This window comes from Dipteris shenzhenensis, chromosome 8, assembly GCF_047967505.1.
Source record: "Dipteris shenzhenensis isolate YYH24624 ecotype China chromosome 8, Dip_SZ_1.0, whole genome shotgun sequence".
Lineage (NCBI taxonomy): Eukaryota > Viridiplantae > Streptophyta > Polypodiopsida > Gleicheniales > Dipteridaceae > Dipteris > Dipteris shenzhenensis.
Window position 1 is genome coordinate 38,939,040 of NC_141603.1, and position 144,179 is coordinate 39,083,218.

Here is a 144,179-nt window from a genome sequence, read left to right on the forward strand (position 1 = left end):
TGCATGATTTTTCTTTTCAAGTTGACTAGAATGCCATAATCAAACTATGGTCAACTCTTCAAGTACATAGAATTATGCATATTTTGAATCGTTGATACTATTATCAATCACAAAAAATATTAGCATAAGTAAAATCATTTAAAGTTAAAACTAGTTTAATGATGCAACCTTAGTGTCACTTCACACACGCTTATTGGTGTTCATTGCTTTAAATGTATACCCATATTTGTCAGAGCAATGATTTGTTGTTCCTTATCTCCAAGGTTTATTTATTGTGATTAGGAATATGAAGTTGTACCATTTTTCTTCATTACTTCCCTATCAACTTAGATTCAATTGTCTCTCTCATGGTAACTAGGTAACACAATTCGTTCCTTATCTCCAAGGTTGATCTAGTGTGATTAAGAATATGAATTTGTACCATTTTCCTTCATTACTTCCCTATCAACTTAGATTCAATTGTGTCTCTCATGGTAACTAGGGAACAAAATTTGTTCACCTTTTTATCATCATCTTCGTAATCCCTTCTCGTCCGATATTTATCTTTTTCTTTTCATGTAAAAGTAAACTTGTACTATATTGATCTGAGAAGGAAAGAAAGAAAATAGTTGCATCTTTGTTGGATATCACCTTTGCATCTAGGATTGCTCTTTGTTGATGCGCATGGGTCCTGATTTCTAAGTAAATATGCCACCTAATTTTTTTAAAAGCACGAATGTTTTGTAAGTTATTCATATAGACATCCAAAAAATTTTCTACATTTACAAAGTGTAATAATATGATAAGTAAAATAATATAGTCAACACGCTTCCAATGCACAATTACACACACAACAGACTATGGCAGTGTGCATTTCACTCTTCAAGAAGAATCGAAATCACATCATTGAACCCATCCCATGTTACTGTATGCCAATCAAAGTTCCACTTCTGGCTTCTTGATGTGCTGCGTGAGTGGCAATGGAGAAGGGATTTTTTATAATGCACAAGTTAGAGCACACGTACACTAGATCATTAGCAAGGGATGGTTTCAATCTATTCCACCTCTGTGGATGCCAACCAACTCCCAAGCTTCTAGAAGAGACTGCAACTTCAAGGACACTTATTGGAACAATTCGTAGCTCTAGTATTTTTGCAAACAAATTCTTTCCAGCATGTGGGAGCATCAACTTTGTGGATACCTTCTACGTGTAAAAAATCACCAAAAAATCCCTCTTTGTTCATGTACTTGACTCTCTAAAGAAATGTAAATGTTGGTTTTTGTAAGGAGTGATGCGGGGGTTACGAGGCATGCGAGTATAAGTTCAAAGCTCCTTGGCATATATCATTAACTCCTTGGCGAGTAAAACTCCAAAGCTCATTGGCATATATCATTAACTGTTTAAAATGACCATAGACTTTGTGATATTCCACTGCATCTCTCTCTTTAAAACAAACATTCATCTATTGCAGGCCCTGAAACTCGCTGCAGCATTTACATTTACCAAAGTTTGTGCCTTGTACTTCCTGATCAGCACAGATGAGGTGGTCACGGCACTAAAGAACGTGGAAGTGGCGGATTCTCACATTCCAGTACCCAAGTGCAGCAGATTGGGATTCCTTTCCGATCCCGAAACATCTTAGATCAGTGATAAATTATAGCACAGAGTATCTATTACACAACCCTGCTTTTTGTAGGTACTTCAAACTTCAAATAATTTGAATACTTCCAGGAGGGTCCGCAAGTACAAGTTTTATTTCAGGATGAATATTGCAATGAGCAAGAAGTTGAAAAGAAAGTTCCTTCAAAAATTTCACATGATATGTGAGTAATTGCTAACAAATCCATCAACGCCAAATCAACCATGGCTTCCACCTTTTTTTCAATTTTCTCTGCTCTGACAAGAACCATGTCACCATAATTGCTATCAGCATGGATCCAATGGTAACAAGCAGCAAGAAAAAGCTGAAATTCTTCACACGAGAGTCAGTGGTACGAGAAAGAACTGTATGGGTGAAAAAAATGTCAACGCCAAAGGCAAACACCAAGCTTCTGAGTCCAACTCTAGCAGGAACTGTAACAATGTCTCGCAGGCCCTCTACCGGGTTTGTATGTGTTAAGTAAAACTGCATCAAAAATTTTCACATAGGAAATTTTGAATGAGACCTACTCCTAGAAAAAAAAATGCCAAAAAACAGACATTGATATTTGAAGGGAACTGTGTTAAGTGTATCTTTTAATTGCTACATGCATTCGATCATCACATCATTCCTTCATGTTAAAAGAGGACCAGTGTTAATCCATATGACAACCTTATTTTATTTAATTCTATAAACATAAGTAAAACCAACCTGTCTGGCAACTGGATCCCTATGACTCGTATTGCCTTGGTGATAGAAGATGCTTTCATCCAAGGAAATAATCTGCTTAACAGAATTATCTTAGAAAGAAATCACAGAGAAACAACAAAGAAGAAGATACAAATCATAGACCAGCATTTGTGAAATAAGATGTATAACCTGATTACCAAAAGTTCCAAGAAGCAATTGCTTTGGAACATGAAGTGAATTTTCTGCAACAGTCATTGTCTTTACTGAATGAAAGAAGAAATAGCCTCGTGACTCTACTATGTTCACATTGATCTCTGAGTGATTGACCACACTTGCAGGAGTGGCCCCTAGTTTGCCCTCCTAAAAGACAAAGTGTGACATTGTATAAACTCGCTGATCCAACCATATAATCAAATACAAGAGGGAAAGAGAGAAAACATTTATAAACCTCTGCTAAGACCCAATGAAATTATGAGAGGGCACAAAAGACTATTTACTAGCCTATATCCAATCTTATAATAGAGGGCACCATCTTCTTTTAGAGCTGGGATTGTAGACACATGCATACACACACACACACACACATACTTACAAGTATGGATACATATCCCGATGTCAGTGTTGGTGTGTGCGTGGTCAATCACCAGGCGGGCCATCTTCTATGCAGGGAATGATGAAGAGGCGGAGCTCTCTGAAGAAGACTCTGCTATACTTTGCTCGTCCGGTAGTCCTCCTATATACCGCATTAGACATCTTGCTTCTTCCCCTTGGCAACACTCTCATGAGAGAAACTACTTCTAGTAGCAGGCACTCCCAAATTCCGGACCCAAATTTGGTGTACCCATTGGCCATGATAAGATCATCTACTGCTTTTTACTGTTCGTTCTCAAAGGACTCCTGATATTACACATGGGGAGAGACTGCACATGCCACTGCTGCACACGAGTCATCCGGGAGTCTATACAGCACTGCCTCTTTGCAATGTCTGGTAGCTCAAGCTATCTAGACGAGAATACTCAGGATCATTGCATTGGACAGGTGCTCAACAGGAGGCATGCTAGCTTGGTTGATACAAGAACACTCAGGATCATTGCATTGGATAGGTGCTCACCAGGAGGCATGCTAGTTTGGTCAATAAAGGGCATTTAGGTAATCCTCTTTGGGGTCAAGGGATATTCCCCAATATACATTGTGAGAGGGGGATTAGTGAGTGCTTCACATTCCCACACAACGGCTCCTTGCCTAATGAAGGATGATGTTTGGGAGACAGCTGCTAGTATCACAACTTTCAAGACTAGGTGGCATGCTATAGCCTAGTGACAGGAGGACAATAAACCTGCCTTGTAGCCACCTTGGTAAATATCCAGTTGGGCATTGTTCATCGATTTGGGAGTATGGCTAAGGAAATTCCTGGAGGACCTGATACGATTCCACGCGTTTTTTTCAAGCATTGTCCTACCCTCATCTTTTACGCTCAAACTCAAATGCAAGATAGGAATGCATAAACCCACTAAATAAGTTAAGAACCTTGTGTAGGTCTGAAGAGAGGCATTTTAGCCCTCTCTAATGCACTAATCTTATAGAAAATAGTCTTATTTCATAAGAGGGATTGGAAACATGCTTACAATTGGGTATTTTCTACCTTCGAGGGTCTTCAATTGATCTTTGTCCAAAATGCACTAGATTGTATTGAAGACGTAATCGCTTAGCTTCCCATTTATTCCATCAATTCGACTATGTCCCCACCGGTCTTCATGCTTAGCACAACTCAACAGATCCTTGGTACATGCTATCGCTACCAGAGTTATCTCTAGCACAAGTTGTTTGTACTAATATCAACACATGATTCTGCTAATGCTACATGATAAGACGTATAGGAAGAAGAGCCATTGGAGGTTGCCATTGGAGAGATCAAGATACACAAAACATAATATGCAGCTTGAGACATGGAGGAGGCTTAAGATTGAGAAAGGATTGTGAGCTGAAGACCGCCCAAAGGCCTAGAATTAACAAGAGGAAAACCCCTCATGACCAAGACTAGTGTGATGAGTGATGTGCACTGCCACAAAAGGTGACTGAAGCAGGTAGAGGGAGTTAGAGATCATCAAAGGAGATGGAGCTTTGCCACACTAGGGATGTAATTGGAGCCTTATTCTAACTTGCAAATCGGTGTGATAGAGCTGTCTCTAACCCATCTTTCTGTTCCTCCTTGTGGAAGGCACCTTGGGGTACTTCCTCCAATCACAAGTGGCTGATCTTGCAGGTATGTGTCTCCCGATCTGGGAGGAGGAGGAGCAATCATATTTGTGAGGGCACTGCTGCCAGTTTGGAGAGGATGAGAAACTTGTTGGAGGTGTATTGCTTGGCATCAGGTGCCAAGATAAGCTGGAACAAATCACTTGGTTTTCTCACTGGCACAAAGGATGCTCATACATGGGGGGGTCTCTGGGCTTCAAATGGATACCTAGGGTGAAGACCACGAGATACCTTGAATGCCAGGTGGGGATAGACATTTCGATTGCGCGGCAGATTGCTCCCATTCTGCTACTAGAGCTCCACCAAGCTTTCCTTGGCATGGAGAAGTTTGGCGGTGGTTACTAGAGTAGCTTAGCAGACTGTGATCATGCGTAGTGTGGTCTAGGTATTATTGAACTAGAGACGCAAAGCAAGCTTTTGCATGAGGTCTTGCTCCAGGCTCCGAGCCTTGCAAGCTCCTGCTTCAGTAGCGGCTATTCAAGAATACTTCAATAGAGGCTATTCAAGAAAACTCCACAGATTGGAGGCAGTGGCAACAATCTCATGGGTGAATTTTCACGGAGGCCCCCTGATGAGGAAGGTTTCTCCACTAATGTGAGGAGCTTGATAAGGATTTTGCACGTAGGAAAGTCTGGGCAAGCTAGATAGGTATATTATTGAGTACTAGCATGCATGACTATTAGGAAAGCTATGAGCATGACAGACGTACAAGCTAACACATAACAGAATTGGAGCATGACGACTCTCATCTAAGAGGATGGAATTTGAGATCGATTTGATACTCAATAACATGGATTGCATTAGTGTGTTCACATTACATAGATAAAGAAGACCAGAGATTTGAGCATGCAGATATGTCAGCAGACTGCATGTGTGGAAGCATGAATTGGCATCTGGAAATAAAATAGCTGTTTAACTAACCAATAATTCAAAATTCACACAAACAGGAGAAACACCACCACCATGTGGGTTGTGAACGAGGATCACCCACTCCAATGATAAACATTGGAATATTTATTTATTCAGTGATGCTTGGAATATGATTACAATAGTAATCTCAGAATTCTGAATGGAATCAATCTAGGTTCCTAAACATATATTACATTTTGATTACAACCAAGATAAGCTCCAATAGTGCCTTGGTGAAACCAAGGAGTAGAAGCTGTGCCAAGTACCAAAATTCAGTCCAAAGAGAGTGGCTGAAACACGAATGCTCAAGGAATGGTAAAACTCTTCCCCAAAGACACAGCCATAATCACTTTACCCTCAGTATCTTCAAACCAAAACTGAGATCTATCTCCAAATCATACAATCAACCACTGAGAATGTGAAAACTCCACAATCAGTCCAGAAACAAGCCACACATCAAATGCAATTGCCAAATAATGCTTCCTGACAAATCACAATTTTGCAGACAGCAGTCCCAGAGTCCCAGATGTGCAACCCACACTGCAAGATGACTGATTCGGGTCCAGATGTGCTCCTGATCTGCCAGCTTTGGTAGTAGAACTGTAAACAACTTCCGCTCTATTTGCCTCCGCCCTCCCGCATTGTCCTTTTGCCTCGCCCCACCTCCCGCAGGAGCATTCGTGTTTGTCAGAAGGAAGAGGATCTTGGTGGCGACCTTTGGTAACTCAGCTTAGATGAGCAATCAACAGGGTGAAATCGGCAGTGCAGGAGGTTAGGAGAAAATCTCAATTGATGTGGGAGCACATGGTGGCACTGGCATGTACTAACAAGAGAGAAAGAGACTGATAGGTGGCTGGTTTGATCAGGAGATAGGAAAGATCTCAACAATTAACATGCCAGAATGAACTCGTAACTCTCATGAAGAGTATAGCTGGGATTTTATATCATGCATGGGAGTCCTGGGTTCAACTGGGGGAAGAGTCAGTAAACACTTTCTTTTCTGTTGGTCCTAGACTTTAGTCTTGGTACAGAAAGTGTTTCTCAGTCGATTGACTCTGACAAGGTCTTGTAGTCATACCCTCATAGTATCGAGCACACTTCTTATGATTTTTATGATCCCCTCCTCCAAACATGACTAACAGAGATAGAGCTCATTTGAGTGTCTGGCAGACAGTCCCATGGTTGGTGAAATAGCAATGAGGATCTATCTTGATGCAAGTTTCATCTGCTTGGAATTCAGGATTACTTGCCCTTCACAAGGGCAAGTGCCCAGGTTCAAATGGTTTGATCCCCTCTTTTTTCATTACTTATGGGAGGATATTGGTGATCATATCGATTTTGCTCTGCAGAGCGTTTGGGTCTCTGGTGTTATGCTTGCTTCACTTACTGTGAGTCTCATCCATCTCATCCCTAAGGGAAGATGCAAGATTTAATAAATTAGTAGAGGCCGATCACACTTTGTGGACATTGCAAATGAAATTCTAGCGAAGGTAATGAGCTACTCTGGCCTTCTGGTACCAACTTCCTTCAAGCTCCCTTTGGAATCCTCCCTCCAAGCCCAACACTTGCCACTTGTAACCTACCAAAGTGCCATGTGTCTATTATGCACCTTAGTGTTTCTATGACCCCCTTTGGGCCTTCACATTGCACTCCATACTATTGCAAGTGTTGTCGAGCCCTCTAGTTTCCCGCTTCACCACAACCACACCAGACGGTTATGGGATTATGGCTAACGTGACACAACTCACCATCAATCCGTAGAACAGCCCGCAAGCAGCTCGCCATCAGTCCATACAACTGTACAGACTATTTCCGTATGGTCACATTTTGCCTCCATCTCCCGAACCTATAGCTCGCCATCAGCCTCACCATCAGCTCGCCATTTCCCTCAACTCTGACGTACATTTCGCCTGCTGAAGCTCCTACTCATGCATTGGTCCTTGCCTCTCCTCATTTCAGCCTACTTCCTTCCCGCTCTCCCGCATGCCCCCGTCGCATTTTTGTCGCGGAGAAGAAAGTTCCATTGCTGGCTGATTACTCTTCAGCTCACCCACAGTTCGTGAGAGCTCCCGTACCTGCCTCGACCTCCATGCCCATTTTGGATGTACATCAGCTCCAACCCGCCATCTTGCTGTCCGTACAACACCCGTGGTTGTTTCCGTACAATTGTACAGAATCAGGAGCCCGCCAGGACAGCTCGCCATTAGCTCACCAAACAGCGTGTAAGCAGCTTATTACAACTCCCACAAGAAAGGAGGGCTCTGCTCCATTAACCACCCTACCATGGATTTCGTCATGAGCCTGCTTGCCTCTACTCCGGCCTTCCTGTATCAACTTCCTTCAAGCTCCCTCTGGAATCCTCCCTCCAAGCCCAACGCTTACCACTTGTAACCTACCTGAGTGCCATGTGTTCATATTGGACCTTAGTGTTTCTATGCCCCCCTTTGGGCCTTCACATTGCACTCCATACTATTGCAAGTGCTGTCGAGCACTCTGGTTTCCCGCTTCACCATAACCACACCAGATGGTTCTAAGATTATGGCTGACATAACACAGCTTGCCATCAATCTGTAGAACAGCCCGCAAGCAGCTCGCCCATCAGTCCGTACAACTATACAGACTGTTTCCGTACGGCCACATTTCGCCTCTATCTTCTGGACCTACAGCTCGCCATCACCCTCGACATCAGCGCGCCATTTGCCTCAACTTTGACGTAGGTTTCACATGCTCGAGCTCCTATTCATTTCAGCCTCCTTCCTTACCGCTCTCCCGCGTGCTCCCGTCGCATTTCTGTCGCGAAGAAGAAAGTTCCATTACTCGCTGACTACTCTTTAGCTCAACCACAGTTCATGAGAGCTCCCGTACCTGCCTCGACCTCCTTGCCCATTTCGGCTGTACATCAGTTCCAGCCCGCCCTCTTGATGTCCGTACAACACCTGTGGTTGTTTTTGTATAATTGTACGGAATCAGTAGCCGGCCAGGACAGCTCACCATACCGCGTACAAGCAGCTTATTACAACTCCCACAACAAAGGAGGGCTCTACTCCATTAACCACCCTGCCACAGATTCCGCCATGAGCGTGCTTACCTCTACTCTAGCCTTCCTGTTTCAACTTCCTTCAAGCTCCCTCTGGAATCCTCCCTCCATGCCCAACACTTGCCACTTGTAACCTACTTGAGTGCCATGTGTCTAGAATGGACCTTAGTAATTCTATGCCCCCCTTTGGGGCCTTCATGTTGCACTCCATACTATTGCAAGTGCCGTCGAGCCCTCTAGTCTCCCGCTTCACCATAACCACACCAGACGCTTCTGGGATTTTGGATGACGTAACACAACTTGCTATCAGTCTGTAGAGCAGCCCGCAAGTAGATCGCCATCAGTCTGTACAATTGTAGAGATTGTTTCCGTACAGTCCGTACGGCTACATTTTGCCTCGATCTCCAAGACCTATAGCTCACAATCAGCCTGGCCATCAGCTCGCCATTTGCCTCGACTTTGATGTACGTTTTCTCTACTGAAGCTCCTGCTCATGCCTTGGTCCTTGCCTCTAGTCATTTTGGCGTACTTCCTTCCTGCTCTCCCGCGTGCTCCCGTCGCATTTCTATCGCGGAGAAGAAAGTTCGATTGTTGGCTAACTACTCTTCAGCTCACCCACAGATCGTGAGAGCTTTCGTACCTGCCTCAACCTTCTTGCCCATTTCGGTTGTACATCAGCTCCAACCCGCAGCTCCAACCCACCATCTTGCAAATCAGCAGCCCACTAGGACAGCTCGGCATCAGCTCACCATACAGTGTGCAAGCAGCTTATTACAACTCCCACAAAAAAGGAGGGATCTGCTCCATTAATCATCCTACCACGGATTCCGTCATGAGCTTGTTTGCAACTCCCACAACAAACGAGGGCTCTGCTCCATTAACCACCCTGCCATGGATTCCATCATGAGCCTGCTTGGCTCTACTCTCGCCTTCCTGTATCAACTTCCTTCAAGCTCCCTCTGGAATCCTCCCTCCAATCCTAGCACTTGCCACTTGTACCCTACCTAAGTCCCATGTGTCCATAATGGACCTCAGTGTTTCAATGCCCCCTTTGGGCCTTCACATTGCACTCCATACTATTGCAAAGCCCTCTAGTTTCCCGCTTCACCATAACCACACCAGACGGTTCCCGGATTATGGCTAACGTAACACTACTCGCCATTTGTCCATAGAACAACTCACAATCAGCTCGCCATCAATCCGTGCAACTGTACAGACTGTTTCTGTATAGTCCGTACGGTCACATTTCGCCTCCATCTCTCGGACCTACAACTCGCGATCAGCCTCGACATCAGCTCGCCATTTGCCTCGACTCTGACATATGTTTCGCCAGCTGAAGCTCCTGCTCATGCCTTGGTCCCTGCCTCTACTCATTTCAGCCTACTTCCTTCGCGAACTCGCGCCTGCTCCCGTCGCATTTTTGTCGCGAAGAAGAAATTTCCATTGCTGGCTTACTACTCTTCAGCTCACCCACAGTTCGTGAGAGCTCCCATAACTGCCTCGACCTCCTTGCCCATTTCGGCTGTACATCAACTCCAGCCCCCCATCTTGCTGTCTGTACAACACCCGTGGTTGTTTCTGTAAAAATTGTACATAATCAGCAGCCTGCCAGGACAGCTCGCCATCAGCTCACCATACAGCTTGCAAGGAGCTTATTACAACTCCCACAACAAAGGAGGGCTCTGCTCCATTAACCACCCTACGACGGATTCCATCATGAGCCTAGTTGGCTCCACTCTGGCCTTCCTATATCAACTTCCTTCAAGCTCCCTTTGGAATCCTCCCTCCAAGCCCAGCACTTGCCACTTGTAACCTACCTAAGTGCCATGTATCCATAATGGACCTTAGTTTCTATGCCCCCCTTTGGTCCTTCACATTGCACTCCATATTATTGCAAGTGCTGTCGAGCCCTTTGGTTTCCTGCTTCACCATAAGCACACCAGACGGTTTCGCGATTATGGCTGACGTAACACAACTCCCCATCAATCCGAAGAATAGCCGCAAGCAGCTCCCCATCAGTACGTAAACATGTATAGACTGTTTTTGTACAGTCCATACAGTCACATTTCACCTCCAACTGTAGGACCTACAGCTCGCCATCCCCCTCACCATCAGCTCACCTTTTACCTGGAATCTGACGTACATTTTGCCTGCTGAAGCTCCTGCTCATGCCTTGGCCCTTGCCTCTGCTCATTTCAGCCTTCTTTCTTCCCGCATGCTCCCGTCGCATTTCTGTCGCGGAGAAGAAAGTTCTATTGTTGGCTGACTACTCTTCAGCTCACCCACAGTTCATGAGAGCTCCCGTACCTCGACCTCCTTGCCCATTTCGGCTGTACATTAGCTCCAGCCCGCCATCTTGCCATCTATACAACACCAGTGGTTCTTTCCGTACAATTCTACGAAATCACAGCAGCCCGCCAGGACAGCTCGGCATCAACTCATCATACAACACGCAAGTAGCTTATTACAACTCCCACAACAAAGGAGGGCTCTGCTCCATTAATCACCCTGCCATGGATTCCGTCATGAGCATGCTTGCCTCTACTCTGGCCTTCCTGTATCAACTTTCTTCAAGCGCTGAAATCCTCCCTCCAAGCCCAACACTTGCCACTTGTAACCTACCTTAGTGCCATGTGTCCATAATGGACCTTAGTGTTGCGATGCCCCCTTTGGGCCTTCACATTGCACTCCATACTATTGCAATTGCTGTCAGCCCTCTGGTTTCCCGTTTCACCATAACCACACCAGACGGTTTCGGGATTAGGGATGACGTAACACAACTTACCATTAGTCTATAGAACAGCCCGCAAGCAGCTCGCCATCAGTCCGTACAACTGTACCGACTGTTTCCGTACAGTCTGTACGGTCACATTTCGCCTCAAACTGCCGGATCTATAGCTCGCCATTTGCCTCGACTCTGACGTACACTTTGCCTGCTGAAGCTCCTGCTCATGCCTTGGTCCTTGCCTCTGCTCATTACAGCCTACTTCCTTCCCGCTCTCACGCGTGCTCGCATCACATTTCTGTCGCGGAGAAGAAAGTTCCATAGTTGGCTGACTACTCTTCAGCTCACACCCACAGTTCGTGAGAGCTCCCGTATACCTGCCTCGACCTCCTTGCCCATTTCGGCTGTACATCAGCTCTAGCCCGCCATCTTGCTGTCCGTACAACACATGTGGTTGTTTTCGTACAATTGTACGGAAACACAGCAGCCCACCAGGATAGCTCACCATACAACGTGCAAGCAACTTATTACAACTCCCACAACAAAGGAGGGATCTGCTCCATTAACCACCCTGCCACGGATTCCGTCATGAGCCTGCTTGCCTCTACTCTGGCCTTCCTGTATCAAATTCCTTCAAGCTCCCTCTGGAATCCTCCCTCCAAGCCCAACACTTGCCACTTGTAACCTACCTTAGTGCCATGTGTCCATAATGGACCTTAGTGTTTCTATGCCCCCCTTTGGGCCTTCACATTGCACTTCATATTATTGCAAGTGCTGTCGAGCCCTCTGGTTTCCCACTTCACCATAACCACACCAGACAGTTTTGGGATTAGGGCTGACGTAACACAACTCGCCATCAGTTCGTAGAACAGCCAGCAAGCAGCTCGCCATCAGTCCGTACAACTATACAGACCGTTTTCATACAGTCCGTATAGTCACATTTCGCCTGCAACTGTCGAACCTACAACTCGCCATCAACTCGCCATTTGCCTCGACTCTGATGTACATTTTGCCTGCTGAAGCTCCTTCTCATGCCTTGGTCCTTGTCTCTGCTCATTTTAGCCTACTTCTTCCTGCTCTCCAGTGTGCTCCCGTTGCATTTCTGCCGCAAAGAAGAAAGTTCCATTGTTGGCTAAGTACTCTTCAGCTCACCCACAGTTCATGAGAGCTCCTGTACCTGCCTCGACCTCCTGCCCATTTCAGCTGTACATCAGCTGCAACCCACCATCTTGTTGTCCGTACAACACCCCATGGTTGTTTTCGTACAATTGTACGAAATCAGCAGCCCGATAGGACAACTCGCCATCAGCTCACCATACAGCGTGCAAGCAGCTTATTACAACTCCCACAACAAAGGAGGGCTCTGCTCCATTAACTAGCATGCCACGGATTCCGTCGTGAGCCTACTTGCCACTACTCTGGCCTTCTAGTATCAACTTCCTTCAAGCTTCCTCTGGAATCCTCCTTCCAAGCTCACAGCACTTGGCACTTGTAACCTACCTTAGTGCCATGTGTCCATAATGGCCCTTAGTGTTTCTATGCCCCCTTTGGGCCTTCACATTGCACTCCATACTATTGCAAGTGCTGTCAAGCCCTCTGGTTTCACGCTTAACCATAACCACACCAGACGGGGTTCCAGGATTATGGCTGACAAAACACTGCTCGCCATCAATCCGTAGAATAGCCGCAAGCAGCTCGTCACCAGTCCGTGCAACTCTAAACACTGTTTTCGTACAGTCCGTACGGTCACATTTCACCTCCATCTCCCGGACCTATAGCTCGCCATTAGCCTCATCCTCAACTCACCATTTGCCTCGACCCTGACGTACGTTTCGCCTGAGGAAGCTCCTTCTCATGCCTTGGTCCTTGCCTCTACTCATTTCAGCCTACTTCTTTCCCGCTCTCCCACCTGCTCCCGTCGCATTTCTGTCGTGGAGAAGAAAGTTCCATTGTTGGCTGTCTACTCTTCAGCTCACCCACAGTTTTTGAGAGCTCCCGTACTTGCCTCGACCTCCTTGCCCATTTCGGCTGTACATCAGCTCTAGCTTGCCATCTTGTTGTTCGTACAACCCCGTGGTTGTTTTCATACATTTGTACAGAATCAACAGCCCTCGAGGACAGCTCACCATATAGTGTGCAAACAGCTTATTACAACTCCCACAACAAAGGAGGGCTTTGCTCTATTAACCACCCTGCCACGGATTCCGTCATGAGCCAGCTTGCCTCTACTCTGGCCTTCCTGTATCAACTTCCTTCAAGCTCCCTCTGGAACCCTCCCTCCAAGCCCACATCACTTGCCACTCGTAACCTACCTTAGTGCCATGTATCCATAATGGCCCTTAGTGTTTCTATGCCCCCTTTGGGCCTTCACATTGCACTCCATACTATTGCAAGCGCTGTCAAGCCCTCTGGTTTCCCACTTCATCATAACCACACCAGACAATTCGGGGATTATGGCTGACGAAACATTGCTCGCCATCAGTCTGTAGAACAGCCCGCAAGCAGCTCTCCATCAGTCCGTGCAATTGTACAGACTGTTTTCGTAGAGTCCATACGGTCACATTTCGCCTCCATCTCCCAGACCTAGAGCTCGCCATTAGCCTCGCGATTTGCCTCAACTCTGACGTATGTTTTGCCTCCTGAAACTCCTGCTCATGCCTTGGTCCTTGCCTCTACTCATTTCAGCCTACTTCTCTCCCGCATGCTTCCGTCGCATTTCTGTCACGGAGAAGAAAGTTCCATTGTAGGACGACTACTCTTCAGCCCACCCACACTTTGTGAGAGCTCCCGTACCTATTGGAATATGAAGCCAAAGTGAGTCAATAATGAGTGTTCTAGGTGTCTAGGGGGTGTTTTATAGTCTAGTGAGTCCTAGACACACCACGTGTCATATTGGGAGCTATCCCATATACACTATGGATTTCTAGAGTCTAGTGTCACACTATATAGTGTTGTACTTGTCTTGAGTCTTTTTATATCAGTCAACATCAAGCTCTTTTGGTATCATGTGAGTACTTGTCCATTGCTTTCATTTTCTATCCTTTTCATTTCCATTATGCTTGTTATCTTTCCTTTCCATTCCTAGTGTTAGCTTGCCACTATGATCTTTCATGTGGTGTCAGCACATGTTCCTAGCCCTGCTCTCTCTTTCCCTTTCCCTTCCAAGAGGTTGAGGTGAGGGAGGCCAATGAAGCTACTCTATCTCATCCTTCTTGGAAGGTTGCCCTCTTCTCTTCTTCCTTGAGCTCTCTTCTCCTCCTACCCAAGCCTCATCAACAGGAGCGGACTTGGAGCTGATTTACCTTGCCAGCAACTACCCCTTCTTCCACCCAAAATGCCTCGCCAACAGTCTCTTCATTTGCCTCGCCATCAGCCGTCTTGGTAGCTTCACCTCCAACTGCTCCAGCCCGCTGCAAACAGGCCGTACAGCCCACTGCAAACTGTTTCATGCAGTCCAGCCTGTTCGCTAGACAGGCTCCTGCTCTCGCCATTTTGCCTTGGGACTGCCACCAAGAGTAGTTGCTCCAACCTCGATTACAGCGCCACATTTGCTCCTTCTGCCCGACATTCTCTTGGAGCTGTTGCCTGCAAGTTGGTGCCCGTATTCTGCTCGTCATTCTCTTGAAGCTGCTCTGCTGACTTTACAGTTTCTGTTCTTGCATTTCTACTCTTTTCCAACCATGGAGTCTTCCAAATCAACTACCATTTCGTTTGAGAAGTTTAATGGTAAGAATTTCCCTACATGGCAAACAAAGATGCGTCTTGTACTTATGAAAGATGGAGTGTGGAATGTTGTGTGTGGCAAGAAGAAAAAGCCACAATCAGATGAAAAGAAAATTGCACACTGGGAGAATCTGAATGACAAAGCTCTTTCTCTCATTGGTTTGGGGTTGGGTGATGACGTTATTCATCATTTTGATTTTGACTCCACTGCTCATGACTTATATGGGCTAAGTTTGAAGAATTGTTCGGCAACAAAATCATCAATTCAAAGGTATTCCTCAGACAGGAATTCTTCAAGCTGCAAATGAAGCATGAAGACTCTCTTCTTACTCACTTGAATCATATGGAATCCCTTGTCACTTAGCTTGCTAGTATGAAGGCCCCTGTAGGGGAAGATGATCAAGTTGTTGTGCTCCTCTCAAGCATTGAGGAAATTTCTAAATACCAGGAGATCATACCAGCATTGCGTGTGACACAAATGGGTTATCATGATATGGTTACTACGCTTACCAAGGGCAAAGGAAAAGGCAAATTCAAGCCTTTCAAATGCAATCACTGTGGGAAGCTTGGTCACAACGAGGATCTCGCTGCTTCCAGAAGCTTGCCAAGCAACAACACAAGGATCATGTCAACTTGGTTGGGGCTGCAACAAGTGAAGACGAAGAAGAAGATGATGCTTCAACACCGACTCATGCTCTTACTGCCGACATCAGAGATCTCTCTCTCTATTCATAGGTCTATGTACTTGATAATCGGGACTTTTGTTTCTGATCTATTTCTATGTGTGCTTGGGTACTCTACCCTGGGTAGTCCCCAAAAAATGCTTGTAATAATGAGTCTTGTGTCCTTCAGTCAATAAAGGTTCTCAGCCTTGGATAGTTCTTCTCAAATGATGTGTTATTTTCTTTATGAGTGTGTGGCTTCCTACCAAGTCCTGTTATGAAGCCAGGGGGGGATGCATTGTGGGAGCCTTTCAATTGGCTTTGATTGGTCTCTCTATCAGGCCTGGCTGAGTTCCAGGATGTTGGTGCATTTCCCAAGACGGATTTGTTGGGTTAAGTAGCCATGCTTCATTTGAGCCTCTGAGCTACTTGGGGTGCACAGAGTAGTAGACTCCATTATTGTCATGTTCTGCTCTTGGTTCCATTCTAGTAGTCTCTTACCTTGCCTTCATGAGGGGGTGTTGGAATATGAAGCCAAAGTGAGTCGAAAATGAGTGTTCTAGGTATCTAGGGGGTGTTTTATAGTCTAGTGAGTCCTAGACATGCCACGTGTCATATTGGGAGTTATCCCATATACACTATGACTTTCTAGAGTCTAGTGTCACACTATATAGTGTTGTACTTATCTTAAGTCTTTTTATATCAGTCAACATCAAGCTCTTTTGGTATCATGTGAGTACTTGTCCATTGCTTTCATTTTCTTTCCTTTCCATTATGCTTGTTATCTTTCCTTTCCATTCCTAGTGTTAGCTAGCTTCTCTTCCTACCACTATGATCTTTCTATACCTACCTTGACCTCCTTGCCCATTTCGGCTGTACATTAGCTCCATCCCGCCATCTTGTTGTTCATACAACACCCGTGGTTGTTTCTGTACAATTGTACGGAATCAGCAGCCCGCCAGGATAGCTCGCCATTAGCTCACCATATAGCATGCAAGCAGCCCGTCAGGATAGCTCACCATTAGCTCTTCGGTCTCTGTTGCATCGGTCTCTGTCGCCTCTCCCTCTCCTGTCTCCACTTCCACCACTCTTGCTACACCCACATCTGCAGGACATGTTTCTGAGCCATCCCCTCTTGGGCCAGCCTCTGGAGCTTTGTCATCCATGACTCATGTGGGAGTTGCCTCTCCATCCATTCCCTTCGAGGCAGAATTTGATTTCCTTGATGATGTTCTTCCAGTCACTCCTTTGCTCTCCTTAGGTCTCACCCACCATGGCATGACATTACCACTTACCTCCCCCGCATTCATGACCATCCCCATTCCGATCATCACATCAGTGTCAGTAGGGTGCACAGATACGCACATTGCCCCCACAGCTCAGGATGGTCCATCGTCAGTAGTTATGGCAGCAGGGACCTCTGCCTTGGGATCTAGTGGTGGAGAGGCATCGGAGTGACACAAGTTATTGAGCTTAAATCTTACTCTGGGAACCACTAGTGATGTGAAGATACCACCCTGGGTGTCTCGATGACTGACCCCTGATCAATCTGTGGAGGCTGCTGAACAGGACCCATTGGAAACTCGACCTGGCAAAGTTATTTTTGCTGGGAGTAAGATACCATTTCAAGCTAATTATCCTCCTCTGCCTCAGAATGATATGTTAGATATATACTTGGCATCCTCGCCAGGAGATCTATTCACCCATGAGGCCTAGATAGAGGAACAGAGCTAGGATCACAAACGGCTTGTGTATGCACTAAAGCGGAAGCGGTCTCCTGTTTGCATGGAGGAGGAGGACCTGGATCAAATTTTCACACTTCCCTTGCAAGAGACACTCGCTTCCAAGAAGAAAACGTCCGGAGCTCCGAGTTGTTACCTAGACATCGACACACTCACTCTGGTGGCAACTCTCGAGGACCCAGAGGAGGAAGGAATGAAAGCATCTTTCGAGGAATATGGCGAACTCATCGACATGGCTGACTGAATGACCTATTGGGACAGGTATGCATGGGCTAAAAGAGTGCTTCATATGGCTCAGCCCATCATAGATGACAGCTTCATTCATATGGGTGTCTCCCTTTTCAATACTACGGGCAAGACGAGCTTCAACAGTGTCTTGGAGCGAAAGAGGCAAAGTGGGCAGCCAGCAAGAAGGTTTTGGAGGACAGTCATTCAGCCCAGCAGGCTGAGATCAGAGGGAGCTTGCAGCCCTATAGGACAGATACACCTCACTGGCAGAGGACAAGCATACTGTGGATCAACAGGTGGAGGTGGTGCAGAGTCAGAGGAAGTAGATTCTCGAGGAGAAGGAAAGTCTCCAAGTTTTACATTCCAAGTTGCAGGACGACTTCCATGGGCTGAAACTCAAAATTCTGCATTCATCTAAACATGATCATTACAGGTCTGGGTACCACAGATATAAATCCAAGTACGAGGACATCTGCAACCTCATGGACACAGTTGAGGAGGAGGCGAAGACCACCCCTGGAACATCCGCACACCCACCACACCCTCCCCCTTCGTGACCTTCATCCAGCAAGCAGTAGCTCCTGGATCTTTCACTTCGGCATTTCTCTATTTGATTGAGATGCAGAGACACAGAGATTCCCTCATGCGGTAGGCCAAAGATCAGCTATAGTTGATGCCTCAGGACACCAAGCTGAACCGAGCACTGACACGCATCACAGATTTTTACGCATCCGAGTCAGCACCAGACGAGATCGTGGGGGAGCAGCAAGAGGAGATGACAGCACTATGGATCAGCACTGAGGCCCATCACCACGATGTGGTTGGACGAGAGATACAGAGACCACACACGACACGTGGGATGACCAGAGCACGCATGATTGAGGTTCGACCTATCTCAGCCCTCCTTAGAGGAGATCGCCAGAGACGAGGCATTACTCTCGATGTAGCCCATTAGATATAGAGATCCAGGAGAACGTGCCCCCTGCCACCGCAAGAGACAGCCCGACAGTCATAGATACGTGAGCTCTTTGCATCACATCAGAGTACCACCAAGGAGCCGGGTTATATAGAGCCTCCACATGTACTTGGAGCTTTGTTTCTTAGCAGTTGACTACTCCTGTTTTGTACTATTTTTTGTACTAGTTTTTGCACATTTGCCATCTAGCATTTTTAGCACTTAGTACTCAGCAAGGGCCTTAGTGAGTCCTTTGCTTCAGCCCACAAGGGCTTGTATGGGTTACATATATCTTGTTTCTTGTTAGCCCCACGAGGTCTCCTGAACTCAAGCATGAAAGACACCAGAGATATTTCTAACTATAGTACACAACTTTATTTATATTGATGGCATAAATGCCCTGACTGCTGTTGTACATGATTGCCAAATCGGCATACAAAACTGAGCTGAACTACTCCCCTAACTGCGACATGAGGGAGACAGAGATACTTGGCTGAAATAGGACATTAAATCTCGACCATATGCTGGCTGAAAGGCGCTGCTGGGAGCTGGGAGCTGAGTGCTGAAATGAGGGGCAAGGCCCCCCTTATATAGGGGCTCGAACGACCTGTTTTGGCTGACCCTAACTGGCCAATCAGCCAGTCGGCTGGTTGGCTGGACTGGTAGGGCTTTTTGCTCAGCCCTAGAGGCTGACCTAGAGGGGGTTGAGGCTGCCTATAAAGGTGCCTACCCCAGCCCACTTATCATGCATGTGCTGCCCTTTGGAGGCCTCAAAACCTGCCAAATATGCTGCATAGGGAGCTGCAATTGGCTGACCAGGCAGCTAGTTGTCACTAAGCCTGGGCTTGACCCTAGTGCATGTGACATTCCCCTCTTTTGAACTTGTTGCTAGGTGTATATCTGCAAGCTTTGCCCTGGTGACCCAAACTGCTCTACCATAACTTGTGACCTTGGGAAATGGGAATGGGCCCTTGTAGCTCGTGCCTAACTTGTCCCTGGACTAGGGATCACAAAGGGGTCACGGCATATGACAAGATATCTGGGTTAGACTATGTGTCACAATGCTCCCTAGTTTAGGCATGCATGTGACATTCCCTCCTGCTTAACTTCTGGATGATGGTAGCTATACTGAGGAAATGAGTGAATCTGCCAAGCAAATGTGATCATTATGACCACCAATTGCTGCTCGAAACTTGACTATCCTCGCAAAGAACTGGGGAATAATAGTCTAGCACTAGGACTGATCTGGTACCGCTCCAAGAGGCTGAGGAACAAATGCTCTACTATGATAACATGGAAGCTCAATAAAAACTCCTAAGAACCGATATTGCCGCGACGACTGGAAGCCGAACTACCGAGGCCACCACGCTAGTACTGCGAACTCTTGATCTTCGGGTGGTATGGCAAGCTGATAGGCTCTCGGAAATATGAATTGCATGTTGTCCTCGTGAAGTACCGAGGACTAACTGGGCTATTGATGCGGAGGCATTGCACTCTGGACAACTAGGCATGGAATTGGCTACCAACTATTGGCATGCACCCTTCCCACTACGGAAGATCCAACCACATAGAAATGCTCGTGCTCTTCCATGAATTGATGGATGATGACAAAGCCAATGAGGGTAGGCAACCAAAACTGAAAGCCTGGAAACTCCAGAATACTCACATGCACTCGTGGAAGCTGTGGTACTATTGTTTCCATGGCTGCGGTGAGAGAAAGCTAGAATACACCCGCCTCCTCTCCTGACATGATAACTACTAAGGGTGAAAACTCTGTCACCCTCCTAGAATTTGGAATTGTGGATGTAAACGCCTCCCAAAGAACCTAAGTGAAGAGGGAAGCTGCTGAAACTATAGCTGTCTCTCTGAGAAACTTCGAGAAAGATGGAACTATGGATGTCTCCACCATTTTCAAAACGGCAACAAACGGCATTTCTCGTTGCACGTTTTACAGGCAAGGATGATTTGGATGGGGGTAGCCATGATTTTCAGTCACTTTGCCCACTCCCCATTCTTTATGACATGGGGCTCGATGGCTTGGCTTTCTCTTACAGGGCCTCAGGTATTCTATGGGAGACTTGACTCCTCTCGGGCCATTTCGATTCGACGTCATCAGGTTGAGTCCTGATCTTTGGATGTAATACCACACCTTCCTTTTGCAGCTGTACATGCCTCTATGGATACCTCTTGGGAGATTCTAGCGAGCATAGCAGACTGGCATATTTGGAGAGCCAGATGCACAGAGGCATTGGAGGGAACTCAGGTTTATCCCTCGCACACATTGGCTAGTATCTGGATAGACATATCTGGATAGACACCATACATACCTTGATGGCCATATGGACGAGTATGCAGGGAGACTCCCGTGCAGCCTCAGCTAGGAGGGCTTCTTTCTTAAGGGAATGGAAGGATTCTCCCTTCTTCTCTGAGACTCCTACAGGGTTGAGGTGGCACTTTCAGCCTCGGCCTTGGTTGTTTTCCACCTCACTTTGAGGAGGTTTATTTAACCTCATGATTTCATGATGTATTCTGCTTTGAGCTTGCTCTCGCGGGTTTTTTCTCTTACTTAATAGAAGTCTCTTTCTTAGAAAAAATTTTTTTTTGATTAAAAAAAAAACTCCACTCGTGACGTGAGAGAGGTAATGGAATGCCTTGAAACCTATTGTTTAGCTTCAGGATCACTCATCAACCATAGCAAAACATGATATTGCACTCTCAGTGGAAGGCCTCAAGATGAACTAGATCGCCTGGGCTGTCAATTGATTCCGAAAGGTACGGTTTTCAGATTGCTCGGCATACCCATGGGCTTCGAAGTTTCCATGAAGGAACAGTGGGACTAGGTGCTAAACAGATTCAGTGCTAAGCTGGAGAAGTGGAGAGGATTTCAAGCCAATCTGGCGGAAAGACGAATGGTTCTTAATCATTACCTATACCCTATTACTATTTTTTACTTGTCTTGTTGGTACCCGAGTCAAGCAGGATTGGACAAATTAATTTCCAAATGCAGATCTTTCCTTTGGGGCGGAACAAACAAGATCGCCAAAGTTAGATGGAGTTTCTGTACTAGACCCAATAGTGAAGGAGGACTGGGGGTAGTTGACATCAAACAGGCGGCAACAAAACTGGCTGCAACGTGGATTCTCAAAGTACTCCTAAGCCCTGAGCTTGATTGGGCAACACTTCTTGCACAGAATTTCAAGCACAGCCGACTTGTCAGAGCCAAATCCTTTATGCTGTTTTTTGCCCCAAACCCTGCTCCTAAAAGGGAAGTGCCTTTTGGAAATCTCTTGGATGGCTCTCGAGTCAATCAAAACTCAACTTCTCTTCTCCGGGAAAGGCTCCTTTATGCGTATGGATTCCAAAAGGACTTCCGCAATACACAGAAACACTTTAATCAACAATAGTGACTTTCTCAGAGCTTGCTTCCTATTCAACAAGGGCCTCCAATCTTGGGGTCAGCTGTGGCGCATGATCAACTCAGATGGAAAAGTATGCTCGAGATCAGAAGGGAATTCAGACTCACCAATCAAGATGCGCTCTTTGTAACCACCAGATTAGCACTCTGGGAAGGAAACATACAGTGGAAGGGGGGCAGTGGAAGGGGGGCGCGGTTCTTAATTACGCCTTAGAGTTTAGTTGGATCCTCTCCCCCCACTTGCTTCCTATGCCTATCCCCTTCCATGATATAGGAGACATGATCCCCATTCTAAACGCTCGTTAGAACACCTCCGACCCCGCTCAATGTTGGAAGCGGAGATTCTTGTATATTTGGTCAAAAGCTCTCTCGGAGAAGATGTCAACCTTGCTCTGGCTCATCATGCATAAGGTGGTATGGACCAATGTAAGGGAGCTGAGGATTGGAAAAGGTGATGGCAAATGTCGATGCTGCCCACGATCCCAAGAGGATGTTTTTCATTTATTCGTGGCATGCCCTTCAGCTAGGAAAGTCTGGAAAAGAGTGCAGATACAGCTAGGAGAGCCAATCAATTGGAAATCAGTACTTCTCGAGGATGCATCAAAAGTCAAGCGCACACTTTTTTTTTTGGTGAAATCATTGATTGATTATATTATATGAGTAGTAACCTCAAAGAGAGGTTCTACAATTACATCAACTGAAAATTTCAGTATATGCCAAAAAGACCTCATGATCTATGCAGCGGGTCTGCAAGCAATCAAAGAAAGATTGCTACAGAGAACACCTAAAAAAGCCAAACAGAGAGAAAGTAGGATCACCAAAGACTTTACAATTCCTATATGTCCATAAAGTCCATAGTGCCCAGTAGCGAACCCAAACGAAGAAAAGATGAAACTCCGGTCTGAATGGATGAAACCCAAATAGCCAGAAGAACTTCCCAAACGGAACAGATGGGAATCTCGCTCGCAGGTGTTGTCGAAGCAGATAAAAAAACTCACGAGAGCACGGACAATGCCAAAACAAGTGAGGCACAGTCTCTGAAGAAGCAGAACACCTATGGTAAAGTGCCGGAGCAATGTGTCGATGAGCTAATAGCTATCCAGATGGAAACACTCCCAAAAGAACTCGCCAAAAGAAAACCTGTTGCCGAAGCGGTACTTTATAGGCCCAAAGTTGCGGTAATCTTTTCCTCCACCACTTGGCTGGGCGATGCATTCACCAAACAGAATCACCTCTCTCTGAAACCCAAGGTTGAGGCAAAAGGATTTTATACAATGCAAGTACAGTAATCTGAGATAGCCTCAAAGGACGAGAAGAGGACCCTGGAGAAGTCAAAGTCCAATCTTCTAGTCGGTCCTCGAGTTCCAAAGGAGGAATCGGAACAAAGGGCGAAAGCATAGAAGTAATTTGTCGCCACAAAGGACGATAATGAGAGCCCAATCCATATGTAGTGGCTGCTAGAGAAAAGGGGAGCACAATACCAACATCATCTATAACATCAGCAACCGAGGTGATGCCTTTAAACGAGACAAAGTAGGAACGTCGAGGTTCCTGTAAAGCCAAGGGAGGTTGAAAGACTTTCGATCAGTGAATGCTTTCAGCTCTCAAAGAATTCCCAAGCAAAGATTGCCGTCCATTCCATTCCAGATGAGAAAGAACATGCTTCCAGTCAAGAAACAAGCGGGAGACAAAATGGCATCCAGGCAAAGTGCCATCAGTGCAGCCAAAAAAGAAATCCCACTGATCGAGTTGCCAATGACCAAACGCAGAAATACTGATATGAGTGACCAGAGTCCTAATCATAAGAGTCCAAGGCTGATCACCTTGCAGAAATTGCAGCAATATTTTCCCTATGTGGGCAAGAATATGCACATGAATATCCGTGATGTTCAATCCACCATGCATCTTGGGAGAACAAATGTGATGCATCGAAAGTAGCCTGAGACTTTTTCTGCCATGTTTGGATCGCCAGAAGAGTTCCATAAAGACAGACATGAAAGATGTAAGATCTGCCTTAGTGAACATGATCAATGGCAAGTAAAATTGAATATATGCCACAAGGATGGACTGCACTATTTGAAGACGAACGTGCTAAGGCCAGGTTGCCAGTTTCCAATACTCAAGCTTTTTCCGAAGCTTAGCCAAAACCCAATTAGTTTGTTGTCGGCGAGTAAGTTCCCACCCCAAAGGCTAACCAAGATGACGAACAAACTGAGTGGGTGGAATGATATCCCCGGGCCATAATAGACTATGCCAGTCTTTGGAATGCAAAGGGAGCAGCTTAGACTTCTGAAAATTAACATGAAGACCAGCTGCCAAACCATAAATAGAGAGGACCTGCATCAAGGCACCAAGATCATGGGGCGTATTCTTCGGGGTAAAGAAAGAATCATCAACATAAGCTTGAGCAACCATGCTGCGATTAGCATCCAATTCCAAGCCATGAAGTGATCCTGTAGCCACAAGATGATCAATATATTGCAGCATAGGATGAGTAGCAATGACATACAGTAAAGCACTGAGAGGGCATCCCTGGCGGACCGAACAACGAAGAGTCCACTCATCAGAGATATCCCCAGAGATAATGCAAGCCGCATTGCTATCTCTGTAAAGCCAGTAAATAACCTACTGCATTTTTTGTCCAAACCCCAAAGCTCGCATAGTTTGCGAGATGAAATCCCATCGAACTGTGTCAAAGGCTTTTGCAATATCTACCTGCAAGAGTAGAACATCCTGCTGCGTGTATTTGGCATATTCAATCCCAATATAAGCATTGGCAATGTTATCTGTGATATGGCGACGTGGAACAAAGCCATATTGGGAGGGATGCAACCCATCATGCAAATAACCTTTAATCCGATCAACCACCATTTTGGCAATGATCTTGTAAATGACTGGCATGAGTGTGATTGGCCTCCAATCACCCAGTGAATCACATAGCTGCTTTTTTGGAATCAGCTTGAGAAGACCCTTTTTCCATGACAAAGGCATCTGCTGATTTTGCCATGCTGTTTTTACCATTTGCAGCAAGGTGAATTTAAGAAGATCCCAGAATGCAAGAAAAAATTCAACAGTAAGACCATCCCATCCTGGAGATTTCCATCTGCCACAGGATCTCAGTGCATCAGACAATTCCCTTTCAGTGAAGGGATGTTCAAGTTCCAAAGCCTGAGCATCAGAAGCATTGGATGAACATGCTGCAAAAGAAGCTGATGTGTAGACACGACCCGAGGAGAAAGAGTATCCAGATGCCCAAAATGAGTGGAGAAGTGCTGCACACATAAATCAGCAAGCTCTGAACGAGATGTTGACCAAGAACCATCAGGCATCCGGATCCGACAGATATTGGCAGCCTGTCTTTTGTAGTGTAAACTCTTAAAAAATTGCTTGGAAGAGCAGCCTTTATCCAAAAATGCCCTTTGTCTGGATCGAGTTTCCCATTTAGCAAGCAATCTTCGATCATTAGATTGAAGAGAGAATTGAGCCTGACATAAGAGCATGCTTTCCTCTGAAGACAAGGGTGAAGATGAGCAAGCTCAGTCAAATGCTGACATGTAAATTTGGCATGTGCTACAGTCTCCCTTGTGGCTTGCATATAGGATTTGCCATAATCTCAAATAACTGCTTGCATCCGAGCAACAAAAGCCTGCCAGGCATAATCCAAACCAATGCGTATCTGACGAGAGAGAGGCGAATAGCATCAGAGACCAATGCTTTAAAGTCAGCATGCTCCAGATAACTATTATTAATCAGCAAAAGCCTTCGGCAAGGCAATCTGTCAATGGGAAATTCATGTAAGGAAAGCCTCAACCAAAGAGGAGCATGATCCGAATGTGTGAAAGCATGATCAACCCAAATTTGACAAGTAAAGGCATCACAATGCTGTGGATCAATCTGATACCATCTGTCCAAGCGTGCCCGATAAGAAGATTGAGCATTATGCTGAAAGGTATAACCCGGAAGCATGGGCTGTAATTCCTTCCAGAGATCAACCAAGTGCAACTGAAGCAAAAAATCAGACCATGCATGTGTTTCAGAAGCCAACATATGAGTGCGGCCTAAGGTGTTGTCACCCGATTGAGGGGCATTATTAAAGTCACCACAAATAAAGGCATGTTGTCGCCATGGATAAGTATGCATGGCAGCCCAGATCAAAGCTCTATCACGAGAAGACTGGGGGGCATAAACCGATGCAAATTCAAAAATTTCCCCTTGAACAAGGCATTGAACAATAATCCATCTACCATGGCGATCATTGAGAGCCACAACAGGTTGAAGGTCGTGCTTTACCAAAAAAGCCACACCAGAAAAGGAGCGCTCTCCAGCATAGAAGATATCATAACCAGCAAAATGGCCTATTTGACCAGCATACATATGCTGATTATGCTCTTGCAAAGCAATTATACCAGGCTGCGATTGCCTCATATACATCCAGACCAGTTTCCATTTGCGACCATCACACATTCCCTGTACATTGAGAGTAACACACTTCAGATGATCAAGCATATTTACAGTTATGGGACAGGTATGTACAACAACTAACGGGCTGTCTACGTCTGCATTTCCACCTCAATGTCCGGGCCTCTGCCCTGGGATGAAGCATCAGCCTGAGGAGAGGACAAAAGTGCAGCAACTTCTTCTTCAGGAAACAAGGTCCGATTTGTAGTCACAGCAGCCCAGGTCAAGCCAACGCCAGAGTTTTCAGCAGGTCATTTCCCATGAGAGGATGCACCACTCCAAGTCCGAGAAGGCAAAGGTCGCCTGGGGGAGATCAGTTTGCGAGGAGTTTGCCATCCATCAGTCAAATGTTTTTCCCCCTTCCCCTGAGGTGGAGAGGACAAAGGCACAAGAAAAGAAGCATTACCATGTGAGACAGCCGGGGCTTTGCCTTTGTCTTGAACAGAGAAAAACTGTTTGACCCCTTTGTTTTTGACCACAGAAGAGGCATTTGCATTCTTATTCAAAGGCTGAACCATTTCAGCTTGCACTGGCATTCGTGGAGCTCAGGAAGGGCATTGTGAAGCCATGTGCCTAAATTGCTTGCATTCAAAGCAAGCACCTGCAAACAGCCCCACTTGAGCTTGTAAAAGGCACTCCCCATGGAAACATTATTCACAGTGACCGAATATGAAGCTGGAGTGGGATGATCTGTATCCCACAAAATGCAGAAGCGATTCGAATTTCCATTGGGTCGTGGTGGACATACCACCTTACCGAGCGAAGCTGCAATTTTAGGTAGAAGAGAAGACAAGCATTGAGAAAAATCCACAACTTCTACCCAAACAGGGTAACGATGCCGAATCAATGCCTCGTAATCCCGGGTGGGAGACCAAGGTAGAACATGGACCATCTGCTGGCCATAGAAAAGAGGAGAGTGCTCCAGCAAAACCTGACGGTGCTCCTCATCAGCCATGATGATCTCAAAAAAGCCCCTCACTGCATAATGAACTTTTTTGACATAAGAACCACCCAGGGTTCGAGTCAACCAATTCCCAACATCTGCAGCAATAGGCATCCGTCCTGGGAAGAAAATTATAATGGCATGCTTTGGATACTCCTTAACTGGATCAAATATATCATCCACTTCCACCATAATGCCAGTGGTGGGAAGTGGATCCTTCCAACCTTTACGGGTGTCTTCAAACCCTTCATGCATAACCTCATAAATAAGCTGAGCCTCAGCACAGTCATGAAGGGAATCATCTGAATCCATCACCTGTTTTTGTTTCTTGTGGAAACTGACTTGTCTTTGTGAAAGGTTTTCTCATAGGAATAATCCGCCATTCGAGTTAAGAAAAAAACTTGGAAGCAGCAACGCTTTACAAGGAGGAAAGCACAACAGATACAAAACTGTACGATGTTTTCATGGCTGTACGGATGAAATTGTACGGATTTTGGACAGTACGAAAAAAAATTCCCCCCTGACAAGTAAACTGTACGGACTTCCTCGACTGTATGGAATTTTCTGCCTGTACGGACAAAATCGTACGGATTTTTTGACCGTACGGATTTTCAAAAAAAAAATTCATGGCAAGCAAACTGTATGGTTTTCCGCAACTGTACGGACAAAACTGTACAGACTGTACGGATTTTTCTGACTGTACGGACGAAATCGTACGGATTTTTGACAGTACGATTTTTTTTTTTTTTTGGGGGGATTTTCTGATAGAGCGTACGGGACAGAAAACAGACGTCAAAAGGGACCTCGAGGGTGTCAAACTGAGGGAGAAACAAGCAGCTGTAGCATGGGAGCATGAAGGCTAGCACGGAATCTCTCTCTCTCGAACATGTGAGTCTCACTGGATCAAAGTCAAGCACACACACTGGACACTCGTGCGGGCACACCCCTTGTGGTTTGTTTGGGTTTCCAGAAATGAGTTTCAGTTCAACTAGAATATTACTAATGCAGAATATTTGTTTTCTGAATGGTTAGCAGGCATCCCGGATTTATGACAGTGACCTCGAACGTTTCTTCTCAGAGATTCAGGACCATGAATAAGAACACCTCAAGTCCTTTAATCAAGAATGCTTGTTCAAGGGACCCATCTACTATGAGATTGACTCAAACTGATCTTGTGATTGATAACCAGTTGTCCGTATCGGGATGAGTAGAACTTATGTTATAACTGTTCTCTTTTAATCATGATTGTATATCTTCTGAACCGCTTATAATATAATCCTTTTTTCTCAACCAAAAAAAAAGAACATAAGGAAGCAAGCACGCAAGAGGCACAACGGTGACTCTGGTAGTGGAAGGTTCGTTCTTTTCTTGAGGTACAATGGAACCTTGGTGAGGGGGTCAAAGCTTGAGCACACAAGGCAGTTTAGCAAGCCGGTTCCTCCACCACTTGCATTGGCTAGAGACTCTAAACAGTGGCCTCTCCGTGGATGCCATCATGAGAGAGGCATTGGCTTCAATAGGAGGTCCTAATCGCCACGAGATTACTCAGATCACACTGATCCCCACACACAGCTTTTGCACGTACTGGAAAGACACTCGGAGACAATGGCCAGCATTATAATGTGGCAAATCTAGGTTGTGAAATGCAGTCTTGTGATGGGGGGCAGCAAAATTTGACGTTCAGCCATCCTCGTCAATGTTTGGCATCATTTAAACTCTGCATTTGATTTGAAAGTGTTGGAATATCAAGCCAAAGTGAGTAAAAAATAAGTGTTCTAGGTGTCTAGGGGGTGTTTATAGTCTAGTGAGTCCTAGACATGCCACGTGTCATATTGGGAGTGATCCCATATACACTATGGCTTTCTAGAGTCTAGTGTCACACTATATAGTGTTGTACTTGTCTTGAGTCTTTTTATATCAGTCAACATCGAGCTCTTTGGTATCATGTGAGTACTTGTCCATTGCTTTCATTTTCTTTCCATTTCATTTCCATTATGCTTGTTATCTTTCCTTTCCATTCCTAGTGTTAGCTTGCTTCTCTCCCTACCACTATGATCTTTCATGAAGTAGGGTAACAAGGTCTCTAGGAAAAATTATGAGCAACGTGAGTGATTTTGCAAGGCCCCACCTCCTAATACTCGCTTTTGACGTCTACTCTAAGGTTAGCTTAGGTGGTGAGCTGCTGAGAAATAGGCTGAAAAACAGCTGATCTTTCTTCCTTTCAATGCACTCATGGATAGCTGATCTTGCATTGATTTCAAAGAACACTATAACTTTTCCTTTTTTTTAAAAAAAACCAACATCTTTTACTTTAAAACGTTTGTTTACAATGCAAATTATGAAAATGTTCATGATTTTAGGCCACGGAGAAATTTTGAGTCTAATAATTACCTCATGGCTGGCCCTTATGATTTCCAGGGCAGATATTTTGTACGTACAAGCTTCTTGATCAAAATAGTTGTACAGAATCCAATTTCCACTTAGAATCTGTTATACACTAAATTACATACCTATATAAATATAATTTTACAGTCACAAGGAATTTAAAGAGAGACAACTATCTAGAAACTATTGCATAAATAATAATTATTCACTTAAGCTTTATATTAAGCCATGCTTTTGATGCAGAGCATTGCTTTTATACAGAACTTATAGAGAATTTCAAAATAAAACTGCAAAATTAAAAAATTTACACACATACAATAGAATTTTAGTTAAAATGTAGCAAGGTATTCTTTAGCTAGATATCATCAAGGATAAAGCATACTGCATGGACTGGTGTTCGCGTTTTCAAGTGCTGAGCACGATATAAGGTTGTTCCTGTTTTCATATCAATGATGTAAACCACCAAGTATGCCCCTCCCAAGGGATTGTTTTTCAGGTTGCTAGAACCAAAATCTGTTGCTACAAAAATTACATTCCTACTAAGATTCCCAAAAGAATCATCCTTGTCCCTTGATACCTGTTCAGGTATATCGATCACCTGCACAAGTTGTGAGATGATGTTGAACTGTTCAATTTAGAGCAGGAAACCTTTGATTTCTGATTTCTGATTCTTGTGATACAATGAAGGGATTTTTCCTTGAAAATACGACCAAGGTAACATAAAACACAAAGAAATGTGTACTGGATTGAAATTATGAAAAAAGTTGTAAATTGAAAGGTTTCTATTTTCTTTGTGGGAAGGTCTTTTTTTGGGGGGTAATACCTAGATACTCCTTATTCAGTATAGATAACACAAAGTTGAAACAACCAATGATGAATTATCTCAAGCCAACAAAAGATAAAAGCTACACCCCATAGCTTGTTGCACAACTCTTGATTCTCAAGGCCACAGCGACTTAAGATAGGCATCCATCGTGGTCAAAAGTCAAGAAGACCTTTCTGAAAATTGAGGGATGCCACTCTAGACCATGCATACTAGTGGAGAAAAATGTATGGTTTTAGGTAGCTTTTTAAATTTCAAATCAAACGTAATATAGACCAAATTGTCATCCGATTACTATTTGACCATTTTTCCTTAGAAAATGCCCTTAAGGATTCCTTTCTTAAATAAGTGACTAGGTAAGTAGGTGATTGGCTACCCGCTTTGGTTCCTTGCTTTTATCTAAGAATATAAAATATGCAATGTAAAAACATAAGACCATTATTGTATATCTGAAAATGAGGTTTAAGGGCATATGAGAATTTTCAGCACACATGGTTGAATTTCTATTTGGAGCTAACACTTACAGAGAGGCTCACCAGACCAGGCTTGGATAATTGTAGACTGCCCTCAAAATGCATGCATCCTAACCGGTGCAATAAAAAGGTCAGTTGGCAGTTAAATGTCAACTAGAAGAATCCACCCCCATTCTCAATCTCCTACGCTGCCCTCCTTTTATTCCCTCTTATTCTTCTTTCTCTCCCCAATATTTGTACCCTTGCCCTGTTTCTCCTTCCTGCTCCCTCTTCTTTCTCCCTTCCAACTCCCTCCTACTTCATCCCCAGCTGCTCTCAAAACTTTTGTGGCCCACACTTTAGATAGAATGTCTCCCAAAAGATATGCTCAGCTGTACGGATGACACTAACCATCATCAACATCATCTTTCAGGGTGGTTCCTCCTAGCCTGAATGCAAACTCCTCCGCAAAGCTTATGCCTAGGCATTTGACTACAGCCAACAAAGATCACACTTCTTGTGATACTCCTCACCTGTCCCGAGACCACATGCCAAATACCCTTAATTCAGCCTCTGCAAATTGATTCATCTCCATTGCCATCTCTACCTTAAATTGATATCTGACTTCCAACCGGGCGAGCGTAACCAAGACTTTTTGTTGTCCTCCAAACAGCTTGAAATTCAAAATTATTCCATCTTCCTTCTTTTGGTTTAATATCTTATGATGGTACCTATGTGCGGATCCTTATTTCTTTATTGTCTCCTGCTTAATCTATCCTTTTGTCAACCAGTTCCTCCATGACAACTCCTAATCTTGTCTTTTCCACATCTATCTGGTCACACGAGCAGCCTAGTTACCAAGTTTTATTGTTTGGATACCTCCTTTTTGACCCATGCGTTACACAATGTGACATTGATTTTTCTCTCCTTCTGGTTTTGTCTGACAGGACCTAAAAGTTCTGTGAGAGAGATCAGGAATCTGATTTTTCTCTCCTTTTCCATTTGTCTGACAGGACCTAAAAGTTTTGCAAAAGTGATCAGGAATCTGATGCAAGAACGAAAGCATTTGCTTGATGATCTTGGAATAACGCTGCATAATTTCCTTAAACTAATGCTAGGATGGATTTGGAGCAGATGCTCTGTCATAGTAAATGTTACGCTCAAGTCGATGTAACATGACCTCGGAAGGGTCAGTCGACATTTTCCTTTAAAGGATCAATGTTTGTATTATATTTGTTTGGGCTTCATGTAAATGATCAAAAAGGAATCAAGGTCAAGGTCCTTGGTGAGGGTGACATGGCACTAGACTAGGTGGATCTAAGGCTAAGGGACCTAAATGCATGAAATGTGCCAAGGGGCAAATGGTTTTAATGATATCCCAAGAGAGGGGTAAATGATACATTAAGGAGGGACCCTAAAATGAAGACATGTGGCATACTAGATCCATCTAGGGAATTTTGGGGCTTGGTGGAAATTTTGTAAGCAAGAACCTTCACGTAACGAATTGATTTCAGAAGAGAGAGCTTACTACCACCGAGATCGGCTGGGAGGTGATTTCGTGTGCCTGTGCCCGTGATTCAATGTAAAGCTAGGAGTAAGCAGGTTTTGCATGTAATATTTGGTATCAGAGCGTTCATGATTGGGTTGGATCGAGGACTCATCAACTTAACGATCTGAGGGAACGATTGCAATGCGTCGGACTTTTGATATGGTTTTTCGTCAAGCCTTAGCGTGACTCCACCAGGAAGCTAATAGAGGAGCGGGGAATACTGTCTTACGGAATCTGAGAAAAAAAGACAGAAACTGATGCACATGCTAGTACGGGTGGTTACTGTCGGGATTCCGTGACAACGCGTGGAGGGACTAGCTGTGCAATATTGTGGTATCGTATCACTTGTATGTGGAAGACGAAAATAGCGTAGCTGAGAATAGTTACGGCTCTGGGCTGGGGTCACGACAGTATTCTGAAAGCGAATTGGTAGTAGCGGTGCGTTGACGATTTTTGCCTTTTTGCGGGGGTGAGAGAGCCCGTAAGCGGTTCACATATTCTGTTTGGTGACTCAATCAAGGTATGGTTGTGTTAGTCTGTAGAGATACGTGTATTTTGCTGTGATCGAATATGAAGAAGCTTGGTCATATTTTGCCGTATCATTTCGACTGTGTTCACGAAGGCCGATATGGTCAGCAATAGCCAAATCGACGTCACATACATGAATTCGATCAAGGAGTCCCACTGAGAATGATGGAGAGGTTTTCAGGGTCAAGTTAATCTGGTCATGTAGCAGAAATATGACCAGGGAGCTCTCTATGCCTTCTAAAGTTCGTTGAAATATATACTCGTTTAATTGCCTCCGTGTTTAAGTTAATTCAGATTGCAGGAGTTTCCCTAGCATAGGGAAAAGTGGGTTTGGTTACAGTGTGATATATGCCTGGTTAGCGGTAAATTTGGAAGTTGGACTTTTGATTTATAAATACAGTTTCAAGCGGTGTTTTATTATTTATTCCCAAAAAAAAAAAAAAACACCCATCGACCTAAATGGAAGTAGAAGAAGAAGCTTCTAGGATGGATCCCGTAGAGTCGGGAGTCCGACCGACCCCGCAGGTGTCGCGCCCAGCAGGTCATACACTATCTGGCAGAATTGCAATGTTAGAGGATGCCTTGCAATAGATTTTAGCACAGCAGTTACAAGCAACTGTAGGGCAATCTGAGCTCAGGAAAATGGTACATAGTATGTCTGCTAGACCATCCCGTGAAGAGAAAGGTAAATCTCCAATGGAACCGGAGTCCAGTGTTCATACGGTCGAGCCTAGGAGGGCTAAGGTGCCTAATATTGCCAATTATAGGCCAGAAAAGTATTCTGGTCGGATGTCTGCGACTGTAGTTCCGATATCATTGAGACCTGGTTACACAAATGGGATGAGGCCTTCGCCATTTGTGAAATCAGGAATGATATGAAGAAAATCCACAAGACCACCCATATGTTTAATGAGGCAGCGGATAGGTGGTGGATAAAATAACAGAAAGATGGAGTAGCATCGACTACTTGGGAGGGGTTTAAAAAAGAATTTAGAAAACAATTCTTACCTCCTGACGAAGCATCCCGAGCTTGGGATCAGTATCGAAACCTTTGTCAGAGAAATTTATCAGTGGCAGAATACACTGATAAGTTTAGAGAAAGTGTAATGAAGGTTGATGAACCTCTACCTCAGTCAATCCAAATAAAAGATTTTATCTTTGGATTGAATGATCGGATAAAGATGGAAGTTCGGGCTAAGTATGCGAACACGCTAGATGAAGCAATTGCCATAGCCTTGAACTATGAGGATGCAAAAGGGAACAGACCAAGTGGGTTTGTGCAGGTTGGGACTCCGTATGGGTACCCGAAGAAAACTGGGTTCAAGAAGAAGTGGATTAGCAAAGGGAGTGCCTCACAGCCTAGTGGTTAAGCCAAGCAGGCGAAACCAGTTGAGACTCCAAAATCAAGTACCACCATTGAAATGAAAAGGAAAGTAACACCAATGGTAGTCCGGGCTTGGTCGAAGTCTTCTTTGAACCCAGAGCAAAGGGAAAAAGCGAGGAGAGAAGGCTTGTGTTTTGGATGCCTTCAGCCTCATCAGTGGAAAGATTGTCCACGAAACAAAGATCGTCGGATGGCTGAGATGGTGGTCTCAGAATGCGAGGTGGAAATGGAGGGAAGTCCCAGAGCAGAACAGATGCAGATTCAGCTAGCGGGATCTTCTCAAAGGTCAGTACCTGTTTTGTTATGTGTGTTTGTTGCTAAGTTAGTAACTAGTGCATCTGATAATATCCTGTCAAAGCCGCAGCATCGGTAGAGCCGATTGATGATTCTTCGGCTAGCACTGATGTTGCTCAAAATGGAGAGATGGCCAAGCTAGCTGATCAAATAGCAAAGGAGTTCTCTGATTGTTTTAAGGATGAGCTACCTTATGGGTTACCTCGAGAGCGAAATGTTCAGCATAAGATTGAACTAATCCCAGGGGTAGAACCTGTAAATAGACCTCCCTATAGGTTGAGTTTTACCGAAGAGGCGGAGGTACGAAGACAACTGGAAGAATACCTCAAGCTGGGGCAGATTCAACCAAGTTTCTCACTTTTTGCTTCGCCAGTGATATTAAAGAAGAAGAAAGATGATACTTTTCGCCTCTGTATAGATTACAGAGCATTGAATAATATCACTATTAAGCACAGGTATCCGATGGCTCGGATCGATGATTTGCTAGATGCATTACATGGGGCCGTAATTTTTAGTAAGATAGATCTTACGAACATAGTAAATCGTTCATAAGCATGACGAATGTGGCTGGAGCATTGGTAAGTCCAAAGGGCATTACCAAAAAATCGAAAAGTTTGTAGTACACTTTATTGACGATATTCTGGTATTCAGTAAAAGTATTATTGAGCATCATGAACACTTAATAATAGTGTTCGATACTTTGAGGAAAGCCAGTCTTTATGTAAATAAAAAGAAAACTATACTGTGTATGGTAAGACTTAAATATTTAGGATTCATAATTACTCCTGAGGGGATAGAAATGGATCCAAAGAAAGTGGCTGCGATACTGACTTGGCCAATCCCTTAGAGTTTGACCGCTTTGCGATCATTCTTTGGATTTGTCCAATTTTATCGAAGAGATATCAAAGGATATTCCGAAATAGTATCGCCATTGACTGATCTGACCTCAGATAAAGTACCTTTTATATGGGGACAGAATCAACAGGAAAGTTTTAACACCATATATGCGGGAGATGCTAGCACTTGCGAGAGCTAACATCCGCCAAGCTATGGATAGAGCTAAGGCGTATGCGGATGAAAACCGATCCGCTAGAGAATTTAAGGAAGGAGAAAAGGTTTTTCTCAAAGTTCCTTCGCACTCTAAGTCTTTGACTGCAGGAGAGTGTGCTAAGTTATCACCTCGAGATTGTGGGCCATGGTTAATTCTAAAAAGAATAGGCAAGGTAGCCTATAAATTAGAATTGCCACAGGGTTGTAAGGTACACCCAGTGTTTCATGTTCCTCGTTTAAAGAAATTTTTGCATACAGGTGACTCACTAATCGAGGGTGTTGTTTTGTTTCAGGAGATAGAGGATAATGCAAGACGTAAACCAACAGGAATCCTGGAACGAGGAACAATGCAAGTACGCAATCGGAAGATACCCACGGTGTTGGTTGCATGGCATGGTTTACCTCTATCAGAAGCTACCTGGGAATCCGTATACCAGTTACGGAGAGTGTTCCCAGACTTTATCATCGAGGATGCTGATGCCTGAAGAGGGAAGGAATGTTACGCTCAAGTCGAGGTAACATGACCTCGGAAGGATTAGTCGATATTTTCCTTTAAAGGATCAATGTTTGTATTATATTTGTTTGGGCTTCATGTAAATGATAAAAAAGAAATCAAGGTCAAGGTCCTTGGTGAGGGTGACATGGCACTAGACTAGAAGGATCTAAGGCTAAGGGACCTAAATGCATGAAATGTGCCAAGGGGCAAATGGTTTTAATGATATCCCAAGAGAGGGGTAAATGATGCATTAAGGAGGGACCCTAAAATGAAGACATGTGGCATACTAGATCCATCTAGGGAATTTTGGGGCTTGGTGGAAAATTTGTAAGAAAGAACCTTCACATAACGAATTGATTTCAGAAGAGAGAGCTTACTACCACCGAGATCGGCTGGGAGGTGATTTCGTGTGCCTGTGCCCGTGATTCGATGTAAATCTAGGAGTAAGCAGGTTTTGCATGTAATAGTAAATGGTTGAAACTGACCCTCAGTCAGGTTATGTCTGATAGTACCATTTTGCTGACTGCACTCAGTCATCTTTTTGACCAACTGGCCTACTTTGGAGGCCCTTGAATCCACAAGGTATTGCACATTCTAATTAGAATTCCCTCCTTGCTGCTGCTTTCAGGCTCTGCACAATATGTCCAGCCATGCTTTGAAAGAAATCTAGCGCTGCTCCATTACCTGCTAGCCTCAACAACCTTTCCTCCTGCCTCTGCCTCAACCTCCCTCCTGCTCCTTCCGCTCCCTTCTCCTTCCTCCTCCTCTTTCCGTTCCACCCCCTTTCTCCGTCGTCGTTGCTGTTGGTGGTGCGCCAGGGTGTGGTGGTTTTTTGCCCCATTGCTGTTCCACCATTAGGGGGCTTGCACTACACGGGGAGCTGGCATTTCTGCCAGCCCACCTGCCGTTTCCCCTCCTCTTCCGCTCCATCCTCCCTGCTCTCCTCCTTTCCATCCACTGTTACAGCCCGTGAGCTCTTGTTCATGGAGGTTTGGTGCTTTCCCTTCCCACTTTTCTGGGCTTGTGCTGTGTGGGGAGCTGGGCATTTTAACCAGCCCACCTGCCATGTCCCCTCCTCTTCCGCTCCATCCTCCCCGATCTCCTCCTTTCCATCCACTGGTATAGCCCATGAGCTCTTGTTCATGGAGGTTTGGTGCTTTCCCTCCCCACTTTTTCTGTTCGTAACCCCCCTGGGTGCTATATTCCCTCATTGGTTGTCCAGGACAGCATGTTTATCCTTTCACCTTCTTGCAGCCCATTTTAGGCTCTTTTCCCCTCCCCGTCCCTCATCCTAACTTCTAGCTTCCCCTCCCGTTCCCTCATCCTTGCCCACTATTACAATCTGTGTACGTGGTATTTACATAATCTTGAGATTGCTCTTCTCAAGATCTTCCATCAAGATCAACATCATGAAATCGACTAAGGTTCACATTAAAGCAAAACTAGGGCAAATGAGGATGTGTTTTCTTTCATTTTTCAATAGAGATTTACATTGTAGTCTTGTGCGGTGTACTCTTTCCCTCTCCCCTCTCCACTTTCACTTAAGCTGTGGACTAGCTACTGTAAGCCTCCACACATCTTGGACTGATCATGCATGGTACATGAAGAAGTTAGAGCAGCACCTCTTGCATCTTTATTAACCCAAACAAAACTTAGCACAAAATATGCTACTCTAAACACAACATGTCACACTGAAATATTGATAGCAGAGCTGCTAAGCTTAAGAAAAAGGCTGCCACATATAGAAGAGGCACTTGGGCTACAAGGAGAAGTATCTAGGGATTCAGCATATTATGGAGACCATGTAGAGTGTGCATGACTTAGATGAGCCCCCTTCTAGGAGAGACCAATATGCATCTCTCACCAACATTGTAGCCCACGATGTTCATGAGACCACCATGTTACTGAGCCCTCAATATGCACCTTGCGCTAATATTGCAACCGAGAATGTTCATGATCCCATGCTGCCACTAGGCATTGATGCATCTGTTCTAGAGATAGTATTGCAACCACCCACACTTAGGACCCTAGAAATGGATGTGCCACTGACCACCACCACATCTTGCCATCTCTATTTTGACTTTTATTTTTTTCAAAAAGATTACTTCATTAAGTATGAACGAAAACTGCAAGAGCAAGCTCAAGTGCGGAAGTACATCATGACATACATGAAACAATAAACCAGCTCAGAAAGAGCTAACAAAAATCCAGGGTGGAGGCTGAAAGTGCCACCTCAACCCTGAAGGAGACTAAGAGAAGAAAGGAGATCCTCTCCAAACTCTAAAAAAAATATCCCTCCTGGCGGTAGCTGCACTAGAAGATCCCTGCATGCTCGCCCATATGGACATCAAAGTGTGTATAGTATCAGTCCATATACTGGGAAGGGTGAACTTGGGAACTCTCCATCGCCTCCGTACATCTGGCCCTCAAATATGCCAAGCTGAAATACTAGCCAAAATCTCCCAAGATGTTGTTGGAATATGAAGCCAAAGTGAGTCTAAAATGAGTGTTCTAGGTGTGGTTTTATAGTCTAGTGAGTCCTTGGCATGCCACGTGTCATATTGAGAGATATCCCATACACATTGTGACTTTCTAGAGTCTAGTGGCACACTATATAGTATTGTACTTGTCTATTGCCTATTACATCAGTCAACATCAAGCTCTTTTGGTATCATGTGAGTACTTATCCATTGCTTTCATTTCCTTTCCACTTCATTTTCATTATGCTTGTTATCTTTCCTTTCCCTTCCTAGTGTTAGCTTACTTCTCTCCCTATCACTATGATCTTTCATGTGGTATCAGAGTCATGTTCCTAGCCCTATACTCTCTTTCCCTTTCCCTTCCAAGAGGTTGAGGTGAGGGAGGCCAATGAAGCTACTCTATCTCATCCTTCTTGGAAGGCTGCCCTCTTCTCTTCTTCCTTGAGCTCTCTTCTCCTCCTACCCAAGCCTCATCAACGGGAGCGGACTTGGAGCTGATTTACCTCGCCAGCAACTACCCCTTCTTCAACCCAAAATGCCTCGCCAATGGACTCTTCATTTGCCTCGCCATTAGCCGTCTTGTTAGCTGCGCCTCCAACTGCTCCAACCCGATGCAAGCAGGCCGTACAGTCAGTACGGAGTGTTTTCGTGCAGTCCTGCTTGCCCGTACAGCCTGCCTGCTAGACACGCTCCTACCCTCGCCATTATGCCTTGGGACTGGCCACCAACAGTAGCTACTCCAACCTCGATTGCAGCGCCACATTTGCTCCTTTTGCCCGACATTCTCTTAGAGCTGTTGCCCGCAAGTTGGTGCCCTTCATTCTCTTGGAGCTGCTCTACATTTTTCTAGCCATGGAGTCTTCCAAATCAACTACCATTTCGTTCGAGAAGTTTAATGGTAAGAATTTCCCTACATGGCAAACAAAGATGCGTCTTGTACTTATGAAAGATGGAGTGTGGAATGTTATGCATGGCAATGAGAAAAAGCCACAATCAGATGAAAAGAAAATTGCACACTGGGAGAATCTGAATGACAAAGCTCTTTCTCTCATTGGTTTGGGGTTGGGTGATGACATTATTCATCATTTTGATTTTGACTCCACTGCTCACGACTTCTTATGGGCTAAGTTTGAAGAATTGTTTGGCAACAAAATCGTCAATTTGAAGGTATTCCTCAGACAGTAATTTTTCAAGCTGCAAATGAAGCATGAAGACTCTCTTCTTACTCACTTGAATCATATGGAATCCCTTGTCACTCAGCTTGCTAAGTCTGAAGGCCCCTGTAGGGGAAGATGATCAAGTTGTTGTGCTTCTCTCGAGCATTGAGGAAAATCCTAAGTACCGGGAGATCATACCAGCATTGCGTGTGACACAAATGGGTTATCATGATATGGTTGCTATGCTTATTGATCATGACAGACGGTATGTAGACACTCCGGACTCCACTGTACTGTACTTTAAGGGCAAAGGCAAAGGCAAATTCAAGCCTTTCAAATGCAATCACTTTGGGAAGCTTGGTCACACCGAGGATCGTTGCTTCCAGAAGCTTGCCAAGCAACAACACAAGGATCATGTCAACTTGGTTGGGACTGCAACAAGTAAAGACGAAGAAGAAGATGATGCTTCGACACCGACTCATGCTCTTACTACCGACATCAGAGATCTCTCTCTCTATTCAAAGGTCTATGTACCTGATGATCGCGACTTTTGTTTCTAATCTATTTTTATTATTCCTACAACTTGATGTATTTTGGGGTTCTCTTTCCTGGGTAGTCCCCCTAAAATGATATGTATTGAGTGTTTGGTTTTCATTGAGTCTAAAGGTACTCTACCTTGGATAGTCCTCCTAAAAAGATGTATTGGTTTTCCTATTTTGGTGTGTGGCTTCCTAACATGTCCTGTTATGAAGCCAAGGCGGGATCTACTGTGGGAGCCATATGTATTGGCTTTGATAGGTCTCGTTATCAGGCCTAGCCGAGTTCCAGGATGTTGGTGTACTTTTAGACCTATGAGCTGGTCATGTAGCCATGCTATAACGTGAGCCTTTGAGCATGTTGAGTTTCAAGCCATGAGAATGCTTGGATCAACCTCTAAACACGCTCAGACTTTAGCCTCTGAGTTACATAGGGTGCACAGTTTGATGACCGTCATTGTCATGTTCTATTCTTGGTTCCATTCCAGTAGTCTCTCACCTTGCCTTCATGGGGGGGTGTTGGAATATGAAGCTAAAGTGAGTCTGAAATGAGTGTTCTAGGTGGTCTAGGTGTGGTTTTATAGTCTAGTGAGTCCTAGACATGCCACGTGTCATATTGGGAGATATCCCATACAAATTGTGACTTTCTAGAGTCTAGTGGCACACTATATAGTGTTGTACTTGTCTATTGTCTATTACATTAGTCAACATCAAGCTCTTTTGGTATCATGTGAGTACTTGTCCATTGCTTTCATTTCCTTTCCATTTCATTTCCATTATGCTTGTTATCTTTCATTTCCATTCCTAGTGTTAGCTTACTTCTCTCCCTACCACTATGATCTTTCAAATGTGTCTCCAGAGGCATGGGCCGCTCTGAAAGGAGTGAAAGAAACATCTTGGAGGAAACAAGACTACACAAGATGACGTCGTACAAAGAAGGCTGAGTCTGAGCCATGTCCCTCAAAAAACACATGATGATCAGTAAGAGAAAACCATGCAACTGATCCCCAGGTCATAAAGAAGGGTGCTATATGAAATAGCAGAGTATCCTAGCAATACCCTTTCAGATCATCCTCGCATGTCTGCACTCCTAGAGGCAATGTTGAACTGACTCAATTGTTGTGTGGCATCGAGGACATGTACAAACCTGAATCTCCACAGGTTCACTGCAATCCCTCCATGAATAAAAAGCCAAAAGAAAATAGATTTTTCTATTTTTGAGAGATTTCTAAAGCCTTCTTCAAAAGTTTTTCTGCACATCTGCAGAAATTTGAAAAGTATCCCAATGATGAGCTCTAGAGGCCCTCCAACCTCTGTTGCTAAGCTTTAATCTCCTGGCATTTCTGACTATGTAACGAAAGAAGGGGATACTCTTCTCTCGGTGCCCTTCATCAATCCACTCCCACTCCCCAGGTCCCACTGCAAAGACCTAACGGGAAAACCACCATATAACAAGAGTCTCCAAGACCCAAGTGCTAGAAGAATGGGATCAGGATCAAGATACCACTATGAATCCTTCCCCCATTCCAAATAACTTGCAATCCTGACCGGCTGAAAGGCAGCCTCCAAAAGAATATCCTTTGAAAATTTGTAAAGCCTGCCTCCCGACTAAATCCAAATTACAAGGGCATCCTCCCTTCATCCCGCATTGCTATAGCCTGCAAAGGAATACCCATCCTCGTGAAAGCACCCAACCAAGTGGACTCTGTGATCGGCATGTCATTTGTATCCATCCACTCCTCTGGTATGGCTAGCTTTTTGCCAAGTTTCCTATCTCTTATCTCCCCTCTCCCCCATCAGTTCTCTCCGTTCCTCCTTTCCACCATTGCTCCACCTTTCCTCCATCCTTGCACACGTCCTCCTTGCGCCATAATCCCCTGTTGCACCATTTTCTCTCTCCACCTCCTCCTCTTGCGCCCTCTCCTCCCCCCTAGCGCCATCTTCTCCCTCAAGCTCCTCCTACGCCTTCTCCCTCCCCCTCGCACCATCTTCTCCCTCCAGCTCCTCTTGCACTCTCTCCTTCCCCCTTGCACCATCTTCACCCCCCATCTCCTCCTCCTTCGCCCTCTTCAACCCTCTTGCGTGATCACCTCCTTGCACCACCCCTCTTCCTCACCTGCGCCATCCCCCTCGTCTTCACTTGCGCCATCCCCTCATCCTCACATGCGCCATCCCCTCTCCGCAATCCCTCCCTATGCCACCCCCTACATATGCCCCCCTCTCCTCTCCTGCCTGACGTCCCCCCCCTTCTCTCCCTCCCTGCAGCCCTTCCCCCTTTCCATCGCCTCTCCTCTCTATGCAGCCCCTCCCTACCTGTAGCCTCCCTCTCTACCTACCGCCCCCTCTCTCCTCCATCCCCTCTCCCACGCAGCCACCCCCTCCTCCAACCCCTCACCACCTCTCTCCCTAACTGCCTTCCCTTTCCCCCTATCTCGTCAACCCCTTCTCTACCTCGCCACCCCCTTCTTATTTTGCCACTCCCTTATTGCGGCACCCTACCCCTCCTTCATGGCTTCTCTGGTGGCGCCCCCCTCCTTCATCACTCGCTTTATCGTGGCTCCTCGTGGCTCCTTGGGGGTTCATCGGATTGCGAATCTTGATCACCTCTTCATCAAATCCCCCTCCTTGCTCCACTTCTTCAACGCACCCTCCACAGATTGCCACTCCCTTGGGCCGCTGCTCTTCTTGCCTCTTCATCGGGACCCCCTCCTTGCTCCATTTCTCCCAACATAACCTCCTCTACTACGCTCTCCTCTGTTGAACTCTCTTCTACTGCGGGCCTTGTTGCCCCTTGCTTGCCACCGTTACTTCTACTTTCATGCCCGTGCCTCGTTGCAAGTACAAGCCACGGTTGCCTAAAGACACCCTCTTTGCTGGATTTCACTCTACTAGAGCATCCAAAGGCCCACCAACCATGGCGTCACCAGGCAAACGAACGACAGTTGACCCGCTTGTTGCTGGGTTGACACCACAGGGAACTTCCAAAAGACCTAAAGCAGGTGCACATTCGCCCTCCAAAAGTATAACTATCATCTCGGATGAGGATCTATCACCTCTCTCTAGTTCCTCATATTCTTCGGATCACGGGGGCTCTGATTATATACCTCCCACGGGAACTCAAAATGCCACATTCAAAGAATCTAGTGGGCACAGTGCACGTGGTGGTGGTCTTCCACAACAGAGTACCACCAGAGATCTTCCCGATCCTACTTGATCCTCCTTTGCACTCTGGGTTGTCTTTAAACCCTTTTTGGATCCTAAGCTCAAATGTTATCTCTTGTTGAGATTGCACGCTTGTCATTGACCGATTTTGATGTCGTGGCACTTCCTCCTGTGGACATCCAGTTGTGTATTGCTTTCATTTCAATCATATGACTTTGCCATGGACAACTTTGTATTTTTAGATTCCAAGCATATGTTTACTCCCAGTCTGGTGTCCACCTATCTCCGTCTCCGAACTCTCCCTTTTCTGCCACCTCACACAGAGACTCGGGTATTCATGTCCTTTCTAGCGCAATGTGAACCTCATCGCCGAGGACATGAGTGTAAGAAGGTCATCAAGGGCAGTAGAAGAGAAGCTGTCTTGGCCAGATATTTGTTTACACATTTTTATTATGCCCCAGAACACTTCTTCATCACAAAAGCCATCCATCCCGCACTCAACTTCATTCTCTTCACCACTCCCTACGACTTTGCTTCTCTGTTCTATTCAGCTTTCCGCAACACTATCCGAAAGCATAGGAGCACATACACATATACTTGTGGGCCACACCTCACTTTCTTGTTGTATCAATGGAGGGCCAATCCCCCGCCCATCGTGGTAGGTCACCTTCTTCATCTTCCCTTTCCTCTCCCGTGAGTGCCGATGCCACCTCTGTTGTTTTCACTTCCACCATTCCGACCTCTCCACTTTCGACACGAAGAGCCTCTCAAAGAGCCAATCTCGAGGCATCCTCCCCAAAAGATGCCACAACCCGAGGTTCCCCAGGGCATATATAGCACGTCTCACGGGCATCAAGTTCCCCATCAGCAGTGACATTGTATCAGGTTTCCCATCAGCAGCAGTGACATCTATATCAGTGCCCGGTGTGCATCACGAGTCATCAATGGCACCAGGGCCTACGGTGGAAGTTCTACCTCAAGCATCACCAGTGACACCAAGGGATACGGTTTGTATGGTCACATCGGGTTGCATGGATTATTTACATATGGACACATCAGCCATCTAGGAGTGCATCCTCTCCAACATATGTCTGAAGTTCAACTAGTGACAACGGGTGTTGTACTGGCGGAGACCACCTCGGCTAGTTCATCTTTGACAACCGGTTCCTTGGGTTCCTTAACATTAGGTCTAGTGGAGAAGGTTGGAATGACAAAGGTGGGTGACGTGGGTAGGGTGGAGAAAGTCATAGGTGATGAGCAGAAGTGAGAAAGTGACTGACACACACAAGTCACAACTGACAAAGGGGATGCAATCAAGTCAGATATACAAGAGAAGGTCCCTTGAGGACAGCATGCCCTCCATGACTATAGACAATCATCTCATCATTGATTAAATACCCCCTCTTCATAGCTAAAGTCAAGGACATGTGACAACCTTCTTTTCACTTTCTTCCCTGCTGGATGATATAATATTTACAAAACATGTGCAGATACTCAAATATTTGTTTCCCTATACATCCATAATTGTGCTTGCCTGTTGTGTCAATGTTGTATCAGTTCTCTCAAAGTGTGTCAATTTTTTTTCTTTAACCATTCAATAATTGAGACACACATACACTTTAATACACCTTTATACCCACAGAAGGTGTAAATGGAGAGTTCTTTATTGAAAATTTGAGCTTTTTAGTAGATACAGTGCCTTACAATAGGTGTACTAGGAAGCTCAAGAAAACATCAATATCTGAATCATAGCTATAAGTTATGTAAAAGGATGCTTACCTCAGTATGCTTTCTGACAGCTGTGTCTATTATTTTTTCAGATTCCCGTGGAAACCGGACAGTCCAAATTCTTTTAGATTCAAAAGAGTGAACAGATTTATCTTGTTCAGCTTTGATGCTATGACCTGATATGACTCCCTTTTCTAAATCCATGACATGAAAATAAGCATTTGACCCCTTATCATGAAAAATATCCAAACTCTCTTGTATCCTTGGGAATAGATGCACATTTTTTTTAATATCTACAAGAAGATAAAGCCTCTCACTTTCTGAAGTCTTCCATGCCAAAGGGATCACTTGCTCTATGACATGCATAAACTCTGTAGAATGCATTTCTTTTCCAGTATAAACATCAACCCATACAAGAATCCCTGAAGCATCATCCCCTGTACCGGATTTTCCAATCACAACTACCTCTGGATTTTTCTCAGATTGAAATTTCTCAAGATGATGCCAAAGAAAACGCTGAAGGATAGGTTTACTTCTTCTCGTAGACTTCTGAAATGAAGGAATCAAGAGAGACCATACAATTGCACCATTTCCTGTGTGGAGTGCTAAAAGTTTTCCTCCTTTCGTCATCACGACTAGGAGCTTTCTAAACCCATTATTATCTTGTGTCAGTCTGTTTCTATTTTGTGTGTTTTCCTCTGAAGCACTGACAATTACTATGTCTTTGATGCTTCTCCTAGTCAATAATTTTGTAAGCCTTAAAAAATGCCCCTGCAGCAACAAACTCTTGGGTAAAGAAATCTTGTGATAAAATCAAAACTTCAAGTATACACAATTGTTCTGAGCATAGTTGGCATTGTTGAACATCAGATCATAAAGAAGTCGGACATAGAAATAAGAAGAAAACTTATAAACACCTTGAGCACCTTGAATGATATGCTCAAGCTGTGATCTAATCTGGGCGGTGGGAGACCAGCCTTCTCCTTGGGTAATTCAACAGTTGCAACATCTAAAATCGTTGCAAGTCCATCCTCTCTAGTCCACAAAACATTTCCCTGCTGCACTAAGGACAAGGAATAGTCTTCTGCTACTAATAACGACCGGAAACCACAAGAACCATCTTTGCGTATGTAACCAGTCATGTGGACCTGCTGCACCAGACCCCGTTCAGATTCTAGCTCCAATATCTCACTGGAAGTCTCATCTATCTCACCTTCCTTGATAATGGAACGGAGTGCCACTTTACGGTCTTTAAGAGAGCCCACATGCTGGACTACCATCAAGGCAGTCTTATTAACAGGAAGCTCCAGACTGTTACTAATGACAGCAGGCCGTTCAAACTTTTCAAGGACTTCCAAGTCATGATCAGACGAGCCGATCTTTATAAAAACAATTTGATCAGAAAATCGTAGAGTAAAAACTCCTTCTAATACTGCTTTAAGAAGGCGTGCCTTTCCCACAGCATCTGGAACAACACTTCTTATAAGGGTCCTGTGTATGGAGAAGCCCTTGTCTGGCCCTATATGACCAGTGAAGATGGTCTTACCTTCACAGTCAAGTGCAACAACAGTGTGCTTGGTAACTACCAATTCATCAGTGCAGATGTCCGCTTTCACTGTTGCAGCTTCTTGCATAACCAGACGGCCTGTGAATAGAAAAATTTTCCAAACAGAAAATCCTGAGGTGCCAGTGAATCCTACCCCGTACAATGTATTCTTATCAGAGGATGAAAGAACTTTCTTTAGGCTGAACATGCCACCTTGACTGAAATCACAACCCATGCAGAATAGATGAATCCCTTCATTACAAGGCATGTACCTCTAGAGCTTAAATTCTGTAAGTATATCTTAATGGTCTATTGTATCCTATCTTATAAATTGAGTTGTTAAATAACCCACCTCAAAGAAACATGAGGGATGGATATTGCCTTCTGTTATAACGTTTTGCATGATGTATTTGGTGCAGATCGCTTGCCATATTATTTGTTTGGAAGGAAAATGTTTTAAACCTTTGCTATCTGTCACTTATACCTGGCAGCTGAAGTGTTACTTGTCCAAAGAAGATCTCCATCTGCACTGGATATTCCATGCAGCATTGATCCTCCAAAAACCAATATCATTTTTGCCTTGAGATGGTGTAATTCAATCTGTGCACATGTCAATGACATTCAATCAAGAATAACAAGAAAACAGTCTACATAAACAATTAAGACAGTATTAACTATACCGGTGTCACATCAAGGACAGGAGAAGAAGTAAACGTTTGTAGACATGTTTCCCACATCAATTGTCCATTTGGAATGCTCCATGCTCTTACAGTATTTCCTCCTGAAAGAGTAATAATATCTGAAAAAAAAAACAGGAAATAAAAAAGTACATGGATGAATTAAAAACCTATATTGCTCCTATTACATAGGCTGAACACTTTGAAAGAGCGATAATGTTTTCCTAATGTTTATCTGAAATGGAAACAACACTCCAAAATAGAGCGAGCAGCTGTACCAAAAAAAAAATTGAGTACACAGACTGCTTCTAACAGGAAAATGAAAATACATAGCTTTGCAAAAGAATTTACAATATGAAGGCTAACTGGTCAGACATATAAAGGATAAGATTCCAGTTAATACATAGGGAAGGCAACATTGGTGGATCTCTATCCTGAGTAATACCCAAAAAAAGATAATGAGCGAGGAGGAGGGATATATACATCTGAGTCCATATGCCATAAAGAAGATAAGGATACTGCAATCCCATATACTAAGAAACCTTTGTGATATGCATCCAGATCTGTGAAAGGACCTTCCTGATCCTTAATGATCATCACTGGTGGGCAACAGTGGAGATACATTTTTCTTGCTCAAATACCTCAGACCATCTATTCAGGAGGTAGTCATTGACTCAAATGAGTTTGTGCATAGCCTCCATTGGCAGAGATTGCCAATGATTTATTTGAACACAGCCTATCCCCAAGGAAGTGCACGAATAACACAATGAGAAAAATAGTCAAGAAAATACCACAATTGCTAGAGTTAAGAAACTCACCAATCTCTATCTTGGCAATATCTTCTTATTTATGACAGTCTGAAATTCACCAAAAGTATTTGTCACCCTGGTCCCAGAGTGTACAATCTCCAACTAAGTCTCTGACAAATTCTCCTTGTCCTATAATTGTCCTATAATTGGTCTCCTCCAAGGACAATTTACAACAAGTACAGCAAAGCATCCAAACACTGATGCGAGAAATTGATAACGCATAATGCTCCAACTATGCGCAAGCCCTCCCCCCCCCCAAAAAAAAAAAGATAAGAAAGGGAAGATCAGACAAAGATTGGCATACAGTCAAATCCTGTAGAAAAATGGGGATAAGTCTGCAGTGATATAATCATCAAATTGCCTCTCATTTGCTGAGGTACATCTGCATAGGATAAGCATCCAAGTACTTCACTTTGGTTTTCCTGGCATACCATGCCTCAAAAGGTGTGATGGTCAGGCGAGGACTATTTGGAAAGGGGTTGCTCGGATACTCAGCATCTTTCACACTTCCCCTTTCTTCATGACTCGGGGCTCGGTCGCATGGTTATCCCTTACCGGGCCCCAGGTGTTTTATGAGGGTGAGCCTTCTTCTTGGGCACTCTCAGTCCGCCGGCAGGTGATAGAGCCCTGCTCTCTTCTGGATGTACCACTTACTCCCTTCAGAGCTTCTCATGTTTCAGTAGACACCTCTTGGGAGATTTTGGCTAGCATTTCCTCTTGGCACATTTGGAGAGCCAGATGTACTGAGGCCTTGGATGGCACCCAGATACACCCATCACAGGTGTTCACGGGTATTTGGACTGACACGGTTCACACTTTGATAGCCATATGGGCCCTTCACGGGCAGCCTCTTCTAGAAGGACTATATTTCTTCGAGTTTCGAGGGGTTCTCCCTTTTTCTCGGAGGCTTCTACCGGATTGAGATGGCACTATCAGCCTCAATCCTTTCTTTTTGGCTCTTGAGCTTTTCGTGCATTGCATGATGTATCCCGTATGGAGCTTGCTCTAACGGTTTTTCTTTAATACTTAATAGAAGTCTCTTTTTGCAAAAAAAAAAAAAGGTGTGATGGTCTTTAAAGCTTTTGTGGGGTATCTTTTGAGAACATGTGCAGCACACATAATTGCCTCCACCTAGAGCTTATGTAGCAACCCCCTTCCCTTTGATCGTGCATCTTTCCATCTCTATCAGAGACCTATTCTTTCTCTCAGCAACATCATTTTGTTGACGTCTGTATGGCATCGTACACTGATTCTTAATGCCTTTTTCCATTAAGTATGCTTTAAAAGCATAAAACACATATTCCCCTCTCTGTTTGTACGGAGGGTCACATTGTAACCTGTTTTTTTAAAATGAAAAGACTCCTATTAAGTACTTTGTAACCTATTTCATTTCCAACCTTGCAAATGCTGAACACACATAAGTAGCTCAGATTTTAATTTTAAAAAGCACACCCAAGCAAATCTGGAGTAATAATCAATGAAGGTCAAGAATAAAGATGCTTCCCAAGCGATGGTGTCATCATGGGACCACACCATACTTGTGAACGAGCTGTAATTTTTTGTTAGCTCTGACTAATCCACATTCCTAAGCTTTTTGCCCAAAATGCAGTCCTCACATACCTGTTTGGGAGGTGATTCTGCGGATGCCTAAGTTGAACCAATCCTGGACTGATAATGACCTACATGAATTTCCCCTTGTCTTTGGAAATAGAGGCCTGATCCACTAGACATGAGCCAATTGCCATCTTTTTCCGTGTTTGCTCTTCCTACAACAACAATCCCACAATTCCTGGTATGTGAGTGGGTTGGAATTACCCCTCATAGATAGTTTGAGTGTATGAGTGACTATCGTAAGATTGAAACTGCAATATGTTGTGTTTTTAGAGGATGAGTTTGGGAATGTTTCTGGATTCATCTAGGTATATGCTTCTGTCGTATTACCGGATATGCAAATTTCACCTTGTGAAGTTTTTGTCCAAGCTACGGCCTGCTGGTATTACGATAATTCTTTCTATCTTAAATGGTGCGTTGCTCTATGAGCTAGATTCAGATGCTCGTTTGGGAGAGGCTAAATGAAATCGTTTGGACTTCACAAATAGTTGTAGCTTGAAGCCTGATGATTGCGATGGCCCTCGAATTGTGTTGCTTCCAAATCTTGCATGTTTGAGGCTCCGTTGATGCCTCAAGTGCTTCATCATCTTTGATGGCATCCCAAACATTCTCCTTCATGAGAAGGAGTTGCACTTTTGTTTGCCATGTGGGGAATCCGTCCCCCTTGAATTTTTCCACAAGAAGAGAGTTGGTGGAAATCGAACCCATAAAGCTGGTAGCTAGGAGAGAGAAGAGTGAATGTAGAAGAGGAAGAGCGGACAAAATGACTAGATGGCGGGCACAAGTGAGCAGAGGAAGAGATGGCGGGCACAATGGAGCTGTAGGTGGCAGACAGAATAGCAGCGGGTAGAGAAAAGGAGTGGGCAGATCAGGAGCGGGTGTACAGGCTGTTTGCAGGCCTGTTGTACGGCGCAACAGTATGTACAGTTGTACGGCTGGTACGAGCTGTTTGTACAGCTTTGTTGTATTGGCGCAGCAGCAGTGTGGGCTGAATGGTGAGCTGAAGCATGATCTCTCCAATGGTGAGGCTCAAGGTGGAAGAGAGAGGTTGAGCTCAAGATGGAATTGGAGAAGGCATTCCTTCAAGGGGAATGGGGGAGAGAGGCTTCAATGTCCTCAATCTCTTACCTTAACCTCTTGGAAGATAGCCTAGCTCTGATACCAAATGATGTACAACCAAGCAAAGTACTTACATGATCAAGAAAGGCTTGAGGCTTGATGATTTGACATGAGAAAGTACAATGCTTTTATAGGATAGGCACACACACTCTAAGTGTCAAAATGTATATGGGATAAGTCCCATAGTGACACGTGGCACTCTAGGATATAAAGTAGTATAGTACTAGTCTAGAACACACTAAAAGTCACTCAAATTGACTCCATTTCCTAACAGTTGTCTCTTCAAATGAGAGACCCTAGCCTCATTTCTTGCGATGGTTTTAAGAAATCTTATGACATTGTAAATTGGGATTTCTTGGAGGGTACCCTACCGTGTTTCGGTTTTCAAGATGCTTGGATCAGAAGGGTTTCCTCCTTAGCCAGGTGCTTATCAAGGGGGTTAATGTATGGAAGAGGCGTCTTCCTCATCTAGCTGAGCTCCCCCAACACTGCCTTGACACTTATGGAGTAGAGCCCCATCCTCCTTGTCCTGCATTTGGTGTACCTCTTTCCTTGGTACCATGGCTTTACAGTGGAGGACATGGACATGACGACACACCATGTTCCTGTTTTTCAGTTACGCTTTGCTTCCCAGGGCTCCCATCATTGGTAGCAGATGACGGGGTCTCGAGGATCAGACTGGTGGTTGAGAGCCTAGAGTCCCTCCTAGAGTTGATTCTCCTAGAGACCCTTGAAGGGGGTACACTTTGCCAGTGAGTGGAGATTTCTGGGTTACTAGGCCAGTGTCTTCGTTGTAGACAGTTGGGTCACCTAGCCAAAGATTTTCCCTATGGCCAAGGCCGAGCACCCATCCCCCCACCCCCACAGAGCAGGTAGAGTCAGCAGGCCAAAGCCCAGCACCCCCCTAGGCAGGAGCAGCAGGAGTCTTAGACCCCTTGGGTGACCCCCTCAAAAGGGGACTGGACCCATGTTAAAAGAAAAAGAAACCAAGCAAACAGGCCGGCAAGCGCCACATGCAGAGAGCTAGACGCAGAGAGTGAGCCATAGTTTTTCGAGAGGCAGCTGAGGAGGAGCAACAGCAGGAGCCCTTACGTGGAGACCCACCTCCCCCAGCAAAAGGGGCCACTGCCCAAACCACCAAGGGGAGCATAGAAGAAAAAACAAAAATGCAAGTACCTCCCCTAGTGCCGAAGGCAGGAGACCAAAAACATATGTCCAAAAAGCAACTTGCATTACTTGGCACAATTTTGGGCATCCAGTTTGTGTTCATGGATAAAAAGTATGTCTATGGGCCACCGATAAAACCTGGTGAAGCTAATTACGAATCAGCTACTACTACGACGATGATGTGGCACATCACCTTGGCCCTGAACGTTCCAGTTGACAATCCTCATCGACGAGAGGAAGTCGGGTGAAATACCTTACTCGACCTGGTGGCGGAGACAACCCTCTCCTGAGAAATACTACTCCTCTCAAGTGGAAGAAAATCAGCGGGGAAAGGACCTCCACACCTGCCGAGGGGGAAGCTCTATCGATAGGAATCAACAGCCTCCCCTAAAGTGAAGGGTACAGACTCCTCCATATCAAACTCTACCATCTCTACCAGTGCTGGAAAAGAGTTTTTGTGAATCATGTCTGGCGCCAAGAGTGTGAATAATCCATGCACTTGGTGGTGTGGAAGAGATAACCCCCTTATCTCTATCAAAAGAGGTAGCATGTGGGGAAAAAACTGGAGCAGGAACCTAAGGTGAGCAAGAGGAAGCCTCAGGTACCAGGTGGGACTGATTGGGCAACCACCTAAGTGATAGTCACTGGAGCGGTAGCAAGGGAGGTCCCAACATGAGCAGGAGTAGAAGGCTGAATGGGGCTACCCACCAGGATGGGGATGTCCGTGGTTTGTAGAGGAGTGGTCTCCGAAACAACGATCGTCTGATCTGGCACGTCTGATCTGGCAGTGGGTGGTGGTGGTGGTGGACCCCATCAAAGGATCACAAATGCCGCAAGTGCTGGTCGTGTAGAGCATAAGGTTCAATGCCAGAGAAGCACTCTGTCAAGAATCTATATCAACACCTTGGAGCTGTACCAGTACTACGCTGTGGATGGGCACTCTGAGGGGATCGAGGAGGAGCTATACCAGAAGGCCTTTTAGGCCTCTTCTTCTTTCTAGGGCAGTCCCTAGCAAAGTGTCCATAGGTCCTACAGATCTTGAACTTATCCTGTTTGCCCGCAATTTCAACTCTCTATAGAAAAAAGGAACCATCTGGGCACTAAAGCATAATATGGTCATTAGATATGTTAGGGTCTTCAACAATGACCCTAACTCTAGGTACCCCATCTAACTTGATTGCCTCTGCTACAATTGAAGGCAATCTAGGGATGCACCCAGAAACGCTCACCAATGAGGCCAAGGGCCGATGATAAACAGAGTAAGTCCAGGGAACCTAATGAAGAGGGATGAGCCAAGCTTATCCGCTTCAACTAGGTAAATGCCCAAAGTGAAGGGAGCCAAAATATCTTTCTATGGCCCACTTGCAAAAATTCCTTTCCGAGCAAAAGGCTCACAATCTCTGGAATGTCGATGACTACTCGGAAAAAACCTCTCCCCAACAAGCGACTAAGTCGAGGGGTGAGGTTTGAAGGAAAGCCGCAAGCATCCAATCTCTGGCTTGTAACCTAGAGGGGTGAGATCCATAGATGCGTGCGAAAAGTGTGGTAGAGCTCTTGAGCTCGACATCTTCTTGAGCTGCTGCAACTCGTCTTGGGAGAAGGTGACTGTTCTCGCAGCCGGTGGGAGCGGATGAGGACTGGCTGAGTGGTGATCCATTTGCCAATCAAGGATGGAAAGGCCGATTCAAACACTTGGAAGCTTCGTCCAAGAGATCCCTGCTCACGGGAAAACTAAAATGAGAGGAAAGGTTCTTACTTTTTCATTCTGTTTTGGAGGATGAGGAGGAGAGGAGAGGTGGAGGAGGGGAGAAGAGAAGGAGAAGGTGGAAGAGGAGGAGAAGAGGTGGAGGAGGCCGAACGGGGCTGGGCTGGCTGTTGCAGTGGACTGCTGAGGAGGAGGAGGGAAGGAGCTGGCTGCAAGAGGAGACAGCCAGGGGTGGGAGGAGCAGAGGCTACAGCGGGGGAGGTAGAGGCTGCAGCAGCGGTGCGGGGGAGAGAAGAGACCGGGGGGGGGGGGGAGAGCAGGCCTGTGGGTGGGCCGGAGAGCCCACAAGTGGGAGAACAGCAGCCCACAGCTGGGGATGCAGCTGCCCATGCAGAGGGAGAGGGGTAGACAGGAGGGAGGCAGGCTAGACGGGGTAGGGGGAGAGGAGGGGGAGGGGCTTAGAAAAGAAAGAAAGAAAGTCATATTAACGTCCATAGGAGACCTCACGGGTCTATGGGACAAAGTACAAAATGTCAAAAAGACTTGCAACATCTGGATAAACCAGAGGGTCGAGGAATGCACATGGCATCTCAGCTCGATTATTATATCACACCAATACATACTAGGACTATAAAACTAATAGAAGTGGCCTTCATAACATCAGTTTAAGACTGAGGGTCTTTAGGTTTAGATTTGAAATCTCTAATTAGTGTTGTTCTATCTCAATACACAGCCCATTTTCCAGCTTTACGTGCATCCTTCATTTTTGTGAGCTCGACACTCCTCTGCTTGAGCTGAGTTAAGGTGAGTTCCTCACAGATCCAAATCCTTGTGCCCTTCAACTTGTTCTGTCGAAGAATCTTAATTCTTCCTGCTCTCTCCAAGAAAAACACTTGTACTTGCATTCCTGTTTGGGAGACACAACTGATATTGTTATGATCCCACTCTACTTGTGGTATTTCCTTCTTGAGACATGCAGTCCTCTCATCTGCAGTGTAATCTTCTTCTTCATTAAAAGGGCCAAGGCGATCCTTAGGCAGCCCTCCAATGCATAGTATCTTCTTATTATGTGCTATAGCCTGCTGCTCTTTTACTTCCATGTACAAATCTGCTTTGTTGAGAGGGGACGGGGGGGCTGAGAGGGGAGAGAGGGCTCAGGGTAGAGGTAGGGGGGGCAGCAGGGAGCTCACGGGGAGGAGCAGCAGCCATCATTTGCATAGACTCCTTCATTCTATGAAAACAATTTACAAGAATAATATGGTGACATTAAACTGCAACCTCATACACTGAAAGCTTTGATTTGTTCATGGGCCTTGGAAAATTATTATTAACAACCAGAGACAAATCTTTATGAGCATCCTTGACCTGTTGTGTGCTAGCTAGTCATGTGTACAAGAGTCTATGATGAACTTACAACATTTTGAACATCAAGCATCGAAACTGATTGTTTGCGTTCTATTTTGTGAATAAGTGCTTATAGGAAATTCTATAGAAAATAATTATTGAGGCACATTAAAAGAAAAAAATTGGTATCGTTGCTCACGAGCTTCACATTGAGCAGTCTTACAAAACAAATTTAGTCAACTTGTTAACCGAATTGCTTTAAAGTTGTATTGACTGTGTGTACAATCAACATTCATGTAAAATATCTATGTTTGCTATCTAATTAAACCATAATTATATGGCATATCTATGTTGGCATGATTAGGCATTTCTTGCCACAACCTTGGCCCTTTCAAGCTTTGCATGATCTTTGATGCCATGAGTTTTACATGCTCTGCATGATGTATTTTGGCCTCGGGTTTTTCACACTAAGTGGTTTCTTTCATACTTAATAATAGTCTATTTCTTGGGGAAAAAACCATAAGTATATGACATATGGCATGGAATCACAGTTCATCACACGATCACTAGATATGGAAGTTGTCTTTCAAAAAATTTTAAAAACTTCAAAAACTTGCTGGAACATGCATACTACGTGGATCTATAAATGATCAAGTGCTTATCAATCTGAATTTATCATTGAAACTTACACTTTCCAGAAGCCGTATCTAGACCATTGATTTTGTCAGAGTCTCCCAATATATGTCTCCAAACTGACAAAATCCACCTATTAAGTAAGAAAATTGAATTTGCCTAAGCGCAAAGGAAAAATTTCCTGAAGTACCAAAAAGAAACAGAGGAGAGACAAGACAATAGTACATACTAATCTCTCCATTGCGAACATTAAGAGAAGCCACCACATTCTGCTCTGTTGCTACTATTACTTGTCTCTTTCCCGTTGTAGAAGTATGGAACACCGCATATTTTACCCTTCCAATGTATTTTTGATGCCTGACCACCACCACATAAACATAAGTTCTCTTCAAACACTTTAGCAAAGTCATTTTAATTGTTTCTATTGACATTAACCAAAGCATTTCATGATAGTTCAACAAAATAACATGTGCCTCTTTGCATCTTCCTTTTCAGGGATGTGCAAGGCCCAACGGTTTCTGTGATCATGTGTGCTGCTCTCAACATGAGACACTGGTAGATACTATGTGTCATAGGGAAACCTTGCCATAGTGTCAGTACTAAGTCTAGAGGGTCCTTAGTGGTCTTTCAAAGTTGTGATGATCTGCAAAAAATCTGATCAGGGTGAGAAGAAGTTTTTGAGAATCAAGTCATGTCAATAAAGGAGTGTTTTGCTTTCCATGATTCCTTGTAATTCCATGCGCAGTGTTATTTTATGCAGTTGAGTATCATTTTATGTGAGTGCCTTCATGCACTGCAACTTGGGTCGTGAGTAATTAAGAGTTCATGCAATTTTGGTTCTATTTGCAGTCCCAAAAGATAACACCTCCTTGGGAGGAGGCGGGTACATCGACGGATGTGCAAGGCAAAAAACAGCTCCTAAAGCATCAGAGTGTCCACTGATTCCCCAACAAGGGATTGCTGGGTCAAGTGCTGGGCTGCTGAGGTGCACAGTCATGAAACCGATGCAAGTTTCAGCTCGCTAGTGTCTAGCTCATGGAAATGGTAGGGGGGCAACAAACAATAACTTTCAACGCCTACGTGATAATTTCTGAGCGAGTGGATTTCAAGTGGGGTTTTAATGAAGAGTAGTTTGAATCCCTAGGGTGATGCACAAGAGGCATCACTAGCTCCATCAACAACACCAAGGCCTAAACTGCCAACTGTTGGAACACTCATTCAAATGACAATGAGTGACTTGGCGGAGCTTTCACTCAAATCCAAACGGATCACCACCACTAAGCATTGAAGTCTAGGTCTATCGTTGGGGAAAAGCCCCTGGAAGGTGGCCTTGTAGCCCTGTGCTATCCACAGCTTTCGTCCCTACTGCCCCAACCAATCCTCAAGTATCTCCATCATCTGTGCTTACATCAGAACATCAAAGAGAAGCGGGATCATTGCTCTTCTCTTGTAGCGGTAAAATTGAAGCCCTAGAAAGGACCGGTGGAGCTTCCAATTGGCCACAATGGCACCCCCTTTCAAGGATTGTAGAATCTCACGGAGACATCCAAGGCTGGAGGGTACTTCTCAAGAATCTCGGTGTAGTTCCAAGATCCAAAGCGCCAAATTCCCGGGGGAGTGGCTGTTAGAAAACACAAATGGGGTAATGATATTGGCTTCACTTGGGTACAGAGGGGCGTCTCCGTCAGATATTTGGGCTGCCAGGTTGGGGTGGGCATCTCTCCTTCACAACAGTTTGCTCCGGTGTTGGAAAGCATCAGAAGAAAGCTCCTTTTCTGGAGCTCAGCCAAACTTGACTTGGCGTCCAGGGTGGTGGTGGTTAACCAGGTTCTTCTAGCCAGAGCATGGTTTGTATGCTCTTGTTGGTGCCACTCTAGGGATTGTATCACTCAGCTTAAGAGGCCTGTACGAAACTTTTTATGGAGTGGTCTAGATGGCACACCTGATGTTACAGCCAGGGTGGCTTGGGAGACCTTGATTCTTCCTACAAGAGAAGGGGGTTTGAATATCATCGACCTAGATCTACAGTGCAGAACTTTACTCTGCAAGTTCGTTGTGAGAGGGCTTATGCCAGGGCAAGAGCCTTGGAAGGATTTTTTTATCAGATGCATACAGTCTCGCACGCCCACTTCCGGAGAGGATTGGACACACAGTACTAGATGGGTTTTCACCACAGCCCACCTCAGGTCTCCCTCTTCCCCTCTTATGGTTGCTATCCTAAAAGCATGGGCCAGCTTCAAGAGTACTCTTCGCAGGATTCCCCCATCCACCCATGAAGAGATTGAAAGGCAGCCTATCATGTGGAATGACAGGATTTTGGATGAGCTTAGCAGACCACTTGGAGCTTCTGCTTACATGCAGTGGCCAAGATGGGAGAGGGGCCCTGCATCTACAGTGGGAGCATGGAAAGCCTTCAGGAAGCTTCCTGCAGACCAACAGGCCCAGATGGTTCTTAATCTCAGAGGGAGTGCAGGGAGAGTCCAACAGATTGATGCAACCTTGCCCTTGGATTGGGTGGACACAGATGACATGCCTATTACTTGCTCCACCTGGATGGGGGCATTTTCCAGATTGGGAGTTCCTTTACAGGTGATTGCTTTTCTTGACCCACATGAGGATGCCTTAGTATTTGATGTTTCTTCTGGGGGCAGGCTGTCCAGATCCACAGACGATATCTTGTTGGAGGTACCATTTCAGACAGTCAGGATAGTGGGCTTCATGGAGCATGGCTCTCTTTCACAGTGGTACTTGGATCCTGACCCACTTCTCCTCGCCCTTGGCTCATGGAGGCTGTGGCTCTATGGAGGTGTCCCAATTAAATTTTTGCAGTGGGACCCTAGGGAATGGGAATGGATAGATGAAGGGCACCGAGAGAAGGGCATCCCCTTCTTTCGTTACACGGTTAGTAATGCCAAGCAGCTCAGGTGTAGGGGTTGGAGGCCCACCAGAGCTCATCATTGGGAGAACTTTCAGATTCCTACTGACTTGCAGAAAATTTTTTGGTAGAGACTCTAAAAATCCCACTGGAATAGAAAAATCACTCTCTTCTTTTGGCTTTCTATTCATGGTGGGATAGCAGTAAACCATTGGAGGTCCAAGTTCGGAGCTGACCCTTCTTGCCCTCGCTGCCTTTCTACTTTGGAGACAATACAGCATTGTATGGGATTGCAGACAGGCGGGAATCATATGGAAGGGGATTGCAAGACTTTTCAGCACTTTTGTTCGCCTACCTTTCTATATGCCCTAAGGATAAGTGGCTTGGCTTACTCTTTCAGGGCCCCAGGTATTTTTTGAGAGACTTCATTCCTCTTGGGCTCTTCACATCCGACGACACCTTGTGGAGTCGTGCTCTCTAGAGGATGTTCCAGCCACTCTTTTCAGGGCTGCTCACTCCTCGGTCGACTCTCCATGGGAGATCCTAGCTAGCATTGTAGCATGGCACATTTGGAGAGCCAGATGCACTGAGGCTTTGGAGGGTTCTCAGGTTCACCCTTCTCAATTCTTGGCTAGTACTTGGACAGATACGATACACACTCTGATGGCCATTTGGGCGACCATGCAGGGATCATCTCGAGCAGCCTCCTCCAGGAGAGTTACTTTTCTCAGAGATTGGAGAGACTCTCCCGTCTTTGCTGAGACTTCTACAGGGTTGAGATGGCATTTTCAGCCTCAGCCTTGGTTTCTTTCTACCTCATTTTTCTGGGATGCGTCAATTTTACGAGCAAAAACCTATGAGCAGGTTTATCCGAGCGCGTTTTTCAAGAGATTTAAAAAAGAAGTATTTCATTAGGAAACATGGTTTTTACACTTTTATTTTCACTAGAGGTAGATCCCTTTATCATAAAAATATACAGACTAGTCACCCATTCATTTTTACACAACATAATTTTCTTATTTATAGACATCCCTTTGTACCCCTGTTATTACCTTGAAAATGTGTTGAAAAATAATTCCTTTAAGAAACATCCCTCATAATCACTCTCAATGTAATAATACTAGACATATTTAATTACTTATGAACACATTTATATCATATGGCAATATCTTTCTAGTGTTTTTATGGCATAAATAATGGACATGTTTCTAAAGAAGTTTAAATTACTATAAATAAGTATTAACTTGGTCTTATATATCACTCTCATAAAATACATGTAATATTTAATACTATATATGCAAGATTTTTTAAAATGTAACCCCATAAATGTACTCAAATGGGGTGTTCCGATCAATTTGAGTGACTGAATGACTATATTTGGACATTGGATGTGAAAGTTATGTCACTTTCAAAAGTGCTGTCCAAGGTAGTTTCGCCAGCGAAACTACCTTGGAAGACCTACTTCAAAGGGGTTTCGCTTGCAAAACTACCTGGATGGCTTGCTTCAATGAGTTTTCTTTGAAGAAACCTAGGTTGAGAGAGGTTTTTCAATGTCACTCCCTATTAAGTAAAAGTTATAAGAAGGATCATAAGGGCATTTTCATAGAGAAGCCTACTCTACATGTGGGTTTCTTCAAAAGCCATCCCATTATGTTCTCACCATTCCTAAAGATTAACATAAAGATTTTTTTATAAAATACGCATTGATTACTTTGCATATTTCTAAGTGAAACTATGTTTTCTTATGATCCATTTTTGCATAGTTGGAAGCTTTCTTTTTCCTTCGCTCGGAAGATTTTGCTCGAAAAATGCTCGTCCCCCATTCCTCTGAGGTGTTTTTTATTACATGCTTAGCATGTTGTATATCAGCACAGAGCTTGCTCTAGCGGGTTTCTTTCTTACTTAATAGAAGTCTCTTTTGTGAAAAAAAAAAAAAAGAAAACACAGATGGAGGTTGCTTGCTTTAGACAACACTTCCATAGAGGCGGAAGATTGTGTGAAACGTTGCCCAAAAATCACAAGGTACTAACTCAAATCTCACTCCTTTTCCTTGTTGTGTACACAAGAGAATATATGTAGATGTAGATACCTAACGAACCATATGCACAAGAGAGTTGAAATTGTAAATATGTATTGCTCCAAAGATGACCACTGTAGGACATTTATGTCATTTTGGTATGGACATGTAGGCTAGTCTAGATTTATTTATGTTATTGAGACTTGCTCTTGTTACGTGACATTGTGGGTCCATATATATACCTAGTGGTCACTAGATGTACTATCACTCATTTTGTGTTTCATTCCTTATCCAGAGTTCATGTTGGTTCTCTCTCTCTCTCTCTCTCATGTTTTTTGTGTATGCTTATGCTGCTGTCCAGTTCTCCCCCTCACTTTGTGTTCCTACATATGGTATCAAAGCGAGGTTGCCGACAGTTGAGTGCTAAGACTTGCTGAGATTGCGAGTGCGGAGAGTTTCGGCATGGATCAATTGCTTGGTGTGAGGCTCAGTCTCTATAGCACCTGTTAAGTGTGAAGGAGAAGGTGCATGAAGACCATGCTAACGGGAGAAAAAAGTTTATCATGGAGATTTTGACTTTATCACCCTCTACCTTGAGAATATGCTTAGACTGATTGTTGAAAGAGAGAAAGTCGCACCGAGATTTTGCAACGCTTATGTTCTACAACACTGATTGCACATGATGCATCAGACAAGGAATGTGACACAAGCACACAGTCCACTGGCATAAGGAGGCAAAGACACAGGCTCCTATTCCATTGGTGGAGAAGCGACTGACAAACTAAGTGCAGTTGGACAAGTTGAAGGCCAAAGTATTTCTCCAATCAACATCAAGCAGGGCTCTAGCAATACCTCGTTCAGGCTGCACAGAGTAGCATTGTTGGAGACATATGCAGTGCCACCATTGATCGAAGGCTACCTTGATTCTAAGTTTGTTTTCTACAATAAGAATGCTGACTTGGTGAAGGTGAGAGTGTGTGAATCCTTCGATACCAACAAGCTTGGTTACAATTACGAGTTCGTCTCGATAATCTCTGGTTGAATTCCATGCATTGACTTCAACAAAAGTGGCAAGGCCCTTCTAATTGAGATCGGAGCCAGAGGTGCGTTGGGTTGGGTAATGACTAGGCTATCGTCACCACAAAGATTCAGCTCCTTGAGCACAGTGCCAACTTGGAAAAAAGCTTGGAAAGTGGGCTGCTGTGACTCGCATGAAAATACTTGAAAAGTGGGCTGTCGTGCATTGTCAAGAATTTTGGTAAAGAGACAGGACATGGAAAGCTTTGCAGGGCGCAGTTTATGAAAGAAAATTTAAAGCTGGAAACGCAGTGTAGAATTTCATAGAGTGCTTGTAGTAGACATTCATGCAAACATTGCAAGAAAGGTACACAATTGTCAGCGTTGGGTGTAGGCTGGTGCACTTTTTTACACTGTGCAGGTCACCTCACAATTAAGCCACAGCAGAATGCTTTTTTACTTTTCAGAGTCTTTGGATGGTACAAATTACTTGCCATATGGGCATTCATGGTCAGGCATATTTTAATTGGCAAAGGCCTTAGGGAAATAGTGACAGGAGAAGAGACTCATCCTCTTGACATACCTACAACTCCTACGTCATCTACATCTACTACTACAACTATCACTTCATCAAAATAGCAAAAAAAATTTGACAAGCGCAATGGACAAGCTATGTCAGTGATAGTGAATTTAGTCATGAAATTGGTGATCCAAAATCTTAAATCATATATATTGGCAAAGGATGCTTGGGTTAAAGTTGCCAGTATTTACAATGCAAGATCAGGCAAGATTCTTGTCCTTGGAAACTCAACTCAAGGAGTTAAAAAATGTAGGACAATTAGACCATTCTTGAGCATATAACCAAATTGACTGATCTGCGTGATCAATTTGCAGCTATTGATGAGTGTTGGGGATAAGAAAATGATTTCAGTCACATTGAAAAGTCTTGCCCCCTGCTATCACACATTTGTACCTCCTTCAATATTACACTGCGTATTGTAGTATCTTTTGATGATGTGGAAGGGCTGTTATTGCAAGAATAGTAGAGAATGCGCAATTTTGCGAGAGGGTCAGATGCTTCTGAACAAGCTTATGCTGTCCAAGACAAGGGAAAGGGGAAGAAAATGCATCACAAGCCAGCCAAGGCTTCACAACAGCAGCCACAAAAGGTGCCTGGTAAATGGCAGCCAAAGGGAGAAAATGCCTCAAAGTCAGCCAAGGCTTCTTTCCTTTTTTTTGGCAAAGAAAAGAACCTTCTATTAATGCTTGAAAGAGTTCATACAAAACAGCAGCCCCGAAGGTGCTGAGTATGGAAAGAAACCGGAAAAGGCTGAAATAAAAACATGCATGTTTTAGAGAAACCCAGCTCACTGCCTAGGGGATCTCTGGTACTGGGGCTAACAGCTAGGTGGGGGGACTATACAATCAGCGAATCCCTCGCGGAGTGAATATGTACAAAATTTCTGCAGGCCAAGCCTTGCAGAATTGAGCGTGCCTCGCGACAGTCGCCCTAGAGCCTGGAGTCCCACGCTCCCAGGTGGAGCGGAGGGTGTAGATGATATCTTGCCAAATGGCAACCAAGGTAGCCGAGGGTGGGACCGGATGCTCACCCATCACTAGACTGCAACGAGCAACCCAAATGTTCCACTCATTAATAATGGCTACTACCTCCCCTACGTTGTCCTTCGGAGGAGGAGGAACGAGGCTATCAGGAGGGACCGCCTCATGGAGCTCTATCCTCTGAATGCTTTGACCCTGTATCTGGTAAGCTGGGGAGATCTCATCAATCTGGAATGTGTGTCCTCCCTCATTCAATCAGGCCACCATCCCCATGTGTAGTCCCTCTGAAGCATCTGCATACGGGTCATAATCCGGAGGGCTCCCATCTAAATCCTCACTGTGTGACGACAGCTCTAGATGCAGTGAGGGATCATCTCAAGAAAACCAGCTGAGCAGCAATGACACTGCCCCTCCACCCACATCTGCTCCAACCACATGCCGATGGGCAAGCCTCTGTTGGCGGCCATCCAGAAGAAGTAGGAGATCTTCCTCGGCCGCAAACAAGATCATAACCGTGTCCAAAACCTGGAACGGACCTCCAGGGGCAATCTCTGTGTCACCCAATGCCTCTCCCTTGAAGGGGTCCACATCGAAGAGTCCATTTGAAGCCTCCTGCCAATCCGTGTGGTGTAGGAAAAGAAGGGCACCTTGTCCACCTGCTCAGCAAGGCCGCCCCTGGAGGGCCAGAACCACTCTCCCAGATCCCACTGGACCTACCTCAAGGGCCTACCCTCCCAAAGCCAGAGGTGCCATCTGGGGGCATCCCACTTTGAGATACTAGGGGGAAAAATGTGCCACTCCTTCCCCAAACGTCCCACTACTTTGACCATCTGCCAATCAATCCCATCCAGACTCCCATTCATTTCTGGGTCTCTCTCAGTGATGAGTGCTTGGAGTAGGCCTCCCGATCCTACATGGGAAAAATCAGGCTGCATGCTGCCTCGCTGCATCATCATCCTCAAGGGGACACCAGTCCGAGAAAACTAGCCCAACCATCTGTTGTCCATCCACACGTGAAGTCCCTCCCACCAGGACTCAGGGATGGCTAGGTTAATTTCTCTCATCCACTGCCTTGCCCCTCTCAAATGCGCCAAGGCTTCTTTCGATACAAAACATTTTAAAGGTAATTGTCTTTATTGTGGGCTGCCCAATCATATTGTGAAGATCTAGATAGCTTGCCCTCGTCTGAACATTGCAAACCAATGCATCCTCATGTGCCCGCCGTAGTGCAATGACCTGAATTGGAACACCTGTCCCCAAGAAAGTCCTCGTCCAAGTAAAGCAAGAGACTCGCCTATCATCTGTGTGAATCCAATCCCTGGATATGGCTACACTAATTTCCTGAATTCTCCTTGCACCTCCTCTGAGGTGACTTACCAATTGTAATTTGTGTTTCTCTGGAAGTTCTATGAAAGCTTTCTAGGATCTTGCAAAGGAGGTCAGCCTCCCTCCCATCTAGACCACTGCATATAATGAGAAGTGCCAAGTGGTCTGCCATGCTCATCTAGTATGCTTTCATTCCACATGAGGGGTTGCCTATCAATTTGAGAGGAGGGGGGAATTCTTTGAAGAATACTCCTGAAGCTGGACCAAGTCTTTAGGATAGCAACCATAAGAGGAGAGGAGGGAGATTTGAGATGGGGCTGAAGTAAAGATCCATCTGGTACTATCCATCCAGTCTCCACTTGAAGGGGTATACGAGCGTATGCAGCGAATAAAGAAATCCTTCCATGGCTCTTGCCCCGGCATAAGTCCCCTTACCACAATCTTACAAAGCAAGGCCTTGAATTGCAAGTCTCGATCTATGATATTGATAGTCTGGATCTATGATATTGAGAGCCCCTTCCCACATAGGAAGGATCAAGGTCTCCCAAGCCCACCCTGGCTAAAGCATCTGTTGTACCACCTAGTCCGCTTTATAAAAAATTCCTTATAGGCCTCTTGAGCTCAGTGATACAATCCCTAGGGTGGCACCAACAAAAACAAGAAAACCAAGCTATGGCTAGTAAAACCTGGTTCACAACAACCACCCTAGCAGCAAGGTAAAGTTTGGCTAAACTCCATGACTTGAAGGCCCACCTTGGTAAAAAAAAGGTCATGATCTTCAACACGTCCTGGGCAGCCATGCATTATAAGACCATTTCACTTTGGATGGGTTGCCAATGGAGGTGGTAGCATCCTAGGCATACTTGGGGGTCCTTTTCTCCAGCTCAATCTTCATGATGCGACTAGCATTGCAGGGCTGACTAAGCAAGGGGTACGCTACACTAGCCAGAATGGAGCGGCAGTGCTTTCACTCTCACTTCCTAGACCCTCAGACCAAGACTCTTCTTTTTGACTTAGACCAAGACTCTTCTCTTTCACTCTTTGCCCCAACCAACATGTATGTATGGCAGCCCTTGTTGGGGGCCAGACCTATCAGAGACAGATTGGGCTCAAGTTGAGAGGCTTTAGGTACTCATGCTTTACCTGGTGATTTGGAATAAGCCTTCAGTCCCACATTAGATAGTCATGACTGAGTTCGGAGCATCCCCACTACAACTAGATGCAACATTTCACGTTATCACATACCTCTACCCCATTAGATAGTATGGGTCTTGCACCATAGGGCAACGTAGGCTTCCTTGGTTGGCTTTATCCTCCTCCATGGCCTCCTCCATGGCACTGGTAGTAGAGGGTGACTAGAGGAGTTGGTATGCACGCACATGTAGATGGCTTGAGAGCCTAGGCTCCACATAGACAGGTTGCCTCCCTTCCAATACAATGTTGAGGCCCCCTCCATATATCATGAGGTGAACCGGGTTATCCAAAAGGATCTTTTGTAGTTACACACATTTAGGACCTGGTTGGCACCCCATGAGCTTCCTGTGAAGCTCGACTTTTACAGTGACCATTGCCTGCAGATTTCAGCGAAGGGTTTCATTGATCCACCAGTGTACACTAGCGTACACACGGATCCACCTCCCCCAACCACTCCTTTAGGATGTCTATTAGGCAGTTTCATTGATCCACCAGGGTACACACGGATCCACCTCCCCCAACCACTCCTTTCGGATGTCTATCATGTAGTTCCACGTCGCATTGCAACAACTCCGCATTGAGAGTGGACGAGCAAAGGGTATACCCAAAGAGCATCACACTTGCATCCTATGCGACCATCCAAAGATCGAGTCAGAGGAGCATATCGCTTTCAAATGGCCGATGTATTATGAAATTAGAGGTCGCTATCACTACCTCTTCAAGAATGGTTTCGGATCTCTATCTACATTTTTGTCTTACCCAGATCAAAGGTGTTGCGGCTTTTATTCATGAGATCATCTGACACAGGGAGCATTTGCTCAGATCGCCAAGGCGAGACTAAGATACACAGTCAAGACTCTACTTAGAGCACGATCACTAAGTTTTTCCAGCCAGACACAGGTCACAGCACTGAACAACAATGTTTAAGGAGACGACAGGCCCCAGACCAGAGGAGGGGAGACATAAGACTCGCCAGTGGGTTTGAGACACAAATCAAACTAGGGACCTTCCTACCATGTTCACTAGATCGGAGATAGGGCTGATCGAGGAGACATGTGAGAATTATTATTATATTCTAGGCAGTGGCCAATGTAGCGTAAGAAGTGGGTTAGGGGCACTTTTCCCTCTTAGAGGTTTTTCCCCCTAGCCACAGTCTAATCCCTAACTACGGTTAGTGATTAGATAGGGTTTTGTCACTTAGACAAAATCCCTCATCTCTTGTTTGTACTTCACTTCATTCAGTCCACCTTTTGAGTGACTTACGTTCAGCTCACTCTTTGCTCACTCTTGCTCTCCGTTTTTCTCACATTTGGTATCAGAGCAGCTCTCCTTCCCGGACCTGCTCCGTGCTTCCGCATTTGCTCTCATCTTCTTGCTCTCAACTCCCGTCCGTACAGCTGGCTCAGCTCGAGATATCCATTTCATACACTCCGTACAACTGCATAGATCTCGTACATGTGTCCGTACTATTCCAGCGCCAAACAGTCTGTACAGCTCCCAAGTGTGCATTTCGTACAATTGCGAACGCAGCCGAGCCGCACAATCCGTACAAGTGCCATACACACGTACGAATCTGAAGCGCTCCCGTGAGCATTCCGTACTGCACGTCCATCACCTGCTCCAACGTATGGACTATCAGTCCGTACATCTACGCCGCCATCCATACAACGTATGGATCTCGTACCTGCACTTCGTACTGCAGCGCCACCTTCCACCGGCCGTACAACCTGTGTCAGTACACTTCCTTTGCAGGGCCTTCTGTGCAGGTTTCATTCCTGCGGGCATTCTTGCAGGTGGTTTTTTGTCAGACATTTTTGTGCAGATAGCCATTGTTTGGCTGTGATTTGGGGCATTTTGCATTCGTGGACAGACGCTGCAGTTAGTTTGCAGGTGTTGAAGAAATTTGGGGCTTTTGCTATTACACTGCAATTTTGTAGTGAAATTTGGGGCTTTTACAGGCAGAGTGCAAATTTTGCAACATTTGGGGCTTTCAGACCATTTGCCCTCTTTTGTATGCAATTTCCTACAAGAAATTGGGGCTTTTGCATTTGGGTTGCAATTTTGCAGGTAAGAGAGCATTTTGGAAGTTTGCAAGCATTTCTGGACTCAATGCGAGTCAATTTGCAGACTTTTGCCACTTTTTGCAGATTCTATTTGCAGATTCTTGGGCATTAAGCAGAGCATTGTGGTGCATTACAAGCCTTTGATAGGCTGTGACAATATTTGTCATTGTGGGCAGATTTTCTTTGGCATATTTTACTTGTGCATTTGGCATTCCAGGAAGGGATTTTACTTGTTCGGTTTGCTGTATTTTTGAGGTTATCTGGCAAAAATGGCTCTAAACAACCCCAATGAGGTGTTTGGAGTCCTCACACAGGAGGATAAGTTGGATGGCACCAAGTACTCCTTGTGGAGTTTTATGGTACGCAACATCTTGGTTGGCAGACATCTTTGGGATTATGTCAATGGAGATGAAGCAAGGCCAGATACAGTGGCTACACCTGTCGCTCCTACAACTGGAGGCAAGGGTAGAGGTCAAAATGCAGCACAAGTAGTTGGAGCTGCTGCTCTAGGGGCTCCCACAATAGAACAGAAAAGATGGGATTCTAGAGATGCACAAGCTCTATCAGTGATTTCTCTCTCTCTCAAGAGATTTATTATTCCTCACATTCGGTCTATGCAAGACATCAAAGGCAGCTTGGGAGATAATAGAGAGTATGTTTGCAGCAAGAAATGATGCCAAAGTTTCCTTTCTGAAGCGAGATCTTTCTCATACGCATATGGATGAGGGAGATTCCATGAATACTCACCTCACAAAGCTTCACGATTTGAGGGAGCAACTGCTGAATATTGATGAAGTAGATTTTTTAGTGGGTAGTTCAGATGCTACAGCCACTAATGATGATGACCCTTATGCTTTCTTGACTTGCAGTTATGATCCTTCAAAGGATGCATGCTCTCTCAGTGTCAATGAGACACTTGATACTTGGTATTTTGATAGTGGTGCTTCAAAGCACATCACTTCTAAGAAGAGCCTTAAAGAGCTAAGTAGCCTGCCATCTGACCCAACATCAAAGACCAAGGCATCCTCATGTGCTTTATGAAGAGCTAAAACCTGAAGTGGAATGCATGTTCTTGAAAAATCCCCTATCCAAGTAGAGAAAACAACCTGTATGTAATCTGTATCTACCCAAACCTCGGGTAGGACTACATCTATCTACTGAATCCTCCCTACACTTCCTCTGAGGTGGCTAACCAATTGATGTTTACAATCCTCTAGAAGCTTTGAGCGCTTTCCAAGAACCCACAGAGGATATGGGGCCTCTCTCTCACTTGGACCACTGCATGTAATGTGAGTGGCCAAGTGGTGTGCCATGCTCATCAAATATGCTATCATTCCACATGACATGCTGCCTATCAAATCTCTTCCAAAGAAGTTGGGGCGAAGAGTATTTCTGAAGCTGACCCAAGCTTTCAAAATGGCAGACATAAGAGGAGAGGAAGGAGACCTCTGAGGGGGGCTGAAGAAGAAATCCACCTGGTGCTGCCTACCTAGTCTCCACCCAAAGAAGGGATACATGTTTGTATGCAAGGACAAAGAAGTCCTTCCAAGGCTTCGGTGGCAGGGCCTTTCTGTTTCTGTTCTTTGAGATTCAGGGAGACTTTGATTTACCCAGGAGTGCTGGTTGGTTTGACTTTCAGCTCCTCAGTTCGCGCCAGAGTTCGCGCCAGAGTACTATTCCAGTCTGGGTCTATAATGTTGAGACCCCCTTCCTTCGTGGGAAGGATCAAGGTCTCCCAAGCCACCCTGGCTATAGTGTATGTGGTGCCATTTAGCCCATTTCATAAGAAATTCCTTATAGGCCTCTTGAGCTAAGCAATGCATTCCCTAGAGCTGCACCAATAAGAGCAAGCATACCATGCCGTGGCTAGTAAAACCTGGTTTACAATCGCCACCTTGGAAGCCAGCTCTAATTTGGCTCAACTCCAAAAAAGGAGTTTCCTCTTGATGCTCTTGAACACAAGATCAAACTGCTATGACGAAGAGATACTCATACCAACCTAGCATCCTAGGTATCTGACTGGAACACCCCTCTAAATCCAAGTAAAACCAAAATAAGCCCCCTCAATCTGGAGTGTCCTCGTCACTTATGCATAAGCCATTGGATTAGTTCCAATTAATGTGTGCACCAGCTGCAATACAAAACAAATTCCAAGATGCCCTAAAAGAAATGAGTGTTTGAGGAGTGGTATCCAGAAAACAATGGTGTCATCCGCCAACTCATAATGTAGAGTTCCTTATTGTTTCTCAAGGGAAGCTTCAGCCCAAAAAATATCAGCTTGTGATTTGAGAAAAAAATTTATAGATTCAACCACAAAGACAAAAAAAAAAGACCACATCATGCTACAGCGACTCGATGGGTCCTTCTTCCGCCAGAGATTTGAGGTTGCAGGATGGCAGGACTAGTGCAGGATTTGCAAATCCTCGGGGCACTTCACCAGAGATTGCCCAAAGAAGAAAAAGAGGCCCACAAAGCAACCAGCTCGTACTAGCTTACGACAGAGAGCTGGAGCAGGACCTACCGCTTCATAGGCACCGCCTCAGACACGGGCTCCCCCCCCTCCTAGGGCTACTCGACTCCCTCCTGCACCCCGCACCACCTCTGGCCCACGGTGGGTTCTGATCACGGTTAGGCTATTCCGCCAACAGGTCGGGTAAGGTATTCCAACCCGCTTCATCCCACCGATGAGGATAGCCAGTTGGAATATACAGGGATTGGGCGGCATCCCTCATTGCCGTCACAGACAGCTGATCAGGAATCAGCTCCATCCAGGTGTTTTAGGTGGTTCCCTAGACATGCTTTTTCTTCAGGAACACAAACTGGATGTCAGAGATTGCTCCAAGTCAGGTAAGCTGCTTTCTGGCCAAACTTTTTGGCTTCCTTCCTTGGGAACCAGAGGAGGTACATGCATATCAGTTTCAGATTCTATTCTCCCTCTGATCATTGGACACGGTACCATAACCCCCTCCAGGGCCCAGTGGGTTTTACTTCTGATTGATGGACGTAAGGTTGGTTTCCTCAACCTCTATGCTCCGAACAACAAAGGGGACCGTGTTCTATTTTGGAAAGAGTTGCTCTCGTGGGCTGTCATCGTAGATTCGTGGATTATTGGAGGTGACTTCAACATGGTTGAGGCACCTTCTGATAAGCAAGGAGGCAGAGAAGGTGGTATTCATTCCCTTGAGAGAGCAGCTTGGGATGCCTTCTTGTTCAGATTCAGTGGTAGAGATGTTTGGTCAGATGATGCATTTCATGTTCAGTCTTAGTCACTTTTGTTTTCATGGTCGAACCATAGGGTGCAGATGCCTATCCATGCCCGTATTGATAGATTCTATGTGGATGACTGGGCTCTTGATAGAGGGGGGACAGTTTGCATTGCACCTGGTGTTTCCACTCTCGACCATTTTCCGGTTGTTTTGTCCATCTCAGAGCCCCATCTGAGAGGACGGTCTCACAGTATCAGGATCCCCGATGCCTTATACACGGATGAGACCCTCACAGAGGCAGTCTTGGAGATCTGGGTTTCTCACATGCAAGGGGGGGTGGCCGGTCCTTCACATGTGGCCACAGCACTAGCCAGTATCAGCGACTTTTATCACTCTGTTGCTAGTGCTCGGCGAGGTGAGATACTCAGGTGGGAGATTGGTATCCGCCGGCAGTTGGCAGCCTTGCAGAGGGAGGAGCAGAAACGACCATCTGATGCTTGGGTACAGGAGCACCTTGCTACGGCAAGGGCTCACTTGCAGACATTGCTTGATTAGAGAGCAGAGTATGCCTTCCATGCACGGGAGTCCTTTTGGATACAGATGGGAGGGAGAGTCAATAAACACTTTTTCTCTACACTTGGTCCCAGACATAGTAGAGAGAATGTCAGGCAACTTATTGACTCTGATGGTGTTTTGCACTCTCATCCGAATACTGTCATGCACTTAGCGGCAGCTTTCTATGCCTCCCTTCTTTCCGCAGATCCTAACACACAGGCCAGAGATATGGCTAGAGATGAGATTTGGCAGAGTTTACCTGTGTTGGTCACACCAGAGATGATATGCTCACTTGATGCACGCTTTACCAACACACAGTTCAAGAGTGCTCTCTCCGCCCTTCATAAGGGCAAATGCCCTGGTTCCAATGGTCTTACTTCTTTTTTTACAGCCTTTTGGGATATGATAGGTGATCATATTACTTCAGCCCTGCAGGGTATTTGGGACTCAGGTGAGATGCCTGACTCACTGACCGAGGGACTCATACACCTTATCCCGAAAGGTGGCAACATGAATTTTGTATCCCATTGGAGACCCATCACTCTTTTGGGCACTCTGTACAAAATCCTGGCCAAGGCGATCAGCATCCGGTTGCAGCCCCTTCTTCCAGACCTCATTCATGATACTCAAACAAGCTTTGTGCATGGCAGGAGCATATTTGATCATAGTAGATTGGGGTTTTCTTGAGGGCACTCTTCTATGGTTTGGATTTTCAGATGCATGGATTAGAGGGGTGGCCTCCCTTTACAGATCAGTCCACAGCCAGGTTTTGATTGGAGGGGTAAGGGGTGACAGGTTTCAGATTTCCAGATCAGTTCGTCAGGGATGCCCTTTAGCCCCCTTCCTCTTTCTCTTTGTGGCAGAAGCTATGAGTATCTTCCTTAGATCTCAGGCTGAGCTTTATGGGTTGAGATTGCCCTTGAGACAGAAGCAGGAGCTTCTCGACTATGAGTTGGCTGATGACACTGCTATTTTTATTGAGGCCTCTTCGCAGTCACTTGATTCTTTCTGGACAGCCTTGGATATTTTTTCCTCAGCTGCAGGGGCACACATTAATTGGCATAAATCCTTTGGCTTTTGGATCAGTGATGAGGACACTCCAGGCTGGGGAGTTGACATTGGCTTTTCTTGGATTCAAAGGGGTGTTCCTGTCAGATATTTGGGATGCCACGTAGGATTGGGCATCTCTCCAGCACAAAAGTTTGCCCCAGTACTAGAAAGTATAAGGAAAAAGCTCCTTTTTTGGAGCTCAGCCAAACTCGACCTCGCCTCTAGAGTTGTGGTAGTGAACCGGGTTCTCTTGGCCACCGCCTGGTTTGTGTGTTCTTGCTGGTGCCGGTCTAGGGATTGCATCACTCAGCTAATTAGACCAATCATAAATTTTTTATGGAGTGGACTTGATGGCACGGCAGATGTTGTAGCGAGGGTGGCCTGGGAGACCATTATTCTCCCTACATGGGAAGGGGGCCTTAATATCATTGACCCGGACTTGCAGTGCACGGCATTGCTTTGTAAGGTGGTGGTGAGGGAACTCATGCCTAGGAAGGAACCTTCGAAGGATTTCTTTTTTGGACGCATTCAGGCTTGCACACCTACCTTAGGAGATGATTGGGTGGACAGCCCTTGCTGGATTTTTACTTCCGCCCCTCTCAGGTCTCCTACCTCTCCTCTCATGACTACCATCCTAAAAGCTTGGGGGAGCTTCAGGAACACTCTTCGAAGGGTTCCGCCCTCTACCCTTGAAGAGATTGATAGGCAGCCGATCATTTGGAACAATAGTATACTTGATGAGCATGGCAGACCTCTGGGCACTTCCCATTATATGCAGTGGTCTAGATGGGAGAGAGGCTCCGCCTACATAGTAGGCACTTGGAAGGCTTTTATCAGGCTACCTGAGGATCAGAGGCTATAGTCCGTGAGTCACCTCAGAGGGGTAGCACGTAGGATTCAGCAGATAGATGCAACCATCCCGGTGGAATGGACAGTTGAGATGCCTATTACTTCCACCACTTGGATGGGAGCTTTTTCGAGGACAGCAGTTCCTCTACAGGTGATCGCTCTTCAAGGCCTCCGGGAAGATGCTCTGGTCTTTGACGTTGGGGATGGAGGTATACTCTCTAGATCCACGGATGATATTCTTCTAGAGGTTGCCTTTCAGCCTGTCAGGATTGCTGGTTTTGTGGACCATGGAGCGGGTTTGCAGTGGTACTTGGACCCTGACCCTCTGCTCTTGGCCCTAGGATCCTGGAGGTTGTGGTTATATGGAGGTGCACCTATCAGGTGCTTGTAGTAGGACCTAGGAGAGTGGGAGTGGATAGATCATGGGCACTGAGAGAGGGGGATTCCCTTCTTTCGTTTCACGGTTGGTAATGCTAGGAGATTTCAGCTGAGCAGTAGAGGTTGGGTTCCCTCCAGAGCCCCCCATTGGGATAGCTTCTTCATCACCGCAGATTTGCGTAGGAATTTTTGGAGGAGGCTCTGGAAATCCCTCAGAAATAGAAAGATCACTCTTTTCTTTTGGCTTTCTATTCATGGAGGGATTGCAGTGAACCTATGGAGATCGCGATTTGGGGCTGATCCCACTTGCCCTCGTCATTTTGCAGAGGAGTCAGTGCGACATTGCCTTTGGGACTGCAATCAAGCGAGGATTGTTTGGAAAGGAGTTGCTCGGATTCTCAGCATTTTTCATACTTCCCCTTTCTTCACGACTTGGGGCTCGGTCGTATGGTTATCCCTTACTGGGCCCCAGGTGTTTTATGAGGGTGAGCCTTCTTCTTGGGCACTCACGATCCGCCGATAGGTGATAGAGCCCTGCTCTCTTCAGGAGGTACCACATATTCCTTTCAGAGCTTCACATGTTTCAGTGGATACCTCTTGGGAGATTTTGGCTAGCATTTCCTCTTTGCACATTTGGAGAGCCAGATGCACATAGGCCTTGGATGGCACCCAGATACACCCATCACAGGTGTTCACAGGTATTTGGAGTGACACGGTTCACACTTTGATAGCCATATGGGCTAACATGCAGGGCCCTTCACGGGCAGCCTCTTCTAGGAGGACTGTATTTCTTCGAGTTTGGAGGGGTTCTCCCTTTTTCTCCGAGGTTGCTACCGGATTGAGATGGCACTATCAGCCCCAATCCTTTCTTTTTGGCTCTTGAGCTTTTCATGCATTGCATGGTGTATCCCGTATTCCCGTATGGAGCTTGCTCTAATGGTTTTCTTTAATACTTAATAGAAGTCTCTTTTTTGGGGGAAAAAAAAAAGAAATGGGGCAAGAGGAAAACCCTAACGGACTGATCTGGAAATCTGAAATCTCTCTCCCTTGATCCCTTTGATAAGTACATGGTTGTGGGCTGATCTGTACAAAGATGAGACCCCTCTGATCCATGCATTTGAGAATCCAAAACAGGGTGCCCGTCTGAGTGTCATGAATGAGGTCTCGAAGGAAGGGCTGCAAATGGCCCCCCATTGCAGATTCATGGGTCATAGGAGGTGACTTCAATATGGTGGAGTTGCCTTGTGACAGGAAGGGGGGTAGAGAAGGAGGTATTCACTCTTTGGAGAGAGACTCCTAGGATGCCTTTTTGTTCCAGTTCAGTGGCAGAGATGTTTGGTTGGATGATGCCTTTCACACTTTGTTCTAGTCTCTCCAATTCTCTTGGTCAAACAAGAGTCCTCGGATGCCCATTCATGCATGTATTGACAGATTCTATGTTGATGATTGGGCTTTAAATAGAGGTGGTTCGATATGCATTTCCACATGGGTTTCTACCTCAGACCACTTTCCCGTGGTGTTAATGATCTCCGAGCCATAGGAGAGGTCGCTCTGCCAATCTCAAGATTCCGGATGCCTTATATGCAAAGGAGAACCTCACCGTGGCAGTCTTGTAGATTTGGGTTTCTCATATGCAAAGCGGAGTGCCGTCCCCTTCACATGTGGCAGCAGCCCTTTCTAATGTTAGTGACTTCTATCACTTAGTCATCGTACACCAGAAGGCAAGAGATTCTTAGACAAGAGCTTGGAATTTGCCAACAGTTGGCAGCTCTTTAGAGGGAAGAGCAGAAACAGCCTACCGATGCTTGGATTAAGAAGCGCCTTGCTGCAACAAGGGCTCATAAACAAGCATTGCTTGATCAAATGTAGACCATGCTTCGAGCAGCTGAAGAGACTTGAGAATGTAGAGGTAGCAATCTAGAAAGCCCTAGAGCCTACGTGACGTAGGGTATCAGCCCATACGATCTTGTATCAATGATTTTGGCCTCCTTCACTTCTGCCTTTCTGCTCAGACCATTTGGGCCTTTCTACAGTCCATTTGTGGGTTTTTTGCTAGCATCTTCCCTTAGTTTTTTCAAATGGTTCTGCCTTAGGCACCCAGCCTTTCATCGGGCCAGCCCTTTGACTGGTTTCTTTTCCATTTCTGCTTCTTGTTCCTGGATCTCGCCGCCAGAGGCTTTTTGGCCTCTTATCAAGTCAGCGTTTGCTCGCTTGGCCCCCCTTTTTTTGTGATCTTGAGGTACCCTTAGGTCACTTCTCTCTGCTGCACCCTCCTCTTCCCACCCGGGCTGTTTGCAGCCCAAAATGTGTATGTAGAATAGTGGCAAAGCTCAGCTTTTACTTACATAAGGCTAGGAATAATCTCTCTTAGGAGTCGTATATGCATGTTCTAGATGCAACTTGTATATGCGAATCCTACATGCAATGTCTACACATGAACATCCTAGGTGCAAATTCTATATGTAGAGAGAGAAAGTCCTACAATTCCTACATGCAGAGAGAGAAGCTCTCCAACTTGTATAAATATCTCATGATAGAATGAAGGCCATACTCTTTGGGGCATTGTGTTGAGTTCTACTTTGTTGTTCTATGCAATTGTCTCCAAGTGTCCATGCCCCCTTGCACTCTCACGTCCAAAAGCGTGTCCTAACCTTGTTTCCTACTCCCCTCTCTTCCAACCTTGCAACTCCTCCTCTCCCTATCCTTCTCCCTTTTCTCCTCTCTCCCCCCACTCCCTTGCTCTTACACCTTTCTCTCCCACTCCTATGCTTTCCTTAAATCCTTACCCTCTTAGATTAATTCCTCAACCCTTGACCTCTTAGATCTACGAGGGAGACGAGTTCTCCACCATGCACTCTATTCTAAACCCTTGATGCCCTTTATAACCTTGAGCCTCCTTCTGAACCCTAGATCCCCCTTCTAACCTTGAACCTCCTTCTGAACCCTAAAGCCTCCTTTTAAACCTTAAAACCCCCAATGGAGGCGAAAGCCTTCATTACCTCGACCATGTTGCTAAATGTTCCTTTCACGCAACCATGCACAATGTTTGCTTCCCACACTTGAGCCTACATCTCTCTCTGGAATACGGCCCGAGGTCATAAGCTGTAGGTGAGAAAAGCCTCGAAACCCTGCATACCCTGCACATCTTGCGAATTCCCTGGGAAAGTGGCAACATCGATGATGGAGTCCCAAGGGTGCAATTGATTATGGATGATCCCTACAACCTCATCGAGGAGGTTATGTTGGAGACCTTCAGTGGAGATTTTTTTTTAAATAGTGAGTTGAGGTATCAGCCTTACTGGAGTAGTGCCTACATTGCAAACAGATGGAACATTTGCCTGCCCACAATTTAGGAGTCGACCTTCCTGTAGGACTCAGGCTCGTTTGAGCAACCCTCAAGATATAGGACCCATCCACCTCCAGACATGCTTATTAACCACCTCAGTGTTAACCTTCTCGGGTTGCCCCATCAAAAGGGGTTCGGACTAAAGCAGGGGGTAAGAAAAGATGGAAGCAAGTAGGCAAAGAACACCAGGCGGCGGGCTGACATAGACAATAGGTAAGGATGAGACCTTAGTGAAAGAACCCCCCTTTGAGTGAGTAGACAGTTTAGGTCCCTCTTGAGCAACCGGCCTTTTCAAAGAGGGAATAGCTCTTTGACCTTCTTTAAGATGTTTTGTCTCATATTCTTGCTCTACATCTCCCATTATAGGTTCACCAATATGACCGGTTGTAGGATCAGCTCCAGATGTCTCTTCACCCCTTGCCCCCCCCCCCCTCCCTCTCCCGCCACCCCCCCTCCGCTTGACCCCCTCTCCCGCCTGCTCCCCCCCCTATGACTTGATTTGAGCTCTCTTTCTACCCCTCCTCCATGCTCTTCATCTGCTTGTTATCACTCTTGTCACCTAACCCTCTGCCAAGCTTCTTCCGTTCTCTCTTCCCTGCCTCTTGAGATTCCTCATCCTCATTTGGCTATTGTCCCTCTTGTCACCCGACTCCCTCTTAAGCCTCTTCCTTCTTCTCTTTCCCCCTTCCCAAAATCATCATTGATGGGCCTCCACTGTGACACCAAATTTCTGCAATCTCCCTTGAGAAAGAGATGTGTGAGACCCTCTGCAAATAATTCAGGCATAGTACCAGAGTTCCAAATGCCCTGCAAGGATGAGGTAATGTGATCCCAATCTCATCCTAGCGAGCAATAAAGAAAGCTGAGGAAAGCCCATCTAAACGCGGGCCTTGTCCTTATGTAAAGCAAGAAGCGCAGTCCTGAACAACATATTGGTGAAAGGCTCATCTAACAATATCCTCGTATCAGGTTTCACCAATAATGGAAATGTGCTGCCAAATGTGAACCTTGGCATCATCTCTGATCGGCGTGCAGGATCTACTGCAAGAAGGGAGGCATAAAAATAAGTAGCTATGGGGTTTTTGCAAAACCCCATCTGAGTCAATAAGTTGTATGACACTCTCTCTTCTATGTTTTTTCAAAAAAAGGGGGGTTTTATATTATATCAATCCGAGACCAAATATACATTTGTTCCTTTTTTATTACTAAGACCATCATTGCATCCGGAAGCTAAAATTCTTCCTTGGGGACGGACATGTTAGAGTGAAAGATAACAAAAACCACAATAGTATCGGTAGCAGGCTTGGAGTGAGTCATCTGTGCATCTCTTCTATGTCTCAGGCCATGGGTACAGAAGAATTGCTTATTGACTCTACCACCCATCTGTGTCCAAAAGGACTCTTGTGCATGAAAGGCATACTCGCTCTATAAGCGCGCACACACACACATATGAACACCTATGCATATGGGATAACTCCCAATGTGACACGTGGCATCCATAGGACACACTAGACTAGAACTCACACTAGATCACCCGCCCCCTCCCGCTGCCTCCCCTCCCCTTCTCCGTCCCTCTCAGCCCGCCCCCCTCTTCCGCCCTCTCAGCTTGCCCCCTCCCCACGCTCTCCCCCGTCCCCTCTCCCTTGCTCCCTACACTCCTCCCCCCTCCCTACGCCCTTCCCTTTGCCCCCCTACGCTCCTCCTCCCTATGCCCCTCCCTACCCCGCCTCCCTACCCCCCTCCTCCCTACCCCGCCTCCCTACGCCCTGCCTCCCTAGCCGGCCCCCTCCCCGCGCCTCCTCCTTTGCCCCTCAACCCCCTCCTTCTGCATAGCTCTCAGCCTCTCTCTTAGCCCCCTCTTTGTCTCTATTTTTCATCTTAGCCCCCCCCCTTCCCGCCTCTCTCTCCCCCCCCCTTCCCGCCTCTCTCTCCCCCCCCTTCTCACCTCCTTTCTCTTCCTTCTAGCCTCTTCTTCTCGCAGCTCTTCGAGGTCAGACGGAACTTATTTTTTGTTCGAGTCGATCTTCTCACCTTGATTGGCGATGGATTTCCATTCAGCCAATCCTACTCCGCTTCCACCGCCCGCGAAAGCAATTACATTCTCAGAAGACGAGCTGTAGCAGCTCAAGAAAGATGTAGAGCTTGAAAGTTCTACCACGTTGATCGCACACATCTACGGGTCTCACCCTTCCAGATCACAAGCCAGAGACTAGATGCTTGTGGTGCTACCTTCAAACCTCACCCCTCGACTTAAAGATGTTCGCTTATTAGGGCGAGTTTCTTCCAGGTAAATATTCACCGGAGGCTATGAGCGTTGCGCTTAAAGCCGGGCATTTGCACTTGGGACATAGAAATATTTTTTTTGACCCTTTCATGCTAGGCTTTGACCTTGTGGAGGAGCCCCAACAGGGGGGTTTTTTTCCTCCGTTTCCCAGTCTCCCACAGGTTTACCACCGCTTACTCTCGGTGATTGGGGAGTACTTTGGTATTGTCACTGAGATCCCCCCCTCCCTGGTTTGCTCTCGACAGTTGCACAGGCGATCACGTCTGATGGGGTTCCTAGAGTTACGGTCCTTGCATTGGACCCTAATTTGTCAAACCATATCATGCTTCAGCGTCCGATGGTTCTTTCTTTCGACAGAGAGTGGAGATCGCGGGCAGATAGGACGAGTGCAGGATCTGCGGAACCGTTGGTCATTTCACTAGAGAATGCCCAAAAAAGCAGAAGAGGCCCAAAAAGCCTTCAGGTATAGCAGCTCCTCCTAGACCTCGGCAGGGGGGTGGTACAATTCCAGCACCTCCTCCTCGACCTCGACAGGGTGTTGGTACAGTTCCAACACCTCCTCAACCTCGACAAGGTGTTGGTACAACTCCTCCACATCAGAGCGCTCTTTCTCGACAAAGCGCTCCCTCGGTACCTCCACTTGCTTTCATGGCCCCTACTGTCCCCAAATGGGTTCAGGTTTGTGTGCGGCTCTCACACCCTCTAAATCGGGAGCCACCGTCCAGGACGCCATCCCCTCTGGAGCTTTGGATATTCCAGTTCTGGTTGCTCCCGTTGATGTTGCACATCACTCGGTTCAGGGCACTACTGCTCCAGTTGCAACCTTGGTTGTAGCTTCTCCCATTGACTCAGTGGCACCTTCAGCTTTACACTATTGATCCGCTTCCCTTTGAAGGGAATCTTCCCACCCCTGTGACAGGTTTGGTTCACATGAACTCTTTCGCAGCCCTCGCACATCTCACGGACTTCCCGAAGGAGGATTTGTGCCTTCTACTTTTGGTAAGACAGTGGTTGGGGTTCCTATTGACAAGGTGTCTTCTTCCTCAGGTGGATGAGTCCTTTCCTCTGTGGATTTTCCTCCACTTGGCTCCCTCCCTCGCTCATTGAGCAAGAGGTCTTCCCCCATTGAGGGGTTTGTTTCTGCCACTAGGTCAAGTAAGATGTTCCATGCTACTTCCTCCCATTGATGAGGATTGTTAGTTGGAACATATAGGGACTTGGTGGCGTTCCTCATCACCGCCGTAGACAGATGATCAGGAATCAGCTTCATCTAGGTGTTTCTGGTGGCTCCATTGATGTCTTATTCATTCAGAAGCACTTGCTGGATGACAGAGATTACACAAAGTTAGGTAAATTGCTTTTAGGCCACACTTTTTGGTCACGTGCTTTGGGCACTAGGGGAGGTACATGCATTTCAGTGTCGAACTCTTTTCTCCCCCTGGTTGTTGGACACGGTGTTATCTTTCCATCTAGAGCCCACTGGATTCTTCTTTTGATTGGGGGACATAATGTTGGAATCCTCAACCTCTATGCCCCTAATAATAGAGGGGATTGTGTCTTGTTCTGGAAGGAGTTGCTCTCTTGGGCCCCCATTGCTGATTCGTGTGTCATTGGAGGAGACTTCAACATGGTGGAGTTGCCCTCAGACTAAAAAGGAGGCAAAGAGGGTGGCCTCCACTCCTTAGAGAGGGCAGCTTGGGATGCATTCCTCTTCAGCTTTAGTGGCACAGATGCTTGGTTTTATGATGACTTTCACACTCAGTCACAGTCACTTTTGTTTTCTTGGTCGAATAGGAGACCGCAGATGCCTATCCATGCACGGATTGACCGGTTCTATGTTGACGATTGGGCCTTGGATAGAGGAGGTTCAATTTGCATTGCCCCTGGGGTTTCTACTTCGGATCACTTTCCGATGGTTCTGTTGATTTCTGAGCCACGCCTGTCGATCCACCACTATTAGGATTCCTGATGCCCTTTATGCAAAGGAGGACCTTATAGAGGCGGCTTTGCAGTTCTGGGTTTCTCACTTACAGGGTGGAGTGCCTTCCCCGTCACATTTGGCACATGCCCTCTCCGATATTAGTGACTTCTACCATGTGGTTGTGAGTACCAGGAGACGTGAGATTCTTAGATGAGAGATTGGTGTTTGCCAGCAGTTGGCAGCCTTGCAGAGGAAAGAGCAGAAGAGGCCACATGATGCTTGGATTCACGAGCGCCTTGCTACAGCAAGGGCTCACTAGCAAATTTTGTTAGATCAGAGAGCGGAGTATGCCTTTCATGCAGGAGAGTCCTTTTGGATTTAGATGGGAGGTAGGGTCAATAAGCATTTCTTCTGTACTCATGGCCCTAGGCATAGTAGAGAGTGTTTCTCAACTCATTGACTCAGATGGAGTTTTACAATTAGATCCGGATGCAGTCATGCGCATAGCTACAGTTTTCTATGCCTCCCTTCTCTTAGTAGATCCCGGTAGCGAGGATTCCAATGATGCCACGCAGGTCATATGGGAGTGTGTTTCTAGGTTGGTGAAACATGATATGAGGCTTTCTCTTGATGCACCTTTCACCAACATAGAGTTTAAGTATGTGCTTCTTACCCTTCACAACAAGGGGAAGTGCCCAGGTCCAGACGGACTTACACTCTACTTTTACCTAACCTTTTGGATATGATTGAGGATCACATTACCTCAGCCCTGCACGGTGTTTGGGACTCCGGTGAGATGCCTAACTCACTTACAGAGGGTCTCATACATCTTATCCCAAAAGGAGGGTGCAGAAATTTAGTGTCACAGTGGAGACCTATCAATTTATTGGGAACTTGCTATAAAATCCTGGCAAAAGCAATCAACTTGCGTTTGCATCTCATACTTCATATCTTATTCATGATATGCAGATGGGATTTGTTCATGGTAGAAGCATTTTTGATAGTATATTCTCTTTTTGGGAAGCTTCGGAGTGGGCCATGCACAATGGGCAAAAGATAGCCATTCTTCTCCTGGACTTTGAAAAAGAATATGACAAGGTAGATTGGGATTTCTTGGAGGGCACCCTTCATCATTTTGGGTTTTCAGATCCATGGATCAGAGGAGTTTCAGCTTTGTACAGATCAGCCCACAACCAGGTACTTATAGGAGGGGTCAGGGGAGATAGGGTTCAGATTTTCAAATCAGTTCATCAAGGATGCCCTCTTGCCCCCTTTCTTTTTCTTTTTGTGGCTGAGGCTATGAGCATTTTTCTCAGATCTTGAGTTGACATTTTTGAGCTCAGATTACCGCTTAGACAGGAAGATGGCCTCATTGATTACGAGCTAGCAGATGACACTGCTATTTTCTTGGAGGCCTCCCCTCAGACTCTCACCTCTTTCAGGACAACCTTGGACTTGTTTTGTATGGCAGCAGGTGTTCGCATTAATTGAAACAAGTCCAATGGATTTTGGATCAGTGATGATGACACTCTAGATTGGGGGGATGATTTGGGCTTCACTTGGACCCAAAGGGGTGTACACGTCAGTCAGGTACTTAGGATGCCAGGTCGGTTTGGGTATCTCTTCTTTGCAGCAGCAGTTTGCTTCGGTGTTGGAGAGTATCAAGAGAAAACTTCTTTTCAGGAGATTAGACCTTGCATCCAGAGTGGTGGTTGTCAACCAGGTTCTGCTGGCCATGGCTTGGAATGTTTGCTCCTGTTGGTGTAGCTCCAGGGATTGTATCACTCAACTCATAAGGCCTATAAGGAATTTTTCATGGAGCGGGCTAGATTGCATAGCAAACACTATTGCCAGGGTGGCTTGGGAGACCTTGATCCTTCCCACGCAGGAGGGGGGTCTCAACATAATAGACCCAAATTTGCAATGCAAGGCCCAATCTAGAGTGATGATGACACTCTAGATTGGGGGGATGATTTGGGCTTCACTTGGACCCAAAGGGGTGTACACGTCAGTCAGGTACTTAGGATGCCAAGTCGGTTTGGGTATCTCTTCTTTGCAGCAGCAGTTTGCTTCGGTGTTGGAGAGTATCAAGAGAAAACTTATTTTCAGGAGATTAGACCTTGCATCCAGGGTGGTGGTTGTCAACCAGGTTCTGCTGGCCATGGCTTGGAATGTTTGCTCCTGTTGGTGTAGCTCCAGGGATTGTATCACTCAACTCATAAGGCCTATAAGGAATTTTTCATGGAGCGGGCTAGATTGCATAGCAAGCACTATTGCCAGGGTGGCTTGGGAGACCTTGATCCTTCCCACGCAGGAGGGGGGTCTCAACATAATAGACCCAAATTTGCAATGCAAGGCCCTACTTTGCAAGTTTGTGATTAGAGGCCTTTTGCCTGGGGAGGTGCCTTGGAAAATTTTCTTTATTCAAGGCATTCAGACTTGCAGACCCTCCTCAAGTGGAGATTAGATTGATAGCACCAAATGGATTTTCACCTCAGCCCGTCTCAGATCTCCGTCCTCCCCGCTTTTGGTTGCTAGTCTAAAAGCTTGGTCAAGCTTTAGAAGTACCCTTCGGAGAGTTACTCCCTACTCTCTTGAAGAGATCGACAAGCAACCTATCATGTGGAACGATTGCATACTTGATGAGCATGGTAGGCAACTTGGTTTATCTCATTATATGCAGTGGTCCAAGTGGGAGATGCCCAGCCGTTTCTGTCAGCTCGGAAAGCCTTCAAAAGGCTTCCGAAGGATCGTCAACAATAGTTGGTCAGACACCTCAGAGGAAGTGCAGGGAGGATACTTCAGATAGATGCAGCTCTACCCCATGATTGGGTAGTGACAGACCTGTGGCCTGCTCACTAATGGGGGCTTTCTCTAGGACTGGTATTCCTCTTCAAGTCATTGCTTTCTTGGGGGCACAAAAGGATTCCTTGGTTTTTTATGAACAGTCAGGTGGTAGGCTATCTATTTCCTCAGATGATATTCTTTTGGGCACGCCATTTCAGCCTGTCAGGATCATAGGCTATGTGGAGTAGGGCAAGGACTCTGCTTGGCATATAGATAAGAGCCCTCGTCTTTCTATTTTGGGTTCATGGAGGTTGTGGCTTTATGGAGGAGTCCCCATAAAGTATGTTCAATGGGACCCCAGAGAGTGGGAATGGATTGTTGCAGGGAACTAAGAGAGGAGTCTTCCTTTCTTTGGTTACACGGACAGTGATGCCAGAAGGTTCCGGATCAATTGTAGAGGTTGGAGATCTTCCAGAGCCCCTCATTGGGAGGGCTATCAGGTTTCAGCTGACTTGCAGAGATGCTTTTGGAGAAGGTTCTGGAAATCCCAAAGAGATAGAAAGATTGCTTTATTTTTTTGGCTTTCTAGACATGGAGGGATTGCAGTGAATGAACAGGTGGAGGTCCATATTTGGTGCATATTCCACTTGTCCAAGGTGCTTGTCTGCAGATGATTCGGTTCATCATCATTGCTTATGGAATTGCGGACATGCGAGAGCCATTTGGATGGGAGCTTCCAGGATTCTCTGCACTTTTCGCCCCTCTCATTTCTTCATGACGTGGGGATCAATGGCTTGGCTCTCTTTATCAGGTCCTCAAATATTCTCTGAGTGCTAGGATGCTTCCTGGGCCACATTTCTATTCGACGGCACATGGTTGAGCCTTGCTCTCTTGAGGATGTGCCTGTCTCCCGGTGTAGACCAATGCATGCTGATGTGGATTCTTCTTGGAGATACTGGCTAGTATTACTGCTTGGTAGGTCTTGTTGGGATAAGTGTGATCAAGGGCTTGCTCTAAGGTGCATGTGTGCATCTAGGGGAGTCACATGTGTGTGTCTGTGTGTAGTAGAAGCACACCTAGTGATATGAGGTGTCTAGACTATGACCTAAGTGATCATGTAAGTACAAAGGCCCCCACATTAGAGGTTCCTTTGATTTAGCCAGTTCCACTGATGCAGGAGTTGATTGCCACTGATGTAGGGGAGGTGCCTACACCTTCCTCTCACTCTATATAATGAAGGATCTTCCTTCATCTCAATACACTTTGATTTTGCCTCACTTGAGCTCTCTCTTTGTGTCATCATGCATCTATTCTATCCCACTCACTTCTTCATTTGGTATCAGAGCTGGTAGGCTCTAGAGAATCCACTTGGGTAGTGCCACCTCATCATCTTCTCCATCACCTCCATTTTGAAGCTTTATCTCCCTTCCTCTTCAGAATTCGCTAAGCTCAGTACTCTCCATCATGTGCACCATTTGCAAAATCCTTTGAACTGAAGCTTCTACACCCTGGGGCGCACCTCTGACTCATAGCATTCTCCAAGATTTGGTCTATGTCGCCCGTGCTGACTTAAACAGAGTGCGCCGACTGTTCGTCTAATTCCGTGTCTATAGAGAAGATGATGACCTGCCCTTCAAGCACAAGTTAGGCAATGCCTAGAGCTTGCTGGTGGTGAAATATGAGGCCATATAGTCCACTGGTTACAGAGAATTTCGCAAAAAGACAGTCGACTTTGGAGAGACTCTCCCAAGCAATGTGGCGCACCATTTCGCCCCTCCTCTGCTATGCTTACTCTTTGGTATAAAGGTTTCATTCCAGGTTACAAAGCCCCAAATCTGAAGATATGTGGAGTGAGAATTCAAGCCTCCAAGTTACTCTGTTTCCTTGCAAGCATTTTTTACAGTTTTTGAAAATTTGATGCTAGAGTTGTTGGAGAATAGGAGGGAATGAATCACTCAAACCTCCACCCAAGATCTCTCCAACTCTTACACACACTCAACTCAGATAGATGATCACAGATGCAACAAACACTCACTCAGAAATAACTTGGACGGAGAGAGAGAGAGAGAGAGAGTATATTCACCCACCGGATGGTGGGCAGAAAAAACAGCTCACAGGGAGCAATACAAAATACAGCAAAGTGCTGGAGAATACTGAAGAACTCTCTCTCTCACAAACTGCTCCAGAACTGAGTGCACAGCACAGCCTTGGAAGGAGGCTTTCAGTCTTGCACTGGATGCTGGAAACAATGAAGGAGTGGGCCTTTTATAGGCACTGCCCAGGCCCATTGAGATGACCGACCAGCAGGGTCGGTACCCTGTCTGGTGGCCGACCAGGTGGGCCCTAAAAAACCGACCAGGGTTGGCCCTGGTCGGTGGCCCTGGTTGGGCCAACTTGGCCTGCCACAGGCCCCTATTTAAGGGTGCCCTGTGCAGCCAGTCTGCGCAGCTGCAGAAGCCTCCAAGTGAGTCCTAAGGCCCCTTATATTCCTGCTGTTGCAGGCAGCAACCAGCCCGTGTGCTGGTTGCCTATGATGCCGGCCTGAGTCTCTCTCTTTCCCCAGCCCTCCTACATCTCACTGCCCCTTGTCCCCTCAAATTGGGGGCTCACAGGTGGGCACAGTGAGTTTCTAACAAGAGTAAATGCTAAGATGATGTTTGAGGAATGAAGTGGTGCTAAGGTACACATCAGAGGATGCAATTTCAGATTGAAGTTCAGTTGGGACTAATCTCTTGTCAAGATGCCAAGCTCTCAATGTTCTTCCAATGCTAAGCACTTGAAGAAGACTACAAGAAGAACAAAGTTCAAGGTAAAGAAGACCCCGGCCAAGAAGCTTTGGGAGAAGCCAACTGGGTATGCATATGCTAAACAACTAGGTTTTTCTGAGTTGATCTTTAGCAATCTACATTTGTATGGTGAGGGAGATTTCTTTTTTCAATAAGATTAGTCATTTTGTAAGAGAGTAGACACTGCCTGATAAAGGTAAGACCCTCTCATGGCTACCTATAAAATTGACAAGTTCGATGGCCAAGGCTTTCACACTTGGCAAATGAAGATAAAGTTTGAGAATTTGTGGGACTTGGTCAAGTCAGGAACTCAATCCTTTCAAGAAGGTGAATCAACCACAACCAAAGGTAAAGGGAAGGCAACTGACTCTTCTTCTACACCTGCAGATGCAAAAAGGATAGAGAAAGCTTATGCAATAATTGCATTAGGTTTGGGAGATGATTATGTGCATCACATTTCAGATTTGGAATCCCCTTTTGAGGTATGGCATAAGTTAGATGTATTATTTGGTGCTAGCTCTCATACTTCCAAATTGAATTTGAAAATTAAGTTCTTTGAACTCAAGATGGATGGAGACAATATTGCAGCTCATGTTAATACTTTGAGGAGTCTTATGACACAAGTGGCCTCAATGAACTCTCCAGTTACTGAAGATGATGCTATGACTACTTTAAAGAATGTTTCCCAACCCACACTGAAAGGCATCATCAGTGCTTTATAAGAGAAGGAAAGAAAGAACACTTCAAGAATGAGTAAAGTACACACAGAAGCACTTGCAGTAAAGTTTTCATTAAAGAGTAGGTACAAGACATGCAAGCATTGTGGGAAAAACGATCATCTTGAGAAAGATTGTTATAAAATCAACCCTTGCACTTATTGTAGCAAGAACAATCATTCAGAGAAGTTTTGCAATGAGAAAAAGAAGAGTATGACAAATCTGGTTGAAGAGAGAACTCCATCAACAAATGAAGAATCAAACTTTGTGGTAGAAGACAAGGACTTTGCCTTTTGAGCAATTTGTCTTTGAATTTTTACTTGTCATCACTTTGTCAAATTTTGAGGTTCTCTGCTTGGAGTAGTACTTCAAAAAGAATGCTATGTGTTTTGTCTTTTGTAAATCACCTCTGGTCACCATATGATGTAGGCCATGTGATATGTTGTTTGGTCTATCCCATTTTTGTAAACCTTGACCCTTGGGCACCTTTGCTAGCATGAGATCCTAGCCATAGATTTATCATTGACCACCATGAGATGGCATGAGAAACTATGTGACTAGATGTATCCTTGACATAGCAAGAGGCAAACCCTTGAGGGGGGGTATGTTGGGAAAAGTGTGATCCAGGGCTTGCTCTAAGGTGCATGTGTGCATCTAGGGGAGTCACATGTGTGTGTGTGTGTGTAGTAGAAGCACACCTAGTGCTATGAGGTGTCTAGACTATGACCTAAGTGATGATGTAAGTAAAAAGACCCCCACATGGGAGGTTCCTTTGATTTAGCCAATTCCACTGATGTAGGAGCTGATTGCCACTGATGTAGGGGAGGTGCCTATACCTTCCTCTCACCTATATAATGAAGGATCTTCCTTCATCTCAATACACTTTGATTTTGCCTCACTTGAGCTCTCTCTTTGTGTCATCATGCATCTATTCTATTCCACTTCTTCAGATATGGAGGGCCACATGCACAAAGGCCATTGATGGATCTCAGGTCCACCCTTCTCATACCTTGGCCAGTATTAGGGCTGATACCCTTCACACTCTGATAGCCAGTTGGGCGAGCATGCAAGGGTCCTCCAGGACAGCAGCCTCTTCCAGGAGAGTTATATTCCTTATGGATCGCAGGGGCTCCTCTTTTTTCTCAAAGACTACATCAGGGTTGAGGTGGCATTTTCAGCCTCAACCTTCCAGCTCCTTTTGAGGTTTTGCTTACTCTTCTACAGTGTTTTTCCTCATGTCCATCATGATGTATTTCTGCATCGAGCTTGCTCTCGCGGGTTTTTTTCATACTAATAGAAGTCTCTTTCATGGAAAAAAAATACAAACTGTTGTAGCTTCTTCAGATCCTCGAACAGGGTGTCGAAACTCCTTGCCTTGTCACCACAACCGCCAAGTACTCCACTATTTGCATCAGCTATAGCTTCCCTTGTTTCCTGGAGTCTGCCCTTGAGCTTCCCAAATGATTATTGCCTCATTAAAAATTGAAGCCTTGCAAAAGGGTCATGTTGTTGCAATAACCAAGCAAATCTTCATAACCATTTGAAGCGAAAGTGAAAGGTTTTCAAATGTGGGTGTACTTGTCATAAGTCAAAATGCCTTGCCCTTCCTATAATAAATGATCTTGTTGTCATTGCATTGACAAACTGTAGCATACTTAGGTGCAACTTTGATGTGGAGAGACTTCTTGTTGGTAATATGACACACAATCGGATATGAGAAATGAGGTATTAGCCAAAGGAAAAAAAAATTGAGCTGAAAAATGACAATACGTACACAATAAGAAGGATTTTGGGGTTGGAAAGCTTTGTGTACATAGCGATGGTTAGAATTCTGGAGGTTTTATTGTCCTACATTTGTGAAATTTTTGTTTTAATGAGTGGTATGTGTAGACAGCATTATGGTGGTCAAAAGGGGGGGCTGTTGGGAGAGCAAGGAATTGCAATTTTTGGGAATTGGGGAACCCCCTAGTGGTGAAGGAGTAGACGAATGGCACAAGAGAGAATTTTTTTCTCTGTAAAAAAATAAGGGCTATGCTCTTTAAGGTTAGAATACAGGTCGCCATTTTTCCATTCCCCATGCATCATTTTTGTGAATTGTCACAAAGATGAAAAATTTCATGTGGATTTTCACATAGAAAGTGACCCTTTAAAAAAGGCAATAAACAAGATAGAAAGAATTACTAACTTGTATGGTTGTAAAAATTTTGCAAAACCTTGCTGCAAGGACATTCAATTTAAGCAACAAAAAAGGGCAGCACACACTTTATTCATAGAAAAGGAAAATTATCAAATAAGTAATACCACTCCCAAATGCCAGCTTCATCTTCAAAAATTGCAAGGCCAGTAGTGGAGAATGTTTCCAGCAGGATGAGCAGTAATAGCAGCAAGGTATAACAGATGGAGCAACGGATCACCATAGTAGATAGTTTAGAAAGGTAATAAAGGTTGTGCAGTGTGTCTCGTCACCATATCCATAGGAAGGACTCTTTCTTCATGTTTGCCCCTTCCTGTTTGAAAATGAGAAATCTGCAAAGGAACAACAAACACAACATTTTGTAAATTGTGCACATCCAAACATTGTATTCCTAGGTAATCTTTTTGCTCAAATCAACTCAAAATCTTCACCAATTATAAGAGACTATGACAAGGCATCTATTTGACTATTGTAGTTGATGACAATAACAACTGATTTGAAAACAATACTTCACATGAACACCAATTAAACTGAATTTGAAATAAATACTTTGAACACTAGTTTGGTAATAACAGGGCCTAAAAGTGTCCTAAGACATAAAAATGTTCTACTAAGTGGTCATGTTTGAGGAATTTTCACGAGCTAAATATCCTATCTTCATCATGGCATTTCTTATGATCCAAATTTCATTTAAAAAATATTGTAGGGTATTTTATAAAATTTGTCCAAAGACATAAAAATGTCCTGCTAAGTGGCCATGTTTGAGGAATCTTCACGAGCTACACACAATGAATTTTCATATCCTATCTTCATCATGTGCTTTCTTATGATCCAAATTCTATTTAAAAAATATTGTAGGGTATAATTATGTGTCCTAGGATTAAATTTTAGAGAATTTTCTTCACCCTAAAGTCAAAACGGGACCCAAAAACAGAAGCTTCAGAATTTGTGAAAAGTGGGTCTTACACAGTCATAACTTTACTCTATAAAATTATGATAATTTCTATATGGTCAAAAGAATCTTATTGAATAAAAAAATTCCAACTAGGATTTGATTGTTATTTTCTCTTATTTTTGTTGTCAAATAGGCTAAACATGACTTGTAACAATGGTTTTTTTCTCAAAATAGGTATATATATTTTGAAAATTTATTTATATATAAAAAATAATGTTACATTTTATAAGTCCTGAGATGGGTTGAATTTGAGGGTTTTATCATCTTTTTTTGCTAAAATCGTAAGTGTGCCTAGACCCATCGCTCTTTCATGAATTATCATAAGTGTGCCTACAGAAAGAAAGAAAGAAAGAAAGTTTGTTAAAATCTTCTGAAGACGGATGGGTCTACGAGACTATAAGAAAGCTGATACAACAAGTTGAAAGGTTGTAGCTACTAAAATGAGCATCATCAACCATGCTAGAAGCTAAAATGTCACATAGTCATAAAAGGTACTAGGACTACAAAGTCCAAACATCAATATCATCTAGATCATCATCACCATCATCGTGTCAAATCAGATCCAATCCCAAGTGGTCCGGTGTATATGCAAGATATTGGGGATCTCCTAGAGGTGAGGTCATGAGGGACCCAATGATTGGCTTGGAAGCCTGTTGCAAGCTAAGACACGAGGATTTGGCAGCCTTTAAGTGGCAATAGATCAGGATAGTGGACTGCTTGGACAAGGGTTGGCACATTGATCCTGTCAGCCCCGCAGGGAGCAGTTTGGCACCTGTGGCTCTGGGAAGGCCGATCTCTCCTGATATTCAATGGGACCTGAGGAAGTGGTTCTGGCCAACTCAAGGAGGGCACTTAGACAGGGTATAGGAGGTGCCCTTTTTCTTGTACACGACTCACATCGGATGGAGCACCCATGATGGTCAGCCAAGGCTATCACTGTCGGAATGGTCACCGTTCCAAAATGGAGATTTCACATCCAAAATGCAGATTTCACACCATCTGTAAAATGGAGCACCCATGATGGGGCAGCCAAGGCTATCACTGTCAGAATGATCACCGTTTCAAAATGCAGATTTCACATCCATCTGGAAAATGGAGCACCTATGATGGGCAGCAAAGGCTATCACTGTCAGAATGGTCACCATCCGAGCCATAGGAGCAAATGTCTCATCAAAACCAAGACCTTTCGACTAAGCGTACCCCTTTACCACAAGCCTGGCTTCATACTTGTCCAAACTCCCATTCCAAAATGCAGATTTCACATCCATCTAGAAAATGAAGCACCCATGATGGGCAGCCAAGGCTCTCACTGTCGGAATGGTCACCGTTCCAAAATGCAGATTTCACATCCAAAATGCAGGTTCCCATTCCAAAATGCATATTTCACGTCCATCTAGAAAACGGAGCACCCACGATGGGCAGCCAAGGCTATCATTGTCGGAATGGTCACCGTTCCAAAATGCAGATTTCACATCCATCTGGAAAATGGAGCACCCATGATGGGCAGCCAAGGCTATCACTGTCGGAATGGTCAACATCCGAGGCATAGGAGCAAATGTCTCATCAAAACCAAGACCTTCCGACTAAGCGTACCCTTTACCACAAGCCTCGCTTCATACTTGTCCAAACTCCCATCAGATTTGAACTTCAACTTGTACACCCATCTGGTACCAATCACCTTCTGCTTGAAAGACTTATCCACCAAATTCCAAGTGTCATTCTAATGGCTTCCATCTCTACCTTCATGGCAGCCTACCATTCTGGAAGATCCTTAGCCTCCTCTAAGGATATGGGCTCGTCGATTTGAGTCACTAAAGCATAGTTCACGAAGGGATTTCTTGGAGTACGTTGACGTCTCCTGGTCTTGAAACTAGACTTAGGCATACCCATTACCTGAGATTCTTGCAAGGTCCTCAAGTACCACTTGGGTATCTTCTCTGTGGATGGTATATTCGGAGAAGGTTTTGGTGCTTCCTACTCCCCTTCTGACTCCTCGGATTCTTTATCCTTCTCAACCTCCTCGATTGTTAGTTTGGGTGTTGGTGGAGGTGCAGCTCGAATTTCCTCTTCTGGCTAGGACACCGTCTCTTTGAAGACCATCATTAGAATCTGCTTCTTCACCGGATCGAAGAGACGATAAACCATCGACTCTTTGCTATAGCCGACAAAGATACACTTCTTGATCTTAGAATCCAGCTTCATTCTTTCATCCTCATGCACATGTATGAAAACATTAGCGCCAAAAATCCTCAATTGCGAGGTACCATGTCTCTTACCACAGTAGGCTTCATAAGGGGTCTTGTCTTCAACGGCCTTTGTCTTCATCCTATTGCCAATCCACATCAGCCAACAACGTTGCCCATGCATAGAATGTCTCGATTGGCCAATCACTCCATGAATCCTTCACCTCTAATGATCCTTATAACAAGGAAATCCCCCCCATGCAGGGTTCTACCCAGCATGAAGAGGCTTCAGTACCATGGATGAGAGTGAGGGTATTGGGGGGTTTATATAGGTGAGGATTAGGCCCCAAATGGCCAACTTGGCATGCTCCAAAAGCCGACTAGCCCCTCGCTCCCACCAACCAGATCTGTGGGTTAATATGACCTGCAAACCTTGGTTTAGGTTAGGGTTTGGTCGCAGTTTGTTTGTGCTTGCTGCCGAGCCTCTGAACAGGCCCTGGAAGCCCACCTAACAGGCTGCTTGGGCACGGCAGCCAACTGACCTGTATGCTTGTCCTGGCAAATCGTGGATCCTGGAGATTTTTCCTCTAGCCACTTGTCCGTACCATTGCAGGCTGGCTACATGCGGGTCAGATATCCCCTTCCCAATGACCCCTATATCCTCCTCATATGGGCTTCATAGATGAGACCGTTGACTTCTAACATTAGCCTCTCTCACATAGCTCGAGATGTAGATAAAGACAATGGAACAAAAGACAAGAAAGAGAAGGACAAAGAAAAGGGAAAGAGTATGGGTACGGAATTCAACAAGAGGTTTAGCCGTGCAGTGGGAACCAGGCAAACAATATAGCCATATACTATGATGTCTCTACCTCAGCCCACAACTCACCTCGCCCTAAGGCCCCTCAAATGGTCGCTCCTGGCTCCATGTATCCTCTCCCCCCCAAGTCCCATACCCCGATCCCGCCCTAGATACCCATGGCTGGTTTCTCCCTAATCAATGAAGCGCTTTCCACTAGTTTCCTCCATACATCGACTCTTGACACCATTATCCCAATCCATTAGGCAAGGGATCCCTTGAGCTCGAAAAACCACGAGACCATCATAAATTGGACATGTTATGTCCAAGATTTATGCATCAACACCTGACACTATGGTTCTGTTTGGAGTGTGAGGGATACAGAACGTCTTCAAGCTGAGAGCTATCATTGAGGAGCCTCAATGCAGATAGAGAATCTAATGGTGCTTTGTGGATTTCAACATTCACTACACTAAACATGAGCCTGACTATTTAGGTTACTCCTCAATCTAGGGTATGGCCAAGACATCATTTGGGCTGTTCGAATACTTTATGAGCAAGCATCGGGCAGAGTCAGGAAATCAACTAGGTAGATAGGGGAGATCATGGGCACGATTGGGGTCAAACAAGGTTGTCCTTCAACACCGACCTTGTTTGGCCTATACATTGATGAGCTCGAGTACTTTATCATGACATTAGGAGGAGAAGGTTCATCCTTAGCTGGTTCCCTGATCCTGATTCTACTATACGTAGATGATGCAGTTCTACTCATTAGTTTGGGATCTCCAGTGGTGGCACTATGCACTCCAAACTTTCCGTAGATGCATGATTTGAAGGTCAAGCTTGGTAAAACCAAGATCATGATCTTCAACACATCTCGAGCAACCGTACATCAAGAGCATTCGACGAATACCTAGGGGTCCTCTTCTCTAGCCCAATCTAGACCAGCCATGCAACTAGTTTGAGAAGAGGATATGCCGCACTAGCCAGTGAATGCTGTCAGTCCCATTTCCATGACCCCAAAACCAAGTTCTTATTTCTCACTGACTTGTCCGTCCAACTAGGATGCAGTCCCTTGTGGGAGATAAATCTATCGAACACAAACTAGCCCCACATAGAGAGACTATAGGTTTAACTTCTTGCTCAGATGATTCGTAGAGCAAACCAACAATCCCACATCATATGTGCTAGCTCAATTTTGGGGCTACCCCTCTACAACTTGATGTAGTATTTTAAGTGGTCCTATCTTCATAGGAACCACGACATCTGGACGACACAAATTGCCACGGCTGGCCTTGACCTCATCTATTGCATTAGAGGCAGCTGGAGATCATATAAGATTGTATGTTGATGATTTGCAAGCTTGGGACACCATATGGATAGACTACCACCGTTTTTGTATAGACTTGAGGCTCCATCCACTCTGTTCACCTGTCATGAGGTCAACCACGTCATCAGAGAGAATTTATTACAACTCCACATAGGACGTGGCTTGGTAAAACTTAGCTTCTACAGATATCACTGGTTACGAATCTCAAAGGAGGGGTTTATCAAACCATTGGGCTACACTCAAATCCATCTCCTATATGCACTAAGGATCTTGCTTAGGCAGGTTTGAGTATCTTCTCAGAGGCTACCGGTTGAGACACAAGGGACGAAGGGCATTCTACAAGTGAGATGGATCTACAATTTATGTGATATGCAGGAGACCAAGACTGAGGAGCACTTTGCCTTCAGATGCCCCATGTCTACGAGATCCGCAGATGGCACCATTGTCTATTTTAGATCACTCAGAGATTTGTTGGTAGGCCTTGATCAACAACGCCTGGCCATATTCCTTCTTGAGTCCTAGCAACATAGAGATCAGCACTTACAAGTATAGAGGAGCGCACAACAGAGGACGATCACAGATTTTTTCTCTAGTAAACAGAGCCAAGGGCAGCAAGAGAGGAGACGTAGAAATCCAGAGAGCTTAACTTGACATACCTCACCTTGGGTGGACTCTCACATGAGAACCACAAATATCTCTCTCTACTATATGACGTAGGGCAATACACTACTAGAGTGATGGTAACGCTTGTTAGACGAGGGGCTTCCTCCCAAAGATTACAGATGAGGAGGGAGTAGTGCCGAGCACTATGTTAGAAATGGGCCAATAGAGGGTACGCACAGTAGAAGACTGATAGAATAGCCCAGGAGCTCACATAGTGTGGTGTGGGATGTGGAATCACAAACTTCTTAACTTAATGTGCATCACATAGATGTGCAGACTCATCAATAGACAATGAACCAGCAAGATATAGAAACCACCAAAATAATATATTTCCGTCCAAAGCTATGGACACAATACAAAAGAGAGAGATCCAGTGTCCCACCAATGGTGTGGTCCTCTGATCTTACCACAAGGTACTTCTCCTATTTGCCGGCTATCTCTAGACTCGAACCCGTGTGCTCCACCTCAAGCGTCTGTAGACTTTCTGTTCAGAATTATCTTCTCAACCTTGCTGCCCTGTGTGTCAGCCTAGGTAGCCAGCCCTCTGTGAGCTAAGTCTGCAGCTCCTCAGCCCAGTTCACCTCCTGGTCATAAGCCCAACTGGTGCTGCTCTGCTGCTCCTTTCTGCTCCCTGAAGTGCTGCTCCAAAAGATGTGGAATGAGGGCCTGGAGGCCCTCCTTTTATAGCCCCCAAGGCCTTCTGACAAAAACCGACCAGCCTGGCTCAATCTGGCCAACCAGACTGGCCAACCTGGTCTGTCAAAAACTGACTTGGTTGGCTGGTCCAACCACCCCTAGAAAAGGGCTTTGGCAGGTCCTTTTGGGCAGCTGCCTTTGCCCCTTCCTGTGCCTATTGCAGGCCTATTTGCAGGCCTTATGCCTGCCCAACCCATTCATTGCGCCAAGCAGGCCGCCATAGCCAGGGGCTGTTCCGTCCTTTTGTCAGGCCTGATGCAGGCCCCGATCCTGCTGCCCATATCCTCTGCCACACAGCTCGCCACGTAACTGCCTCCAGCCTGCTCATCTGTTGCCTCTTTTGCAGGTCCATGGACTGTGCCCTTTGCCGATCATGCTTTGACAGCTGCCCGTGTGGCAGCCCCAATATCTCCTGGTCTACCTCCCCCGTGCTCTCCCCATATGGGGATGGGGAGGTGACCTTTCCAACACCCCCTCTCACCGACACTCTCAGCCCAATGCCAACATGTCGATGACAATGCTCTAGTAACTCCCTACTGGTCATAGTCCTCTGGAACATTTCGGTCTTGAAATCTTTTCTTGGCTTTTCATCCAGTGGCTCCTGCTCCTCCGGGTCTAGTTCCGCTTGCGCACACCATCCTGGTACACAGGTCCATCTCTGGTAGCACCTCTTGGAACCACCCCCTTCAGTCACGTTTCCGCCTTCGAACTCGATCAATCCAAATGCCACAACCTTCTAGTTGTTCCCCTCATAATGAGTGAACAACCTCGAGTCTTCCAGGCACCATGATTTGAGGGTCTATTTCAACCCGTCCTTCCTTTGGCAAGGTCCGCAACAAATGAATATCTCTAGATAACCTCGACCACGAACTCTCACTAAGCTCTCAAGAAGGTACTCTTCTGGCTTCAGTACACCTTGTCCATCACTTTCCAACAATTTGTGTCCAAGATTTGAAGAAGCACACTTCCCCTTCTGCCTTCGAAGAAGGCCAATTCCTTCCAATCTCGTATTACCTTGGATAGTTGAAGAGCATATTCTCTCCACAACATGCTATAAAGGCTCAAATGAAGAACATCGAGTACATACCAGTAGATCATCGTACTGCTTGTCTGCTTGCTCTGAAAGCAAACCATGCACCTCATCGAGGCACATACCAATAGCTTGTGTAATCATGTACTGTCCCCTTCTAAAATACATCATCCATGTGAACATGAAACCCCAGGGCACTCCATGGAATCCACCCTTGTGTCAGTATCAATAGCCATGCACCTGGAAGATACCAAGCACTCCATGCTGTCCTTCACCTTCACAAACGTTTATGACTCCTTGTCGACCCACATCTCAATGTCAGACATCATCACTGTGGTTTCTAGGTCGGCATATTTGACCTCAGTAACACACAGAGATGTCACCAAGAACAACTCTTCGATTACCACATTAGCTTTGGCTTTTGTGTCACCCTCTGAATCTGAGTCGGACTCCTTCCTCTTGTTCTGATCCAACTTCTTTCTGTAGTCCTTCGTAAAATGACCTATCATGTCACAATAGAAGCATTTCTTCTTCTGCTTCCTCTTGGAAGTGTCCTCGTCATCACATTCATCCTTCTTGGACTTGCTACCTTTAGGCTTGCCCTTCCCTTGGCCAGCGTAATCCTTCACCAGGGGTACCGAATTCCGTGAGCTCCTGCGAGCCCTCTCCCTCCCTCCCGCAACCTCTACCTCCCCCCTTGCTCACCCCCGCCTCGGCCGCCCTCACCCCCTCACCTCTCCGCCCACGACCCTCGCCGCCCCTCGCCTCACCCCCCACCTCCCGTCTCACCCCCTCGCTGCGCCCTCCGCCCCCCCTACCTCGCCTCTCCGCCTCACCTCTCCCCCTCGCTACACCCTCCCCCACCCCTCGCTTTGCTCCCCACCCGCCCTCGCTCCCTCGCTACGCCCCTCCCCCTCGCCTCGTTCTCCACCCGCCCCCCCTCGCCCCTCGCCCCCCTCGCTGCGCTCTCCACCAGCCCCCCCCTCGCCCCTCGCTCCCCACCCGCCCGCCCCTCGTCCCTCCCGCCCTTCTGCCGCGCCCCCTCGCCCCTCCCGCCCCTCCGCCCCACCCCCCCGCCCGCCATTCTGCCCCGCCCCGCCCCACCTCAGCCGTCCCCCGCCCCCGCCTCTTCACCCCCCCCGCCCTCCGTCCTCCGCCCCCACCCCCGCTCTCCACTTCCGCCCCCTCCGCCTCCCGGCCTCCCGCCCTCGCTTCCACCGCCATCCCTCCCCCTCACCTTCGCCCCCCGCCTCCACTCCCGCCTCCGCCCTCCGCCTCCGCCCCCGCCTGCGCCTCCGCTTCCCCCACCCGCCTCGCTTCGTCCCGTCTCGCCTCACCCTTCTTCATCACACCCAGGCTCCACCCCCCTCGTCTATCCCCCCCCCTTTTTTGGGTGGCAGCCTCTTCTTCATTGGAGGTCTCACAGTTTGTCTTGGCGGTATGGCGGCTCCTTGCCCGGAACCGGAGGCCCAGTCGGACCCTCCCTCTCCAGATGCCTACCGCGTTATCTTGACAGAGCAACAATCGTCTCGGGTACAGGAGGTTGCCAATGACTTTGCCCTTACCTCTGTCTATGGCAGAGTCATTGGACATTCCCCCTCCAGATCAGCCATCAGGGACTGGCTCAAATCCAATCTCATGCTAGAGGACAGCCACATTGAGGAGGTGGCCCTTATGGAAAGGGGCATCTTCTGGCTTAAACTCTCTACTGCGAAAGCGGCGAGCAACCTGATTGCTGGTTCCCCCACATCCGTGGATGGAAAGATCATTATGATAGTCCCTTGGTACCGTGGATTCAGTGCAGCGGATTTTGATGCTTGTTTCCGCATACCTCGCCACCCAGTGACGCTAGTTTTTCCAGGCCTTGCTGCTGAGCTGCGGCCGATTGTCAAGGACCTGGGCTCCCACTTTGGCTGGGTTATGCATGACACTTTCGCCGACGCGGTTACTACGGCAGGAGCCCCTCGAGTCCGTGTGGCTGTGGCGGACCCTGCGTCTCTCCCTGCAGTGATTGAGATCGTGACAGATGCCGGCAGCATTACCCAGAGCATGGTAGTCATAGGACAGCCAGGCCAGTGCCTGAGGTGTCACGGCTTTGGGCACCTGGCTGCTATTTGTCCACGATTCTCCAATTCCTCTCAGTCCCCCCCCCTCCCCCTTCGCCCCCTCCCCCCCCCCCGAGCAGCCACGTCAGGAGGAGCAGAGGCAGCCGGAGTCCGGTCCAGAGATAGCTGGCGGTTGGACTGAGGTCAGAAGGAAAAGAGGAAAGAATAAGAAGATTTCCGAAAAAGGCAAGGAGGCAGAGGTTACCCAACCTGCAACAGCGCCTCAGAGACCTGACAGGTAGCCACCCCAGGGTCCTGGGAGAGCTTCTTCTTCGACGGTAGCCCGCCCTCCACAGCCTCAGGTCCCCCTCTCTTCCGCTCCCCAGCCCCCCTCCACTCAGTCCCAGCCCCTTCCCCAGGCGCACCCCCCGCCTCTTCCTCTTCAGTCTCCTCCTCTTCCTTCTCCGCGCCCCATCCCCCCCCCCGCCTCCCTCAACTCTCCTGCAGTGTTAGCTGTACCGATGGTTCCTCAGCCGCGGGCAGCCCCCACTCCCCCTCCTCCACCCCCCCCTCTAGTCGCCTCCGTGGAGTCTGAGTTGCCTACCCCCCAGCCACCTCCCCCTTCCCCTCCACAGGCAGGTCACCCTGAATCTACACCACCACTGGAGCAGTCTTCCCTGTCTGATAGCCCCTCAGTTGCAGACTCTGGTGGGCCTCAGCTTCAGGAGAGAGAGCTTCCTCGCGACTTCTACAGATCTGGCCCCTGGGACTACTTGGATGTGGCCGACCTTGGGACCTTTCCTGCTTGTCTCGACATCAGTATCTTCCTGCTCCGTAAAGGGGCGGATGGGAAGATCGCAGCCTTGGCCCCGAGGGATGGCCCTAGCTTTGCTTTCACATTCCTCAGCGACGGCACCGAGACTTGGACAGACGACTCGGTCTGGGAGGCTCTCAGAGAGCAGACGCACGCTCAGGTTTGCTCCTGGATAGGCCCATCCGGTGGACAGCTTCTCGAGACTCAGTGGTCCGAGGGTGACGTGCGCCTGCGGTGGCGTTGCGCTGCCTATGTTCATGATTTGCTGTCCAAGTATAACATGGCTAAATGTAATTCAGCTTCTATTCCAATGGATCCCAGTGCCATCTCTATCTTCAATGCTACTACTCCCACTTCTGATCAAACTTCTCCTCAATTTCCTTTTCGCAGCTTACTTGGAAGCCTTCTCTATACTATGTGGATTTTCGCAAGGCCTTTAATACAATACCTAGGGCCCACCTTTTTAGACGGTTGAGGAGTTGCGTTATGACCAAGAGATCATGTGGGCCGTTATGGCACTCTATGAGAGAGTTTTGGGAAGAGTTCGAACAAGAGTTGAATGGACAGAGGAGATCATGAGCACTTTTGCGGTCAAGGGTGCCCTCTCTCACCAACAATTTATGGAGAAATTTTTTAAGACATTAGGAATTGCTGGATGTTCTCTTGCTGGTTCCTTGATTCAGATCTTATTGTACACGGATGACATTGTGTTGTTGTCCTCCTCTGCAAAGGGCCTCCAGAGACATTTAGATGCATTGTAGTCATTCTGTGAGTCACATGATTTGAAAACCTTGGTAAAACCAATGTCATGATCTTCAACACATCATGATCAAGTCCCTTTTGATGGTTCACCAGCTGAGATTGTTTCATCATACACCTATCTAGGGGTTCTCTTTTTTGGCCCTATTTTTACGATGAGACCGGCGATGTAGGCCCGTTTGAGCAAATGATATGCTTGCTAGCCAGACAAGAGAGCCACTGCTCCCACTCAAATTTTCAGGATCCTTAGACCAATGCTCTCCTCTTTGACTCCTTGGTCTAGCTAGAAGGCATGTATGGTAGCTCGTGTTGGGGGCCGGATCCCTCTGATGCAAAGTGGGCTGGAGTAGGGAACCTCCAGGTTCTCATGCTACCGAGGATGATACACAGTAAGCTGTCAATTCCCCACTAGATCATTCAAGCTAAGTTTGGGTTATCTTCGCTACAACTCGATGCGGCATTCTAGGTAATCACTTATCTACAGCACGTCAGAGGATACGACGACTTTACTTTAGGGCGACGCAGACTACCATGGCTAGCATTATCCTCTTCTATGACCTTAGTAGCTAAGGGCGATCAGAGATATTGGTATGCACACACATGCAGGTGGTTGGAGAGATTGGCGCTCCACATGGACAAATGATCTCCCTTTCAGTACAACATTGATGCGGCATTTCTCCTGCTCGGATATCATGCGATCAACAAGGTCATACGCAAGGACCTTCTATAGCTACACACCCAAATTTCTGCAATTTGCAGCATCCAACTTGTATCAGGCGGTCATGATATCCACCTCAAAAGTGGTAGTGAGCCATGCTGTGCTGAGAAGACCTGCTTGAATTCGACCCAAGTGGTATGCAAGAGGAGGTTGGTCCACCATTGGAGCGCATTGCCCTTCAAAAAGGTGGCTGCCTTTCGGACATTGGAGGATTCAGTGAAGTATCCACCTGAGTAGGCAGCATCAAACTGTTGCACGAATGTCAAAGCCTTCAATCTGTCCTGCATTCCATTGAAGGTCTCAAACTTGACAGTTGCCCCTCCCTCGTAATCTTTCAATTTGCCCTTAGGGGTGAGATTGTCATAAACGAGGGGCTGTAAAAACGGTGGGGGCATCACTGCTCCCGCATTCTGAGCCATTCCAGCTGTACCCATGGTGGGGTTTAGCATTCCAAGTCCCACTCCCTGCATCTATGGCATATTCCAAGTATTGCCCAATGTCCCAAGCATTCTTGTCTACATTCCAGGCTGCATCCCAATGTTCGAGTACATCATGTTGGCATTTGCAGGGGCCATTCCACCCATCATAGGTTGCTGGAAATTCTGTATTCCAGGCTGCGTGCTGCCCATAAAGCTACCTGGCATTCCAGGTGCCTCTGCGGATGGTGCCACCATAGCCTCAAAAACTAATCCCCTCCGAAATATCCTGGATGCATCGTGGGCTGAGGAAGGGCTTGCTGTCCCTGATTGACTAAGTGAAAGTTATTGGCATTACCCGCTACAGGGGTGATCGAGGGCATCTCTGACAACTGTCCACTGAAAGAAACATGCCTAAGAGTCTTCTTATGCTTCTTATGTTTCTTTTGAGCTGACTTTTTGCTTCCAGGGGAAGCAACCATAGGGGGAGGAGCTTGCATAATCTCCGTGACGGCATGTTGCAACTGCGATAGGGCTCCCGCTACACTTTGTATTTGTAGCTGAAAAAGGGCATTGGGATCAAGCTCCCCTGCCTCATCTACCTCATCCTGTGAGTCCTCAGTGGCATGCTCAGGGGAAACTGGATGTGCCCCACTGACTTGCTGGTCATCAACCCCATTGATACTGTGCTCCTCTTCAAAGCTCTCTGATGCTCTGTCTTCGTCCTGCCCCTCCTGCTCAGAGATGGTCAAGACCTCTCACGGTGTGACATGCTTGCTAAGATTGATGGCTATAGCAACAATTGCAATGAAGGTGTCCTTCACCCAAGACTACCAGGGCTCACCTCTGTAGGAAGATGGTGAAGATCCCGACAATGGAACCACTGAAACCGGCCTTCAACACCTTTCTACTCAGTCATAAACTTCATAAATAGCCACAATGCAAGCTTCAGTCACTTCAATCACTGAGCACAACTTAGAAGCAAACTTCAACAACAGCAAAGGTGAGGCTAGAATGCCCTTGCTCAATGAAAATAGTACACAGTGCACCCATTGGCCCCAAATGCCTTGGCACCCCTTACGGTAATTATTTAATGCTTCTGAATGAAAATGCTTTACAAAAGGGATTCAACCCTGCACTGTTCCTCTTTGCAAATCCTCTACCTGTCTTCAAGGCATCTACTCCAAGTGGACCACTAGAATTCCCACTTGCAAGGTATACTCAGGGATTCACTTCTGATCTGACCTAATTGAGAGGCATTCAGGCATCCAAACCACTGGCAAACTGAGCTCAAGGCAGCCTCAAGGCTATCACATGCATCCACACTGTCCTTAGGTCTACCACAGGATCACCCTTGCCTCTGGGTGCTTGCTAAGATCTGTAGGAGTCCTAAAAGGACTGCAAATAACACGCATGCACTACAAAAAGCTACAAAGCAAGAAAGAACAAGGAAAAATAGAACCTGGAACCAATTCTCATTGTCTGTGGCAGAGGGGCGAGCTCTTTCCTCGCACCTATCCTTTGTCCAGGCTCCCCGCAGGGTGCAGGTGAACACACAAAGTGTACACTCACTCTACAATGGAGACAAGGACGTGAAGTGTACACTCACTATATCATGAATCCGAGATGGATTCATAGATTCTATTGACTAAATTGACCAAACAAAATTGTTTGCCCTCAATGTGCCAAGCCACAAGACTCCAGTGTCAGCTGTGTGACCAATTCTGAATAATTATTATTTGATACAATTCAAAATGTCACATGCAAGAAGAGAAATAAATATTCGATGTTCTTTACCCCTCATTGTATGACGAAATGATAAGCGTTACGTCATCAAAACTTATAAAAAAATAATAAAGGACGTCCAGACGAGATCTGTGCCTGAGTCCTCCTAAGAGAGCATGCCAAAAGCAGCAAGGAAAGTTCCTCCTGCAACCTGCTCTAGTCTAGAACAGCTCCAGAAGCCACCACGTAGCCGAAAACATGTGCAAAAAGGTCCAGCACAACAAAAGACAACCCTGGGCACCTGCTAGAGGCAACCGTACAAACGTTCATACGAAATTTTTTAAAAAGTTAAAAAATGACTCTTGACACTTTCTAAAAGTGCATACTAGCCTTGGAATAACTAAAACAAGCTTAAAACGGTTCAAAACAAGCTTGAAACAGCTGAAATAGCTCAAAAATTGCACAAGAACAACTGAAAACGTCCAGCACCTCTGGGAGAGTGAGGGGAGAGAGATGGAAGGTGGGGGAAGGGCGTGCATGCACATGCATGACAAATGGCACCTCCTCCTTGCCATTTGCCCCTTCATTAAAGCCCTAGCTCCCATACCAAGGACAACGTTGGTTATCCTTGGGCCCAACTTTTAGACATCTCATTTAGAGTCTTTGCCTTGCCCCTAAGACCTAGTGGTGCACCTAGACTTTGCCCCTTGGAACTTCTAGGAAGCGTGCACTTCCTCTAGCCAGTCCCTCACAGCCAAACCATTACAACGCTTAACCATGGTCAACCTTGGGTTAAGCGTAGGTTGAGTTATGAAGATACTTTACATCACTTTTCACGTCCCTGTGACACTCTCTTTGCTCGAACGTCTTCCTCAGCATAGCTCCCACCCCCATACCTCTCCCTTAATGCAATGCTCTCTCTCTCTCTCTCTCTCTCTCTCTCTCTCTCTCTCTGCCTTTAGAGTGGGGAGGAAAGGGGACAAGCTAAGGCAAATAATTATTAAATTTCAAGACACATTGTCCTGGTTCAAAGTCTAGAACCATAAGCATATGGATAAATAAGCCTTTTGCAAGAATCATACTACTTGCTTGGTAGTATGTTGTGTAGGTCATAGTGCTTTCTTTGTACGTTTCTTGCTTGCTATTGTATTGCAACACTGGAGTGGGCTATGTTCATATGCTTGGCTGCTTCTTGTATTTTCCATCAAAGTTGAGTGCTTGTTGTGCTGTGGTTGCCATTTTTACTCATGCCAAGTGTGATGGGTTGTGAAGAGGCCTTTGGGGGAATGGCCATGGATTGTATTTAAAGAGGGCCTTATTGTATTTAAAGAGGGCCTTACTTTTGGAATGTAAAAAAAGATAACTTACTTTTTGTTTTCCTTATTTAATCATTTCATGCTTTTTGGGTTGCCTTACCCTAGGGCCTAAAATGAGCATAGGGTGAAGGGCTGTGCAGAATCTGCATTTGAAAATATTCCGTTGTGGCCAGCAATTTCTCCTCCAGTGGTTTGAAACAGTTGCTTCTCAAAGTCGAAAAAATCACAACTATGGTTTTGAATCTCCAAGAAATTACTCCTGAATGGGCTGACAAATTTTTTTCTGCTAAGAGCACCAGCCCAGAAGATTCTCCTTCCGTGGAACATATTCGATCATACCCATTAGGCTTCATCTGCAGCAACTTGAAAGATTGAAGATTTGTGCATACTGTGAAATCTCAGAAGTGCTTCCATACAACAGCCAGCAGCTAATAATTGTACACTCAATCAACATTCTAAGTCAAAAGCAATCAGATGGCCATGTTGCTGAAGCCCTGCACCAACAGCATACTTACTTATCACAGAAAAGGCTGGCCTCCGCTGGGGGAAAGTGAGACATGGTGCAATCTTAATGGTTCTTTTAGCTGCTGAAAAGCTTCAATACAGCTTTTGAAGAAACCATCTTGTAAGTTGACTCAGGACTCCTTTCAACAACTCACTGATGAGAACCCAATTTGGAAGAGTCGTTTCTAAGCTTCCTAGCCTGGCAAATACCCATGAAGATAGAAGACTTCCTGGGCATTGATTAGAACTTCCCACTCCGCATGCTCAAGCATCTGATTGTTGATGGTGTACACCAAACGGTTGTGTTTGAAAACAAAAAAACCTCGAATATTGCCAGTGTTGTGCTTCATCTGATAAGCAAATAAAAATATTGTCAAAAAAGACAAATACATTTTACTGATGAGAGGTTTGACCATTCTGTGATGCAGACCTGATGATAGCCACTCTTCCACTTTCTGTGATGTGGACCTAAGGATCTTGGTCCATTGGGCCGCTGCAAAATGCGTTCAATGCATGGTTTGTTCATCAAGGGCATGTAATTGACACAAGAATATACTCTCCCCTTAAGCTGAGACTCAAGCTCTGCCTACATGGCCTTGATGAAACAATAGGCATCCTTGCTAAGAGATGATGTACCTTACAGGATCTCAATGTGATGGTCCTTCACCCGCCCTGTTGGCAAAAAATGTTAGTGCCAACCCAAATCCATTCAAAACATTGACTCATGCCAATGAATCAGCTTTCTGATTCACGTGAAGGAAGAAGCATTGAGCACCCATCTGAAGTTTCCTCTTCAACTGAGCTGCTGCAATTAAAGATCCATTGGGAACTCTTGAGATTGCACATGATCCGTGGCTCTCCATTCGAAAATGGACTGTTATGGTGTGCTCCCCATAATCTTCCCTCGCCAATATGAATGAGCCGCTTGCACCTGTAGATAAAACCTGCCATCTGAATGAAAGCAACGGCCAAAACCCAGAATCAGCCTCCTCTACAAACTGCACATGCGAGTCAAGGAGACTGTGCTAAGTATCACAAAATTCCATAGAAAGAAAGAAAGAAAGAAAGAAAGTTATTTAAGTCTGTTAAAGACCGATGGGTCTATGAGACTGATAGAAAAACTGATACAATGAGCAAAAGGGTGGAGCTACTAAGCGAGCATCCTAACCCATGCTAGAGAACTGTGGACATAGTCAACGCCATCATCATACATGTCACCATAGTCATAGTCCTCCCTGGCATCATCATCATCATAACAGATGCAATTTGACCCGATATCACAATACAATGCAGCGGAGCTCTGAGCTCATGCCTCAGTTCACCATCGCTGCCCTTCCCCTCCTCAAAGATCCCAATAGTCCTGTTTTTTTGGCCAAGCGCCACAGCATTGCCAACCCTCACTTTGTTGCTCGCTATGGGATCAAGGGATATCCCACCTTGCTGCTCTTACGGAGGAGCGCTACACGGATGGCTTCACGACATATTTCCAGATTTAAACTAAAACACATGGCATGAAACGTCAAGGTACGCCCGGTGACGGACTAGGCAGTGTAGGCAAGAAGCCCGTGATAGATCACTGTCTACTTTCTGGAGAAGTAGTCCATCATGCCTTCCTGATGGCTACTCTATGCCTGACAAGCAATTTACAGTAGGGAAAGAGAGCGCTACACTGGTGGCTTCACAACATATTTTCAAATTTAAACTAAAACACATGGCACGAAACTTCAAGGTACGCCTGGTGATGGACTAGGCAATGTAGGCAAGAAGCCCGTGATAGATCGCTGTCTACTGTCTAGAGGAGTAGTCCGTCATGCCCTCCTAGCGGCTACTCTATGCCTGACAAGCAATTTATAGTAGGGAAAGAGAGCGCTATCAGGAGCAGGGTAAGCAAAACAAATCCTGCAAACGGGCAAGAATATAGAGCAGAAAGTGCTACGACAAGAAGTAGAGACGAACACATTCAATTCTCCAAAGCGTTCTTTGTCTCTGATAGGTAGTGCTTTCCCATGGTCAAGGATCGTTTGAGATTTTCAAAGTGCAGTTTGTGGAATTGGTAAAAACCTTGTATACACTCATTTTATCAGTGACCCAAACTCAAACAATTTGCTCTAGTAATTGATCTACTTGGTTCAGCTGTCTCTTATGATCATGAGTTATGTAACTATCGTAGCAATAATCCGGGGTCTTCATTCTGTAGGCCTTCTTTTACGTGGAATGGTTTTTCAAAGATGGGGGGCATAACAAAATTCAAATTTCCTGCTTTAAAATATTTGGTTTATCACTGGCAGAGTTGTGTGATTTAGAACTCGAAGTAAGGGCAAGTACTTTTCTTGCATTTCATGTCAACTCATCTCCTTGCATTAATTATTGGCGATGTTATCTTTACAACCAAGACCTTGTGCATGGCTGAACAGAGAAGAAGAAGAGTATAGGAAGGTGCGCTCTCCAACCATGCAAAAACAAGATACCGTTCTCAGAATAGCTCTGTCATGATAACCTCGATAACCACTATATTGCACTCAATGATTCTTTGAAACCCTTTTTAAAGTCCATAGGAGTAGAAGCTCATGATCCCTGCCGGGAATCCACAAAGTGTTGCGCTAGTATCAGCAGCCTGTTCCTAGCATCAACACAAGGTTAGTGCAAAGCAAGCTAGGTCTAGGGAGGCAGCAATGTTGAGAGAAAAGAGAGCGTTGCGTAAAGAAAGTATTGAAATACTTATCATGAAAGATCTTTAAAATTGTCAACTGCCCTTCCTTGGATAGATTGCATGTTGCATTTACATTGCATTAGACATATAGCACTTTATATTTGGCACATAGCACTTTGTACTTATCACTTAGCCACATATTGGTGTGGGGGAAGAGTTGGCACGCTTCCTCTCCAAAAATTATAAGACCAAGGAACGTGCCCTTGGGTAATTTACATGTTGCATTTGGCACATTGCACATTGCATTTCACAAAAGGTACATAGAACTTTGCACTTATCACAGAACCACACCTTCGTGGGGGGGGAGAGTTAGGACGCTTCGACTCCAAAAATTATAGGACCAAAAATTATATCCTTGGGTGGATTGCACGTTGTGCTTATCACATTGCCTATAGCATTTGGCATTTCACATATAGCACTTTATATTTGGTACATAGTACTTTGCACTTATCACACAACCACACATTCATGTGGGGGGAGAGTTTTCCTTTACAAAAAATTATAAGACCAAAGAACGTGCCCTTCCTTGGGTAGATTGCATGTTACATTGAGTACATTCCACATTGCATTCTATAGATAGTACTTTACAAATAACCATGTAAGAAGTGCAAACCTATAAAACATGTACACTTTTTGAAGCAATGAACAACACTTCTACTTAAAACACATCAAGAACAAGGATTGTGCTTACCTAAAAGACCACCCTATGTGCCATGAGGTCAAGCTCAGACAACTTTCGAGGGGTGTGATCTCTTCTTCCCACCTTGGTATCTACTTTACCATCCTTACAATGTGGAGAACATGTGCTTTTTGCTTTCACATTTGATCTGCCAACTGTTGCAATGTACAATCCTCAGGGGTAGCTATCGGATGAAGCATGCTTGACACTGTACACCCCCCCCCCCCCCCAAAAAAGTCTTTTTGACTAAGTTCTCAGCTTCATTCTTTTGTTCTCAAATTGTCCCCTCCTGTTGTTTTTATGCTGCCCTACTGGACTCCGGAGGCCCATACGGTGGACGCAAGACAGTTCTGCTAGTTCTCTCTTTTGCAGTGGTACTGAGGGGTATAGAGGTACATGTACACAATAGCTACCAGAGCCTCAGCCTCAGACTCTACCCGAGATCTCAAGACTGCTGAAGATTGCTTAGAAGGCTCCCATGATTGCTTGGAATGTGAGTAAAGGGAAAACTCTTCTAGCCTTGTGCCAATTACTCCGCATTCTTAAAATTTATAATCTTGCTCGGATTCCGTGTATGATTGTATGTATCGCTGGGATTCTGTGTATAAAAGTTTCCAGGCATACTTCTGTGGAATCATGCTTCGCTCATCTGCTGCCTAAGCTGACTCAGCCTGTTGATCCTGGATCATCACCAAACAGCATCAGTCATGCCTCAGATTTTGGCCATACATTAAGCACAGGGGACCTGTCTTCACTTTTTGGCAATTCGGTTGTTCATCCAAACTTTTTGCAGGTCGTGGCGACCAAAGCCACAGACAGGGAGGAATACGTTGTTCTCCCTGTGCTTATGCGTTAATATCCCCCCTCTTAAGCATATACTATAGGAAATGCTTAAACGAATTCCTGAGGACAAGCGATCGCAAAACATAGACTCGACGGCATGGAAACGGAAGGAATTTTGGAGGATTCGTCACGAAACGCAAAAGGCGCAGTTTCTATGAAACATTTACGGTGGATTTGCCAAGGAATCAACGGAAACTCACCGCAACGCAGGAAGGGCCAGGGAGGAAGCTAGGTGCGACCCTTACACCTCGCCTCGTTGGTCGATGCATACAAGCATTTGAGTCTTTCTGCGGTTTTCCTTTCAGTTGGCAATCTAAATCAGTTGGTTCGATTCTGCAGCTTTCAGTTGAGTAACCCAGAGAGCCCCATGCATTCTATATATAGAGCACAGGCTGGTATCGCTCCTTTGCTGTTGTAATCGATAAGAAACAGAAGCCGGCCATTGTAACTCTTCTCGTGAGGTATCACGCGCTCGTTACTTCGGCGTAGTTGTTTGTGACCAGCTGGAACTTCTATCACGGTGCAAATTTGATGGTACACTGGCATCCTCTCAGAATCAACAAAGGTACAAAAACTTAAATTGGTTCGTTCTTCACTGCACACGATAGCTTCTCACTAAACTGCAGCTTCTGATATGGATTGGCTGGCAGAAGCACAATGTTGCCTGCCTAAAAACAGATGGGCTAAACAACTACACAAGGGCCAAGAAGCCACGCCAAGAAACTCATTGTGGTCTGCCACTTGTAGGCGTTCCAGGGCGCCACTTGGTGGGTTGATCCGAGGACCGCAGCAAAGGAGCTCGGAAGGAGGACCGCCGCCCCACTGTGTATAGTTCACACAGCCCATACAACGATGCGAGCGCTGCAGCTTGCCAAAGTCCATGGTCCCAATAGTTTTGTTCCGTTTCGTTCAATGCCCCTTTTGCACGTCCGACGTCTGCCTCATCTGAACCCACCCTTACACACTCATGGTGCTCGAGCTGATGTGGAAAAACATGTCCAAGCGTCCAAACTTGATGGGCCGCCAATCTTGGTCGCCCATTGCTCGCCCAAACTTGGGGCTGCCAATCTAAGCGACCCATTGCCCGCCCAAGCTTGGGTGCAAGGCCATTGCTTTCTCCCTGCCCTCACAACCCGCATAGTTGCCACATAGCTTAGTTCAAGCTCATCGGGGTTCAGAAGGAAACGAGCCGATTAGAAGTTCTTTTGGGGTAGTCAATTCATTGGCATTCAACACGAGACCTCCCCCCCCTCGAACACTAATGTTCACGTGCATGGCCACATCGTTCATACTCCTTTGTCACTAGCTCTCTCATATACACCGCCCTCTTTCCGTTCGTTCAACAAAGTCTTCAATAGAAGCCCCAGTGCAACCATCAGGTGTTAAGTGAGATAACGGGTTTGTGGCCACCCCAGGTGACCATTATGTGGAGACAAGCCCTTGGTAACACTCGGTGACCAGGCATAAAAACAATTCCATTGGTCACTCTAGGTGACAAGATAGTGACCATGGTGTGACAAAAAGGCGTTGGTCACACTAGGTGAAAAGGGTGTGACAATAAGAACCTTGGCCACTCTATGAGACTAGATATTTACATAACACGACCTTTGGTCACATTGGGTGATGAGGGTGTGACATTAGGCCCTTATCACTCTAGGTGAGAAGATAGTAGAGGGCATTTGGGCACACTGTTTGACAAGGTATGACGATAAGGCCTTTGGGACACGTTGGCATCAAGGTGTGACAACAAGGCCTGTGGTCTCTAGGTGACAAGATTTGTGACAACAGGGCCTTTGGTCACATTGGGTAACAATATAGTGACAATGGAGCCTGTGGTCACACTAGATGACAAGGTAGGGACAACAAGGCCTCCAATGACACTAATTGACACAAGGGTGTGACCACAAGGCCCTTGGTTGCTCTAGGTGACAAGATTGTGACAACAGGGCCTTTGGTTGCATTGGGTGACAAGGTAGTGACATTAGGACCTGTGGTTACAGTGGGTGACAAGGTAGTGACACTAGGACCTGTGGTTACAGTGGGTGACAAGGTAGTGGCAACAAAGCCTCTAGTGACACTTGTTGAGGCAAGTGAGTGACAACAAGGCCCTTGGTCATTCTAGGTGACAAGACAGTTACAAGAGGGCGTTAGGTCACACTCTATAACAAGTTAGTGCCAGTAAGGCCCTTGGTCACTCTAGGTAACAAGAGTGACAATAGTTTTTGTGGTTATCGGGCCCTCAATTGAGTTAGACTATTTAGGTTGACATGGACAACCAACAAACTTGTCTTGTGGGTAGCCAAGAGCTATAGGTTCTAGATGTAGGGTTACTCCATGGGGATGGACAATTGTGGTAGTAGCATGGGTCTTGCAAGACATTTCTCATAGAACAAAGGGGTAGCCCACGTGATACACGGCTCGATGAGGTTCTCTTTACAAGAGCATCCTTACCACTTCTTGTTGTTTGCCCACCACCACATAAAAAGAACAAGTTGCCACATTATCTAGATTTGTCCTCTAGACTTTCACTTTCTTATGAGGAGTAGGACCTCAAAAATATATTCACTATTCCCCTCCACAAAGCACTTTCATCTATGTCTTGTGTGGCTAGGACTCCATCCCCCTATCCTAATCTTGACTCACTAAAAATTGCCCATGCCATGTTCCTCCAAGGCATGTGAGTAGTTTTTGAGGAGTTTGAAGAAATTGTAGAGATGGTTGACCACATGATGTTCAATGACAAGTGTGCATGGGCCAAGTGGTTTGGGCCAATGTCTCATATAGATGACCCAATGTGTGATGGATGATACTTTTTCATAATTGGGCATCCCCCTCTTCGATTCCATATGACAAACTTAGTGAATACTATCGCAAAGATAGCACATGAACATGGAAATTGAAATTTTATATATCAACTATGCATCTCTGAAGGTTAAGATGATCTTTGGCAGAGGCACTTGCAAGAGCAAAAGAAAAGGAAGGGCTACAATGAGAAATGGATAGCTTGCAACAATAGAATGGGTTAGGTTACAATTGGTGTTGTCACAATTAGAAAACAATTCAACTACTTGATAGAGAAGGGGCTGGAAAAAAGTCAATAAAGTAGAGTTGAAAAGCCAACTTGAGGAATTAGAGAAGAAATAGGTGTAGCAAATATTTGAAACTCGTGAGGGTCCTGATAGTTCTCATCCTTTATGCTTAGCTCATTGTGAGCGATATTCTCTCATTAGACCTAGTTTCTCTCTCTAGAACATGATTTTTGCAAGTACGTGCATAGCATTTTGGGTGTGCCCATGCCATTAGATTTATCAAATATATTTTGAGGCTCAATTTATTATAAGTAGAGCTTTGTCCTATTCAACATGCATATGTAGTTTTGATGAGTACATTTCTCATTGCACTTTAGCTTACATAGACTTCTGCATTAGGGTCACGACCTCCCTCTATCTAATTTAGTTATCTATCCTTGATTATTAAGCGAATGTAGAGTTGTGACTTTTTTTCATTTGTCATTAATTGTAGGAGTTCAGCTAGCTCCTAGAATTGGATCTTTGCAAATTGTATATTTGAGAAAGGAATCTATTGGTTAAGATTGATTAGAGTTACTTTCACAATCCCTCTCTTAAGTATTTGTTCCATATCAAGAAGTAAGTTTACTTCTTGATTTGTGATTTTCTACTTCCTTTTGTCTCCTTTGATTGTCAAATTTTATTATTTTGCGCTTTGGCAAATAGATGTTGGCTGAAGCTTTCAAACTTTTCAAACTTGGTTGAAGTAATGAAATTACCAAAAAATTTGAGACAGATGTAAGGAGATTGCTAACCACATTCAGATATCATAACCATGTAAAATGGCGAATTAGGCTAGTGAAGGGAATTGGGATCTTTCATAGGAACGGAAATACTTTTCAAAAAAGAATACTAAACTCTTTAAGAACCAAAATTTAGTCTAAAGTTCAATGATGATAGTTTGATTTAGTGATTCAAGATGTGATATTTCAAAAACACATCCAAACAAAAATGTGAAAAGATTTCTTTTATATAGATTAAAGGCAATAGTAGAGTGTTGGCATCATTCCAATGCATAGAAATGTAGGTTATTTGGGCAGTATTGTATATATTATCTATGTACAAAGCACACCTTAGAGAGACCTTAGGTTATTGTATATATTATCTATGTACAAAGCACACCTTAGAGAGACCTTAGGATTTTTTACTAGCTAGATAATTAAGGTAGAGCGACATGCAAGTTATTGTGATTGCATAATCCAAGCACTAGATGTAATTTAAATAGAATCATTAAAAAAGGGACCAAGATTGGTGGAATGTTCAATAATTTATTAAAATATATAGGTATATCCTTGCACAAAGTCAACAAATAGAGCATTATATCTCATTAACATCATTGATTATGCTAAACGTGAACGTGTTTCTTGATATATAGAGATATTCTTCATTCAAACAAACTTAAATAATTCTTTCAAATATATAGGGATATGATTCCACAAAGTCATCACATAGAGTATTATATCTCAACAACTTCATTGATTATGTATATCTTGATACAAAGATCAAATTCATGAGTGTATTATTTATTCCATAGGTCTAGTTGAAAGGAAAGCTATATTCTAATACTGGATGTATTTCTTGATACAAAGATCAAATTCATTGAGTGTATTATTCTATTCCTAAGCTCTAGTTGAAAGGAAAACTATAGCGTACATAGATATATTCATATGTGAGAATGGTGGAAAATGCGAATGAAATGAGTTCGATTCAATTTTCAAAATATTATGGCATCAAAATTGAATTCATTTGTACATACACATCATATAAAAATTGTGTATTTAAAAAATTCAATAGAGTCATTTAAGTTACATAGATGCATGTTGGATGATAAGACATATTAAGACTTTACTGCATGTAACACGATATTTTATTTGATAATAGAAGCCTTATAGATATTTTGCAAACTTATGAATAGAAAAGGCATGCATAGGTGTTAAGCCATGTTTTAATCATCTTAATATATTTGGTTTTATTAAGCTATGCTCATGTTTTAGACAAGATTACAAAAGAATAAGTCAAATGTGTATTTAGAAGATACTACAAAGTATCCAAATCATGCCAATTATAATTCTTATAATGTAAAGAGATCTATAATGTAAAGAGATCTAGTCATAAATGTGTTTACCAAATGATATATTGGTACCATCAATGCCAACATTAGTAATTTGAAAATAAGTTTGCCAACTCAGTTATAAAGTGTTCAGTGTGGATAACAACAAGCAAAGGAAAGTAAAAAAGAATAGAAATTAAGGATACTATGATAGCTCCAATTTTGAAGAATAACTATAAAATATCCACAAGAATATGGAATAGGTTAAGAAGAAATATTTTTGCTTGTTACACAGCTAACAACTATGCAAATAGGTATCATATTAGCATCTCAATTCAACTGTCCAATACATCAAATGAATGTTAAGAAAATTTCACGCCATACTTCTGTAGTGGGATTGAATTTGACTTCTAAATGAAGTTTGATCATTTGAATTTGTAATGATTAAATCATCCACATATAAAACAATGAGAACAATGTCATGTTTTTTCTTTTTGATGTAAAGAGAGGGATTTAAATCTATTGATTGAAAACCCATACCAGCAAAGCCATTTCAAATTCTTGTATGTCATGCTCTTGATGCATGTTTCAAACTGTACAATGATATTTCAATTCACCAACTCTCTTCTCTTTCCCCATTGAAAGCATAACCTTCTACCTATGAGATATAGATGTCTTCACCGATCACTTACATCTTGCTTAACTGTGGGAAGGCTAGCCAGTTGACACGTGGAGCACATATCCCTTCCATGTAAACAAAGATATAATATAACCCATCCTCATTTTGTGGACACAATAAAGAGTGAATGAAATGACACGAAATAGTAAGTGCAACTCCCTTGGCTCGTAAGGGAATGAAGGACATCTAAAACAATTTAAAGTCTACATGGGTATGTGTCAGTTTCATTTCTCTTGTGAGTATCTCAAAAACCATGGTTATGCCTTTCAAATGACTCTGACCAATCTTGGAAAAGGGGGGGGGGGGAGCATCTTGAGTGTGCAACTCAATTTGGCTAACCTTAGGATAACATGCCCCATGCGTGTTATCACAAGATAAACTAGCCAAATCTTGAAGGGGGGGGTGTCCCCATATATTGAATACACAAATTAGTTTGGCTAAATTCAAGATAACATGGGCCATGCTCAATGAAAGAACCCTATGATAGAGATCAAGATGATGGAGATAACATTGTATTCATAGTTTTTGGACTTTTTCTCTTGTTTTGGACTTTTTTCCCAATCCAATCACCTCCACTTGATATTGACCAAGTAGACTCAAAAAAGGTCTTTTTGCAACACTATATATATCTATCTTTGCAAATTATGATCTTTAGAAGCAAAGATGTAGGTATAGTGAGTGGGAAAGAGAATGTCATGGGAGACATGTGACACTCCCCTTAATATGTGGCCACATAGGGCTTGATCCTCACATGCCCACCTAATGCTTGAGCCTTCTATTATTAGCTAAAATTTAATTATTTTTTAAAATTTATAATTAATTCTTTAATTATTAATTTCTATTCTTTTTTATTAATTAATTTTTATTACTAATCCTTTTCTATTACTAAATAATTATTTGATTAATTTTATTACTTCTGGTTAATTCTTTAATTATTACTTACTTTTATTACTAACTAGTTTTTTGCTTAATTAATCATTAATATCTTATTTTAAACTTAATTATTTATAGATAGAATTCAAGAGTTGTTCATATCTACATAGAGGTGGTGTAAAGATACACCATTTTGGAAAATGATGTATAAGATCATCGAGAGGGGACCGCCACATAGGGACATATCTTCTCTTATGCTTCGGAATCTCTTTTTGAGTCATCAAACTCTGTAATTGCATCTTTAGTTGTATCAAGTCTACCCAAACAATGTTTGATATGTGCGAGGTTGCTGTCGGGGATCGTGATACATTTTTCCACATCATACCCATGCTTCTTTTTAAGATTTCGAGTCCTTGATTTCCAACAATGGATGATGCTACTCACCTCCACTTTAGTCGAGCCCTCTTTATTTGGAGCCCATTTTAGTTTCTTTTCCAAATAACCGTCATAAAGTTGTTTCATTGTATACCTCTTTGGGAGATTTTTTTATGGTTTGGGTTCATACCATAATGATGTGAATGTGCTATCCGAGCAACCTTTGCAACCCAAATAGGTCACCCTTGGCCATCCAACTCTGATTCTGGATCTGCTGCACAAACGGCAACAAAAAATTCCCTCTTGGATTTCATTGGATGGTATAAACTCTGGCAATGGCTTATCACCCTTCCTACCACAAAATTTACAAGGCAAAAGGCATTGCTCAACTTCTTCCATATCTTCACCTATTGTGGACTCTCTAGCAAATGCAACGTTGAAAGTGACACAAGCTCATGGGATCAAGACTCTGTATTTGCCCAAATGCAACCACTTCATTTTTTCTCTATAATACCACATCTAAACCATCTTCAAGAGTGAAATCCTGCATTGGAAACAAAAATCATTTAATTTAGTAATGAAAAAAATACAATTTAATTTCTTCTAAAATAATTAAAGTGTTTATGATCTAAACCCTAACCCTAAACTCTAAAGATTAAAATAATAGATTTAGTTAATATATATTTATTTAAAAAGTATTTAAATATAATATTTATTACAATTAATTAAAATATTTTAATATATTGTGATATATTAAGATCCAAAATAAATATTGTAATTTTTAAAACACTTTCATATAAATTAAGATTTAAATATATTTTATTTAGTATTAAATATGGATATTTATTTTCAAATAGATTTTAATATATTAGCATATTTTAAGATTTAAAACATCCAGCATTTAGAACTTTGACACTCTGCAGTTGTACATGTTTACCTACAATCTCACATGCAGGGACAGAGAGAGAGAGAGAGAGAAGAAGAAGAAGAAAGAGAGAGTAAGAGAGAGCGGGAGGGGGAGGAGAGACAAGGAGAGGGATTATATAACCTATTATGTACTATTACATATATTATATAGACAAGTTCAACACCATCCGCCAACACCATTGCCTCTTCGTGCCATCGCCTCTTCATGCCAGCAACCGTTTCCTCTCCCATGACCTTCGACCATGATGTTTGCAAGCCCATATGTCGACTGGTTAGGGGTGGCTCCTATCGCCTTGACCTCACCTACTTTGCTGATACATTATGTTTAAGGAGTTGGAGCTCTCGCTTCAAGATCTTCAAATGCAACCTCTTTAACATTAGAAGTCCTATACTTTTGAGAGGAGGGTCAAGAAGCCTTTTGGAGTTGCATCAATGTTTTTCTTTCGCAAATAGAAGTCTAGTTCATGCTACTCGTTTTCTGCCCAAAAAAACTATATCTCTCTCGCTTTCTGCTATACGGGAGCCCATATGTCGGCTGGTTAGGGGTGAGAGATAAGTTGTGACCTCTCATCAATACTCTCTCTCTCTCTCTCTCCCTCTCCCTCTAAGCTCCTTGCTATTGTAGCCACAGCGAGGACGACTAAGTGTAAGCTCCAAACACAAAAATAATCCGTAAGACAAAGGAAAGAACCTTGATGCGTGAGTTTGATAATGCTCCACACTCCAATGATCGTGCTACACTGCAATGATCACCTCTAACACTCCACGCTCGAGTGATAACACTCAACGCTCAATGCTAGAGGGAGCAATGTAACACCTCCTACACAACAGGAAGCAATGCAACAATAGAATATGAAGTAGAATACCACCATAATGAAACCATTTGCCAGCAGAATGCCAAACATTCATCATTGTGCCGGCAATCCTCCATGTTGGGAAGGCAGCTAGAGAGGCGGCTGCTGGAGAGGAGAGGAATTGCTAGAGAGGAGAAGAGCCATATGATAGACACGTGGCATATCCTTTTAGTGACATGTGTTTCTCTAGAAATAATGTAGTATAGATATAGATATATGTATTATATATAATTTCTATATATACATATTTAAAAATAATAGATATATACATATTATATATAAAAATTATATATATATATATATATAATATACATATTTACAAATTATATATGTGTGTGTGTGTATATGCACGCGTGTGCATAGGTGTATATGTGCATGTCTGTGTGCATGTGTATATGTGTGTGCTGTTACCTAGAAAAGAAATCAAGACAAGAGGCTAGACACTAAGCATGGCGACGCTTAAGGGCCATAGAGGAAAGGAGAACGTGAGGGCAAAACGTTATCATGGGTGGGGAAAAGGGATTAGAAGGGGAGGGAATGAAGAGGGAGACTATGGCACAAGGGGAAAGGGAGAGGGGGAAGAGAAGCATGTACATGATGGAAGGAGGAATGTAAAGATGAAGACATCAAGGGAGAAGGGCCATGCTTTATTTAAAAGGAAGGGAAGGGGGAAATAAAAGTACTAGCTAGGTGGCTTTACAAGAATGAGCGTCCATCAAGGAATAGCCAAGAGAGGGGGTCTCTCCCAATAAATGCATCCTCCCACATGCATGGTGGGTGTGGAAGAGTGTCCCATGTGGACTAGGCGGTTACGCACTCTCAATTGTGTGCGACAACCCTTTGCCTCATTTTTCCACATACATCAACCCCCATATCCCAAGTCTAAGATAGTCCCTTGGCCTCTTTCCAATTTTATAATACGTTCAAACATCTAGGAGGATAAGTGGAGGGTTGGCACAAGGAATCTTGCCACCTCGTCCTACTTTCCCATTATTTAACTTGCATTCTTGGACTTTCTACACCCCCCCCACATGGGCCTATCCTACATAGAGGGAATAATCCAATATAATTTCCATCTCCACCTATTTTATGTTACTTCTCCCATGGTCCTTGGGCCATATCTCACTAAATGCAGGCATGGGACTGCCTAGGTGGAGAGGTGGCACATGGAGGAACCATGCCATCTTACATTTTATATTACTACCATGGATTATGTACAACACACCTTATGGGTCCTCTTATGTGGAAGGGTGGCACATGGTCATGCCCTGCCACCTCAACCCTAGGCCCTATGCACACCATACTTTATTATACTATTGCCACACATACAAACACACACACATATTTATGCCTTTTTCCTTAGATAAATTTATCCATAACAGTTCCCCCCCCTAGGCAAGGAATGCACAACATTTCCATGCCTAGGTCCATCACGCATAAATAAGGGCTTGAGGTAACACTTGTTGATCACCTTCTTGCCATATGGCTCATGTAGCTCCTGAACTTGTACAGACCCATTGCTACGTTCCTTGATGACTTTATATGGACCGGTCCACAATGGAAGGAACTTCTTATCCATTTGGTGGTCCAATTTGTTATCAAAGCATAGCTCAACATCCCCCTTAGCAAAGTGTCTTTCCCATCCCTTGCGAATCTTAGCATCCAAGCTGGCCTTTTATCGATTCTTTTGAATCTCTGTTTGATGTAGGGCAAGGCGTCGAGTTTCATCTAGCTTCTCAAATTGCACCAACCAGGCCTCTACATGTTCATCTTCTATCATCCTCTATTCTTGTGCCAATCTCAAAGCTGGAATCTCTATCTCTAGTGGTAAAATGGCCTCAGTACCGTACACCAACTCAAAAGGAGTGTGACCTGTAGATGTTTTATGAGTGATGTTGTAAGCCCATATGGCTTCCGTGACCTTCTGATCCCACTGGCTCGTGTTCCCTGTAGCCATTTTTCCCATGGTTTTAAAAAGGAGGCCATTGGTCCGCTCCGTTTGACCCATGGATGCTAGATAATAGATGCTAGAAGTGCGATGATCAATACCCATGCGATCCATGAGTAACTCCACTGCTTCATTTAAGAATGGACTCCCCTTGTCAGATACTATTTCCATGGATGTCCCAAACCTTGTGCAGATATGTTCAAATATGAAATTTGAAACTGCCTTACCATTTGCTGTGGGGAGGGCGATAGCTTCAACCCACTTAGTGACATACTGAGTGGCTACAAAAGATACTTCTTTTTGTGGGCAGTCACGGGCAGGGGCCTGACAAAATCTATTTCCCACTTCTGAAACAGATGGATGGACATCATTGGGTGATGTTGCCTAGGATGCAAATCCTTCCTACCAAAGAATTGGCATGGTTCACAAGTTTTGCAATGCATAGTGACATCCTTGAACAAGGTCGGCCAATAGTACCCAGCATGTAAAATCTTCTTAGCTATATAGTCACTGGCATAGTGGCCTCCACGAAATCCATCATGATAATGCTTCAATACCCTAGATACTTCATCTGCATCAATGGCCCATCTTAGTACCCCATCCATGCCTTGACGGTACAACACCCCATCAAAGAGGGTGTAGTGCCTACTATCTCTGTAGATCTTCTTTCTCTCATAGATAGTACTTTCTAGAAGAAAGGAGAAAGCAGTCAGAAACCTTTAGATACCGCCATACCATGGATCCCCAACTTCTATGGCTGCTACAAGGGTTACATCAAGGCATTCCTCTAAATCAATCAAAGCATTCTTCAAGTTGGAACAACCCCCTTTTACAATTTTGAAAGAAAAATCATATTCTTGTAAAACTACCAACCATTTAGCCAACCGGCCCATGGGATTTGGTGATTGAAGAACCTGCTTTGCAAGACCAGTGCTAGTGAGTATAATGAAGGACTTTCCAGCCACATAATGCTTAAATTTCTCAATGCAGAACACCAAAGACAAGGCATGCTTGTCAGCCTCTGAGTAGCGTCGTTCGGTGTCGAGCAATTGTTAAGAAGCAAATTGAATGGTATACATGAACTGATCCTCCCCTTGCTGGAGAAGAATACTTGCCAGAGTGTGCTCACCAAACCTAGGATTGATATAGAAATTCTTTGACCAATCTGGATTGTGTAGAATGGGTTCTAAAGCCAGAGCATTCTTGATTTGTGTAAACCCATGATCACAATCCTCATTTCAAGAGAAATCAACCCCATCTTTCAATAGCATAGTCATGGGTTGTGTCAAAGTAGCATATTGATTAATGAAGCGGCGATAGTATACTGCTAGATTGAAAAATGAGCGTACCTGACATGTGGTTGGTGAGGAGAGCTTGAGGATAGCTTTTGTCTTCTCGGGATCAGGCTTGGCACCCTCAGATCAGACAATATGTCCTAGTAACCTCCCTTGAGTGGCTCTAATGGTGCATTTCTCAGGGTTGAGACTGCCATTCGCATCATTGACCCTTTGGAAGGCCAACCTAACCTTCATGACGTGCTCCTTACATGACGAGAATATACAGAAATCATCTAAAAACACCTCCAAGAAATCCCCCAAATAAGGAGCAAACACCACTTGCATAAATCTTTGAAAGGTAGGAGGAGCATTGGTGAGGCCAAATGACATTACTTTGAATGCAAATGTCCCCCAGGGTGTGGTAAATGTGGTTTTAAGCACATCTTCTTTGGCAATTCTGATTTGATAAAACCCAGAGTAACCATCACAGAAAGTATACATTTCATGACCACTTACCTTCTCAAGAATGAGGTCTTGAAAGGGAAGATCAGGATGATGGTCCCTCTTGGTGGCTGCATTGAGTTTCTTATAGTCGATGCATACCCGCCACTTGTTGTTTTTCTTTGGGGTGACTACCACTAGTGAAACCCATTTAGTATTGTGAATGGGAACAATAAACCCAACTTCTACAAGTTTCTACAACTCTGAGCACAAAGCATCGATCTGTAGGGGCTCTAATCTCCTATACTTCTAAGCCACAAGCTTCGCATCAGGCTTCAGCTCTATCTTGTGCTCTATGGCAGTCACATGGCGAAGGTGGCGGTAGCTAGTTGCGAAGAGGTCAAGGAAATCTTTGAACATTTCTAGGAACTCGTCTTTCTCACTTGGAGTGAGGTCTGGGGAAAGCATAGATTCAAGTTGTTGAGGACTAGCTGTTACCTTTTCTGTAGGTGGTGGGGTCCGAGACACCCCCATCATGTAAACGTCCTCCTCTAAGAACTCCTCCCCCCGTCTAATCCTTCCATTGATTCACACACCGAGGATGAGAGAGTATCACTGTCTTGCTCCTCTTCTTCTTCTGGTTCTGTGGCACCTGGTTGCATCGGGATCTTCTCTTTAGAAGCACCAAAAGTCATGTGTCTTGTCTTCCAATAGCTGACTTCATCACTGTTTCTCAACCATGGTCTCCCGAGTATGGCTGGGTAACTCATGCCTGTATCTTCGATGTCCACTACATAGAAACTGATGGTGGTGGTCAACCCATTGACAGTGATGGGCAAATCCTCAATGACTCCCAAGGTGGTGAGTCGTCGACCATCTGCTACCTTGATTCGAGTGGAGGAATGCCTTGTGCATTTCAAATTCAATTTTTTCATGATTCGGGGCACCATGATATTATATGCAGCTCCCCCATCAACACACACTTTTGACATGGCAATTATCTATGATGACATCTACTGTATGTGGGTGCCGATCAATTTCTTCAGAGATAGAAGAGACCTCTCGTACCTTTCCCTTTTTCTTGCTCCTTGTTGAGAGCCCTTGCTACAGCTCACATCTCACCTTAGGGCTTAATGCTATTAGTTGAGGGAGCGTGATGCTCAAAGACTGATGAGCAAATCCAAATGTTCATGAAAAGTGAACGATCACCTTTTAACCCCTAAGCTGCTTTCCACATATATCCACTACATCACACTTCCAAAGTGCTATGAGTTTGGTAAGGAGCTCTGAATGCCAAATCCAAATTGGAAACTCTGTCAATATCACTTCCTGCCAAGAATTGAGCGTCTACCAATGCCCAAACTTCCTTTTCTTCAATCCAATTGCATGCAATCACAACCCATGACTGTGGAGAATACAACTTGTACATCCATTTTTTACGCAATCATTCACCCTTATCCTTTAGCTGCTTGATGCCTATCCCATCCACTTCTCTAGGAGCAGTTACATAATTTCAAACAAATGAGTGCCATTGTCCCTACTAAAGAATTACTCTAAAATATATGCTCAACCTCCATAAACCTTGTCTTAGAAAAGGGAAGGATTGCAAACGCATAAACTAGTAGAGGAGAAAAAATATGATTGATCACCACCAACCTACCCATAACAGTGATCTTTTTTCCTTCCATTTGTCAACCTTTGCTCTAATTTTTGTAATGCACTAATCTAACCTTTGTTTCATAGCTACCCCTGCTCCACCCAAGTGGTGGATCACTATCCTTGGCTGTATGATCGTAAAACCTGCATGCAACATACATTGAGGTGGTTCCTCCTAGTTGAGAAGCAATACATTGGATTTGACTCACAAACTAGACACAGGTGCAAAATCATCATAAAATTTCATACAAGCTTCTAGATTTGCCTGTTTAGCCAAATTAATATTGGAGTTTTCATGAGAAAAATAAATTAAGATGAGAAAACTCCTCCGTCTGGTAGTGATAGTGAATTGTGCCTTTTTACATATGTAGATCGAAGCTCCTCAACTGAGGATTAAGTACCAATGCGAATAGCAATGGGGCTAGTGGACAACCCTACCTCACCGAACGATGGAGGGAAAAGGTTTCGCAGTGATAGCAATTTATACAAATAGTGACTAAAGCATTAGAGAAGAGTTTCTCAACCATTCCACAGTATCCTTCCCAACGTACTAATCTACGCATAACACTCACTATTAAACTCTAGGAAACCTTCTCGCATGCTTTCTTGAAATCAAGGTTGAGAAGCATAAATCACTGATTTTGTATTAGTGTGTAATCAATACCAAGCAAAACATTTAGACTGGCATCATGTATGTTCCTACCTTGAATGAATCCATACTGGCATGCATGGAGTGAGCGGCCAAGAATAAACTTAATTCTCAAAGCTAATGCATTAGCAAGGATCTTACATGCACCATTCATCATTGTCAATAGTCACTAATCAGATGGGGAAAGCCTATTCACAGATTTAGGGACTAGTTTGATCAATGCTTGATTGATAGAGGAAAGCACCTCTCCCTTGTGCACACAGTAATTCAGCAATCAAGTCAGATTCATCTTGCACAGGTGCTAGTAATGTTGATAAAAGTCAAGGGGTTTCCCATTTGGTCATGGGACTTTCTCCCTAGCCATTGTGTGGACCATGGAAAATAGCAACCTCGGTAAAGGGCCTTTGTAGCATAATTGCTTCATATGGCGCTACAATGGGGGTGGTAGGAGCAAGGAATCTTGTTAATATTTCACCTTAATCCTCACTAATTTGTGGTCGCTTCCCAACCATTGTAGACCGATGATAAGCAAAGAACTGCGCTATTTTCCTATAATCCATAATCTCTTGACCCAATTCGTTTTGAATGACCCGAATCTGTTCTCTAATCCTCTTCTCATGAGCATGGCTGAAAACAAACTTAGTTGGACAATCTACTAGATCGAGTCATCTCTATCATGACTATATTGTTGTCATAAGACCTAACTTATCGGATATTAGTCCTTTCATTGGTTATATCCTTTGATGTTGTTGAGCCCTTTTTATAGGTGGCTACATTTCGTATTGGTCTTTTTTGGGAGGTGACCTACCTTGAATAAGATTTGGCACTTTAACTTAAATTTATGGGGAAAAAACCTGATAACCAACCCACATTTGTAGCAACAAAAGCTTTCACTTTAGTATATATGCATGCTTTTTAGCACTGCCTCCATAGTAGGGAGTGCTTTACTAGACGTTGGATTGTCCGTTTGGGAAAATTTCACATGGATTTAAAAAATAACATTCCAAAAACTGGTGAACAAAATTAGACACAACATAATTAGACAGGTTATACTCCAAATATTGCGAGAAGGTTATATGGCACACAAAGCTCTCTAAACGTGACTCGAAGCTCTTTTCTAGAATGCATCAAGTCACCGAGCCATCGTGAAGAATATTATCCTCAATTAGAGAGGTCAACCTCTCTCTCTCTGTCTCTCAGTGCATGCAGACGCATTACACGACTATGAGAGACACAAACGTTCTACAAAATAATCAAGCTACTACCCATATGGTGTGTCCTGGATTGCTGAACAAGACACAATACTGAATATCTGCCACAAATGACCAGCTATGTCCTTCCTCTAGAATGCATCAAGTCACCGAGCCGTTGTAAAGAATAGTATCCTCAATTGGAGAGCTCAACCTCTCTCTCTTAGCGCATGCAGACGCATTACACAACTATGAGAGACACAGAAGTTCTGCATAATCATCAAGCTGCTACCCATATGGTGTGCCTTGGATTTTTGAACAAGACACAATGCTAAATATCTACCACAAATGACCAGCTATGTCCTTCCTCTCCTCTTCAGTTGCTCCTTTCTCTCTATCGTGATGTGTTCTAATTGCAACTTCTTTGCCATCAAAGCTCCAACTTGTGAGTAGTCCTTGAGTAACCCGGATGTGCTTTTTCTTAAGGCTATTTTTTCTGCTTCATAATAAGATTGGTGCAGCACTTTGCCTTCAGTTGTAGTGCAAAGATGTTCAACAAAGCAACAAGTTGAGACATCCCAAGCAATTGAAGGCCCTTGTCTTTCTAATTGAGGAAGCGGTCGTGAGGATGGCTTGTGTTCACATCCTCATGTAAAGCTAGTAATCCTAGTTTTTCAAAGGGGAAAGCTCTCACTCGCTACTTTTGGGCACTCATGTAGAGCATCATGAAGCTCCTTGAAGAGCTTAATATCCTATGCGACCCCAAGGATGAGAGGGCCCAAAGGCACCTTTGGGCGGCAATACGTATTTTTGTTAGCATACGTGACATGACAGGGCCAGATATCACTGGATCTAGTTGACATAGGTCCGAGATATCAACTCAAAACTTGTTTTAGAGGGAGCTTCTAAATAGATAGTGAAGGCTGTAGACCAAGCTATTTGTTCATGGAAACTTCCAATTCTCCTCACTAAGACCCAAGAGAAACCGGATGTAAGGTTGATCTAATCCACCGATTGAGGAGCTTCTATGCTGTCAAACTCGGTATGCAACTCCTCGTGGTGCTGAAATCGATCCATCTCAAAGGAGAGTTGATTTGGTGTAGTCAACAACAAGTTATGCAAGTCGCTGCCCTCTTACAATGAAGTGATGGAATTCTTCCCACCGATGAATGTGCATGATTGTATTTGAAGGTTCCCAATGTCAAAGAAGCCTTGGTGAAGAACCCTAAGTGTAAGGGGCTTGCCAACAAAGGAATGAAAGTGAACTAGTTTGGCAAATCTGACATTTCACGCAAAGCTTGAGAGAGAGAATATAAGTTCTGTGGTCGGAAGCAAACGCTCAGTCCAAATCTGCCTCAGTACTCAGCCCACAGCTGGGATCGAGAGGCCCTTTTTTCAAAGGGGCGCGAAGTCCCGACGGTCCCCAGCATTGCGTAAATTGGACTAGAGCACATGCTGTCTCCTAGTACGTCAAAGGGGCGCGAAGTCCCGACGGTCCCCAGCATTGCGTAAATTGGACTAGAGCACATGCTGTCTCGCACCGCCTTCTCTTAGTTGTCCTTTCTGCATCACTCACTCTCCACACGTAGCCATGCTTCTCGCCATGCTTTTCCGACTCGCCGAAGCTTAGAAGCATGTCCTGGTTTGGCGATAATGATTCCATGTACAATCATTCTTTTAAAATTTGCTCAGACTGTATTAATCGTCAATATCTTCCGACATAGTTGTCGCCAAAAGCTTGTAATTTCAAGCAGAGTGGTTTAACAAGAAGTTTCTTGAGGGGGGGAGGGAGGGACATACAGGTTAGAGACAGAAAGCGAGACGGCTAGAGCTAGGGCAGAAGAGGCTGGAGCTAGGAAGGACTGCTAGTTCAATATATATTAGCCACGTTGAGAGTTAGCGCTTTGGATTTTTTCAGTTAGCTGGAAGGGAAAAATGGGAGGAATACACAAATTACTAGGAGGCTACGCCAATGCATGCAGGCGTGCAGAAGATGGAGATAACAGCGATTCCTATCTTGAACATGGCAGGAATGATGTAGAAGATCAGTTAGTCCGATCCAGCAAAATCTCTACATGCAAACCCGTGTGCGGGGTAAGGTTCGTGTATTTTTTGTGCAAGCGTGGTGTCTCTCTCAGGAATGTCGTGTGGCTGTGTATGATTAAGCCATGCCTGGCCCAAGGAAGCATCACGGAGACGACCAACGTGGTGAACTTGGCGCAGGCTGGGCTATCGTTACTGGGCGGAGTTGGTGCGACAATTATCACCCTAGTCCGAGGCAGCCTGGGAGCTGAAGTATATCAGAAAGCTCTGCTCTCATACCGTTGGGCTAACGTACGCCTAAATCAAGGTAGCACTGTGCAGGCAACAAGCCAAAATCTGCAAGGAATCCCTAACGTATCGAATATGATCTTGTGTGCCAAAGAAGCTAGGCATTGTGCCCAAGCTCTTGCACAGCATATTTGGAGCTTTGGTGGCGGAGAAGTCCTGGTGATAGTCTTAGAGCCATTTGATTGTAAGGGCACTAGTGGGTCGGATGTCTGCGAGTGTTTCAGAGGAGAATGCACAAATTGGCACAGGGACCTATTGCAGAGGCAGGGACTCGTGCAAGCGGCTGGAGACGAAAGAATCGTAGTGCATTCAGCCCCATGTCGAGGAGAAAATGCAGCATTGCTCGGCGTTGACAGGTTTAAGAGACAACGGACCGTAGTGGCCGTGGTGGAAGGCTTTCCACCGGAGAAAACTCAGGAGTCAGACATTTCTGCGAGGTTGACATGCACGTTCGATGAGTCGCAAAGGGGAGCTAGCTGCACAGCGCACCAGATAGTGCGTGGAGAGGGAACCGATCCGTCAAACAAGCCTTACTGGGCATACTTCAAAGAATGGCCATTGTGGACGTGGTGGATAGTTTCGGTGGCAGAGTGGCTAATAGCTCTGGCGTTGAGCGGACTCGTGGGGATAGATTCCTATAATGCTGCTCTGGGAGCAAGGCGGATAATGCGAAGCTATACCACGGATTACACGGGCACGGCAGACACACCACAATATTTGGCCAAGAGGGTGCAGGTGGAGGGGAGTCGAGAGAGAGGAAGGGAGAGGTTTTGCAAGATAGAGCACAGGAGTGTGAGAGAAACCACAGTTTGCAAGATGGCAAGGACGCTGGGAGCGATAGGGGTACCGGTTGTATGCCAAGCTCTATGGTGGCTACAGTCATGTGGATATTACAATGTTCTCGTGAAGTATAGCAAGAGAAGGGAATGGCAGATGTGGTGTTCGTGCAGCGTGGTGTTGGCGGGGTGCATGAGTGGAGTAGCAGTGCTATGGTTGGTGGTCGGAAGAAGGACAGGGTTTGGAGGGAGATATACAACAGGGAAGCCCATTTTGGCCACCTTTCTCTTTGTGGTGGTAGGGATGTGTGCGATTGCGTTTGCAGTGCTAGGGAAGGTGCAACTGCTGTCTGTTAAGAATGCTTTGGCTTGCTGCGGTGTTGTTCAGCAGATGAATTGTTGGCTTCTTTGGTTTGTGGGCAGCCAAGCTGCCTTATCTAAAGGGACGGTGAATGAACGAGCTCCTTGGTACAGCACGGCTCTCCTGGTGCTTAGCTTCGCGTCTGCAGCAGGACTCGTCATTTCTACTGGCGCCTGGACGTGATCCTCACCTCTTTCTTGCATGGACGTGATTCTCACCTCTTTCTTGCATGCACGTTGGTCACCACTTTCACGTTCCTCCTCCTACCTATTGCATGCTTGCTTAAGCCTTCTACCTATTGCATCCTTGGTTCAGCCTTATGTATATTCATTAACAACCTCAACAAGGTGAAGGCCCCCCTCCCTTTTGGAATGTCATTATAAGTCTAAGTGTAAAGTCCCCAATTGCCGGTGTTGAGAAATGTGGTGCCACAGAATACTAAGAGAAATTATGTGATTGGTAGAGTGGATTGCGTCAATGGATCGATGACATGTGTATCGGAAAAAGATGATGTTGATCTTGTACTGATCTAGGTAGATAAGTGAAAGAGACTAGAGAGAAAAGAGGTGAAAGAGGTGTGTGTGTGTGTGTGTCGTGGTGGTGGATGGATCATTAAATAAAAGTGGGGCTCAGCATTAATAAAAGTGGGGACGTGGCTATTTTGGCAAGAGTGGTGTCTCAAAAGGAATACCCAATAAAAGACAAAAGATGATGTTGATCTTGTACTCTAGGTAGATGAGTGAAAGAGACCTGAGAAAAGAGGTGAAAGAGGGGTGTGTGTGTGTGTGTGGTGGTGGATGGATCATTAAATAAAAGTGAGACGGAGCATTAATAAAAGTGGGGACGTGGCACCATGCTAGTGAGTGTCCACAAAAAATAGTTGCCAACTAGGCCATAGCCTACTATAAATGCCAAGGACCTCACTTTCTTAAGGACTGGCCATACAAGGATGATCAACATGCACCCGGGCAATTCGAACACTCCTTTTTGTTCCCGTTGTGGGGTGGATCATATGAGGAGAACTCCTAGATCGGCTCTTAATCCAAAGGCCAGCATTAACCTACTGTGTAGTGAGAGAGGCCAGGTGTCCTCAGTATCATTGAATGTGATCACGATGATAGGAGTGCTGTAATTTTGATACACAACAAGACAAAGCACCCATAGACGCGCGCACAGACGCGTTTCATGAACTAAATAAAAAACTTACGGGCGCGTCTATTTGCGCGTCAGAAGACCCGCGTCTATTAGCACGTCTATATATCAGACTTACGCGCGTATAGACGCACTTATACACGCGTATATAGTCGTGCCTATAAACGCTTTGATAGACGCACGTATAAACGCATTTCGAATAGACAGACGCGCATATAAACGCGTTTTTAAACGAACTGATAGTCGCGCCTTTTTTTTTTTAAAATTTTTTTTACAGAATACTGTGTATGTTGTGTATGCTATATAGTTACAAGAATCCCATATCCACATTCTGTAATTCAATTCTTACAGCCAACAGCATTTTTATTACAATTCCAAGTAAAATATTACAACTCCAAAACGCAATAAAATTGAAAGCTCAAAAAGTGCTTGTATATACATATAGCACGAAGGTAAGCCACGTCATGTGGCTCCAAGTACAAAGAATAAAGAAGCTAAGCCATGTCATGTGGCTTCAAGTACAAAAAATAAGAGGAGTCTATATACAAGAGGCACGAAGCCAAGCCAATGGCTTTAAGTACAAAAAAGAATAGTAGCACTACTTCTACGACTAATCCTCGCTGCCTTCCACGCTCCCTTCTGCGCTGCCTTCTGCGCTGCCTTCTGCACCTCCTTCCTCGTCTTCCTCGTCGTCTTGTGCAGGGGTGCCCTGTAAACAAGGGACAACATATATCAATGTATGAAAAATCAAATCTTTACTTATAATTTTGGCATTATTTAATTACTTTCAAATACCTGGGGGGCCTGTCCAGTAGCTCGGGTATACTGCTCCTCAGTAATCAACCCGTCATCATAGAAGTGCCTCCATGTATCTCCTCTGCGATGGTGGCGGTGGTAGGCTGTCTCCACTGGAGTAGGGTATCTGCCCACGATCTCAAGCTGCATGACCGCGATACACTTTGTGGAAGGATTAGTACAAAGAAACAACCAACCTCCTAATAAACTACATAAGCAATATAATTTGAGATCGATACTTACAAATTGGGCCTCCCATGAGTCAACACCCCCTGCTCCAAAATGCGCGCTCCCATACTCCTCCATCTGGATTCTCCGTGCCTCCACGTGCTGCAGACTGGGCTCCTCCCTCGCTGACTTCATTGCCTTCTTCCACTCACGCTTCTGAGCGGTGTGGGGCGGGCCCCTTGGAGGTTGACCTGCCTCAAGTCTGGCAAGCTCCGCTAGTGCCTGCCTCTTAAGGGAAGATCTTTTATTGCTAAGTATCGTAACAATCTTTGACTTCCCCCATTTATCTGTGAACTGGCGATTGGGGGGGTTAGGATACCTAGAGCGAACAGTAGCGAGGGTCTCATCAGCCAACCTCTTTGGGTGGTCTTTATAGTGGATAAAGCAATCTCTGTAATTGTTAGCAATTACAGAGCGCATGAAGGCCATTATGTCCTTCCCCCGCGCATCCATCAAGATGCCTCCTGTCTGGGTGATGTCATAATAAATCGTACCATCACCCAGAGGCACGTCTAAATCATCTGAATCATCCTCCTCCTCACCGCCACATGGCCCAAAGCAGCATCCGCCACCGCTCTCCCTGCTACTACGCCTGCTACCCTGTCGTGTCGAGCTCGTACGCTGGCCACTCGTAGCTGGGGACCGCGCGGGACTACGCTGACCACTCGTAGCTGGAGAACCGAGTCTCGACGGCTGGGGAGTACGTCGACGGCTCGCTGAGGCAAAAGGACCTCCTGAAGGCATGGGGGAAGGGGCATAAGACGGGATGGCAGAAGGGACATAAGACGGCATGGGGGAAGGGGCATAAGACGGTACATAAGACGGCATGGGGGAAGGGACATAAGACGGTACGGGGGAAGGGGCATAAGACGGCTGTGCGGACTCCGCTAGGGTGATCTCAGGCGGTGTGGGGTGGCTCGGAGTCTGTACTGCTGACTCCTGGAGAGTGTTAAGGGTACCCGTCATGTACCCGTATAACTCCGCAGGACTAGGAGGGTGTCCTAAAAGATTATATAAATCCTTCCATATCGATTCCCGCGGATCAGGTGAGCTAGAAGCACTTCCTGGCCACATCTTGAACTGGAAAAAAATAAACAAATCTATTACTTTGGGAGCTGAAAAGAAAGGGGAAAAAAAAAAAGAGGCTCTGTCAGAGCGCGTCTACAAACCCGTCTGATCTGCGCGTCTATAAACGCGTCTAACAGAGCGTCTAACACTTCGTTTAAAACTCCGTTTAAAAGAGCGTCTAACAGTCCGTTCTAGAATCCGTCTAACAGTGCGTTACACAGCGCGTCTAAAATTGCGTCTAAAACCTCGTTTAAAACTCCGTTTAACATAGCGTCTGTTTAGGCGTCTATATTCGCGTCTGTGAGTGTCTGGCTCTGCTCAGACGCGCATATAGACGCGCCTGTAGACGCAAGTTTAGACGCGCCCTCAGACGCTTCTATACACGCGCTCTGACAGTCGAGAATACTCAAAAGTGGAAAAGGACGTTTCGCCCGACAAAAGAACGTGTCGCTCATACCTAGATGCTGCGTTTCGTGGATGCGAAAAAGTACAAAACTGGAAAAGGCAAGCAAGAACAACTTCAAAAGGACTTACCTGGAAAAAGGTATGGAAGGATCTTTCTTTTCCAAGCTTGTTTCTTCTCCTTGTTCGTACTCCTCCTCTTCTTTAGGCTTGGAAGCAAGCTGTGTAGGTACGGCTCTTTTGTCTTGAGTGAAAGCTTGGAACTGTGTATGGGAGCTTCAAATCTATAGAAGTGCTAATAAAGAAGAAAGAAAGCCGCTCGCGAAGTTTAAGTAGTCAAAAGAAAAGCAAAGCGAGCGGCGCGCCGAAAAGCAGGTTTAAAAGTCGCGGGTATAGTCGCGTCTATTAGCGCGTCTATAGTCGCGTCTGAATACACAGAGTAGTCGCGTCTATTAGCGCGTCTGAAGGCACGTTAAAATACACAGAGTAGACGGGCATTTAGACGCGGAATTAGACGCGACGATAGACGCGAAGATAGACGCAACACAGAGTTTTTTAAGTTAAGCATTTGAAGAAGAGCAAATTTGGTGGGTTGTTTGTTTGTAGGATGTCTCCATCTTCAACAAGCAGCTCCAGTGAGGATGAATCCCTCCGTATCCACCATCGCGAAATGTGGTTGGAGCAAAAAATCAAATGTCTGTGTGATCGATGTCGAGGAAACATGTATCGTGCACGCAGGATTACGCTCAATCATATCTCAAAGTATGGAGAATGGGATGTGACCGTAAACAGGGTAAGGATTTGTAAGTTAAGGTTGATTGAGATACCTATGGGTGTTCATATGTTTGAGTTATAATGATCCCGTTTTAATTTGATACAGGATGCAGTGCCACACCCGCACATGTTACCCTATGCCCGTCGTGAGGAGGCGAAGCGTCGACGATATGAGGTGGGATCTTCAGGAAGGACCGTTACGGATGCATGGAGTGATGGTGATAGTAGCCCTCCACCATTACCTCATGAAGCCGTAGAGGAGGAGGTGTTTGATGATATGGTGCGGGATTTATATGTCCATCAAGGGAGGGATAATAGCATGGAGCAGGATGATCTTTTTACCGCAGCATCGACTCCACTGTTTGAGGGGTGCACATTCTCTGTTCTACGTGCCTCCCTTGAGTTACTAAACTTGCAAACCATCTATGGATGGAGCAATGCAAGTTTGAATGCATTACTCAAGTAAGCTTTAAAGTCGATTTTGCAAACATGGTGAATTATGTGCGTGGGTCAATTACTCGAATGCTTTTCCTCATTTATGGTCTTCACGTGCAGGCTATTGTGTAAAATGCTTCCAAGGGAGAATAAATTACCGACCTCAAGAGATATGGCAAGGCAACATGTGACCTCTCTTGGAGGATTAGATTACAAGCGCATCCATGCATGTGTCAACGATTGCGTTTTGTTTCGTGGACTACATAAGGATGCAAGAGAGTGTCCTACTTGTGGAGAGGCAAGATATAGAGCAGATCTCAAAACCTTGGACGTGCCTCGTAAGGTATTGCGACATTTTCCCATAATCCCTCGCATCCAACATATGTTCAAGTGCAAATCTATTGCAGAGCTCATGTCATGGCATTCCTCCCATCGATCAACCGATGGCAAGTGGAGAACTCCCGCGGACTCTCCTGCGTGGAAGCATATTGAAGACACATGGCCAAGCTTCAAGGAAGAACCTAGGAGCTTGAGACTTGGATTGGGTATGGACGGTGTGAACCCATTTGGTCTCAAAAGCACGTCTTACAGTGTATGGCCAGTGGTATTGGTGAATTACAATCTTCCACCCTCTATGGCTATTAAGAAAGGACATGTCATGCTGTCCCTTCTAATTCCAGGGAAGCATAAAGTCAAAAATCCTGATGTTTATTTGGAGCCTTTGATTGATGAGCTAGAGATACTTTGGAGAGGTATCGAGGTGCATGATGTGAGCAGGTCTCCCTCGTCACGAGACTTCAACTGCAAAGCAGTCTTGATGTGGACGATGCATGACTTCCCAGGCTATGGCGAGTGTTCAGATAAGCATTGCATTTTTTAATTATGAATAGGCAAGGACGTGGCACCCTAAACCCACCTTCCACTCTTAATTGCATCTATTGTTTCAGGTCTCACTACATCGGGTTACCATGCATGTCCTGTTTGTGGTCCTTCGCTAGTTGCCTCACGGGCAGACGCATTAAATAAGGTCATCTATGAGAATCACCATCGATTTCTCCCTCGGGGGGGTCACTATGTATAAACCCTCTATATCACATGCGTTCAAGGCCTATATTTAAAATCCCTTATCTGTAAAAAATTTCATTAATAAAATGTACCCCTTTTCTATACAAATCTGTAAATTTTTTCCAAAACTATTTTAAATAGTCCCTTATGTATATTTATTTCTGTAAATTTTAGAAATAAAAAAAATCCTTCTATTGAACTCACGTGATAGGGTTACATATGATGAGTGACCCCCCCGAGATTTCTCCCACCTGATCATCCTAGATATGTTGCCCCTTGGAATGAAGTCCTCCCACAATCACTCACCGCGGGAGATTGGATGAGAAATTGGGACGGTTCCACGACTCCTCCACCACTTGGCATGAGCCGGTAAGGATTTATAACTATTGGCTGGAAGTAAAGATTGGCTATATTGGTTGAAAGTGAGGATTGCACGCTAACACCATATTTTGTTTAGATACTCCATCTTTTATCATTTACCATATTGGTCCCACCTCAAGATCAATCACCTGCTCGATCCCATGCATATCTTCAAGAATGTGGCATCTACCATTTGGGAGCATTTGAATGGGACACGAGATTCGGCAAGCATAAGGGAGGATCTACGTACCACAGGAAGGATGCGTGAAGCTTGGCCTCAAGAGAGACCAAATGGGCGTGTTTTTTTACCTCGTGCACCGTGGATGTTATCAAAGCTAGAGATGGCGACGGTGAAGCGCGCTATTACTACAATTCGTACTCCCACTGGATGCATGAGGTGTTTGAAGGGAGCCTTTACAAAGAGAAAGAAAAGAGGTGTAGAGCAATTATATGGCTTGAAATCTCATGATTGGCACAAGATGCTCCAAGTAAGTATTTTATATGCATAATATCTTTTTCCTTTCAAATTTGTGAGTGAATAGCTATAAGCAACTAATCAACCACCTCCTCGCGGGTTCAGTTCATACTACCTACTAGCATTTCACGTAGTGCATCAAAGGACGTGAAAGATTGTATTTACAAGATGGGCGAGCTTGTGAGGTATGTGAGCTCAAAGGAAATAGATCCCACCACGCTTGAGAATGCTCGAGTTATGTCGGTGGAGGCGGTTTGTTTAGTGGAGGAGACATTTCCACGTTCTATTCTCACAAGCCAACTACATCTCATAGTACATTTGGTGGATGAGATTGCTATATGCGGTACTATACATGCACGATGGTTGTTCTTCCTCGAGCGCTTCATGAAGACCTTGAAGGGCTTCGTGAGACAAAATGCAAGACCCGAAGGTAGCATGGCCGAGGGTTGGTTGGTACAAGAGTCACTTGTATATATTTCTGAGTTTCTTGTTGATGTGGATAGCTCTCTCCCACGACTATGGAGAGATGATGAAGACCTAAGGATGACCTCTATTGTGCCTCAAGGAAAAGGACGCAACAAAGTAATAGACACGGAGTTGCGTAATAGTATCGACCTCTTTTGCGTGCTTAATAGTGATGTGATGAAAAGATGGGTGACAAGATACGAGGATGCAAAGGCAAGAAGACAAGAAGAAAGGGCCCTCTTTCGTACACACCACGGATCTCGTGTGCCATACCCTCAGCGTCTAAGAGCACTTCCAAAGGATATTCATGTGGATTGGCTACTTGATGAAATGGAGAAAGCAGAGAAAGACGAGGGGATGCATATCACAATGGAAGAATGGGAGTATGCTAGGGGATGCATGAGCAAGGTCGGTATATAGAATGTTATGTATAAGTTAGGAGCTTTTTATAATTTAGATTGCTTATTTAATTGATTTTTTCTTGGTGTAGTGCACTATGTTCAATGCTATATGGTGTGAGGGCAAGCATTTTCGAACACAACGGATTGATGATAAGAGAAACACACAAGATTGCGGCGTCATTGCTAGCTTTGAGGGAGCCAATGGAGTCATGGATGATTATTGTGGCATAATCCAAGATATCATTATGCTTGACTTTCGACACTTCTTTGTGTATGTTTTCAATGTAAAGTGGTTTAAGGACGTGGTGGAAAGAGGCCCTAATGCAACAATCAAACACCATGCAAGTGGCTTTGTAACTATTGACTCCACAAAGTTTTGGCAAAGTAGGAAGGACACACTAATACTACCGCAACAATGTGAACAGGTACTGTGCACACACATAAAAATACTCGCTTTTAAATATTTGATGCAAGAAAAGTAACATGATTGTATTTGTGTTTGAATTAGGTTGTCTATCAACCAATGGTGGATAATAATAGGTGGTGGCATGTCATACCTATTATGCCACGTTCCAAAGTGATGTATAGTACATTTACTAATATGGAGCATATGGAGGATGATCATGGCCATGGACGTGATGATGACCGTGATACAAGAGAGGAGGATGATCATGAGATAGGAGATATAGATATTGAGGCCGGCATTACTCGTGAGGACGAGCCTACCATTGGAGATCTTGATTTCGATGAGCACATGAGTGGCACAAGAAGTAGTGGGTTGAATGTATTTGTAGATCTAAACACTTGTTTGGATTTTGAAGTAGATAGTTTGGCAAGGGTTGATCTCATTGAGGATGAGATTGAACCGTAGCCCCACAATTGATATTAGCAAAACTATTTTACATATTGTCTCATTCTCCTCATTTCCCTTAATTCTTGTATATGTGGGCTTGCAAAAAATTATGTGCTTTGGTAATCATGGGCAATGTTTGGAAAGCAATGATGTACACCAAAATCTCACTTTCTGTATTCTCTGGAGCGCGTCTATTTACGCGTCTAAATGCGCGTCTGATTCTCAGTGTAAACGCGCAAATAAATGCGCTAATACCCGCGTAAATAAACGCGTTAATAAATGGGATGGTAGACGGGCCCGTATTTTCTTTGGTCTAACGCGCAAATAAACGCGGGGATTGATGCGCAAAGAGGCGAGCATTTAGCCGCGCTAATAGACGCGCCCGTAATTTCTCTACTAAAACGACGCCCTATAGACGCGCTCGCTATTTTGCGCGTCTACCAAGCGCGTCTATAGTTGCTTTGTGTTGTTGTGATATTCTACCAAAACAAGAAGGCCACAACTATCTTGGATGGTGGAGCGAGAGTCAGCATCATCACGAAGTGGTGTTGGGAAAAATGGGGAAAGCCCAAAATGGAAAGCACCAATCTGGTTGTAAAATGAGCGGATGGTGCGACAGCTCATCAAATGGGAGTTCTAAGGGACAAAAAGATCAACACCTTTGGTCTCACCTTCCGGGATTGGTTTGTGGTGATGGGCTTCCACAGGCAACCAGATGGCTATGATGTCATCCTAGGCAGGCCTTTTATGTGTGCCACAGGACGAGTGCATGATTGGGACTCTAATAGAATTTATCTGAGCAAGGATGAGCAAATTATAAGAGTAGAACTACAGACCTGGAAGGCACACCCCATGACTGGCAATCTATTCATGGTGAAGTTGGAGTACACTACTTAAAGAACCACTCCCATGAATGTGGTCCATGCCTGTAATGCCCCAACTTAGCATTGTATAGTAATACAAAAATACCCTTGTTCAAATGCTTAGGCACAATATGCCTATCATGCCATGCCTTACTCTTGCACTCTATCACCCGCTATGACTAGGTTGCTAGGAGGCGTAACTCATCCAAGTGGTTTAGTTGATGAAATCACCTCTTGATTGCTTATGACTCATCCAAAAGATGCTTAATCACAATCCAAAGACTCGGAATAATAAATTCTAAGGTCTCATAGATATAACTTAAGGGTTGTTAAGAAAGGTAAGCCCAAGCCAGGGTGGGTGGACTCGAAAGATTGGAAGAAAGCGAGGAAGGACTTCAAGGAGAATCTAGATGCATTTCGGCTCAGCGAAGGGGGGCGAGGAGACGCCGAGAGATCGTAGGTCCTTCGCACCTCAGGAGCGGTGGCAGACTAGGCAATGAGGCATGGGTGGTAACTCAATATCTAATATGTTCAGTCGTTCAAATGTTTTGTCATTCATATCTAACTCCTTGAATTTGGATCCATGCCACAAGAATCTGTGATTGGTAGGCCTCCAAATGACGAGGAGTATAGAAGGGCGTTCAAGATTGGAGCCTACCCTTGGTTTAAGGAGGAGGAAGAAGGATATAGAATCAATTGGCACAAGGTGGCAGAGCGTCATGTGAATATACCTTAATCCTCATCATTGTCATTTGAGTATCACTGTCCTTTGTCTTATAATCGATGCTCTTATCTTTCCTAACTTCTTTCATTCTTAGGGAGGCATCTTCTTCAACCCATCTAGAGACAAGACTTAGAGACTGGATCTGAAGAAGAAGCAGAGAGGCAAGTGATCAGGCCTACATAGAGAGGCCGAGGGCGAGGAGGGCGCGGAGGGCAAGGAGGACGAGGAGGGCGAGGAGGAGGAGGAGCAATAGTAGGATAGGGCATTTTGTCATTTTGTATTTCGGCACTTTTGCCATTTTTTAGCGCATTACTTCAACTGATTTGCCATTCTCAACTTCGGCGCTACTTTAATTTGCCATTTTGTAGACCTTTTTTGTAATATTGTAACATGATTTTGTAAACCTCTTTTGTAACATTTAATCATGATTCTAATGAGAGAAAAAAATTGTGGGGCAGGATGGGAATGAAACAAGCCCCATCCTGCCCCACAATTTTGTCTTTAATTATGTTAAAGTGTCAGTATATATTGATGCCTATACCAATACTATAGTGTCAATATATACTGATGTTAATACTAAAGCCTATATCGACAGTGAGAGCTATCACTTACTGATGCCCATACCAGCACCCATACTGACGCTTTCTTTACGATGCACACACCGACGGACATTCTAACACTTTTCACTTATTTTAAAATAAGTTTCTTTGTATTTAGCATCGATATTGGCGTCGAAAAGCGGCCCATGTCTTGTAGTGCCCCTATGCAGGCAATTTGCTCACCACCATTAGTACATGGGTCTGGGTTACACCGTACTCTAGTTTGTAACCATATTGTGGCTCTAGTACTTCAAATTGGAGTAATTAAATTAAGACTAATGCTAGAGCAGGATTGGAGCTTGGGGGTACTATGGAGGATTGGGATTTTGTCTCCTATGTGCTCCATATGTGTTTGTTATCTCAATAAGATTTGTCTCTCTATCTCAAGATAGTTTTGTATCCCTTTGTTTGAGTCTTTTTTGACGTCTTCTTGTGTTCAACTTGTCCACTGATCTTATGCCTTCCTTGTCCTATTGCTAGCTATGCCCACTTGAATCAAATGGGTTGAATGCTTTAAGTCAACATGACGACAACGATAACATCAAATTTCTAGGATGTTCACTTTCCCTCCACTTTCCAAGACTCTTTATGAGATTGTAATTGTGCCTATCATGTTCAATTCCCTCACTCCCTGTAGAATTGTGTCAATAGTTGAGGTGCTTATGTCCTCATAGGGATGGGGTTGAGACTTGGCATCTCTACTCTACATTGGGCACAAGTGGTGCATGTACACTAGAATTTCTTCTTGTTGGTATTGTTGGGTCTTGGGTTTTGCAACCCTCATATTGTAGAAGTACGTATTTACATCATGCCCTAAAACATTGCAGAGTGGGCATCACACATTTTCTCTTCTTGGGGTATTGTGGCTAAGATACTCGCAACTTTTCATCTATGCCTTGCATCATTACTTCCTTCACTCTTGAGGCCATGGCTTGCACTCTTACCTCAATGGCATGATCCTTGGGAGGAATTACTTCCATACTTGGAAACTCATTGTTGTGATGACTTGATTTATTGTTATCACTATTAGTGTTGTCAGAATCAGTCATGCCATCCTCAATGTCAATTGTAGCTTCATGAGCATCACTATAATGATCATAGCTTTTGACCTTTTTTATTTCTTTTTAAATAGGTTTTTCACTACAGAAATGAACCATGTAATTAAATACTTACCGTTTGTATGGAGAACACAATTGGCTCAAGAAGAAAAGCTTCATATTACAATCAACACCCAGGAGCAAGTGTGTTAATTTTACACCAAACTATGAAACAATTTCATGCGACAGTTGTCGCAATTCTTGGAGTTGAGTGAGAGATCTTTCACTAAGTTTGTGTTGCCAAAAGCTACTAGTATAGTGAGGGCATTCTAAAGATGAGGCCAATAGTTCTTCGAGTTTTCATCTAACTGCTGGTACCAAGTCGTTGCTAGCTCTTGAAAGGATGGTTTAATTTCCCCACCATTTCTACTTAATTCCAGTGATGGTAATTGGAGAAATGATCTAGACAAAATATTGATATCGTCATTCGCAAAACCCATGTATGGTTTTGGTCTCACCTTCAAATCATAATTAAAATTTGCTACTTGCCATGATGAAAGATGGGCTATGATATTTTTGACATCATACATACATGCATGTTGGATTGTACCAACTTAGAAATAAGGGTCAAAAGGACGTCCCTTAGAACTTTATACTTCTTGATGGTGAGGCCTGCTCAGCATTGTTGTGCTCCATCCAGACGGTCTCTACTAGATATACGTAACAAATAAAAATTAAAGCTTAACTATAGTCTCAAGAGAGAGCCAAACAAAAGCAAGGGAGATATACCAAAAGCATCAAGATTGACACTATGAGAATGAATTCCATTACATGATCCAAAGCTCTTGATTTATAGATCAAGTAACAAACTCGGTAATCACCAAGAAACAACAATGGACAAATTATGTCACCTTGGGCTTAGCTAGCTATTGATGCGTGATAATAATGGTATGTTATGCATATTCGAGATGGTGGTGGCTGATCTCAGGGGGTGCACTACTAAGAAACCTTATGTATCACGTGCATTCAAGGAGTATTTTAAAAACCCCTCAACTAAAAATTTTCCCAAAAAAAAAAACACCCCTCTTTAGTTATAAACTAAGTGATTTTTTTCTAAAGTTGAATTAAAAAACCCCTCCTAATCCTGTTAAACTTTTCCAAAAAGTTGAATTAAAGTACCCCTCCTTTTGAATGCATGTGGTACACTAAAAGTTTCTAAGGTGAAGCCCCCGAGTGGCTGATCCAAGAGGTTCTTCCAATTGTGGAGAAATTGTTCATGCTATTAGTATTGTCAATTTTCAATTGCCTAAGTACATACGCTCTAGGGAATATCATTATAGTACTGGACTACACGTTCATGCAATAGCATGAGATAAGTTGAATGGTTTTACTTCTTTGAGAAGATAGCATTCTTTCCTTTTTCACAAGGAACTTCAGACTAATGTCTATATAGGAAAAAAAGGCAATTTACTAGATGATTTCCTAGATTGAAACGAACATATCTAGGAAAAGTGCAAACTAGGTAAAATGGTTGATTATCTAGATTGGAAAACCAGGGAATTTTAGTCTCATAAGTATTTTATATAGTGAAATTTCCTAGGCTATTCTCTACATAGAAAATTTATCCATAAGTATTCTATATAGTGAAATTTCCTAGCCTATTCTCTACATAGAAAATTTATTTAAAAGTATGCTATATAGTGAAATTTCCTATGCTATTCTCTACATAGAAAATTTATCCATAATGGTTTCCTATATAGAGAAAACTCCTCATGAATTTTTTATATGGGGAGACTTCCTAGTCCATTCTCTACATAGGAAAAATCTCCATAATGGCTTTCTATCTAGAAAATTCCCTCGGATGTTTTTATATACAAGATTTTCCTAAGACATTCTCTACGTTTAAAATTGTCCATAAAGGATTTCCTATAGAGGCTATAACCAAGTTTTTTTAAAGTAATGAATTTCTTAATAGAGATATTTATACATTTTTAAAGCTTATTCCCTGTTAAGTAATTGCTTAGTCCTAAGATAGGATATTATGGTTGCGTGTTATGCTTCCAAAGCCATTTTTATGATATGACATTGAGCTTCACTCATGCTCTCCACTTGACATTAAAATCAGAATAGACATTTTGTATTGATTATAAATTTTATCCAAATTATAATTTCCTCAATAAACAGATCTAAATAAACATAAGCAAATTCTAACTTTCTTAATAATCACATATAAATAAACTTTAAAGCGTATATATGACAAAGAGGAAAATCTTTATTTAATAAAACTTGTGATAAAGAAAATAAATAAAAACTAATTGGATGATAAGTTAAATTGTATCAATTCAAAAAAAATAATGTAGTTTAATGCTTACACTGTCAAGATGCACATGCATCTAAGGTAAGATTACTACATTATCCACACTTAAATTGCAAGTATTATGTACTCTAACTTTGCCATGAGCAAGCAGCCAAGATACCAACTCCTTTCTCATGGTATCAATACTATGACTATTCTTAGTTCTAGCAAAACTATTAAAACTATCATAAGTATTTCTAAACTCCGCATGCAATGCCTTAAGCCCTTTGTACATGTCATTGATCGTAGGCACATCCATATATTTTAAGAGGATTGTTTCCTCATCCTCCTCACTTGTATTTATCACCTACAAACATCCATTATTCTTTTGTAAGACTTTAGCAAAATATCATAAAGAAAATGTAA

At 44.7% G+C, this 144,179-nt stretch overlaps 2 protein-coding genes across 2 annotated transcripts; one reads left to right on the forward strand and one right to left on the reverse strand.

Moving 5' to 3' along the window:
• Positions 1–1,372: 1,372 nt before the first annotated feature.
• LOC147899478 (uncharacterized) lies at positions 1,373–90,344 on the reverse strand. Its single transcript, XM_087377737.1, has 10 exons — positions 90,229–90,344; positions 56,227–56,354; positions 56,054–56,116; positions 47,613–47,731; positions 47,417–47,532; positions 46,313–47,150; positions 45,438–46,157; positions 2,499–2,669; positions 2,331–2,402; positions 1,373–2,105 (listed from the first exon to the last, which is right to left on the reverse strand). The coding sequence occupies exons 1-10, from the start codon at positions 90,342–90,344 to the stop codon at positions 1,827–1,829; spliced, it is 2,622 nt and encodes an 873-aa protein (XP_087233863.1). The 3' UTR covers positions 1,373–1,826.
• A 37,884-nt stretch (positions 90,345–128,228) lies between these two features.
• Positions 128,229–130,127, forward strand: LOC147899479 (uncharacterized). The gene has a single exon (XM_087377739.1). The coding sequence runs from the start codon at positions 128,229–128,231 to the stop codon at positions 129,942–129,944; it is 1,716 nt and encodes a 571-aa protein (XP_087233865.1). The 3' UTR covers positions 129,945–130,127.
• The last annotated feature ends 14,052 nt before the right edge of the window (positions 130,128–144,179 follow it).

Excerpts from the sequence above, each read along its gene's own strand:
- LOC147899479 (XM_087377739.1), top strand. The coding sequence starts at position 128,229 with ATGGGAGGAATACACAAATTACTAGGAGGCTACGCCAATGCATGCAGG.
- LOC147899478 (XM_087377737.1), bottom strand. The coding sequence starts at position 90,344 with ATGGTGATCCGTTGCTCCATCTGTTATACCTTGCTGCTATTACTGCTC. Across the intron at positions 2,403-2,498 it reads TTGGAACTTTTGGTAATCAG|ATTATTTCCTTGGATGAAAG; the intron begins GTTATACATCTT and ends TCTGTTAAGCAG. Across the intron at positions 2,106-2,330 it reads GGGATCCAGTTGCCAGACAG|TTTTACTTAACACATACAAA; the intron begins GTTGGTTTTACT and ends TTTTTGATGCAG.